Here is a 142,695-nt window from a genome sequence, read left to right as displayed (position 1 = left end):
AGAAAAGCACACGGAGAGTGTCTTGTCTCTGCCTGGAGAGTCATTGAGCATGAATGCTGCTTAATTGTGTCCAGGTGCAGCTTTCTCACACACTTTCTGTCTCTCATTAGGGAACTGATGATGAGCAGCAACATCATACATACACAAGTGGACCCACACATACATACTTGTACTAATAAGCATTTTCGCAGATTCTCTAATGGACACACACACACACACACACACATGCAAAATATTTCAGCCTTGTGGATTGATCTGTTATAGACATGTCACCTAAATTAACCCCGTAGTTACTTAAAGATCCCCTCCAGACATATGTACATATATAAAATCCTCTACTTTGAATAATAATTTGTGTCTCAATTGGGTTTTCCACAAAAAAAAAGTTCAGTTATCTCATTAAAATCCTTAAAATGACATCTTCTCCTTCTCCTTCATTAAAAATACTTTTGTTCATTTCAAAATTTTAACTGTTGGACACAAGATGTCTCCTACTTCACTGAAAAGTTCATTCTCAGTGTTTGTGCACTAGAGGCTTCAAGTTTCCACATCACACTTGTACAAGTTGAATACTGGTCCACAATTAGATCCAAACTAGTTGTGATGCTCATACAGTACCAGTCAAAAGTTTAGACACACTTTCTCAAATGCAAAGTGTGTCCAAACCTTTGGTGGGTACTGTAGGTACACGCCTTAAATTCAGATTTAAGGTCTTTACAGAGAAACTTTCAGCAGATTCTTGTGTTAAATTCATACAGTGAAGTTGAACATCCAACTGTAGTAACAAGAAGAAAAACACATTTTTGAGTGGAGGGAGACTTTAAAGGTCCAGTGTGTAGAATTTAGTGGCATCTAGCAGAACAGACTTGGCAGAAATGGAATATAATATTCATGAGTATGTTTTAATTAGTGTATAATCACCTGAAAGTAAGAGCTGTTGTGTTTTCGGTACCTTAGAATGAGCCCCTCATATCCACATAGAGAGCGGGTCCTCTTCCACAGAGCCTGCCATGTTGCACCACCATGTTTCTACAGTAGCCTAGAACGGACAAACCAAACACTGGCTCTAGAGAGGGCCTTTTGTGTTTTTTGCAAGTTTCACAGCCACCGTAGGTTCTCCTACATGCTTGGAAGGAGAGAGTGAGGGGTATTCAGTTTGTTGCTATTGGTAACCTCATCGTTAGATATCACTAAAATCCTACACACTGAACCTTTTAGGTTAGGTATACAGTTTACAGTGTAATCAGTAACTGCTCAAAATTCTCAGTATTTTTTCAAACAATGGGTCCTTGATTTCTAAAGTGGACAAAAGCAAACTTTTCATTTCTAGCCAGCAAACATCGATTTTATCAACTGAACCATCAACCGTTACTAAACAGATTTTATCAGCTGTAGCTAGCTAGCCAATTAGTTAACTGCTAATATTAGCTCCATTTGTTGATTGAAAATGACATGTCCGACTGACTATTTAATGTATCTAGATGGCTCATTTTAAAATGAGAACCTTGTAAAAAAAAGTCTTAAGAGGGACCTATTATGCTTTTCCTTATTTTCAGTCATATATATATAATGTTACAATGTCAGATGTTCATATTAAATGTGGCCAAAGTGTCAAATAATGAGGTTTGTGACAGATTTCTTTATATTGTTCCCTGCTCCATTCCACTAACATTATGGCATCTTTCCATTGTTTTGGGGGTAGTCACGTCCAGCCATGACTCGAGTTGAGCTGGCACGCTGTGAGTGTTTTTCTTTTTTACACACAGCAAAGTAACATAAGTAATTTACCTGTTAGAGGTGTACTGATCGTCTGCTCTTCATCAAACATTATCATCACTGTGGTTCTTTCTGCTTGTACTATGCCTCCCTGCATTAACTCCCTGCAATTCACAGGGCATGAGGGGTCACTGAATGGTTTGATGAGTATGAAAATGATTTGAATCATATGCTATGGCCTTCGCAGTCACCAGATCTCAACCCAAATGAACACCTACGGGAGATTTTGGACCAATGTGTCAGACAGCGCTGTCTACCACCATCATCAAAACACCAGATGAGGGAATATCTTTTTGAAGAATGGTGTTCATCCCTCCAGTAGAGTTCAGAGACTTGTAGAATCAATGCCAAGATGCAATGAAGCTGTTCTGGCAGCACATGGTGGCCCAACACCTTACTAAGACACTTTATGTTGGTTTTTCCTTTAATTTGTCACTTGTCTATATGTGTGTGTGGGTGTGTGTGCCCATGCCCATATTTTCACTAATTCATTTAATTTGTTTAGTTAAGCTGAAAATATGGTCCGTGTGTCATGGTGGTGCTTACTATTGATTTGTGCTATGGGGGTTTTGTTTTCTAAATCAGGTCTGCTCCTAAACTCTCTTCTCCTCCTTTGTATTTCAATAATGCTGTTATGAAGAGAGGTAGTCTAACTTTGTTGTAGTGTCTCCTCCTGGCATGTGAGCCATGTTTTTCCAAATAGAGGAGGAAAGGAAATCAATAGTGGTGAAGAAACTGCCGCCAGCTCATGTTGGAGGGACGGAGTAAAGTCTTGCAGCCATCAGAGAGGAAATGCTCGCTCCTCTTTGGAACAGCTTGAGCAAACTGCCCTCAGTCTGAAGCAAAAGGACAGAGTAACACATATCCTCATGGATGTTGTGGCTTTCTCATTATTTTTATCTTTCAAGTCATTTGTAATTCACCTGTGTCCCTCTCTGTTCTCTCTTGTGCATGCCCCTCATTTCTCCATGTGTGTTGCGTACACCCACAAGCAGCTGTAGGCAGCGGCTGCGCACAGTTGTGTGTGGGTGTTTTCTTCCGCTCATATACATGAACGGATACATGCACACACACACGGACATGGGTGCACATAAGCCCGAGCACACACAGACACACACAGACACAAACACACACTCCGCCCACAGAGATGCTGCATGACTGAAGCCTCGTTCAATAGCATGTACCACCTCTCGTCTCTCTTCCATCCAGCCCTCAGGCCGTTTCTCTCAGTCTGAGTGACTGGCACTCGCAGCAGGAGGAGATCTGAACACAGCATCTAACGATACATTGACAATACACAAAAATCGCCCCAGGACGGTCTTAGTGCTCCTTTGATTTCCAAACACATATAACAGTATATATACATGTATGTCTTTTTAACCACATACACAAACAGTACAGGCACAAAATAATGTTTTTTAATTGTTGTTGCCCTGGATTGGATTTGAATTTTTTTAAAAAAAACCGACAAAGGTTAAAGCTTTAAGGGTTTTTGATGGTGTTCATATTGAAACTTCTTTATACATAGATCCTCAATTTTAGGAAATAAAACAGTGCTACTTTACTTCATTTTAAAGGGAAATATTATAATTTTTACTGCACTACATTGGACTGCTGTAGAGAAATCAGCTGTAAGTTGGGTTGAGCTATGCTGGGAATTAGTGGTGTCACCAAACTCTATAAGAATCATAACCTGGCTTTAAGATTTTATATACAAGATATGAAATCCACTCATGAAATATGATGCATTATTATTGATTAAAGTACCAAACAGTATAAGTTCTGTACCCTCTGTTTCAACCTGCTACAATGTTAAAATGCTGCTTCTTCTTTAATGCATCAGTAATAATAAATCAATAATATATATAATGATAACACTGACAGGGTTCACTATGCCTGATTAGTGCTTTGACTTTTGATACTTAAGGTAAAATTTTCTGATAATACTTACGTACTTTTGTGCAAGCAATATTTTGAATGCAGGACTTTTACTTGTTGCTACTTTTACTTAAGAAAAGCATCAGAGTTATTCTGGCTGTAAATAAAATATCCTTAAGTCAGTCAGTCCGACTTTGTGTGTTTTACTTGCTGAAGACCAGACCGAAACAATTACCAAAGACCTTCAGCTGCAGTACAGACATGGTAGACCATTATCCGGTATAATACTGGGAAGAGCATCACCCAGGAAGTATGTGATTATTTCTATGGGTCAAAGAAATATATATAAAACAAATATTATATGTGTTGACCTTTAAGCACGGTGTATTACTTTTTTCAAGTTCTGCTCATGTATCCTTGCATTAAATACTGTTATATATGTCAGCTCCCGCTGGTCAGGACCTTGCATGGTAATTCGCTGCCATTGCTGTGTGTACGAATGAATACAGAGTGTGTATGTGTGTTTTTGTGTGTGAATAGGTGAATGAGAGGCAAACTGAAAAGTACTTTGGATAATAGCGCTGTACAGAATGTAATACACATTGTACAGGTGGACAGATACAGACACTCTGGCCTGAGGCAGGACTGTCTATTATCTAATATTTCTTCAGCACTTCAGTGGTCAGTCCACACATCAAGGCTCACAGTTTGAGTCCTCACTTATCCCATTAGCTGTTGATTTATAACTAGTAAAGCAGTTATATTGCTCTGTAAATGAAAACGTATGAGGTTATGATGAGTTATTATCCAGCTGGAGCTTTATTGGTCCTTTCATGTCTCTGTGGTGTTGAGGGTCACCCAGGGACTGGCTGAAAGGGACAGTCAATCACGATACAGAGCCTGTTAGTCCGATGCTTTCAAAATTAACTGCCCCTGTTTGAGATATGGGCCTCCTCATTGTAGGGGGAACAGAAAAGTTGCACTGCTGCCAGCCCTCCTGAAGTGAGGGGAAAGCTGTAGCCCTGAAACTCCGCTTCTCTTCCTCCGTTTCCCATCTGTCCATCTCGGTGGACGGAGGCAGGTGACGGCCCTGAGGGGAAGATGGATGGAGGTAGTAAACAGGGTGCTGGAGACAGAAAGAACAGGAGAGCAGGAGAGGGAGTGAGGGAGAGATGTATGGCAGCACACATTGCCTCAGACAGAATGACAGATGAGGGGATTATGGAGCAGGGCTACTTTCCACAGTGATCAAAGTTAGGGAGCCTCCTTTGCACAACCCAGGTAGACTCCCAGACAATTACTCCAGGTGGATAGGTTCAAAATCCAAGGAGCAGGAAATACCTCCTATTTCAATGTAATATTTCACTCAATAGGCCAGAATTCCCTACCTAAATATCTCCACTGCGAAGCAATGCTTCAATTGCCATTTCCGTTTGTTGAAAAGAGGCTGTTTTTTTGACAATAGGAGACATTTTTCATTCTACCAGTCAGTTTGTGGTTTTGTAGCTGCTGGGAGCTGTGAGTAGGCAATCTCCTCGGTTTTAGTGGACAGTTTTTCTATTCTCATTCTCCGTGTCAGAGGTCACTTGAAAGACATTCGCATCACTACAGAAACATTCTTAACTCTAAATTTCAGCCTTCCCCTTCCCGCAGGCCCAATGCATATTTAGTAGGCGCACAAATCAAATCTTCCAAGACAGTCACATTACCTAAAATGCATTACTGCAGTAATGGGACATTTACTCTAATGCATTTATCTGAGTGTGTGTGTGTGTGTGTGTGTGTGAGTATCTGGAGGTAGAACGCATATATGCATACTTGAGTGTATGTGCAGGTGTATATGCATCAGTGTGTAAAGCGTGCAGGTATGATTGTGATTTTGGTAAACACACGGTGTGAAGTAAAACCTGAGTAATGGATTCAGCCTCAGTAAGAGTAATCAGTGAACCCTGAGCTCAGCCTATTGAAGTTTAATAACATTCTGAATGTCAGAACACATGACAGCAGAGAAACATAATCCCCTCTCCCTGTAGAGAGAGGCCACAAACTAACCCCCCCCCCCTCTCTCTTTCTATCCTTCTCTCCATCCTTTCCTCCCTCACTCCCTCCCTCTCTCTCTCTCTCTCTCTTTCTCTCTCTCACTCTCTGCCACATACACACACGTCAACACTGGTAAAGCTTTTCAGATTAGCTAGTCTGATTTAAACAGCATTTAAAGAGCAGTAAATAAAGGAGTTCCAGTTGAACAGAGTTCACATATCCGCATCCCCTGCAGGGTTTTGTCACCTTATCACAACCATGTTCTTTCTGTTTGATAATTGGAATGAAAGTTACACACTGCATCTCTGTGTTTCTGTCTGTGTGACCGTGGCTGTTTGTGTGGGCTTGTACACACTCAGTAGCACTGTTAAACACCTTTTTTGTGTAAAGTCACAAGGTTTTGACAGCCAACACCTTGAAATCCTGCTCTGGTTTTCAAGACAGATCTCAATGACAGAAGCTGAACTAACAGGGGACAATGTTATTAAAAACAAATCACAATTCTCCGTGTAGGTGCACAGTGAGATCAGATTAGGAACAGGACACATGTACGGTGATGGTGGCGTTACTATATATGAGTAGAAGCTCTCAGACACCTCTTGAACTTTATCTCCCTCACACACACAAGGTAACCACATAATTGTATTCACACACTTCATCCCACACAAACTCTTCAGATTGTGGTTTTTTGTGATAGTGTTTTTTTGTTTTTTTTTCTTTTTTGAGGCATTAATACAGGTTTACTTTCTCTTTGGGATCAAGCCATCTCTATCAATAGTTATACAGTGGCAAAGCTGGGGAGATCCAACTGGAGCTTTTTTCAATGATACAGCTTCACTGTACTTTTAGTCATCAACCCAGCTTAACTGTCCATCAAGCCAATGGAACTGGCATCATAAACTTTTTCCTCTCCTTGCTTCCATCTTTATTTCACCCAAAATTTGAACTTCTGAAAAAAAAAAAAAAAAAAATCCTCGTTTATAAGTTATGAGACACTGAGCAAATAACAGTGGGGGTAGTTTTATGTAACAATAACAATGGAAGTTTTGAAGAGAAACTAATGAGCAACAACATTAAAATGCTATGATCAATAATTTAATATCAACAATAGATCAAATGATTTTGTGTATTTGAAGGAAGTATTTTGTAGTGACAAGCTCAGAAAATTATGACCCAACTCTGAAGTTCCCCTCGGCTCTGTGGATCTTTATAGTGTCTTTCAGCTAATTGTTTTGTTTTTATGGCCAGCAACCTTACTGTTTTAGTTCACTCTCACCACTCTCATTGTTTCCAAACCCAGCTATTTTCAGTTAAGAAAAAAAAGCTCTAAAAATCCTCTGTACACTACATTTCCAGCACCAAACTTGCAGGCAGACAAAGTTAGTGACTAGCTGGTGAACGTAGTCAAGAGTTTTTTGCAAATAAGTATTTGCCATAACAACTTTCTAACAGAAAGTCAGTGTTATGTTCACTGCTCGTTTCTTCTGCCCCCAAGTGGCCAAAAATTTGTTAATGCAACAATATAGTGACCTCCTCAATTGTCACCATGTTTAGATACTACGGATGTGCGTCTCCATCGCTGAGGCCGATGAAATACTTATCTCAATGCATTACCAAAGATCCGATACATTAAATATACATATGAAGCAACTACCAATGCGATACAATATGAATCACCTTTACTGCGATGTCGTGCAGTTCGACACACTTTGATTCAACACAATTTGATTCAACGTGATACGATGGGATTTGACGTGATGCAAAAGAATGAATATGGTACAGAGAGTTTGATTTTATTTCTTAAGCATACAGCAAATCAAAAATTAACTAAAGTGCCATTTTTGCTTAACATATTTGATTCTCTAGTACTGCAAATCAGTAAACATCTCATTTATGCTGTTTCTTTTTGACCTCTAAATAAACACTTGGACCTTTCACAGACAGGCCTTTTCACAAGTCCTTTGTAGTGTAGTGTTCTCTGTCTCCAGTTTACAGTACAGTGCACTTTTATAACATCTCTCACAAACAGACAAACAATTTAAGGATGCTCAGGATTAACAATGAAGCATAGTGCAATGTGCTGTAGGCTAACCACTGCCAGCTGACAGATGTACTTAAGATGTACTTTCAACACGTAGGCTAACTCAGCATTGAGCAGAATGCAGAGGTGTGGTTTCTATATGAGCAATAAAAAATAAAAATAACCCTTCACGATTACTGGCATTTATAGGCTGCTGTAAACACCAGTCTCACTGTTATAATACCTCACACACTAAATTTAAGGTTTAAATAAATTAAAGCAAACTGCACTGTGCTGTAACTATGTCACCAGCTGTGCTAAACACTCTTTCAGTAGGTACACTTGTTGCTGGGATGGACAAGTAGCTCTTTGCCAATGCTGAAAGCAGAGGAAGATCCACTTGTTTTTTTTCCACCACTGCAACACATCACCACTCAGACCTAAAGAATCCCTCTCTGTGTACTTTAAGATTTCCTGCTTAGTTCTCTCCCTTGTGGTCTTCATCGCTGCTCTTTCAGTGAGGAAATCGATGAACATCTGGTCCAAGGCTGTCTTCTTCTTGGGAAGGACATCATCTAGGAAATGGAACAGAAGAGAAGAGGGGATTATCAGTTGTGCTGAAAAAGTATGACAGATAATACTATACAATAATAACACATGCATCTTCAAAGTAATATAGTTTTATAACTTTTGCCACAGTTCCTATCAGAACAAACCTGTCTCTTCCTGTCACCTCCTGTTTCAGCTGCCTGGCCCTCATTCAGTGTGTCACTGTCCCCTGCCTGACCATAACCAGTATGATCCAGAGACTAGCTATTAGATTTCCTTAAACTAAACTAATAAATAGAATTTAAGTAAGACACAGGTAAATAAGAGAGAGAGACCGAGAGAGACGAGAGACTAGCTCCAGTATACTGAATATATTTTTACCTCTCCATCCATCTTCTTACCACCTGCTGTTATCTTCATGAATATCATGTCTTTGGTGTCGTTGTCATCCAGGAAAGCCAGGTCTTTGAAGCTTGGATCAAGCACTGAGGCATAGTGAAGGAGGTCTTGAAGGAATGTGTAGCGACCATCAAAATCCTGTCAGAATCGCCCCTTCAGCTGGGAAATTATCTCATCTGGCTGGAAATGCCTCTGCTGTTTGACCTGGATTGAGGAGATCATTGAGATGGTGGGGTTTTTTTCCTCACTGAGGAGTGTGGTGGCCACTATCAGAGGGGACATCAGTTTGATCTCTTGGATCAGTGTCTTGTGCTCTTCCTCCTCTTCCTAGCGCTACCTCCCCCATGTTGATCTCTAATGTGACCAGCCTCAGCCTCTGCAGTAGCCTAATTGGCCACTGACAGCAGTGGAGATGAGAGAACGCGCTTGTGAAACAGTTTAGAAAGGAGGAATCAATCTAAATATCAAATTATTGGGCACAAATTATTGGTAATATTTCTAAATAATGAAGGCATAGGGCCTCTACTAATAATTATATATAAATAAATTGGATTTTACCAATGGAAAGATGTTAGAAACGATGCATCATGAGTTCATCCGAAATTGTATCTGGTGCACACTTTTTTAATCGGTTGCATTGTGAACTTTTATGGCAGTGCACTGATGTGAATTAGTGAATCTTTCCATCCCTATTAGATACATTTACAGAAGCTGATAAATATACTTTTTAATTCTCCAGGTATATGCAAAATATTCAGGTAAGTAGATGAACAATGCCCTTGTATCGCAGCCTGTTGTCTATGTGAACGCGTTGCTTAAAAAAGCAAGTATATAACAAAGTCTTAATGTCATATTAACATGTGACATTTACATCAAATCTAAATTTAAATTTCTCTAATATTTATCCCGCTGCTGATTTCCATAATGCAACTCAAAGGCAGTGGTTGATTGTTGACATTAAATGGGGAAGATGGAAATAAAGGAAGACAGGAATACTGACATGATGGCTAATGCTGCTGCTTGTGTTTGAATGCCTCATTATCATGAGTTTGCATTAATTCAGTACTTAAATGTCTCCATATCTCTCTCCATCTCCTTATCTCTTCCTCTCTCTATCTTCCTCTGTCTGTGCCCCCTCACTCTCTCACATCTCTCACATCTTCTCTCCACACTTCCCCCATCTTCACGTTTTCTCACTGTCCTCTCTCTAATCTGTAAAACCGCACATTTGGCTCGGTACAGAGAGTGATGAGAGGAAATGTCACATTCCACTGCAAGCGGCGGACCATCACACTGGAATGTCAATTGGCTGACTGGTGTCGGGGTGGAGGGATGGAGGGATGAATGGGCGAAGGAGTGGAGGATGACAGGAGCAGCCCTTTCTCATTGTGTGTTTTTTAAAGACATGGCGTTTTTTTGATGATTATTCTAATCCCACCAAGGACCTCTCAGCCTGAACTGGGTGCCTTATCTCCCCTCCACAGTCATTCTCTCATTAAAACACAATCACAGGCCACCAACTCTAATAAACCTTCAACTTCCACTTTGAAAGAGGGTGGGGGGGGGGTGGCGGGGGGTGGGAGTGGAGGATGAAAATGCAGATTACAGTAGGTCTGTCTGCCTGTCCCTCTGTACGTGACATGGGGAACAGGAATGCTGTCTCTAATCACTACTAGTGCAAAAAGGCCATATAAAAAAACCATTGGATCTGGTGATTTTTTTTTTTTTTTTTTAATCCGTGTTTAAAAAGGTCACTCTTTAATAAAGGCTATGGGGATTATAGACTGCCTAGTGGGATTTAGGCTTTGTGTACCTTGATTGTTTTTGGTTGCCTTGGAGAAGGGACCTGGAACACACTTCTGAAGTCTGTACTCTTCAGGCAAGTTGTCCAAAGTTAACATCAAGCCAAACACTTTGGAGCAAGGCAGCAGCCCCTTGATGCTGCAGCCTGCAATCCTTTGAATACCCTATCCCACCCTCTCTCACTCAGTGACACACACACACACACACACACACACACACACACACACACAAACACACACCAGACAGGGTTTTAAACCCTCTTTAATCATGAGCTCAAGTGAATATATCAACCCCTGCAGCTTGGCTTAAATTCAAACATGGTGTAGTAAAGTGGGCCAGTTTGTCGCCTCCCTAACAACTTCAACATCTGGGTGTATACTTGGGCTGGTCAATAAACAAAATTTATCAAATTACCAACATGTTGAATCTCTAAAGGACACTCATTTACTCTCTTCACAGTTCACAGTATATCAAGTAATATAAATATCGAGTATCAATACCACCGTGTAAATTTACTCAGTCCTGCATTTACATACAATACCAGTCAAAAGTTTTGACACACTTTCTCATTCAAGTGATTGGGAAGGTGTGTACTGTATGTAAAAAAAAAAAAAAAAGTATCAGTAAACTATACTTAAAGGATGAGCTCACAATTTTTCAAGTCTGTCTTAAAACAACAGTAAGGTGCCCATTTGAACATTGAAACAGGATTTGCTCACTGTATGCATGCTGTTCAAGCAAAGATCCCTCCTTAATGTGCTCTTAATGTAAGTGATGGGGAACAAAATTCACAGTCATTGCTCCATGCAAAAATGTATTAAAAAGTTCATCTGAAGCTAATATGAGACTTCAGTCATCCAAATCAGTCAAATCAAGTGGATATCTGCCAGAGTTAAAGCTTTTTAGTACAAATTTACTTTTTGATATCATTCCTCCACTGCTGCTCAACAGGTAATCAGGGAAACACAAAGAAGGAATTTTACACTAAAAAGACTTCAGAAGATATCCACTTGATTTGACTAACTTGGATGGCTTAAGCCTTACGTTAGCTTCAGATCAACTTTTGAATACATATTTGCACAAAAAGGACCCAGACCTTGTGACCAAGAAAAATGAGACACATCACCATGTATAGAACATTTTGCTCAGAGTTTAATCCCCTTGTAAAGCATATACTGGCCTGAAAATGACATGATAAATAATACAATACTTTTCTCCAGTTATTTGAAATGTAAATCATTTATCATGCTGTAAGTTTAGGACTGCAGTAATAGACTAAGATATCACAACAGAATATTGCATGGCTTGCCTTAAAACTTTGAACAGACATTCATGCCCCTCTGAGGATGAATTAATTTTGGTTTTCATCTAGTTAAAAGTTTAAATACACCACTGATGTCTAGCTGATTTTTGACTGATACTGGACCTCTGCAATGCAGCAACCAGTTTTTGAAGCATTTTCTAATAGATTGCATTTCCAGCTTCCGTCTCTCTTCCAACCCTTCTCTCCTTCTCCCTCCCTGAAATCAACAAATCCACTAATCATCACCCACCAAATGATATCTGACTGGAAATTACAAATCAATAAAGACTGTCTACCTACCTAAATGCTGACAATGTAACTGTGAATCTCTTAGAAATCATTTCGTAATGTTCTACTTATCATCTACTGTAACATTGTAAAGATATTTATCTCCAATCAAGCTCTCTTGTGCATCCTCCCAATAAATTCAGCCAATAGAATAAAGTACTATGGGTTTAATTGCTTCAAGAAAACTATGAGTGAAAACTTGCAGTGCCATTGCTTTTGTTGTTTTCTAAAAGTTATCTTCTCTTGTCCCTTGGGCAATAGCTTGCATGTAAGAGAATCAGCACGATGCCCTTTGTGTCTGGACATAGCTTAGAGATGTTAGGAAAGGAATTTATGGAAATAATATGCATTAAAAAAGATGAGAGAGGAGCCAAAGTCAGAGCAGGCAGCTGTCATTGGTAGTGATTCAGAGGTCTATGAGGCCTCACACTTTGTTCCTAAATTATTCATGCAATCTGTCAATGCTGCTGTCTAGGCAGACTCTTCTCCCCATGTGTTCAATGATGACAGAAATCCTGTGCTATGTTCACCACTATCTTCTGTAAATCCCTCACAGGAGACACACACCACACTCATAAAGCTTCAGCACACAGTTTTGTGTGTGTGTGTGTGTGTGTGTGTGTGTGTGTGTTTGTGGGAGCACATGTACGTACAATATGTGTATGCATGTGAGCCCCTCATGTACAGTAATGATATATATGGCTACATATGTGCTTGAATATCTCCTCTAGAGTTTTTCCATCCCTTTAGAATCACTTTGCATCTTTATTTTGCACTTTATGAGTCTTTGTGAGTATTGTCATGTGTCTGTATAAATGTTCACTCATGCAGAAAAGATACAAAACACACAGTGGCATATGAATATTCAGACGCAAATGTGAAAATGCACACATACACTATGCTTACAACCACACAGACATGCACAAAAAGAAAGACAGCGAGCTTCCTCCTTCTCTCTCATCCCAGTGAGAAGTGCAGCAGTTCCATATCTCTTTGTGGGAGACTATAAAAGACAGATATTCCTCAGATGTTGGAAAGCATGTATTATTGAGGCTCTCCCTCAAAATAGCCTCCTAAAGTTTCCCTCCACCACACGATAAAACTCTTAATATAAAAAAACCCCCAAAAAACTAGAAGATAAACTTCCTCTAATGAATATTCAAACTGAGTGCACTGCGGTCACCTGTCGGGACGCATAGATCTAGCAAAGTACATCCAGCCCTCTAACTTTGTGCCTGCTGTGTTTTAAGTGGGACCACACGGCTCAAACTGAGACAGATGTGACTGTATGTCATAGTGATCCAAGCCACTGTCCCTCAGCATTAGGACAGATTGTGCCTCATTTATCAAGTATGATCAAATTTTAAAAAAATTTTTATGTGGACTGTTGAAACTGAAAAACATAAAATCATCAATTTAGTAAGTTTTGACAAACAGTGAATCATTTTCAGCATTCTATACAAGTTGAAATATTGACAAATGAGTTTCATTGCTAGCACTAAGTGCCTATTTAAGAAATGGGATGACTGTTTGTTTCAGTAGATGCTGACTTCATGTATTTGTGCCGCAGCCTCAGGGAGTTTTATAAAATAAGTGAGGAAGATACAGGTTGAATACATGTACTCAGATGTACAGGGACACACACTAATAGGATATATGCAGATGTAGAGATAGAAACACACACACACAGTTTTAAATATTGTCCCTGAACACACAGGATGTCTGCGTCCAACAGTGATCTAATTAAGAAAGGCCCAGTGAACAGATTATCAATGTAATGGTAACCAAGGCCGACTGCTTTGCCTCCTTGACAACCAAACATCAAAATCAGAGAAAGTCCCAATGCACAGTGATTCTGAGATGTTTCATATCAAAGCAGTCATGCTGATGGTGCCTATATTCCATATTTCAGAGGAAAAAACTGCCTATTCAGATGCTTTTCAATTAGTTTCTTTTTTCAATTAGCCATTTCTGTTAGAGGTATGATAATAATATGTCACTATCAGTGACTCCAAATTCTTTCTTTCTTTCTTTCGTCCACGTCACATCTGACTTTTCACTTCTCCCTGTTGCTGTATGTTCCTCCTTTGTTACAGGACTTACTGTAATGATAAGAGCCAAAGGCTCAACATTTAATATGATCTTGTCCACGGCTTTGGCTTCTGCAGTTTCTTTTCAGACATCGCCTTATCTTCCAGGCACACCTTTGCTTTGCAACAAACTTAAATCCCAAACTCACCCGGGGTGAGGCACGCTCTCCTGTGAGAACGCCAAGATGACTTGCCGCTGGGAAAATTATGACTGCTAGGTGATGAGATTAAATAGACTGATATCACTGTATTTACTGAAATGTGCATATTAGTCAAATGGAACTGGCCTGTGAATCACTCTCTCCTCTTATCTCGTTTCCCTCCCGGACTCCCTTCTTCTCACTTCTTCTGCATCATCTAAGTCTAACTACTGAACATGTGCAAGCTACTCAGCATGTGCCAGAGTTTTGTTTGTCCGCCAGAAAGCAGTCATAAATTGACATTTTTATCCAGTTTTTAAGCCGCATTTTACACTATTCTTTTATGTCTTTGTTCTTTTTAATCTATATGCTTTAATAAAGCAATAGATTTTAGTTATCAGGCACTTGGATTTTAAGTTTTTACATTTCCGTCGGGACAGCCTGCCGAGGCTAGCACAACTCAGCTTGTTTTGAGCATTCTTAGCATTGGAGCTAACTAAGAAATGGGGACTACAGATACCAGGTGTCAAGACGAGCTACAAACTGAAGCCTGATATCCACAGTGCGTCCACTTGTTGACCCGTGTCCACAAATTTTGCTGCTTGCTGCTCGATGTCCTTTCTGTGGATCACCTGTCACCTCTGCTAAAACCATGTCAATGCTGTGGGCTGTGGGTCAGAGCCCACAGCCCTGCAATCTTCTCAGCACCTGGCCGAGAAGGTGCAGAGGTGGAAGGCCGAATATCCACACTTTACCAGATCCAGGAAGTCGAGAAGTTCATGGACACCATCACATTCGGTCCAGCACAAACACACAACCTGTACCCGAGTGCCTGATGCCACTGCTCCCCATCCTGTGGCTGTGGCTGTAGCTGCCGAAGCTGCCCTTCCTTCAGAGCCTTATGCTCCTCTTGTGCACCTCCTGACTATAACATCCAGCTGAAGAACTATATATATATAGTCTATTTATATTCTTGACCTGCATGACTTCCCTCCTTTGGCTATGGAGTCCTGGCCTCCTCCTCCATCTCCCCTGCTGTCCCATGGGTCCCACAGCTCTCTGTCACCTCCAATCCCTCCACCAGCCATACCTGAGCACTCCTCTCAAACCAGGGCTTGCCGCTCCATGCCAATCTTTACACCAGTGCCGCGGCAGGCTCCTACCCCCCTCTCTGTCCACCCTTCTCCATCTACTCTGTTGCTGCAGGTGAAGTTTTTCCCACTGACCGCTTCTCCTCCATCCATGCTCATTATCTCAAAAACTGCACAGACTTTTTGCTTTCCAGGCGCTAAGGTGTGTGATATCCTGGAGAAGATTCTGACCATCTTGGCTGAACACCCACTCGCCCAGGATGTTGTCGTTAGCTGTATTGACATTTCCAACCAGTCCTCAGAATTACTAAAACTGAACTTCAGCAAACTCATTGACTCCCTCGCAGTCCACGGTAGACGGATCTTCATCAGCTGACCCATCCTCCCACACAACCATGACGTAGGTCATTTTAGCTGCACTCTTAAGCTTCATTTATACTTCCGAACAGACATGTATGCCACGGACTGCGGACACCACGGACTGGTAGTTGTTCTGTGTATACTACCTTCTGGGGTCCGCTTGGAGGAAGTGTTCCACACATGCACAGTAGATCACTGTCTACAGGAACACAACATTATGACCATACCTGCAACTTGTTATGTCCATGCAAACCTGTCCACACCAGTCCACGCGGACACAACAAATTGCAGGTATGAGGATGTCTGCACAGAGCCTATGTGTACACCCTCTGATGATGAAATCTACATCACATGGACCCTTGCAGACTTGGAAAGAATAATTTCAGCATTAGCCTCCACACCTGGCTGCAGTCCACCTGCCCATTACATTACATACATTTTATCGATAATTTTAATCTCTTCTGGAACCACCAATCATTCTGTGAGAGGGAGCGTGTTCACCAACAGCCTGGGCAAACACATTTTAACAGATATATTTTACTCTGTTTTTAATACCACCAGCAAGTGACTGTGCACCTTACCCACAGGTCTTACCAAAGTCACAAATCACAGCTTCTTATGTCTGCCACAACCCACACTCAACCAACTTTCAGATTCAGCTGCTGCCATACTTTAGACTTAATGTTTACGCTCAATTTAGACTGAAAGAATTTCTATGATGGACCTATCCATCTCTGACCACCAGTGTATTTTATTTGAGACTCTGATACAGGCTGCACCAAAGACATGAAACAAACCTCTCAGTTTCAAGTAGTTACTGAACATACAGCTGATGAATTCTGTTTCCTTTTTAACAAGGTAAAACAAAATCTGTCTTTTAATTCAGATATAAACTAGATGCTAGAAAAATCCAATCAAATTTGTGAGACTACCGACACTGTTGCCCCACTTACAACTAAAACAAAAAATGTTGTCAATTCCTTGCCATTGATCATTGAGGACATTCGAAACCTTAAACAAGCATGCAGGAGAACAGAACAAAAAAACTCCAAGTCCATTACCTACAAATGAAAGACCAATTGCTCATCTACAATCAAAAAGTAAAAGAGGCAAGAGACTAATACTTCTCTGAGTTAATAACTACCAATCAGCAAAATCTGAGATTTTTATTTACAACCATTAATCAGCTTGTCAAACCTCACACCATTAGTCCCTCTGCTTCATCTGCTGCTGACTGTGAGATTTCTCTCTCTTTTTCTCGACAAAATTCACCAAATTCGAGCAAACATTGCACTTCAACTTCTCCCATGATTCTTCCTTGTCCGTGTCCTCATTTGCTAGATAGCTCCCAGCCAGTAGATATAGAAACTCTCACTGACACTGTGTCCCACATGAAACCCTCATCCAGTCATTTGGATATCATTACAACTAAATTGTTCATTAAAGTGATGGGGGAAATAGGCCCTAGTCTGCTCCAAATTCTGAACAGCTCCCTTTGCTCTGGATGTGTCCCAGATTATTTTAAAATAGCCACTGCTTAAAGGACCAGGCCTCGATCCATCAGTTTTAAAAATTTTTAGACCAATCCCAGAATTGCCCTACATTTTCTAAAATTCTTCTTCAACTTCTGGACGTGCTCAATAACAACAGCATCTTTGAGAGATTTCAATCTGGATTTTGCAAGCTACATAGCACCAAAACATCTCTTCTATGGGTTAGGAATGATTTATTAATGGCTGCAGACTCTGGACACTGCTATGTACTGGTGATGCTTGACCTTAGCACAGCATTCGACATCATCGATCACACTATGCTAATTAATAGACTTAAGGATTGGGTGGGCATTTCTGGAATGGCCCTGGAGTGGTTCTCCTCCTACCTGTCAAACAGAAAATTTTATGTCTCAATTGATTCACTCATATCTTAAACTGCACAAACAACATGTGGCATACCTCAAGGATCAAGGTTCAGGTTCAGGTTCTCTCTGTATATGCTACTATTAGGTCTTATCATTCATCTCATTTCACTGTTATGCAGACGATACACTGTTATATCTCTATCTTAAACCCTCTGAATGCAACAAGCTGGCCACACTTCAGAGCTGCTTAGCTGATGTGAGAGACTGGATATCACAAAACCTTTTTGAAGTTAAACTCTGACAAAACAGAGGTACCTATCATCTGCCCTGAGCACCTCTGTAATCAAGTCCAGCCACTGCTTGGTCCCCTTATCCCAAATATTAAAACTTAGAACCTTGGTATCATCTTCGACAGTGAGCTAAGCTTTGAACAAAACACAAAGAAATTGGTACAATCATGTTTCTACCAACTCAGGTATATTTCCAAGATAAGTGCAATGTTATCTTTTAACAATATAGAGAAAATTATTCATGATATTGTCACACCTTGTTAACCTGCCTCAGTGTCTGAGCTGTTGCTCAACTTCGGACTGTGCAGAACTCTGCAGCCAGACTTCTGATGAAGACCAAATGCTCTTCTCACATCACCCCAGTTTTAGCCTCTTTCTACTGATTACCAATTTCTTTTACAATCCATTTTAAAATCCTACTCATGACTTACAAGGCTTTACATGGCCAGGCGCCAGAGTACATCAGTGAACTGTTCCTCTTAGATCTGCTTGGTTAGGCCTGCTAGCTGTTCCAGAGTCCAAGCTAAGGTCAAAGGGTGATCGAGCTTTTGCTGTACTGGCACCTCAGCTTTGGAACAGTCCTCCAGTTAGTATTCGATCTGCTGACACTGTTTCTGCTTTTAAATCCTGTCTGAAGACACATTTTTACAGACTTGCCTTTTCACCCGATGTCTAGTCTTATTCATTTACATAAAACTGATTTTAAGTTTATTGTAATAGTTTCACTTGTTTTACCTTTTGGATGATTTAATTATAAGCTTCTTTTATACAATCTTTTAATTATGTGCTTGTATTTTACAGTTCTTGTGTTTTTCTTTTTATATCTGTGATTGTTTCTTTTGTGCTGTCTATGAAAAAAACACTTTGTGCTCCTGGCTTGAAAAGTGCAATACATATAAAATTATTATCATTATCATCTCACTTTTCTTCACCTACTTATTTCCTTCTTTCATAATTATCCTCTTCACTGTCTTGGAACTTGTTGTAGATGATCTTTCACACTGTTTTTCATTATTCACATGGCTGTAATTCAAAAGTTATCTCCCATATGTCTGCTACTTTCCTGTCATCATTTTCTTTAAGCAGAAAGAAATCTGTTTCTGTCTGTGTCTGACTTGGAGTTAATTTGTCTAACACGCTAGCAAACAGCCTGCTTACACATGATCCAGCAGACACCGATAAACATTACCATCAATTCTGAGTCATGTCATGTCTGCCAACTTAGCAAAATTCACTCAATTTTTGGGGAAACATCTGGCTGCTAAAGACATCTTTAGCTGCTAAATTCTCCACAATGTTCACAACCAAGTAATTCTGTCTGGATTGGTGCTGAACAGTTAGCATACAATACAGTGAGTTTTTAGAGCATTTTTTGGCTAAACTCAGCTGCCTGCTGCAAAAGAAAAAACGGTTGATGTTCTTTCAGTGAGACTGAACCAGTACGATAAAGTTGTGGGATGTAAAACCAAAACAATAAGCTGAAAGGTGCTAAAATGCCCCAGCTAGCTGTAGAGTTTCAGTATCCCATATATATTCTGTGTCGTATCTGTCTATATCTTCAGCTTGTTCCACTCTTCACTGAAGCTATAAATGATGTTTACATGGAAGTATTCAAACTCAGGACTCAATGTTTTTGTAGCTACACACCTGTGCATCATTTTTTACACATTTCCTTAAAAATTCAACACAATGTCAAACGTCTATTGTTTATACTATACAAAATATAGACTGAAAATCAAGAGTTATCAGAGACACACTTACATTGCTCTCACTGGGAATTACCATTATTACATTTGCCATTTGTCTGTCCTTCAGATACATAAATGCACAAACACAAAAGCAACACACCAGGCATACACCACTTTATGCAACTGTGAGGACCATCCAAGAGCAGCCCCACAGCCAGGTGTTTGTCGCAGGCGGTATCTCCGATTCAGTGAGCTAGTTGCATGACATAATGTCTCCTGCAGCGCCCCTCTGCTTCCTGTTTCTTCTGTCCTTCATCTCCCAGCAGGCGATCCTGATATGCTTCATTTGTTTTTTGTATTTTTTTTCCTACAAGGGATCACCAGAATATAAAGGGCACCCATGTTTTTCTTCTTTTTTTTTTTAATCTTTAACCCGCTCAATCTGTGCCAGTGTTGCCTCAGAGATTTATTTATAGTAGGGCAAAGGGATATCTCATCCATCTTTTTTGACATGTTAAACTGTCAATCATGCAACATGGAGGATCACATTCCTTCTTGCGCCTCATAAATCATAAGTTTAAGGCTTGAATCATCAAGTGTCTTCTTTCTTTCAGAAGAAAGGAAAGACTTGTTGTCTAATACTGTGACACAATACTCCTCTCTGGGCCAGGTGTCTTTGTCTTTTTCTTTTTGTTTTTTGGGATGCCAGTGTTTCTTCATATCAGAGTATTTACGATGTGTCTCATGCTTCTAACAGAGGCAGGTGGCCAATATATTTACCTTGGCTTTAAGAGGCACTGTCACCCAAGAGCGTGCTCATGGGTTTATCAACGTGTTGACACTCGAAGAGGATTATACAAAGACAGAAACAAGCAAGGTTTATCAGCGTCAGACCCAGAGCAGAACACACACGCATTCTGAAACTCTCTCTCTCTCTCTCTCTCTCTCCCTCTCTCTCTCTCTCTCTCTCTCTCTCTCACGCACACACACACACCCTGAAAAAACTCTAATCCTCCAAAGAAGAGGGGCACAGTAGAAACACGTACACACACACACACACACACACACACACACACACACACACACACACACACACATATTTGGCAACTTGAGCTCTTTCCCACTATCTCCCTCTCCCCTTCACTCTGCCTCAATTCACCACACGTATATCTGCAGAAATTAGCTCTCTGCATGTTGTCTTTCATGCTGTGTAAGGTAAACAAAAATGCTTTTCACTTCAAAGACAAAGTTTCTCAATTTCCTAATTGATAATCCTGCTCCTGACATTGAGCTTCACCAGGCTGGGTTTTGTTCCTATGACAACAGAGTTGCATTCATCCTGTGATGCTTTCTGTTGCTGTTGTTCTATATTGCACGGAGGAGCAGGCTAGTCTATTTTGGTGGAGACCCTAGTGAGTTGTTCCATAATTATGGAGGATAATTATTAAAGATTCACACACACATTTGCTTTTCAGGACTTCCACTGAAGCCATTATCTTAATTTGAATTCTCTCTGTTGCATTTCTAACCTTGACCCTTACCTAACATACATCTAATTTCAACTTTAATGCTAAAATCCTCTCTTTGGTGGATTTTATTCATCTTCCTATCCCTGTGAGGAAATTTGGTATTCTTAACAGCAGAAATACAAGAGTACACACATCCAAATACACACACACACACACACACACACACACTGCCACAGCCGGTTCCCCCCTTTGCCATAACTCCTACAAAACGCCTGTCATCCTTACTCAGTCATACACAAGCAGGGAGTCAGCGCAAGCCGATGGATCAATTTAGTACAGAAAAGCTGTGGCATTCTTCAAATGTAATGGGCTTTGATGTAGACGCTGAGCTGCATTACAGAACCCTGCTGAAGCCAGTGAAACCTCTTTTCATCTGCCTGCTTCCTATGCAGAGGACGTTGGCAGGAAACGTGCCTCACTTCTGCTATGCTGTTTTTCTCCCTGTTCACAGAGGAGTGTGGGTCATGCACACCTACATTCACACATCCTCTTTTACTTTCGCTAATTTATGTTCCTTTCAGCTGCATGGGAAACCACTATTTCCTTCCTGCTTGTTTCATATGATTGCTTCTCTCTGCCAGACCAAATCTCACTTCTGACCCCTATTTGTGACGTGAACATGCTCAATTTGAGACTGTATAAAATAGATAAGCCAGACTCTTATTATGAGATTTCTTCCTTGTTTATTATAAAGTATGACTCCATCTGTGAGGCACTCTACTATTCTTCCACAGCTACAGACTGCCCCCTGGTGGAAAGTTTGTTCATAGCATGTGTTTGTATTTCATGCTTTTCTTTGATAGTGATGTATTGAGGCTCACACTCTACTGTAGCTACCTCTCAGATTACAAAATTGGATAGAATGTTGGTTAAATCTGAACTATGGATCAGTAATAATAATCTATTTCGGATGTGTCGTCATGGAAGAGGAAGATAAATGAGATGACTATAAAAATAGAGACTTTGCTATCATAAACCTTTCATTTCTCTGTAACTGTACAATCAAGATTTAGGCAGCTAATGTGAAAGTATCAATTGAACATTCACTGGGAAAACCCATTCTAGTTTTTATTTCTAACCACAAGAGCAAACCTGAGGCGTCTTTCACTTTGCTGCAGCTGCAGCACTTCACAGACTTCTCGGTAATTATAACAGCTTCCATGCCAAACTGTCTTGCTTTCAGTATGTGAGGCATGTTTCACTCCCATCACCCCTCCCCTATACCAATTTCTGTCATGCTGTGAATCGCAATAGATCCCGCCACTTCCATTTGGCTTGTAATGTCACTTTAATGACCAAAAAATTGGCTGCGTAACATTCAAATCATTCAGACACAAAACAGGCGCATTAAATGAAGATAATGCAGAATTTGCCTTGAAAAGCTTTATTCATAGTAACATTTAAAAAGTCATCCAGGGGGCAAGCAAATAAACAGTAATCAGATCAAGATAATTTACTGCTCTTGGCTTGGAGGTGTGGGAATGAATACAAATGAATCAGACAGAAATTGCCTTGTAGTTTCAATGTGTTTAAACTTACTTACATTGACGCATCTGACCGCAGTGTGCAGAGAACAACAGTGCGTGTCTCTAGTCTACAAAGCCCACAGACCACTGACCATCGAACCACATCAGCCAACATTTCCTGCAAGCTGTACATAGCAGGGATGCATCACCATGGTGCTTTTCACAGCTTTCTCCTGAGTACACAAGTGTAAGACTCGTTCTCACAGGGAATTGCTGCTTGGAACAGGTCACTTATTATGCTCTCTGTTCTGCGTTTTGAGACAATGACGATTCTGTGCAAATACTATTGACTCTGTTGGAGGACATTTTCTGATAGCCCATTACATTGCAACTATGGCTCATGGAGGTCTGCCAGGGTATAAAGGGGTACGAGCTGTAGTCCAAATGAGAGGAGAGAAAAAATCATGACTGTGCTGTAATACATTGGCAGCACAAAGTCTGAACCTATTAAGGGATTATAAACATTAAGCTGGCAAATAGTTGGATCAAAAATATGGGGGGTGAGATAATGTATTTTTCAAATATGTATATAGTATTTTTATCATGAACTAAATCACAAAATGGTTCTGTTCAGAGTTGTTTAATGTGACATTGGTTGCTGCCAATCAAAATACATATTTTATTCAGTGAGAAGGCGGCATCTTTAAGAAGTAAAAATGACACACAGACACACACGATTTAAAAAGTGTGAGAAACTTCAGCTGAGCATCAGAAAAAAACAATACACAAAACTATTACACTGTGCAAACATTGGTATTCTCTGATGAGAAGTGGGACAGGGGAGTGAAAATCACCTAAATGACCAATGGACTCATGTTGTTGCTGCTGCCAGGTGTCTCCTACAAAGGCTAGTGAGGCTGTACATTGAAAAAAAATCTAGAAGAACCTCAGTCCCTTTTTGATTTGAATAAGCTTTAATCATTTCTGGTAGCAGGAAACTGACCTTTATGATACATTTAATTTGTCAGTAATGTTGTGATAACTGGCACATTTAAATCTTTGACTGCAATCTTATTTCCAGATGGCTTCAAAATCTTAACTGAGGTTGATCAACATGTTTTAAGAAATGGTTAAATAGTGTTTCTTAACCTCATGTAAAGTGTTAGTTCCCAGGTCAAAGTCCAGAGGTCATCTGGTGACCCATGCTTTCCCAGAATCCATCAGTCTATCCATTGGTTCATCCTTTACTGGGATATATTTGTGCATATCAAGTCTCATGATTACCCCTTTCTTTTCTAAGCTATATCTACATTATCACAATAGCAGGGCTACTGTATTATCTATAAGTGTGTTTGCTGGTCTAATTTTCACTGTTTGAAGTGATATGTTGGCCATGAAAAGATTGTAGTTCACTGCCCACCATACAAAAGGCATGAGGCTTGAAGCTTAACTTCAGAGTCCATGATGTAGACAAACATTAACACAGTGAGACTATTTAGCAAACTACTCCTATAAAACACATAACATAGAAATATCTATGGCACATTGTCAAAGTAAAAAATAAACGTAAGCTCTTTTGTTTCACCCAGTTAAGCCCGTTTTTTTGTTAGCAAATTAACTATACACAAGATTACAAGATTGCAGCTTTGACATTCCATGGAATGTAGCACTCGATCAATAAAAGTCCATAGCAAAAATCACACAGTCCATCCTCTATGTAGTGTAGAAACTCTAAGCCTTGCAGGTTTCCTGATGAGTTGGGCCAGGCACTCAAAAGACACACATGACTGGTGTTAGAGGGGCCAGACAGGGAGACACAGTAGGGGCCAGAGGTAGGGGTTGTGGCCTACACTAGGGCTTAGTCGGACCCTTACAAGATTATTTTATAGTTGTCCCTCATCAAAGGATGTTCATCACTGTGTCTTGACGCATCATTTTTAAGCCCTGCACCTAGAGGGATTGGACATAGCTTAGTGCTGACATCATGCCACATCTAATGAAAAAAAAAAAAATCAGCTAACGATGATAGCGACGCAACTACATAAAAAAAGAGTCCTAAAGTCCTTATTTACAGCTGACACACATACATACAGGTCTGCATCCATACTTAAACATCCATGGGTATCACATACAGAATCACACAGGTTTGTAAAACTAGGCTGGTAAACCTCTGTCTCCCTTTCACAGACCGAACCTCATCAATGTCATAATTTTCACAGAAGACTTTTTCCACCAAATGGTGACAAACAACAACCAGGTCAGCAGCTTTCATTCATTAAAAAAGGATCCTCCAGTGGGCGCCATCACATGTGACACTATAAATTATTATTGCAATATTTACTAATACTAAATAGGGATCTTTTCAGATTATTTGATAGTATAAAATGGGCCATAATCAATGGCTGCCAAGGCCAATAGATGCAACTAAAAAGCAATGCAGCTTATATGCAGTGCCCTCTCAGCAAGGGGCAATCACTCAGAGTATCCAAAATGAAAACCTGCAACACATGAACTTGTGCATAGTCCTTAACAATTCACTGCAAACTATGTGCGCTGTTAATTTTCATTCTCACTCCAAACGTAGCTATGTTAATAGTCAGATCAAGTCTGATTTAAAGAGGCCATACATGACAGTACAGTGTGCTGTACTAGCTTGGGTAATGCTGTTATGTGTGGGCTTCATGTTTGTGAAAACTGAAGAAAAAACAGTTACACCTAGTGTCAATTTTCAACTATAATGAAGATGTAGTTTATCCATAAATATTTTTTTGATGGACCTAAATTTGAAGCATCTTTGGTCAACCCTACAAGTCTTACTGGTACAGCGAGTACCAAGCATATTCAGAAACTCTGAAACCTTGGGGTTCTGGGGGAGAAAATTGGGTTAGAAAGATAACATTTGCACTCTCAAACAGCAAAAATCCAACTCAGTACAACTGCACTGTGTTTTGTAATAGGATCACTATTTTCTGCCTTGAGCTAAGACATTAAGACAGTCCCTCCACTATTCAGAGTAGTCCCAACTCCAACCCAAACTTTGTGCATTCATTGGTTTCACTCCATTTTTCTGTGTGTGCGCAATATTTGACTATCGGCTAATCGTGGCCACAAATCCACTGTGCTGTGAAGTCTAGCTCTGAGAGAAGTACTCAAGGACGAGGCGTAGGTGTCCCAGGCGGTCTTTGAGTGAGGTCAGGGACAGGACAGTGGTTTGATAGGCAGGGTCCATCTGCAGGACAGACAGCAGCCACCAACACCAGGCTGGACCATTGGACGAGGCCTGAAGGACAGTTATAAATGATTATGAGATTGCATGCATGCAGAGTGCACTCAACATACAGTATGAAGAGCCATACAAATGTTTTTGCATGTTTTAGCTAAATTAAATGATGTTTTTCTTACATTCAGCTAGCTAATGATTTCCATTCAGCTTACAGAGACCCCTATAAACATAATGTCTGCTTTTATTGTTCTCAGAGTTAATGTTGTCTCTGAGCACTAATGGAGCTCTGAGTGCAGGCTGATTTGTCTCCACTGCATTACCATAAAACAACAAGTGAACTCTGACAAAACAAAAGCAGACATGATTGTCTGTGTGAACCTTTTAAGAGCTTGTTTGAAATCTCTGCAAGTTCATTTTCATCCCATACTGTGAAGAATGGAACAGTGGCAGCCTGGAGCATGGGTAAAACAATTTAAATATTTAAAACACAGTGGAAGGCTTTGGTTTGCAGAGATATGAAGGCCCCTACTTGAATGTTTTCCTCCGTGTCGGGCATGGTGCCATACTGTCTGTCGATCTGTTCGCGAATGCGGCTTCCAAGGCGCTGGTACCAATCTTGAGCCTGCTGGTACACGCTGTCATGAAGACCTTGCAAAAGCTCCAACTCACTGCCGTCGACCTGCGAAAGAGAAGACGCAAAGAAAGAAGAGGTTCTGTAATTAAGTTGTTCAGTACTGTAGTAATATTTTTAGCATTTTAACTCCCCGAGTGTTGGTGCTGTCTACAATTTCAGAGACTCTGACCTTGAGGTCCTCCAGGTACTCTATATCAGCGGTGTGGTAGCCATCTCTCTGGCCTCTCTTTAGAACCCTGAATCTGCTGCCACCCACAGTGTCCACATAGGACCGCCCATCAGGCAGCAGCTCCAGGCTATGGATCTCCAACATACAGCCGTAGTCGGCAAACCTAGGGCACATGAGACAAAACCATGAGACAGAGAATTTATAATGCAGCTTTTAATGTGATATGTGCTTTATCAGCCAAAATGAAAACTGGTGGGAATAACTTTACCCCCAATATTTCTTGTGGTGCAAATATGGCTGAACAAAATCTAATTCATTTTCAGCTAGAAATGTATTTAAATATTGTGTATTTTGTGCCATAATTCCCATCAATATCCAACATTAAGTACATAAATAATGTTATGCATTTATGAAAAATTCTGATACTCTTTCAAAGAGAATTTCAAACTTTTTAAAGAGTTTGAAACCCCTGACCTTGATTAAAAATATGTGAAGCTCTGCTGCAAAATTACTGAGGTCAACCTTAACATTCTGTTGTCTACACAACTGTTGCACAACCAAACACAGTGAGAAAGGCAGAGTTAATATCATATTGATCATATCATGCTGATAAAAGCTCAGGAATGTGTCTTCTTATTATCATTCATGATCATATGCTGCAGTCTAAGGGAGAACTACTGACTTTTATTTGGACAAAAATGAGGCAGACTTAGACAAAAAGATTTATACACTTACACAACCAACATAATGAACTGCATAACTGAAATATTAATTTACACATTTTAATATTATCCTAGATTACGATTTACAATTTATTTCAATGAAATGGGATAATTGAATATAATGACAACATACAGTGGAACTAGGGAGGAAATATTTGGTAGGGAATGAAAATGCACAGCAGATCTCACGGCAGATTGGTCACCATGCTGCTATTTTCAACCCCCTCAGGGTCACATATGACTGATTTAAACTTTGCCCACTGTGCTGGCTGTCTGCTTGTGCTGCATCGCCAACAATCTCATCAGGGTCCAGCAGGACTGCTGTGTGTTTGACAGTTAGGGAAATGTCAAACATGGTCTCTCCATGCCCAGACAGTAAAATAGCACAGGGCCTTCAAATTGGTTTAAAACTGGCTATATTTTTATGTCACTTCAATTCACATAAGTTAGCACATCATTACATACCCAAATACATACTTTTAAAATAAATAAGTTGATTTGAATAATTTTTTTAAAAAAAAGGTATTTTAAAAGATGCAATAATGCAGGGTGTGTTTCTGTGCTTCGTGTACCCTTTGCCATGCTCGTAGCTGCACATGCCAAACTTCTTGGTGCCAGTCTCCATACAGCGACGCATCATCAGCCGGTATCGAGGCTCAAAAATGTGCAGAGGGCAGGGCACTCCAGGGTAGGCCACCGTGCAAACAAATATGGGGATGTCCTTAGTAAGACTGCAAAGGAAGAGATAGAAGCGGGACAGGCGTAGACAACATGACAATGAAAGATAGAGAGAGGGAGAACAAATTAAAAAGGAGAGAATTGGGATAGTAAGAATCAATAAAGAGTGTAGATTGTGTGATGTTTTCCTTGGAGGTGCCTACTTGGACAGTTCAGCCATCTCAGCCTCGTGGACCTGTTTCCTCTCAGCCAACTGTGAGGGGAAAAGCTGGTTCATGATGTCCTGAAGCAGAACTGTGGGGTTGTACTTTCTATTTTTAAAGTACTGGAAAAGAAAAGTGATCATTTCAGCAATCATACATAATAACATTAACACTCAAAAATTATTACAACAGAACAATCAACTGTATCCCCATAATAAGAAAAAATAAGGACATTCAAAGTTTTACGATACATTTGTGGCTGCACATAGATGATACAACAGCATTATGTATAATAGTACTCATCATTTATCTGTGCCTGTGCCACACCCAGCATAATCATAAAAAAACACAGCCAGACCTCATTGGTGCATTTGAACTCCTTGTGCGCTGAGTTGCTGACGGTGGCCCCACCCTGATTGATGTAATTTTTGACATGTGACAGCCTGTCACAGCCTGTCTGACAGCCTGCTGTGATGCTCAAGTGATCACTGTTGTGAAGCATCGCACTTGACTTGAATTTTTTTGGCGGTAGCCAGAATGAACTTCAGAAACTGGTTTTCAAAAAAAAAAAAAAACCTAGCATGGGAGCAGGAGCGAGAGCAGGTAAGTTAATGGATACTACTTTACAATAAGAATACCCTTATAAAGGTTTTATGAATGGTTTATAATTAGTTTATTAATTAGGTTGCAAACACTTTATAAATCACCAATAAGCTGTTATAACACATTAGATAAAAGGGGCAACAGTGACCTCTTGCTTGCCAAATAGTGAGCCCACATTTATCTGTACTGTTAAGCCTCAGATCTCATTGGTTACTTTGTCTTCTCCATCAGTCAGCATTTATACCCCTCAGCTTCATCAGATATTTATTCATAAGTTATTAGCATTTAGCCACTGTCAGCATATCTTAATAGTCAAAAAGTTTCATTTGCCATATCAAATTGTGGCATATCAAATTACCAGATTCATACACTAAGGCTTTAGCAAAATTGTTTACCTTGACATTTTCAGCATGCTATCAGCAGCCGTCCTCATTATTATGACATTTGCTATCAGGCTGTTATGCACTGTGGATATTAAAGTGGTTTATTGTGATGCTTCATGTTGGTTGGTATCTTCTTTAGGACAGCGTTCCAGGTGTTTCACACTTTACAATAAGGCTCCCTTTTGCCAATTATAAATGGTAGTAACTCATTAATAAGATTAATGAGTAGGAAGTGGTAACTTGATCTCGCCAAATACTGAGCCCGCGTCAATGTATGAAAACTGTGTTACAACTAGTTTATAACTGTTTATTAATGATTTATGCGGTGATTACAGCCTAATTAATAAGCTAATTATAAACCATTTATAAATCCTTTATAAGAGCAGTCTTATTGTAAAGTTGTACCAGTTAATGCTATTTCATTTTTGTGAAAAACAGAGCATGTGCTTCAAAAACGTGAGTCAGATACACCCTCTCTTTGTGTCTGGTCTGTATCTTTGTCTCTTTGCTTGTGTCGGTATCGCGTTCCTGCTGGTTAAATGTCCTGCCGTGGCTCTCTGTATGTAACGTTATTTAACTCTTTGCTGTCTTGTTGTTAGTGGTTTGTATCTCTTGTTTTGCACTGTTTGTGGTTTGTCTGGACGCTGAAGGTTTTGTGCTGTTGCTGCTGTCTGTGGAGCCTGCCCCAAGTTGCTTGCTGGTTGTTAAACCACCTGTTGCTGCTGCTTGTCTGTGATTTGTGATTGTTTGGGGCCTGTGTAGAAGGTCTGCTGGTTTGTCCTGAAAATGTCTTCATTCACGACTTGTTTTCAAGCTGTGTTGTATACATTTTAGTTACTAAGTATAGTATTGTATGCCTTGAGGGATATTTTTGCACATTAAGCATATAAATGAGAGTGTGTGCGTCATGTATCTGATACATGCATTGATACTTTTTGATGAGAATATAAGGTTTTATATGTGTTAATGGAGAATTCAAACCTGTATTAGAGAATACTGCTAGAGCCTACGTATGATATGTGGATTGCACACCCAGTTGGAGTGATTTCCTGGATGAGTTAGCTACTGTTTCCCTCCTAACGTCCCACTCCGCCAAATCATGTATGTGTGTCTGTAAGCACATCAGATCTTTCAGAGACATATTTCTAACAAGCAATGAGATGCTGTTCCATCATGTCTTGCTATGGAATGAAACTGCAGAGAGCAGCAACAGAAAAATAACATTCATTTACACTCTAAACTCAGTTAAATATAGTATCCACCCTATCTGGGGACTTTCCCATTACTTTTGTGATGAATATGCATGTCTTTTGATTTAAAGCAATTTCGAATCTACAGTAAGCAGTTGGTCCTGTGTGTACAGTAATATGCAAATATTACTAGAGTTCATTTCACTAAAATCCTGCAGCTACATTTCTGTGACTCTTCTCTGATTTTCATTCAATTCTGCTAAAGTCTGGAAGCACTGGAAATGATACATCCCAGCTCAGTGGATGTTTCTTATTGTTTTAACCCTTGAAGATGTGCTTACACATGTAAGTCATACTAATGTCCTTTTTGTATAAATTGTCCTTTTTGACCTGCTGGTGCAGCCTATTGTGTTCTTGGCTGAAGGATTGTGAATGTAATAATAGCTTATAAAGGAAGCTAAACTTTCTTGATCTCACACTTTTCTATATCGTTGGATACATGATACTCACTTCATTTTTGTAAGTGACACGCTGTTGGTTTGTTTTTGCCATGCAATGGCATTGTGCAAATAGCTTATAGGCTTATCTTTAAAAGAAACAGTTGCGCGGTTACCCTTGCTATTAGAATATCTGATGTGATATAGTTCAACCATTGCGGTCACCACAACTCCAGGATTGACACTGCTTTTATGCAACAACTGTGCTATAATTGTATTGGGTTGCTAAGCAACAGTAAATAAAACTAGTAGCCTGCTATCAATAACATATAATATACAAGAGTAAAAAAACTGCTATGGTTGATCTACAGATCACTTTGGATCTTGCACACTTTATATACCACAGGCACACCTAAATTAATATTTCTGGCTATGCTACTGCTTCCAAATAAAGGAATAAATAACCAGGTCGTTCTCTTGCCTGCAACTTTATGTGAATTGATTAGCTGAGAGGTGTATGAGAAATCAGTTACGATTAGTATAAAATCATTTTTACCACACTGTCACAAAGTAAAAACAGAGGAGTGATGTATCTCACCCTGGCTGAGCTACATTTGGTATTTTAAGACTGTAATGCAATGGCAATAATAAGGCATTAATGGCAATAATAAACCTCTTGTAGTGGCTGTTTGCAGAGCGGACAGCGGAGGTTGTGGTCCAGACTTCTCTCTATGCAGTTTTTACAGAAGGTGTGACCGCAGGGAGTAGTGACTGGCTCATAAAACAACCTTGAGAGGACAGAGACAGACACAGGCCTTGGTTAAACCAGTCTAGCCGAGGAAGGTCATTCATGCTGTTATTTGTACAGTGGCTGTGAGTCTGTAAGTTTTGTACATATGGCACTGTATGTATGCTGAACATTAACCAGAGAACAGAATCAGCCTGATATATGACTCTACAGCAGACAAAGTACAGACAGTGATGCATTATTGATTTGAGGGAGTACTCCAGGACACTGACCTAATGCAGAGAGGGCACTCAAAGTCTGACACAGTGAGAACGCCCAGAGTTTTCTCTCTGCTGTGACTACTTTCACCTGAGAGAGAGAGAGAGAGAGAGAGAGAGAGAGAGAGAGAGAGATAAACAGCTAAAATTAGTTTGATGAGAAAAAAATTGCAATTATTATAACCATCTGGTGGCTGTTATGATAAATCTGTTTGTCCTGACAATAACTCATGATGAGGACAATGATGATGAAAATGACAATCAAATCATTACGTATGTGTGTGTGTGTGTACACTGGTCTGTCATTGTACCCCTGCCACGCCCATCTTCCTTCCTCATCATCATCTCCTCGTCCTCTTCAGCAGTGGGGAGGAAGGAAACAGCTTGGCAGAGGCTGAGGCAGCACTCAGTACCCGTATCATGCTTCACCTTGGAGCCCATAAAGACATACAGATTTATCTGTTAAAGTTTATATTTAGATTCAAACATCTTACAACCGAGCACTGCAGTGCATTCTCCTCACTGTAACTGCAAAGCTTACCTGGCAGGCCTCTCTCCTCTCTTGGGCCTCTCCCTCATCCCCATGTGGATGTTTGAGGACCTCAGGGTGTGTTGGCCCCTGGGAGCTACTGAGGCTGGTAATGGGGCAGGGCTCTTTCAGGTACTCAGATAACATCTGCAAGATGCGGGACCCCTCCTCCGGCACCGGCATGCCCTCTGCCTCCAGGATCTGCAATTTGAACCCATTTTATGTCATAAATAAGTCACATGAGTGTATGAAATTGTCTGATTCTGCCAGTGTTTTTGCTATAAACTAAAACTAAATTGAAAAATTAAACCTGAAATAAAAGGAAATTAAATTGTAAAAAGTGTAAACGTTGGATTAAGTTTGCACAGAAAATGTATGAAAGCCAATATACTGATTTACTTTTAAAAATGATCAATATTTCTACTACGATCATCACTACTGCTACAATGAGTAACCATAGTGATAATAAATAAGAGAGGAAAACAGGTAATAAATCCAAACTACCAAAAGCCCACACAAACTAAAACTAAACTGAAATGAAAATGCATTTTTAATTATGATGATGAAATAAAACACTAATGAAAAACCTTGAACTATAATAACCATCCTCTGCACCCACACATAGTGGAAAAAGAGTCTTTAATCAGAGCAGATGATCATGCAACCATGACGTGACCTATCATGTAAAAACACACATTCATGATATAGTTCAGATTCCATCTCATCTCTTAAAATCACATCAGTTATCTGTAAGTGATATATGCAGCTTTTCACAATGATATACGCTTATCTGTTCTGCTGCATTAACTCTACTTTCATGTCAGTCAGCATCTCACTGCTGCTGATCTTTGATGTTCTAAACAGCTTCTTAATGAAAACAACATATAAATATGTACATGTTACACAAATGATACACACACTGAATCACACATAGTCAATAAGGTGAACAAACCTTCTTGATCTGGCTCTTTGCAGGAACAAAGTCAGTTTGAAGTTTTAGGCAATGGTGGAACTGGGTGAGGGCTTCTGTCTGCTGACCCATTTCCAGCAGTACATTCCCTTTACGAAAGAAGCCCTGCACGAACAGAACAGTGCAATTAGCACACCATGATTTGAGGACATAAACATTCTGCACCCCTTCATTAAGAAGCATCTGAGTTACATTACAGGTGATTAATTCTATAATATGATTTTATACTTTTATTTTTTGTAATATAAATAAATGCAATAGAAGTGAGCCACCCACTGGCATAAAGTGCTAAATGAATTTATGACATGAGTAGCTGTTTGCGTAACTTTCTGAATGACATAACATCAATAAAAGCAAAAGGAAATCGCTCGAAAGAGGTCAGCTTTGCACACCAAGGTAGAATCTAAAAAGACAAATTAACAAGGCGGCGCCCTTCCAGTGGTTATGTATGAGCTATTACATGTTACAAAACCAGGCAATGAAGTGCACGTTAGGTTAAATTCGGCATAAACCTGATGTCAACTGAAGTGAAATGAATGACAGTCTTCACTTTGATAGAGATGCAGACAGATTTGTGGGTGTTGTGCAAGAAAATGTGTGTCCAACACTGTCCCTTGTCTCTCACCCAAGTCCAGTTAGGACGAAGGCAGCAGAGGTAGTCAAGGTCCGTCAGAGCCTCAGGGAAATGCATCAGGCCACAGTTAGCTTCAGCTCTGTACACCCTCAAACTCTGGTCATCTGGGACTAAAGATGGCAAAAAAAAAAAAAAAACAGAAGAGAAAACTAAGACAAGCAGAAAAAGTAGAGATATGATTTTTTTTTGAAGTACAAACATGTAATGACAGGAATCAAACAGCCTGCATAACATGCGGTTCAACCTGTGTTTCCATCCAAAAACTTGTGAAGCATACACCAGATATACTGGATAAATATGGACGCTTATATTGACCTCATTAAAAGGATGGCGCATGTGTGAAGATGTGACTCATGCACATTAAATGCGTTTTGTCAACATCGTTTTTAAAATTGTAACGATGCAACCTTATAAATCTTCTAGAACAAAATAGTTAACATTTGCACAAGCCTTAAAAAAAATGTTACATCATCTCAATCCGTTCCACTAAGAAGAGCACTGGTATTAGATCTGTGCTTGATGTCAGCCAGTACCGTGGTTTATTTGCACTATATAGACCTAAATTACAGACGCTGTCAGCGAAGAAAAACTGCCATACTCAAATCTGCAAGGAGATCATTACACAAGAACCTATAGAGCATAGCACTGGAGTAAGGGAAGCTGCAGTATTTAATTGGATTGGCAGAGATGGCGAGCATGTAGGTAATGCAATGGTACACTAATTCACTGAAGCACAAACACTCCTACAATTCCCAGAAGGCCCACTGACTAGATAAACTCATCTAGGGCAGAAGTTGTCCCTTTTACTTCCTGGCTGCTGCACGAGGAAAATAAGGTCAACTGCACTAACAAAAACAAGGGCGGAGGATAATAATGATATAGATACGACAGTTGAAAAAATGATTAAAAAAGATTCAAAGCATTTGTCTCAGCAACAGAGCTATTACAACAATTTCTCTGTCAGAGGTAACAGCAGAAATGCATAGAAATCCTTCTCTATAATCAGCAATCCCTGCAGCCTGTGTCCAACAGCTATAACTACTGCTTCTTATATCCTATTGAAACATAGACAGAGGGGAAAATGTTAAACCAGACTAATACAGATCAACTTTTCCCCCTACATCTTTACATTAAGTGTCAGCTGTTTTGCCAAGATGGTTCAATATGCACAAAGAGAGGGAAAAAACATACATGTCATAAACCAAATAAGGAAGAAGAAGCAGCTGGTGACTTTACTGACCCAGTTATACATTCAAGTCAGCTCAATAATCAATACCCTTACACATTAGATACAGTGAATCCTATGACATCAAGATCTGCACAAGTTTCCTGTCCTCTCTGTCGGTGCACCTCCTATATTTCACTGCTGTTAGAGAACAGGATGCACCATCATTGGGCACCTGCCAGGACTGTGAGCAGTGCGTAAAAACTGGGACTTCAAACTTGCCTGGCTACTTGTTTTGTTTTTACTGCGGCGTGACCATGTGGTTTCTTGCATAAATGCAGACCTGTGGGCATCCTTTTTAGCACCGAACTTAAACATCAGACAAAATTCTTTAAATTGTCTGCAGCTGTGTGCCTTACCCAAGTTTATCCCCTCGTTTGCGACGCGTAAAGCTTCCAGGAACTCCTTGGCTTTGAGCTTCTCCTGTATATGGCACTTCATTTTTGTCTCGTCGGGGCAGCACTTTTCAGCCACACTGATGAGCAAAACGTTGTTCTTCATGCTTTTCACTTCTCTTTGCTTTAACCTTTCTTTGCACGTCGGGCATTTGGACGGGAGGCAACTCCCAATGCACCTCCGGCAAAACGTGTGACCGCACGACATGGTCACCGGCTCGCACATCAGGAAGAGACAGAGCGGACACTCCAGCAGATCCATGGTGGATGGGTTATGTCACCAGCACAAGTGACCCACGGGAACAAGTGTTGCTTTTCTTGTTAAAGCAATGCACACGGAGAGGTTTTCCTGTGTAGTAGTATTGCACGGACCATTTAAATAACACACTGACAGCTACAGATACAGTAAATAGTACACCGGTTTCTGTCCAGCTAGGATACTGCTAATGTAAGCTCTCATATGTTCTCCTCACACCTTGCCTATTCGTAGCATATTTATCCATTGTCAGTCCTAACTTAGTCTTTGGTTTGGGACACATACTGTAACTGAACGTCTTTCCCTTTCCATCCAGGTTAAATAGAAACTCAGCTCAGTCCAATGCGCCGCTTCCTCCGCCGCTCCAAACTCCATACACGCCGCACGAACCGGACCAGAATATGTGAACATTAATTTTCTTCTTTTTACTTATCCGTGTGTCCGCTTTTAACCCCTTGTTACGACGTAGGCTATCCACGGCCACAAAGCTAGGTTACTGTGTAACACCATTACATTACATAAATAAAGACCACGTGACGCGGCAACGGGCCCTCTGATTGGATAAAAGGTTAGCTTTCCGCCCTGTTGTGAAACCCAAAGATGCCGAGTTTCATAACATGATTTCTGCCGCAAACTTCTTGGGTTTTGATTTCGATTTAATTTAAAGACATGGGGGTGAATGAGTTGGTTGTCGCGTGCGTTTAGTCAGTGTATTTATTAAAATTTAATTAAATGGCGCATAAGAATGGAAATGACCCCTCCAGACAGTGTAGGGAATCCCAGCAGAGGATAGTAACAGCAGCCAGGGGGCGGGGTAGCAGCAGCATGACATAAGCACGGTTATGCTCATCCTCAGCCTTGCTTACATACCCCAAAAACCGACCCAGGTTTAAATTTATATTTTGTAATGCAAGAAAAGAGCTAAGGACTCTCTGTGAAGGTGAAAACTGCACAAGGGAAGATTTAATTAATGTTTATGAAAACAATGCTGCAGAGGAGATCGGTGTTGTAACAAAACCTCTGCACGTGTGACACTCTTAGTGTATGTAATGTGGAAACTGTCTCATGGAGGCCATTCTGGGTCAATCAGATCAGGCTGGAGCCTGCAGCAAGCCAAACATATACACTTCTTCTTACAGCTTCTGCGCCTTAGGGTCACACAGGAGCCTCAGTGTGAACACCATGCTTTTTAAAGCATGGACATAAAGTAAAACATTTGATGTAAGAAGTCTTTTGAAATGCCTGTTACTTAACATACATGGAGATACTGGTTTTACTTGAAAACCTTTGTTTACCATCTAAAACCTTACTTCTATTATCATTTCTTATTAAAATTACATAAAAACTCAGCTATAAAAGGACCAGATTTGGCTCTCTCACTGTCTCTTTTCTTTCTGGATTAATGTTCATATACCTAAGTGAAACTGCATAGCTTCACAGAAGGTAATATAGCACATTTCAATATTCAAATGTACCCCCTAAGAATGTGTCTGAGTTGCAATAACAAAATTAGGATCCTTCTGAGGGGAAGTACCTTAAGTGTGGTGAGTTTACATCATTAAAAATGTGAACTTGCAAAAGCCAATCAAGTAGTCTGGTATAGGGTTGCATTTTTTTCCCCAACAATCCAACATGCTTGAACAACCTGCAGTAAGACACTGTTACATGGTCAAGGCAACAAAACACTGATTGTATTGTTAAGTGCCTCTACAAAAACCTGAGTGGTGGGCTTGGGGGAGGGAGGAATGTAACCACAGTATATTCATACTGAGCTTTCTACGACCACTTTGGATGGATTAGAAGGTGTACAAGTCACGGTGACAGGACTTTGCAAACATAGTGGAATTTTAATACATATGATAGATTAGAAAAACATGAAATTATGATCTGATGCCGTTTCCCTACAAACATTGATAGAGCTAAGGAACATTACTGTAAAAAGTATTACTCCAACTGCAACTTGATTTTTTAAAAAATTTTTTATTGGATTTATTACAAAAGGTGAAAGTTGGCAACCCAATTGATGTGTAATATTTAAATTCTTCAAATGTCTTCCCTGAAGCTATTAGACAATATCTACATGATAGCTTTTTTAATTAACACATTTCAGCACAAGATAGGATTTCAGGCCAAGTGAAAAGACAGCTGACTTGTTCATACTTACACCAAGTGTGGCATACATTTAAAAACACTTACAGTTTAGGGTGTACAAAAAATTAACACATCCACTTAACACAAAACCTAAGCAATTTCATCAATAATACTGCACATGGCAGCATCTTTGTCCCACATTTTGTCCCTCTTTGTAGCAGCAACACTCTTGTCCTGGTGAGCTACTGCCATACAGCTGGCCCCTGCTTCCTCTACATCCATAGGTTCAGTTTTCAGCCTGGGGGCCTGCCCAGAGGAGCAACTAACACTGGTTGCTGCGGACACAGTCCTTGTCCCGTCACTAGCACTGTCTGCGCCCTCCATCTGTGGTAAGTCATCAGGTAGGGAGGCAAGGCACCCCTGGATCATCTCCACCACCCTCTCCAGATGTTTTTGGAACCTCTCTGCTGTCTCTAGCCTCTGTCTTTTCTGCACCTCCATCATCACCCTCAGCGTCTCCCTAGCTTGATGTGGCCTGTACTCATTTATCAGGTGGTGCATGTGAACAAACAGTAGCTTCAAGTCCTCCAGCTTCTCCTCTCGTTTTATACTGCCAGGGCTCTTGATGAGGATGTCCAGCAGGTCCAGGAAGTTCACGAGGATGGACATGTTGAGCTTCTTGAGCTCCCGTTTGTGGTCAAACTGCACAGGATGGAGCCTCTCGATGCCTTGGCTCTCCAGAGGCCGGATGATGAGGTCATCACACTGGAACTGGTTGCCAAACATCATGTAGCTATCTCTGATGGGTGGAGGGGGCTTTGGAGCCAGACCCTTGCGGATGTTTTCATCTGTGTACTCTTTGATGTACTGCATAGGTGGAGGGGGCAGGGCACTCACCTGCTGTGGTTCACCCATGATGCTGACCTGAAACGATAACATAAAAGATGAATCTGTCTGTTTTTTCACCATCTAAACACATAATGGGAGGTGGCAGCAAGCAGTTGCAAAACAGGTTTAAAAAGGGTAACACGTGTTTTTGTTTTTTTCTTATAAGACATATGGTAAGTTACACTTTATATATCACTGATTAATTTAATATTGAGATAAAACCATTAGATGATTATTCAATTAGTTGATGAATACAATCTTTTAAAAGTTTTTGGGGTGATTTCAAGCCTATATTATAAACCAGAAATGAGGGAGAAAGATTCTCTACATTCTCTAGTTCCAGATTCTCAATTATAAGGATTTGCTGCTTCATTTCAACTGAATATCGTTGGGTTTTGGACTGTTGGACGATAAAAACATGTGATGAAGATGTCACATGGGCTTTACCATGTTGTAATTCTGGTAAATTGTGATTTATTTCAATCTTGTGACATTTTTATAGATCAAACAATTAACCCATTGATCAATTAAATATTATGCAGATTAATCAATAATGAAAGCAATTGTGTGTTGCAGCCCTAGCTTAATATGCCTCACAAACTTAAATCAGTGACTGAATTTAAAACAACAGTAAATAAGTGTCCAAATCACATCTTGTAAGTAAAAGTAGTAATACTGCAGTGTAAAAATACTCATTTAGAAGTATTTCAAAAAGTTACTTAACTAGTGACTAAGCACACTAGTGTTACACAAGTCCACACAAGTTGTGCAACACGTGAATGTCTTTAGTTAGCTAAGTACTGCAAAATGTATTTGCATATCAATTACAAAAGAAAAAAACTTTGCGTACTGCATTGATGCATTCATGTATAAGTGACATTAGTATTTAATGATGCAGCCTGATCGATTGTTGCTTAGTTTAACTACTTTATATCCTACTGGGTATTGAAATGTATAGTATTTACATTAGCCCATATTAGCATACGTTTTGTATGTAAAAGTCTATATCTGCAAAGTAACCAATAACACCTACAGTCAGATAAACGCAGTGGAATAAGGAAAACATTATTTCCTAATTTGAATGTTTTGGAGTAAAATTATAAAGTTGTATGGTTGAAATACTCAAGTAAAGCACACTCAGTTACTTCAAAACTTCTTAAGTAACGTATAGTAATGACGTTAATACTTCGTTACTTTCCACCTCGTGGAATAACAATACAAATAACAAATAATATGAATTTTGTCCACGACAACAGCAACATTTACACGCCTACAATTCCCACTAGTGTTACACAAGTTATTCACCAGCAACGTTATATATCTGGGTCAACTGTTTGTCTATACGAGTGAGACAAGCGAGCAGTGCTAGTTCCGTTAGCTGTCTGCCTAGATAATTGGTACGCAGATGTTATAGTCTCGATCTCCAAGAACATTTGTCGTCGTTGTTCATTCTGTTTTCTATTCCCAGTCGACAGACGTAACTAGATGTTACAGGATCATGACGCTAGAAACAAATGCAGCTAACTAACTAGCTAACGTTATGTGTTGTGGGGTTAGCAGTACTGCGGCTAAACCGCTGCTACCTAGCAACACGGGAACCTAAAACTTTAAAGCTAACTCACAAGACAGGCTGAATGAAAAAGGCGGCGGTTATATTTCTACACACCTCTTAAATGGCCCGTCAGTCGCAGCTGAATGTAGACTTTAAATGAGAAATGTAAAAGAGATATGTAGTCGGACAATTAGCTCTTGGCTAGCCACTTCATACATGGGCGATCGTTTATGCTCTGATCCCATTGGCTGAACTGTGAGCGTCATATTTTTATTTCGTCGTGCGGATTGGACCGTACTGGAAGAACAAACTAAACGCTGATTGGTCGTAACCTAACACAACGTTATTGTTGTACTTGGTAAAAGCTTAATACCTAAACATAATGAGGTGGGAGAGATAGGCTATTATAACAATAAACAAAGCTAATAACTACTAAGTTAACTTGTATTCCTGTCATAACGTAAGGCTGTTTTAGTGTAATTTATATTGTAATTTATATTTTATACCAACACACCAAAGATTACAAACAAAAACTTACAAAAACTACCATGTACAAACATCTATTACCTTGGCTAATAATAACAATCGTTCATGTATTATAGAGCACTTCAAACAAGAAGCACAATGACTATCAATGGCAGGACAAAAACATTAAAACAGCTGCCTGAGATTAAAAAAACAAACAAACAAAAAAAGAACTAACTAATAAAAGAAACAGGAACAACTTATACAATATAGTAGAAGTTTAAAACGATTATGTAAGAGGGCATCTTACAATCACAAACAGATAAATCTATTGTTGTTAATTCTGTGTGAAAATGGCAACTGAAAGACAAAAACAAAACTTGTATATAACATAACAGTCCTGTTCCCAAACATTGTAAAGGTATTTTAAATTAAGGGCATTCTTAATTTACCTTAAGATTATTATTATTTCACAACACAGGCTCCCTTAAAATGGTCTGGAGGTTTATCTGGAAATTTTTGCACTTTTACAAAATGTTAAACTTGTTCTAAATTCATAATAGACCTAATGTCAAAACTAATAATAGAGAGATAAATATTGAACAGAAAATGTCAACATTTTCTTAAACCCTGATTTTGTGACAGATTACAATTTTCTATTCAATTTTATGTTTTTGTCTTCATTTTGTTCAATGTATTTGTTCTGACAAAAATGGCCTTACCTTTAGTGAAAATCCTGGAGCAGATGGCAGTCCTGTCTCATCCAAAATTTTAATGCAGACCAAAGGAACAGGAATCATTTCCCAGATGGTGGTGCTGTAGCATTCCTCTCAGTCTTTCATGTTTAGAAAAACCGTTATTGTGAGTTTGACTTGTTTTATGTTTTGAACTCTGTTCTCTACGTTTATTTAACTCCAACCGTTATTTCTTCATCTTTTTAATCACCTTTATTTTCCCTTCATGACTAAATTTCAATGGCACAAATCTTACTGCTTGCAACTATAATTGACATGATTTTTTCTTTTAGATTTCCAGCACACATCTGTCTTTATTTATCTGTAGTTCTGTGTCTGTCGACCGTTAAGGGAGAGAGAGAGATAAGAAATACAAGAAACCACGTGAGAGAAAGTGAGAAATAATCAAAGAAAAAGCAAAGCAAATGATGAGGATATACCAACAAAATATAATTATATAACACAAAAAAAACCATCCAGAAACTAAGGAAAAAAAGTGTTGCTGCAAAAATGTGTGTAAAATGATCTTCTAATACACATACCCAACATTTTCTGGTGGCCTAAAGAAGCCCCTGTCCATAGCTTACGTCATCACCAGCTCACAGTCATTACCATCAAAGTTCGTATATTGGTGGAAAATGTTCCAAAGGGCAGAGATTAAAGAATCACCCTCCTACTACTGCATTGCTGACTTATTGCAACACAGTCAGTGAAAGTATGTGCATAGAAAGAGTGCATGTACAGTATGTGTGTGTGTGTGTGCGCGTGTGTTTGTGTGTGTGTGTGTGTGTGTGTGTGCTTGTTTGCTAGCACAACCCATTTCTTGCCGTAAGGATGTGGTTTATGAAGTGCAACAACTTCATGCCGGAAACGCTACGGCTACGCTTTATCAAGTGATCATCCACTCTTTTTTTTTCTGACAGTGAAGTGCTCTCTCCATCAGCCAAAGTCTGTCAGTGTTTCTGACTGTTTATTTGAATAGCAGTTGCCATGTTTCCCAGGGTGATTTTGAGAGGAACAATGATCAAAAAATCTCAGCAAAAGAAAAGAACATCGCCATGCAACTACAAGGAGAGATATTTTGTACTGGATACCCAAGAGTTGAAGTATTCAGAACGCCGTCGGGGAGTAAGTATGCACATATTTCATTAATACGCTGGCTATTAATTTGAAATTATACAGATGATCAGAAGTTTTGGTCAGAAAATTTGACCTCCAGGGAACCTACTATGATTTGAATCATATCCGCAATGTGTATAGCATACAGAAAGTAAAGATCATGTTGTTTCAGAAAAAGCCCATGCTGAAAGGCTGCATCGAGTTGTCCAGAATTAAGTGTGTGGAGCTTGTTTATAGTGATGTCCCCATACCATGCAACTATAAGTACCCTTTTCAGGTGAGGCTCGCAATTTCTCAAATAATAACTCCTACAAAAACAGAATAATTACAGTAAACTTGCTGTACATAGTGTAGTGTGTATGATTTAACACAATTTTCTCAAATCCAAATATCTCTACAGGTTTTTCATGACAGCCATTACCTCTACATTTTTGCCCCAGACAATGATTGCCGTCAAAGATGGGTCAGAGCCATCAAAGAGGGTAAACAGCTTCAGAACAATATGGTTCAGGCAATGATAGTAGTACAACAAATAACTGTGAACTCTTGGTTGTACATCACACAAATGTATAACTTTATACATTATAAACTTTATACATTATAAGTTATTTCTTTTGTTACTGATATAGAGACAAAGTGTAACAATTTGGTTACAAAATACCACCCAAACTTCTGGATGGATGGAAAATGGAGATGTTGCCAACAAACAGAGAAACTGGCAGCGGGCTGTCATGTATATGACCCAGTTGGTTATGGTATGTATTATCTCTTCTTTTCTTTCTCTTTTTGAAATATTTCATCAAGGGCCTAACACTAATTTGTGTATTTGGTTTCACCTCATTCAAATGTACATGAACAGATTAAAAAGATCATGTGGTTTTCGGAAAACTGAGCTTTATCTTAATTGAGTAGTGTTACGTAACTTAGCATTCTACAACATCCAATGTAGAATTGTTACTTTGTAAATTTAAATGTGCCTATAACATGTCCAATTTCAAAATTCTCGTTTCTCCACAGCTTCTAAAAAGCCACTCCCTCAAATCCCGGATCCAGAGGTATCACTTTTTAAAGCATAGATAACAAGTGCTGTTCAAATTATAGAAATAACATCTTTTTGGATATTTTGTGTGTGTGTGTGTTTCTTGTTTGGCTTTAAGTTATAATTGTTTTATTTTCAAGGCTGCGCCCCTTGACATCTTAAATAATTATGCTTTTTTTTTTTTTTAAACAAATGCACCTGCAGTTTGGGCACAAATGATTTTACATCTTTGCAGCTTGGTTAGTTATCTTGTATTGGTAATATCATGTGATAGCTGAGCCTCTTCTATAGCTGACAACCACTGCTTGACGTAAAACATAATATTCTTATTGTTCAAACTGTTATAACCCACCGAAGCGGCATTGTGATGATTTTGTTAAGGTACTTACACACTGTGTTTATACTATTTTGTCTACTATGTGTGTTTTTTGAAGAAAATGTAAAGTAAAAAAGGTCACTGCTCACCGTTTTGAAGCTACTTCAAAATAGAGTTTATGTTTTTATGAAGACACACTGCTAATGCATTTTCTTTTTTTCACAGTATCACACAATTGTTGGTCTTTTCATCAGAACAGTTTTTTTCTTTGATAATGATATAGCTCAATAATATCTCTGATCACATTTCATAGATTAAGGTTTTTTGTTTTTTTTTAAAAAATATCTATCAGGTGGGACTGAATGATTCAGGACAGAGGGTGGTCATCGCTCTGCAAGACTACACACCATACGGAGACGAGGACTTGCCGCTTCGGAAAGACCAGGAGTATATACTGATTAGCAGTTCCCACCCTGACTGGTGGGCCGTACAGGATGACAAGGGGTAAAGCACATATAAATTCCCATCTCATTCTTAGTTACGGACCATAAGTCTACAACTAATGTTCATTTTTTCCTACCTCTCATCAGGAACACAGGCTTTGTGCCCAATACTTACGTAGCTGAAAAATTTGGCAACAATTTTGAGAGATTTGAGTGAGTTTAATTTCATTTCTCTTTTCTAATGGTTAACGTGTCAGTTCTGTTCTCTAAAGAATGAATTAATTTGTGGTTATTATGTCCTCTCACAGATGGTACAACAGAAACATAACCAGAGGGGAAGCAGAAGAGTTGTTAATGAGAGAGGTAAAAACAATGTCAGCATTTAAGGATCCTGTAATAATCCAATTTTCATTAGTTTATTCTTCCAATCTTGGTTTGACAAAAAAAACAAAAAAACAAAACGCCATTAATAATTCTGATAATAATATTTAATTATCAGGCTGTTGCTGCTGTGTGATGCAGTGCACTTTTCCTGTGACTGTACCAACAGCAACTATCTGCAGCATTTGCAAAATTAATGCACCTGCACAACAGGAGACTGACATCATATAGGACATGAAAATTGCCTCACAACCACAATGTTGAATTTCCTGCTGTGAACTGCTTTTGCTAAGTTTTGCAAGAGGGAGGAAAAACAACTATCCATTTTCATCTATTACTTGCACATTGCTGGTTTAAAATGACTACTGGGCCAATGCTGGTGTTAGTTGCAGAACCTAGAAACAATCAATAAACATGTGTTTTAGTTTTGATGATTCTGTGTGGTTTCAACGCTTGATTTTTAGGGAAAAGAAGGTGCGTTCATGGTGCGTGACTCAAGACAAGCAGGAGTCTACACAGTGTCGGTGTTCACCAAAGCACCGGGGTAATTCTACATCCCTCTTGTGTGTTATTCTGTTCTTATCTATCATATAGTTAAACATAATGATGCAATATACATTTGAACTATTTTGATGATTTTCTCAAGTCTCAATTTATATTGTTATGCTGGCAGGATAACTAGTAATAGCTTTTACATACACACCTGGTGTCTGATCACATTGCATGATTTGAAAGTAATAGCTTCTATATTGTTTATTGTAATGCACTCTGAACATTTCACAATAGTTTCTCTCAGCTAAACCTTTACTTATAATGCTTGCTTTGGTAACTTATGTGATATGATGCATAAAAGCATCTCTTTTCTCATCATATCACCTTTAGGTCTAATGGGGAGAAGAATCCAAGAGTGAAACATTACCAAATCCGACAGACAGAAACAGGAGAGTCCGCATTTTACTTGGCAGAGAAGTACCTGTTCAGCACCATTCCTGAGCTCATCCATTACCACCAACACAATGCTGCCGGTAATCGCCCTGGATTTCCTCATGCACCAGAATCAACATGAAGGATCAAAAGCTAAGAGGAAGTTCAGCTGATAAAGCAGCTGATGTTTCTCAAACATTGTGATATAAGGCGCCATAAAGATGCTTTATGAGTGTGTCTATATCTGGGGCTGAATCTATATGTGTGTATCTGTTTACTTGGCAGGCCTGATAACACGTTTGAGGCACCCGGTCTCTCAAGGCGGAGGCTGCTCCCAGGACACCGCTGATCCCTCCAAAGGTTAGAGAATGTACTGTTGGATTTAGAAAGCTCGGCTGGAGCTTGCTGACCTCTAGTGGTTGTCATCTTGCTCCAGCAAATGTACTCAGAGTGTGTTCAGTACATCCTGATAGTCACCCTACTGCAGAAATAGAAAGTAACTAAGCACATTTTCTCAAGTACTTTATTTAAGTACAATTTTGAGGTACTTGTACTTTACTTGAGTATTTCTATTTTATTTAACTTCATACTTTTACTTTTACTTTTTACATTTCAGATGGAAATACTGTACTTTTTATTCAATTATACATATCTGACAGCTATAATTACTACTTACTTTTTATTTAAGATTTTACGCACAAAATAATGAAAAAACAAATCATCAGTACATAAGATATGATGTATTGTTACAGATTAAACTACTCAACATGTACTGTAAGAAGCAGTGAAAATTAACTCCACATCCACCAACTACAACATTTAAGTACAGTTTACATATTAAAACATAAATAATCATGATCCAATAATAGCACGCTGACAAAGGCCATTCTGCATAATGAATATTTTTACTTTGAATACTTTAAGTGTGTTTTGTTGCTAATACTTCTGTACTTTTACATAAGTACATTTTTAAATGCAAGACTTGTATTGGAGTATTTCTATAGTGTTTTATTGCTAAATAAATTATTTGAATATTTTTCCTGACTATGGTGTTATGCAACAAACTATAAACTTTCATCACTCTTTGACTATAATTAATAAAACCAATTTTGTGATGTCATTGCTGAAGCCCTCTTCATTAGAAATTAAAGTTATAATCTATATCTGCGCATGTGCTGTTATTACTGATATGACCCACTATTGTGGTTATTTCACTTTAACTGAACATATAATAGGTCTTTTTGTTCACCACCTGCTTGCTGCTCAACAGATCAGTGGGAGGTGCACCTTGAGGAGCTGACCTTGGGTGAGGAGCTAGGCAGCGGCCAGTTCGGGCTGGTGCTGGAGGGGAGGTGGAGGGAGAGGAGGGTGGCGGTGAAGATGGTGAGAGAAGAGTGCATGTCAGATGAGGAATTTAAAGAAGAGGCAAGAGTCATGATGTAAGTGCAACTCGTGATGATTCATTCATGTTGTTCAGGGTAAAATCAACTCAGCTAATGTGTGGTTGTGTGTGTGTGTGTGTGTGTGTGTGTTTTAACAGGAGATTGTCCCACTCTAAGCTGGTTCAGCTCTATGGTGTGTGCACCCAGCGTTCTCCCATGTGTCTGGTGTTTGAGTTCATGGAGAATGGCTGTCTGTCAGACTTCCTGCGAGCCAGGAAAGGGCAGTTGTCTCAGGACGTGATGTTAGGGATGTGTCTGGATGTCAGTGAGGGGATGGCTTACTTGGAGAGCTCTAACTTCATCCACAGAGACCTGGTAAACCAATAGATAACTTCTTTTTTTTTTTTTAAATAATACACTTTTATATATCTGCTGTTAGACTAGATTTTCTCTTCTCTGCTCCTCTTTCTACCGCAGGCTGCAAGGAACTGTCTTGTTTCAAAGAACAATGAGGTGAAGGTGTCTGATTTTGGTATGACCAGGTATGCTTTCACCAACAAGTTTGAATATTCTTTGCCAAATCTTTGTGTGTGTTCACCATATTGTTTGGAACTTTTATCCAACATTTTAATCACAATGTTTGTTATGTTTTTACTATAGTTAGCGTACAGGTACATTGTATGATGGTGTGTGGTTTGGGTCCTCTGTCTGTACTGTAGATTTGTTCTTGATGATCAGTACACAAGCTCCCAGTGCTCCAAGTTTCCTGTCAAGTGGTCAGCACCAGAGGTCATCAAATTCTGCAAGTTCAGCAGCAAGTCTGACGTCTGGTCATTCGGTGCGTTTATCTCTCTATTTCTGTGACTTCCTGTCTTGTTTTAGTCAGTCAGTCAGTCTTCCTCTGTCTTTAAACCATCCAAACAATTTTAATTTATAGATCTCACAGATGAACAGCAGCTTGACCAGCTCATTTACTCTGCTGGTCTATGCTATATATAGACAACCAACACAGAAAGCTAAACTATTTCATTCAAAATCATCCCATGGAACCCAAAGCTACATAAGCAATTTCAAGACATACTGTACACATTTTTGTAACTTTCCTTTGAATGCTTGCTGTAACATCCGGATATGGCCTGTATTCAACACTTTCAGGAATGTAAAAAGCGTTGGCCCTTGACTATATTTATTTATTCATTCATGGAGAGTATATATTAACCAAAGACCATACATAGTGGTGGCTATTTTTATGGCTTCTTAACTTGTCATGGAAAGTTCCATGAGACGGGCCACTTCATTCAGAACCTTCCAAACTAGGAAATTGTGACTCGTTTGTGTCCAACAGATACATAGCACTGTTGTAGACATAGATATATAACAGTATATAATATAAAAATGTAATCACAACCACAGTTAACTAGCAGAGCAGATATTAGTTTGAACAGTAACGTATTTGGGTTGGTTTGGATTAAGTAGCAATGCATTGAAAAACTGGAGATCAGGTTAACTTTAGCTGCTTTTGTAGCATATCTGATGTTGAATTAAAACAAGACACTAGTATGGATCACCTGGAATATAACTATTTCAATTTCATATTTTTCTGTTAGAAATTCTGAAAAGCACTTTAGTACAAAAACATTGTCAGTCCTCTTTGGATGATGCATGTGGTATTCATCAAAAATAATGAATGCTGAAGAGCTAGCATTGCACAACCTCAGGGGACACAAGAGTTGATTTCTGTATGTCCTTACATGAGTTAAAAGGTTATCCAATCAACAGGGTGATCTTTCTATAGATTTTTATGTCATGATAACATAATTGGAGTCTCCCTGTTCACCCCCTGCTCAGGTGTGCTCATGTGGGAGGTGTACAACGAGGGCCGTCTGCCCTATGAGAACCGCTCTAATGCTGAGGTGGTGGAGTCCCTGAATGCAGGATTGAGGCTCCTGAAGCCACGTTTGGCACCAGAGCCTGTCTACCTGCTCATGGAGTGGTCCTGGAAGGAGGTGGGAACAGGAAGTTAACATATTTCCTGAAGAAAAACAAAATATGTAGACAACAAAGAGCTCTGTATTCAAGCCTTTTTTTCCTTTTCATTCTCAGAGACCAGACGATCGTCCATCCTTTGCTCTGCTGCTGCATGAGCTGGCCTCCCTCTCAGACCTGTGAACCGAAACAAGAGTCATGTTTGATAACTATATAAGTAGATATATTTATTTTATTTATTGAGTGATTTCCTATTTCTTGTCAAATGTTGTTTAGATGTGTCTGAAGGTGTTCCAAACCCCTAGATTTTGCACTTTATCTGTTTCATAGCTCATACTGTCTTACAAGGTTCATACAGTCCATTTACACAGCAACTGCTGCATACTGCGGGTTTTTAACATAAAACTAAAGCTTTTAAACATTCCATAGGATCTTTGTACATTAAACAGGTGTGATGATTGCTTTGTTTGATTTGTTGTTAATAAAATGAATATTTTGACTAATATTAAATGTTCCATATTTTTTCCTTATAGGTTTGCTTCATACTTTCAGCACTACATTAATATCAGCTTGTTAGACATTAGTAAAAGCAGGTGATATGCTTTTCAGAAATAAAAAAAAAAATCTAAAACTCAAAATCTATCTTTAAACATTCACCTCCTACGCTTTGCAGGTGGCTGTAAAAGGCTTATTGTTCGCTTTTCTTTATGGAGAGCAGCAGCTGTGGCCAGTAGGTATAAACCAGGACAATGGATTCCAATGGTGAAACGTTTTCACAACAGAGAAAATGATCAAATCGTCCACAGAAATGGTCAAACCACTGCTGCAGCATAATCAACTCACTGTTCATTTGTGTCCTCATTATGTATGCTCTTAAAGGTGATAGCTTTGCCAAAATATGGCTAAATACAGTGGAGTTTTCTTCAAAGTTGATATGGTTAAACAAAACTAGCAATGTAAAGTATGATAACAACAAACTTCCACTGATATACTGGATTTAATGTGTTGAGGATGTGGGATCACCATTTAGCTGGTGAATAATCACCTATTGGTAAGAGTAATCATTCCCTGCCATCAGACAGTCATGCTGGGAACTCTGCTCTGCAAGTTTAGAGGCCAAAGTTGGAACTGCATGTCAGGCAATGCAAGCAAGCCCAGAAAAACGTGTTGCCTTATATACAGTCAAAAAATATATAAAGGTATCAAAAGTAAAGCCACAGAAAAAGACTTATGCACATGATGGGCACAGGTAGAGAGAAGACAATCTTATGCATTGGATGAACAGCTTTCATATCAGTTGGCTGCTTAAGAACATCCTTGCAGACAAACATTTACCTAATAAACCAGTCAGTCAACTAGCCAGCCACTTAAACAGTTACAGCTGAATAATGATAATCATTCAATACAGGTATGAGGGTATCCTGTGAGCCTTCTATGCATATGCATTATACATCTTTCATCTATATCAAAGGCGACATAAGCAACATGATGAATACTGTAAAAAAAATATATATCAAATGCAACTTAAACTGTGTGAATAATGAAGAATAAAGTGGAGCAAGACCTTACTAACCGAGCATTTTTTGTTCAAATTAAAACTGAAACACCACACTATCACCATAGGCACCGGTAATCCAGTAATCCATAAAGAATTATTTTTTTCCCTTTTAGAAATCAATACCTCTGGCCTCTTTCATGCCAAGGATCAATGTTCACTTGATCACCCTTTCCCCTACACACATACACACACACACACACACACACACACGCACACACACACACACACACAAATATACTACTTTTAATGGAGGGAAAATGCAAGTCTGATATGCAGCAAACACCACATGTGCAATATGAAGTTTTCCTTTTTACAAAAATGTAATAAGAAAAGCTAAAAATAATTGAATGAACATGTCGGGGGGCCCCTCATCATCACCCACCACTCGGCTGTGACTGTCCCTTTAAGAAAATGCACTTGCAGCCATTTTCTGCTCTTTGTGTGGGGTGGATTAGCACTGGGTAGGTACTGGGCGAAACTAGAGCATCAATCGGCACTGAAGGCGAGGAGAAAAAAAAAACTGAGCAAACGTCGGATCGCCGTCGCAGACCCGCGACACTGTCCGCCCGTCACTGTGTACCGCCGGACGGACATGCAATTTACAGGTATGTGGCAAATGTAGCGGCGGATGGAGCCGCAGCGTTAAAGATGAACGGGGCTGGTGATGTGCGCTGGGTAGTGATGATGGCTGGAGACTGGAGAGAGCTGTTTTTTTTTTCTCCTCCTCCTCCTCCTTCTTTCCTCCGTGCATAGTGCATCCTCCCCGTTACTTATCATTCCTTGCACAAACAAGATAACAGTTTGATCACCGTTGCTGAGAAATCGCCCTCCGTGAACCCGGATTTGAGCGTCCCCGGTTTTCGCGGATTATTCTGACACATGAATGGGATCCCCCGTTAGCTTACATCGGCGTCGTAGCTCACACAGAGATGGGTGGGGTGAGGAGAGGGTGCCTGTGTAGCAAGTGCACTGATGAATGATGGATCACGTAAAAGCTAAACGATTTAACGAATTGATAACAGGTTTCTCGCCGAGCGGAGAGGAGAGATGTCCGGCTACGATAAAGAGAAGAGCGAATTTGATGCTTCAGCCGGCTCGATTTCACTCTCTTTCATCATTTTTTTTCTCCCCCCTCTCTTCTGTATCGCCCCCTTGATCCCTCCGGCCAGCAGGCCACAGCATGTAAGTGCGAGCAGGCGAGATGAGGAGCGTTATATAGCAGTTTCAACAGCATTCATAGCGGCACACGCGCACAGGCCTGTCACTGATGTTACAGATGACAGGTTCACCCACTTCCGTTCAGGCTAAATGTCTAAACACTGCTGTGTGGATATATGCTGAACTCTCCTTTTGAACACCACCACCCCCCCTTCTCAGGTTTTGTGATCATCATCCGTCCGTTCTGTGTGTGTGTGTGAGTAGACATTTATCTGCCACTGTTGCAGACTCACTGACTTGTGAATCTGTATGCCAGCCCCTCACCACATGCAGTGATGTAATGATAGGCTGCTGCAAACTGCCTGACCTGTGCAAAATGAAAAATCACCACATTTCTATAATATTTCTGTAGAGATTATAGATTGCTTATGACACTCAGCTCTGAGGTCGTTTCCCTCAGTGACATCACTATTATTTGGTGTTAAAAGATAAGTCAGTTTATTGAGTTGATTAGTAGGAAAGGTTTTGCTGCTTACTATTTTGAGGATTTTGAACTGTTTGATAGATGAAGAGTCACTTGTTCCAGCTTCTCAAATGTGAGGATTTGCTCCTTTCTCTTTTTTATATCATTGTGAGTCGAATATATTTGGGTTTTAGACTGTTTTTGGACAAAACAAGCAATCTGAAGACGCCATCTTGGACTCTGAGGCATTGTAACCGACAATTTGCTTTAATTATTCAAACAAAATCAACAGATTCATTGATAGAAGGATTAACCAGTTTCATTCCTGGTAATATATCGTAAAGGGGTACTCCAGCAATTAAGTATTGTACCTTCATAAGTTATATCCTACATTTCCCCTAATGCAACTGGATAGCATCTTTCATCAGGCCTCCTAAATGCCAACTTCTTTTAAACCACCATGCCTCCAAACTGTAACACAGGCTTTCTAACCCCCAAGCTCAAACCAGAGTCACCCAGATGACATCATTAGGGTTACAATAAAAGGTAAAGTGGTCTTCAGATGTAAAATCTGCTTTAAATATGGCTATTGGAAACTGTTTGTGTTGGAGCTTTGTACTGTAGTGATACGTTGCACTATATTACAAGCATTGTTATAACTGTTCCCTGCAAATCTGACAATGTGATCATGAGCAGCTGTTAGCGGCTGGTATTATGGTTATGTTATGTTTTTGCTTTTTTTTTAGCTGAGTACATTGAGAGACAAAGACAGACAGACAATGACAAATGCCTGTAGAAAGAAACAACCAATGAAGCAAACAGCCAAAGAAAAAGGAAGTTGAGTTAACAAACACAGAGAAATGACTGTATGGTAAACAAAGAACATTTGTAATGTCAAAATCAACACATTTTCATTAGTTTGACAGTATTTGCTACCATAAATGCCATAAATCTATAAAAGAAATGATTAGAAAAGGTAATATCTAACAAATAAAAAGGCCGGTGATGTTAGTTTAGGCTTTGTTTACCCTCTAACCTCCACTCTTCCTTTCTACCTGTCAGGCTTGGTCATGTGAGCCAGGCTTGTGTTCTTTTTTTCTCCACATTGCATATTCATGTGACGTCCATTGTTGTTGGTCTAAAAAGGAAAGCATGACATCATGGGGATCATGAGACGACAGCAGTTTTGGTCTCTGAAATGACAATCAGCCCGTCAAATACCTCAGCCGGCCAGCGCGCTGTGCCACGATGACACGCTGTAGACCGCGCAGATGCTGCTGGAACAGACATTTAACTACTAGTGTGTTGACTGTCAGTGTTGTAAAAGGATCATGTGTGTGTGTTTGTGCACACGTCTAATGCACAAATATCCTTGTTTTCCACGCTGATCGGATCAGATGTTATTGTGAGTGAGGATGGATATGTATTTCAAAGCTAGCCTTAGGGGGAGATCCCATAGAGTGGTGTGACCCTGGACTTGACACACTTTCTCTCACTCATTGTGTCTTTCTCTCAGGCAAGATGCACTACACAAATGCTTAGAAACACATAAATGCCATTATTATCTTTTACAAATGATGTATCATATGTTTCAAAGCCTCTTTCAGCTATTTTTATCACTCTATTTGTTACTGTTTTGTTTCTGTTACTCTATTTCTGTTCTCTTTTTTTTTTTCGGTGATATTTGAAGCACTTCCTCAGCACCCCTGCATCCTACCTCTATCGTTTAGTGCTGTCATGAGATGTGACCCATGATCTTGATGTATAGTAGCTTCAGTCATAATGTCAGGTCGTGCCACAGGGCATTTTGCCATGCATATCATTAATGATACGGCTTCTTCTTACACAAGCATTGATGTTCTGTGTTTTGGGAGTCCTACTGTGGCATTTCTAAAGAGAGCCGTTGTCTTGCGCAGGCTCACGTTGTCGTTCCGGTGTGATACAGGCCTACAGCTAGGTTACTAAGTGTCCAGAAGGGAATGAAGGGGCCCTTTTCTATGTAAAGATGCGCACACACACAGAGACAGACACACCAACTGTTGAGCAGAGTCTGGTATAGGGTGGGAAAGTTTATTCAGCCAACCCGGGCTTCAGACTGCGCCTGTATTCCCAAGCACAGATGGGAGTTTAGTAGCACTGAGCATGTTTGTCTGCTCGACAAAACCCCTTGAAGTAAGCTGCGTGTTTCATTCTCTATAAGCTGAACAGTTAAAAATAACCGTTGCGTTCAACCAAGTTTTCAAAGAGTCAGGGTATGTGTGAATACAGGTTGTAAAGTCGCAACAGTGCAAAGAGTGTCATCTTCAAGGCAACACAATCTTTTTTTTTTTTTTTTTTTGAACTTCTTTTACTCAAACATGAGGGAAAAAACTTGTTTCTGACGTTTAATTTTAAGTCTTCATCACTGTACACCAACATTATTACAAATCTGCAGGTTATTGTAAATTTTCATTTCATACTTACTGTAGAGCAACATCATTTAATCTTCATTATTCCATAGACCAGTGAAAAATAAGGTCACCCATCATCAACTATAACATTTTAAAATAGATTTAAATTTTTTTAGGTATATCAGTCATACAGATAATTGTGAGAAAAAAGAAGGTTGATTTGACACTTCAGACAAAGATACATTTTCTTGAATACCGTCAGTGTATCTGGTTCGATGGACTATTTCTTCCATATGATAAGGAAGGGCAACTAAGGGACCCTGCACTCAGTATGATTACCCAAGTGTCATTAGTGTAAGTTTGAGGACTGAGTCATTCTGCTGATTTCAGGCTTGAAGCTGGTGTTTTACATCATGCAGCTATGACTCCTGTCACTATATGTGACAGGAAACTCCACCCTCCTCTTTTTCACTTTGTTTGTGATCATATTAATACGCTTTCACATGTGATCTGCAGCAATGTATCTCAGTGTATTTATGATGTTGGCCTAATGTGTTGTAATTAATGTTGTACATTGCTGGCTGCAAGCAGACTTTGTTATAGATCATGTGTTTGGTCGTGTGTGTGTGTCCTGGTGTCCTTGTGTGTCCGTGTGTGTATCTGTCCACAGCTAGTCTTGCATACTACTGGACCCCGTTAGCCTAATATTTTTTGTGCACATTTATGACTGTATGCACAAAGACCTCTTGTGGTTGCCGTGATTCACATTTGTTAAAAAACCTATCTTATAATGTGTGTCAGACCACCATCGACTGCTGACTCCTCACTCCTCTTAAACAGCTGGTAGGTGCCGCAAATGGTCGACAACTGCAGCAAAATGCATTTCCGGCAATCAGCTAAAAACATGTTTGTTGCAGGCCGCATTTCGTCGGGGCTCAAAAAATGACATCCATAGAAGAGTTTGGTCTCATCTTGAACCGGAGCATCTGCAGATTAGGTTAATTCCATATGTTATGATCCACTAAAGTTAGGCACAATATGAGATGAATAAATCCCCGTTTTTGTTAGTTTTGTTGCCATCTTGATTGTAAGGAAGCCGGGAGTGACAGTTGAATGAGATTCAACTCTTTTTTATTTGTAGAGGAGAGAGGGAGGAAGGGAAGAGTTTCATTTTCTCTGGTGTGTTACAACAACATTTTCTAAATAAATGAGCGTCTTTAAATTGAGAAGTTTACGTCCCGTTTATTTTTACCTCATTACATTTATACAGTTACACGAACCCAGGAGGCCATTACACTATTCTATGCATTTTAAAGAAAACTGAGACTAATCTGCACTTTATTGAGTGCACTCCTCTAGTTGTAATAGTGATCAATTTGAAAATGTTATGCTTGGTCAAGATTAGCACTAATGTTTAGATCAGATTTGGAGACAGGTGGAGACAACATGATCTGAAATTGAAGGTTCATAATGAGATTTCTCACACATGCTGCTGTTTTGACATGTAGATGATCTAACCGTGGCTTGAGTGTAGAAGCATTATGTTTGGAAGTATCTCAGTTCACAAATGTACAAATTAACTGTGTGACTATATATATATGATCCTATAACATGACCGTATTCATATTACCCAAAATGATTGCAACCATTTACAATTTCACAGTGTGATTCAAGACTGTGCCTTGTGTTATTGGAAGCTTTCTGTCTACTGTTGGCAAGGAGAAGAGAGACGACCACGTTTAGTTTTATCTGCCTCTTTTCTCCTCTGTGTTTGGCCTCTGGCCTCCTCAGCTCAGTGTGCTCTCTCTGGCTGTGAATATTAAGCTGATTATTGGCCCTGTCAGCCTTGTCTGCCAGGTCAGACGTAAAACACACATTTCTGAGAGGCACATGATATACGGGTGGGCACGTATACGCTGCTTTGGCTGGGCTGGTGTTTTATAATGAGCAAGAGGGATCTTCGGGGGCTGTAGAGTTTCGAGAAGGTCTAGTAATTTTTTCTAACGACAGATCACATGTATTACCATATTGATAGTTTGGGATTTTTTTTTAGCTGCATTCATAAGGCGTGTTCATATTATACCACCCAATATTTTTAATTTATAATAAAATATAACTTTTTCCTCATCAGATTTTGTCTTTGCCAGTGGGTCCACTGCCTTTTCTAGATAGCACATTTTGTATTTGTCAAATGTCATTCATTTTCAGACTGTTCTTCAACTTTCAGGTCAATGAGATTTCTAGGTCTTGGTATTTCAAGAATTACACACTTCAAATATGCCTCTAGTCAAATGAAGAGGGTGAAAAGGAAACCGTGAGGGGCCTCTACCCTTCACTTCCCCTGAACGTTAGTCTGGTATTGAAATAGGAGAGGATACAGGTGCAGGGTGAACACAGACATACAGCACCGCACAGCCAAAACAGGGTTTTGTAAGAGGAAATGAAGTTGTGGAGACAAGTCAAGAAGTCAAGACAATATCTGGTGTTTTTCTTTCTGAGTATATTGCAGTATTGTTGCATAATCTGAGTAGAGCATGTATTTGAATTGCACTGTCACCTTCCTTATTCATTAAATCTAATGATTCTGCATCCTCTCAACTTTTTTGTCAGTGCCCCCCACATCCCTGTCAGATTAACACAAGTACCCCCTTCGACACCACCCAACATGTTCAAAATGTGTTTTTTTTTAACTCATTTCAAACTGCATATTTAACTATCGATGATGGTCAATGAGATGGTCAGTTTGTTTAAGTCTGCATTCGTACTACTACCACTTGGAGTGGCAAAAGCAGGACATTTCAACCATTTATCTATTACTTTGCTATCTTTTTCAACCGTTTATCTATTACTTTTATCTATTTCAGCTATTTACTTCCTATATAAGCTATTTATGTGTTACTTTTAGCTAACTATTTTAACTGTACTTTTAGCTAACCATTACCAACGATTTTCTTGTTACTTTTAGCTATTTTAACCATTTATCTGTTACTTTTAGCTAACTATTTCAGCTATTTACTTCCTATATAAGCTATTTATGTGTTACTTTTAGCTAACTATTTTAACTGTACTTTTAGCTAACCATTACCAACGATTTTCTTGTTACTTTTAGCTATTTTAACCATTTATCTGTTACTTTTAGCTAACTATTTCAGCTATTTACTTCCTATATAAGCTATTTATGTGTTACTTTTAGCTAACTATTTTAACCGTACTTTTAGCTAACCATTACCAACGATTTTCTTGTTACTTTTAGCTATTTTAACCGTTTATCTGTCACTTTTAGCTAACTACTTCAACGATTTAACCATTATTTTTAGCCATATATTTAGCTGTTTATCCATTGCTTTTAGCTGTCTATTTAAACTGTTTTCCATTACTTTTATTTCAACCGTTATCCATTACTTTTAGCTGTCTAGTCTAAACAATAGAACAGAATGAATTAGTTATTATCTATTTGGCTAAAATATGGCAAAAAATGGCTAAAATAGATAGCTATTTATCTATTTTAGCCATTTCTACATTACCATTAGCCAAACGTCTCAGCTTCTCTGCTTGCTTGCTTTTCACACATTCTCTGTTGCCACATCTGGTGTTCCAGTGATATAGCTGACTCAGTTCAGTCAGGATATACACATATATATTTTTTGTATCAAATCATTATTTTTATTAAATCAAATCTACTCTGCAGTCTTTCCACGTATCCCCCCCCTGACAACTGCAGAGGCACCTCCTGGGGTACAAGCCTGGATTTGAGTTGCTCGTCTAAAGAAAATCCAGTTCCATTTAGCATCTTATGAATTGTTGTAATGGAGCTTCTTCTGCCTCCTTATCTCATATCGTTGCTCTCTTTTTCTCTCTTTCTGTCAGACTGGGGTGTAGTGTGAGTGAGGCTTTTTTACCATGACGACCCACGTGACCCTGGAGGATGCCCTGTCCAATGTGGACCTGCTGGAGGAGCTGCCCCTCCCAGACCAGCAGCCATGCATTGAACCCCCTCCCTCCTCTATTATGTACCAGGTACACACTCACACGCACTGTCACCACCATCCACCATCATCCCCACTTATTCAAGCATTTTCAATGTACCCCTTTCACTCCTCTCTCCCTCTTTCTGCAGGCCAATTTTGACACCAACTTTGAAGACAGGAATGCATTTGTGACCGGCATCGCCCGTTATATAGAGCAAGCTACAGTCCACTCCAGCATGGTGAGACCTGTGTTCCAGTTTCAAAACTCGCACGCCATGGCTTGTCATGATATTGATTCTTGCATCTGTTTGGATGCATATATTTTTTTATAGCTGATTTTTATTAGTTGCTCTTAGTTTCTCTTTCAGTGAACACAAAGACGACTGTGGGAAGGAGCCTCAGACACTTAAAGATAGCCTTGTTTTGTGTGAATTGATAATCTTGTGGGTCCTTTGTTAGAATTTGGCTAGGCCTATTGCAGCACACACACACACACGCAAACCCCCACACACACAACCCACACACACAGACACAACCCACACTAACTCACACACCAACTCACACACTGGTGAATCAGACAGGCAATGCACCGCTAAACCTCTTTCCCCTGATGGTGAATGAATGGAGAGTGTGATTTGACTGGCAAATAGGGGAAGTGGTGCTTAATTTAACCTTATTTAATCAGGAAGTTCCATTGAGGTTGAAGCCAGTCTATTTGAGGACACTCTTCTTTAGCTGGAGTGATGGAGGAATCTGTCTCACCTACTTATGAATGGAAGAAATGTTCCCCTGCTAGAATATTTATCAAGCCACATTCATTCAGGAATATGTTACTCATCTGAGATGTCGGGTATATTTTGTGTTGTCTAATGTCTTATTAAGCCCTGAATCTGTGTAGAAAAGTGTACTAAAAGGTTATCAGACACGTCAAACATATAACTGAATACATGAATAAATAATATTGTTAGTTAAATAATTCAAATGGAGTGTAAAAATAAAGCTGTATATTTTTTCCCTTCCCCACCAATTTAATTATTTAAGCAAAAATAATATTTACTGATTTTTTTTTCCTTGTCTGATAAATTTTTCCTTCATTTTGTCTATTTTGGGGCTCCATATTTACTTAATTGCAGTGGAAATGTACACATACATGGAAAAATAATGCTGCATTCACCTAAGGCTTATGTCAGTTGAAGATATTGGCTATAACTGTGTTTTTAACAATGAATTATGTCTTTGTCCCCTTTGGGTAGAATGAGATGCTGGAGGAAGGACATGAGTATGCTGTGATGCTTTATACCTGGAGAAGCTGCTCCAGAGCCATTCCCCAGGTATCACACAAACACACACTTGTATTTAATAAAATATTAATATTTAATACAATTGTCTTTCTTTTTATTGCATCCCCTGGTTGAATTTTGCTTTCTATTTCATCTTTGTTTAGCAAAATCAGATTCTATGATGAATATAGGAGATAATAATAAACCACTTTCACTGGAAATTTCTCTGTAAAATGTAAATGCTCGAAGTTCAGTTAAAGTTCTCACAAAACGTCTATCAGCTGTCACGTTCAGCCCACAAGTTCCTCGTAATCTGGCATCCTGTTGGGGGAGTGAAAACACATAGAAACCTCATGGACCCATATGCTGAAACCATGACAGATAGTATGAAATGTGGGTGTTTGGTTGCCAGCTGTGACGTTTTTCGGCCACAGAACATGTAGCTTAGCTGTTAGCACTCTGCCTCTCTGCGTTTATTTGTTCATGACTAGCTCATGTGAATCAAAAATCACCCCGGTTTAAAAACATTTAGAGTCTGAATCTAGTCACTGCATTGGCACTCATCAACATGTCTCAGATATCAACATACTGTAATTACTGTTGATGGTAATTGGTAATCCTGGTGTGTTTCAGCATCAGTAACCTGGAATGATGCTCCTTGATTGCGCATACAAAAATTTCCCCAAATTGGACAAGTGCAGCCTGTAGATATGAGGGAAATATATAGTGAGAGAGATGAATAGCTTTCATCAAAACATACATACATTTCTGTCCATACCTGCAAAAGAACTGTACTGCTGCATGGAATAAATGAACTAAACATACTGTACTGTTGCTGCAATATCAAGCTGTATGATGGCACCCTCTTGTGTTTGCTAGGTGAAATGCAATGAACAGCCCAACAGAGTGGAGATCTATGAGAAAACTGTTGAGGTGCTAGAACCTGAAGTGACCAAGCTCATGAAGTTCATGTACTTCCAGGTAAGACATCTGCTTTATAAATTAAGATTGGTTGAACCGCAGCAGTCATAAGTGACGGAGTGGGTGTGTAGACTGCCTTTGTACAGGCTCTTGACAGGAGGTATCCATCCCTGTTCCATACTTCTAAGTCAAGAGGCTTAGACAACACTTAAATTTGTGCCCATCCAAGGGATATCTGCATGTAGCTTTTTATAATTTCATACAAATGCATTGGGTGTTAAGGATCTTGATTTCTTTGTCTTTCCAGCGTAAAGCTATTGAACGTTTCTGCAGCGAAGTGAAGCGTCTGTGCCACGCCGAGAGAAGGAAAGACTTTGTATCCGAGGCCTATCTGCTCACTCTGGGCAAATTTATCAACATGTTTGCTGTACTGGACGAACTGAAGAACATGAAGTGTAGCGTCAAGAATGATCACTCTGCCTATAAAAGGTAGTGTACCCTAAATAAATCCAATCTGTGTTTTTGTTGGGGTTTTTTTCTCTGAAGAGCCAAGTTAAAATTTCACTCTTCATCTGCCTCCAGGGCAGCTCAGTTCCTGAGGAAGATGGCCGACCCTCAATCCATCCAGGAGTCCCAGAATCTCTCCATGTTTTTAGCCAACCACAACAGGATCACTCAGGTTTGTGTGCTCACTGTACACTGTCCTTATTGTATGAGGTATAAAGACAGGAGTAAAAGTCTCTTTTTCAAACAGCCATTTCAGTCACTGTGAATCGTTCATACCCAGCAACTCACTTGTATAATTTAAGTCATTAAACAAAAGATCGTGAAACAAAATTATACTCATTTTCAATTTCCCTGTGATCACACACCGGACAAATTCCACTTTATTGTTTCAAAGCAGCTTATCAACCCATTTCAATATGAAGAGGCAGAATACCAGCTCTGATTTGAGCACAAATTGACTTTTTTTCTTTGATAAGTTGTAGTAAATATAATTTTCAGTGAAAGAGTCATATTTAATTTCAGCTTAGGTTTACCCCAGATCTCATTTAGACACGAGATCTCTCGCTATGGTAACGTTAAAACATACCTTCAAAATAAGACACACCACAAAAACAAATATAAAGTGCATGAAAAATACAACTCGACATAACGCTGAATCAATGGGAGCCCTGAGCTTGTTTCTTTGCAACGAGACGATCCCATCTAGGGGTAATGGGAGACAATGACACCCAAAGTGTGTTGCTTATGTCCAGTCTACTCCGTAATTTTGTTTTGGTTGCTGTCACTGCAGAAAAACCCGCTTCACACAGATAGGATATTGGAAATGGCAACAGGGTTTTCAGTGCTGTTGTGGCGATCTCAGGGTATTCTGTCGTGCCTTTAGTCCAGCCAGTCATATTTCAAAATAAAAGATCGTTCAGACTTGGATAATAAATAAAACGGAATGTAAGTTATTTATTCTTTCTGTGCGGCCTGATACCAAATGACCTATGGACCGGTACTGGTCTGTGGCCCGGGGGTTGGGGACCACTGGGGTATTATATTATATAAGAATTACTGTTTAGCTGAATGTGACCTGTTGTCTCATCTCTGTGTCTGTGTAGTGCCTGCACCAACAGTTGGAGGTGATTCCTGGGTACGAGGAACTTTTGGCAGACATCGTCAACATCTGTGTCGACTATTATGAGAACAAGATGTATTTGACACCCAGTGAGAAACACATGCTGCTCAAGGTACACACGTGTGACATTTTTACCTGTTGCCAACCTGTAGCAGTCAACTGTCAAACATCTCATTGTTTCTTTTGCTGATGTAAAACAACTCTCTCTCTCTCTATGTGTGTGTCAGGTGATGGGGTTCGGTCTGTACCTGATGGATGGGAACGTGAGTAATATCTACAAACTTGACGCCAAAAAGAGGATCAACCTGAGCAAGATTGACAAGTTCTTCAAAGTAAGGCTTTTTCCTTTGCAGCGTCTCTTTTATCCAGAGTTGTGTTTGTGTACGTGACCAGAGGAGTGAGTCTTTCATTCCTGTGTTTTTCAGCTTCAAGTGGTGCCACTATTTGGAGACATGCAGATTGAGTTGTCACGCTACATTGAGACGAGTGCTCACTACGAAGAAAATAAATCCAAGTAAGAGAACTTGACAAGCCATTAATATACATACTGCTCTCCATCACTAGCCTATCAAGAGCAGCCTTGTCACAGTTCTAGTTATCAACCACCACGCCATCTGCTCCCACCTCCTAACCCTCCATCTTCTCCATTTTGTGTGCAGGTGGACGTGCACCCAGAGCAGCATCTCACCACAGTACAACCTGTGTGAGCAGATGGTTCAGATCAGGGAGGACCACATCCGTTTCATCTCTGAGCTGGCGCGCTACAGCAACAGTGAGGTGGTGACGGGCTCGGGCCTGGACAGCCAGAAGTCAGACGAGGAGTATAGAGAGCTTTTTGACCTGGCGCTGAGGGGTCTGCAGCTGCTGTCCAAGTGGAGCACGCATGTCATGGAAGTTGTGAGTAAAGCGAGGGATTGATTGTGTTTGTGCAAGGGAAAACGTTTGTGCAGCGAATCGATATGTGTGGGTTCATAGAGGTATCAAAAGTTGTGCTGTTTTGCCATTGATCGTTGTAGCCTTGATCTATTTATAGCTTTCTCTTTGTCCCTTTCAGTACTCATGGAAGCTGGTCCACCCCACGGATAAATTCTGTAACAAGGACTGTCCAGGCACAGCGGAGGAGTATGAACGAGCCACACGTTACAATTACACCAGTGAGGAGAAGTTTGCCCTGGTGGAGGTCATTGCCATGATCAAAGGGCTGCAGGTAAAACACTGGTGACCGTGACAAGTGTTGAAATGTGCATTTTGAAAATATGAGTAGCACTACAAATGTTGATCAATGGAGATATAGAATTATATCAAACATGGAAAATTGTGCACAAAACGGTTCTGATATCACCCATTGACGCTTCGCATACAGTCCTAGAGACTACAGCGTTGATGATGGTGCTGTGCAATCTACTGTGTAGGTTCTGATGGGCCGAATGGAGTCAGTGTTTAACCAGGCCATCAGGAACACCATCTACGCAGCGCTGCAGGACTTTGCCCAGATGACCCTTAGGGAGCCTCTACGCCAGGCTGTACGCAAGAAGAAGAACGTCCTCATTAGGTAGACACACTTGTATAATCCAATCAAAAGTACATTAAACTTGACTGCATGGTGTTCTCTTGTGTAGATCTACTGTATAATCCCTTTTTCTTTTTCTTTAGTGTTCTCCAGGCCATTCGAAAGACCGTCTGTGACTGGGAGGGGGCGAGAGAACCTCCAAATGACCCCTGTCTGAGGGGAGAGAAGGACCCTAAAGGTGGTTTTGATATCAAGGTGCCCCGCAGAGCTGTAGGACCCTCCAGCACACAGGTGAGACATGGAAGAAATCTTAGGAAATGAATCCAAAATACAAACAAAATGCTTCAGTACAAACTTGTATTTTACTATCCCAAAATAATGTTCTGCACACTCGCACTGTTTTATTTTATGTGTGCCTGTGTGGGTCACATCAATGACAAATTTCCATTGTCTCGCGACAGATAATAAACTTGCCCCGATTTGGGTTCCCCCCTGTGATTACACAAATTAGTATGCATTTACAAGAATTGCAATACTGTTTCAAATAATACTTATCATTTGGCATGCATTGTGTGAGCAGAGTGAGTTATAGAGCACGGTGTAACCAGGCAACATTCCCGTAGTTACAGTAGGTCATGAAGGCACCAGGGCAGATTAGAGAAAGAATGGATTAGGATATAAGAGAATGAATCAAACTGTTATGTGTATCAATTTTGGCAGATGATGAATAGTTTCTCTCTGAACTGCCTGCTCTTGAGCTAATTTTTTTTAGCTATATATTTGGAGGCTTTTTGAGGAAGTGTTTTATTCAGAAGATTAGAAATCATGCATTTCTTTTCCTCCCATAACAGTGCTAATTCAATCTCCATGCTACATGCAAAATATAATCAGAAGATTACAGTCATTTTTAATAATGTGCTTGCAAAATTATTAATAATGGTTTATCACATTGGGTGTGTGCTTATGTCTTCCCTCTACAACCTGCTGTAAGGAATAAGAGCTTTTTCCCTCTTCGTCTTCTTACCTTTGTGTTCTCCCTGCAGCTGTACATGGTGCGCACCATGCTGGAATCATTGATAGCGGACAAGAGTGGCTCTAAGAAGACCCTGCGCAGCAGTCTGGATGGACCCATAGTGGTGGCCATAGAAGACTTCCACAAACAATCCTTCTTCTTCACACACCTGCTCAACTTCAGCGGTGAGGAGACCCTTTCCGAATAGATTGATGAACTAAAATGACAAAAAAAAACTGAATGACTCTTAAAGATTGGTTGCCATATGATGATAGATTCATGTTGGAGCTCCTCTTAAAAAATATGTCTTTAGATATGTTTTAGTTTATTAGGATCCTCATTAGCCATTACGATAGGAAACAGCTACTCTTCCTGGGGTCCACATTGAATATGTGTTTCCTTTGTTCTAATCCCTTCCTTTTCTGATTCATTCCACTTTCCAGAGGCCCTGCAGCAGTGCTGTGATCTGTCCCAACTGTGGTTTAGAGAGTTTTTCCTGGAGCTGACCATGGGTCGCAGAATCCAGTTCCCCATCGAGATGTCCATGCCCTGGATCCTCACCGATCACATCCTTGAGACCAAGGAGCCCTCCATGATGGAGTGAGACACATTCCTTTGACAAGCCGGATTGTGTTTGTGCCTTGAGTAAACCGATAGTATTGTAATACCGTTCTCCCTCCCCCAGGTATGTGCTGTATCCTCTAGACTTGTACAATGACAGTGGCTACTACGCTCTCACCAAGTTCAAGAAACAGTTCCTTTATGATGAAATCGAGGCTGAGGTAATGGCCATCACCTGAATCTTGTCATTTAAAAAATCAAATGCATTGATTTTACCTGTGTTTCTCCATAACAGTACATTCATAATATGCTCTTTGTTTGCAGGTAAACCTCTGCTTCGATCAGTTTGTCTACAAGTTAGCAGATCAGATATTTGCCTACTACAAAGCAATGGCTGGAAGGTAGGAGAAGTAACCTCCTCTTTATACGTTTGCAGTTATTGGCACATACATCTTCTAAATCACATGCCTTGTTTTCTATAGTGTCCTCCTAGATAAGCGCTTCAGAGCAGAGTGTAAAAACTATGGTGTAATCATCCCGTACCCTCCATCAAACCGCTACGAGACGCTGCTCAAACAGAGACACGTACAGGTACTGGAAAAATGAAAACACTTCAGGCAAATGTCAGTTTGATTTCATCTAGGTTTCATTCTTTCTGTTCTTTTTCTCATATGTAACAACACAGACTGACATGGCATCATTTTGTCCCACACTTTACAGGTTTTGTCTGTTATATTGTATTTCTTAACCGCTCCTCTTCTGTCTTGCAGCTGCTAGGTCGCTCTATTGACCTGAACCGTCTGATCACCCAGAGGATCTCTGCAGCGATGTACAAGTCTCTGGACCATGCCATCAGCCGCTTTGAGAGCGAGGACCTCACCTCCATAGTGGTAAGATCACAACAAATATGATGATGCACTTATGAAGCTGAGCTTTCTCCCTCACACCCTCTAACCAACTCTGCATTCAAATCAACACGCTACTTGTGTATATCCTCTTGACAGGAGTTGGAGTGGCTGCTGGAGATCAACAGACTCACCCACCGGCTCCTGTCCAAGCACATGACTCTGGACAGCTTTGACGCCATGTTCCGCGAAGCCAATCACAATGTCTCTGCTCCCTATGGAAGAATCACACTCCATGTCTTCTGGGAGCTCAACTTCGATTTCCTCCCCAACTACTGCTACAATGGGTCCACAAACCGGTTAGTTTGTCGGAGTATGTTCGGAGAGATACTTTTTCATAGCCTATTTTTCTTGTTGTTGGTTTTTAACATTTTTTTTTCTCTCTTCAGCTTTGTACGTACAGCCATTCCCTTCACCCAGGAGCCTCAAAGAGACAAGCCAGCCAATGTGCAGCCTTACTACCTGTATGGGTCCAAGGTATGGTGCAATCGAAGACTTGTTTTTGATATGAGGAGATTCTATGAAAAGCTTGTAACAGTATTTGGGAAACCCCTCTTCCTACTGCTTCATATTCACGCTGTTTCTATTCCTTTCTTCTCAGCCTCTGAACATCGCCTACTCCCACATATACAGCTCCTACAGAAACTTTGTTGGCCCGCCTCACTTCAAGACCATCTGCCGTCTCCTTGGTTACCAAGGCATTGCTGTAGTGATGGAGGAGCTGCTCAAGATTGTCAAGAGCCTGGTATTTATCCTCATTTTCCATTGCATTCCTTAAAAAACATGTTCCCTGTCTTCAGTGTGCTGGATTCTTACAGTTCAATTTTTCATTTCATCTTTGTGCCCTCTCTTCCTCTTCCCCGCTGTGTTCTATTTATTTCCCTCGTCACTTTCCAGTTACAGGGCACCATACTGCAGTATGTCAAAACACTGATAGAAGTCATGCCCAAAATCTGCCGCCTACCGCGCCATGAGTACGGCTCCCCAGGTGAGTTCATAGTCCCCAATGTCACAATGAATCAAGTGCCTGTTGGGTTATATTTTTAGCATTTGTACTGCAACTGGTTTCCATGCAATTTAAGTGGAAATCTGTAATGTTAAAATAATCTATCATTAGTACATGCATTTGTATAGAAGAGTGTAGTAAAATACTGAAAATGGTTGAATATGCTGTCTTACTGAAACATGTTGATTGGATGTGATTTTAGCATTAAACAGAAAGTATGAATAACTATATTTGTAAAAAAAAATATTTTAAAATAGCAATTAAAGCTATATACTTACGACCAGGGTCAGAAACTGACGGCTACTGACAGATTATATAATGTGTGTGAAATGAACTGGGAGGGCAAGAGAAGCAGATAATAAGTAGGACAGCACTTTTATGCATTTCAGCTTGCATGTCATTATTTCAAGTTTAATCTACATGATGTAGATAAAGTAGGTTATAATTAGAAGACAATCCAATATACAGCTTAAAAGTGAAACTGAAAAAATGTATATTTTAGAGCAGTGAGCTACATCTCAACTCATCACATAAAACTACCTTTCTCTCCATAAATCATACCCACTTGTCATTTGTCACTTCTGAATTATTCTCTTTTATGTTATTTACAGCCCGACAGCTTGTTTCAATGAGAAATAGGTCAGAGTGAGAGAGCAGTAGATGATTTTTCTTTGTGAGTGTTTTAACCTTCTTTCTTTACTGCACACTAAAGTTCTTTTGGGAATCTTAGTTAAATATATGATTGAAATATGCAGAATATTGGAGAAATTATTTTCTCTTTGCCTTTTTTCTCTTTTCCTCTTTAAAAAAAAAAAAATTAGTTATTATTACACTGAACAAAATCAACATCAAAATGACATTGCTGACAAAAATAGGAATGAAAACAAAAACGACTTAAAAAAGAAAAATATACCTTTGATACATTTCTTTTCTCCTCTTTTACTGTATTTTCGATGATACACTTTGATGAAAATGTATCATTGAAAATTTTAACAGAATGAATATAACATGGTACACTCTGTTCTATATTTATATTAAGTTGGATTCTCCTGGATAGATTCATATCACATGCAGGGAAAAAGGTGTCTAAAGTGCATACATAATATTATCATCCTTGCATACATACACATATGTACTCACACACAAGCACGTAAACGAATGCACAAAAATTTAGATCCTGAGTCAGATAAATGGTAACGCACAGTTAGGTCTTTTTATTTCATCATTTGATAAATTCAACTGCATGACGTTCCAGTCCCATTTTTTATACCACTGCAGTCCTCCTCGTGGCTCACTTATGTAGTGTTTCCTGCTCAGACTACTATCTCTCTGGGTGCAGTCAGGGCTTGGAATTTGCACATTACTGGATGAAGATTTAGCTATAACTTGGAGCAGCAGTAAAAATGTTTGCAGCAGCAGACAAAAACGCTGACAACATATAAACCGCTACATCAACAAGAATCAAACAGCCAGTACTGTAAAACAGTTACAGTGTAAAACAGGGGTATAAATGAGCCAGTGGGAGAAATGGCACCTCTGCTGTAATGAAAAACAAGGTTGGGATAAGTGGGAATATATATAGAAAACAAATAGAGTAGACTTTACTACTTTACTTCAATAAATTAACCCTGAAAAAGGCTTTAAAATTCAGATCAGGCTTATAAAAGTGTCCCTTTAAAACATAAAAGATGCCTTCCTTTTCTACTTAATCTTAATTGTGTCTTTTTGCACTCCCTGACCTGCCTCCATGCATTTTGGCTGGAGCTGTGTGTACAGATTAGAGGCCAGTCAGATGGGATATCCCTATGAGAAGGGTTTAGTAATCTGTAGATTACTGATGTTCTGTACGCTGAGTTCTGTACCTGGCTTACTGCCTGTGATCTTACTATCAGCAGTTAGTGATCCTCCCGTCCTCTGCTGTGAGGGCCTGATGCTCTGACCAAATGTGGGTCAGGGCTGCCTCACAGACCCGCTGACGACATTCTGATTCATCCTGGTGGCGATAGATTATCAAAGACATAATGACATTAATGAAGTATTAGTGGACACTTACTGTACTGCTTGGCTGTACATTTGACTGTTGGAATAAAAAGGTGTTTCAGTAATTTTGTCTGAGAATAAAAGCGGCGGCGTCTAAACAAAATGTGGAATACAGTAAGATTGACAGCCGTATTTTGCCGTTTATCTCACTCCAGGTATCCTGGAGTTCTTCCACCATCAGCTCAAGGATATCATTGAGTATGCTGAGCTGAAGACAGATGTCTTCCAGAGCTTAAGGGAAGTGGGAAACGCTATCCTCTTCTGCCTGCTAATCGAGCAAGCTCTGGTAAGAAAATTCTCCCGCTAGAGTCCATTTACCCCTAAATTGTTATATAATTATACCCTTGCCCCTATCTTCCTCTTCTTTCTTTGTTGTTTTGACAGCTTGTGTTTATTTCTGTACCTTCTTGCCATATTAGCTGTCTCCCCTTATTCTGCTGCTCTCCTCAATCAATTTCTCCTGTGGTCCCGGAGCACTCTCAGTGAACGGGACGGCTAATGCTTAGCTGTCTTGACTGTCATGTTTTTGTGTGGGTGACCAGTAACCTGGGAGCCTGAAGGTTTCTGCCCAGTCTTAAGATGTTGATTCGCTTCTTAGATCAAACATCACAGGCAGAAACTTGTCAGGCCCCCAGGTCCGAGTGCCCCAGTGTGTTTGATCTTTGATGTTTTTTTTTTTTTTTTTCTGAAACACAACTCTATTTTTCATTACACGCTGGCATCTACCACAGGTGGTAAGGATTTAGGTCTTGTTCATTGGTATCAAAATAACACAGAGACTGAATGTTTTTGTTTTATTCCTCCCTTTCTCTCTTGTTGGTTTGGGCTGCTGTGTTTCTGTTTCCTATTCTTCATCATGTTAGTGTGGCACACACAGTTTCACCTCCAATCAGCCATGGAAGCATTACAGTGTCATCATTTATTTTTCAAAGAATGAATCCCCTAGTGAAAAAAATCACATTTGGAGAAATAAATATATTTGACACTTAATCAAGACAATTTAAGTTAAAAAAAATACATTTGGCTTCTGTATTATAGCATTCAAATGTCCTTATCTTGTAAAGAAGAGGTGACAGTACATTTCTGGTTGGTTGTTGGTACAGTCTTGTGCTTAACTCTGCACTTCTGCCTCCATACTCTGTTCTGGTTCTGGGCGTTTGTAATGCCTGTCTACCTAACACTTCTCAACTGTCATTCTTTCTACCATACCTGTCTGACCGCACTGACCTGTGTGTGTGTGTATGTGTATGTATGTGTGACGGATGTTTGTGTGTATATTGGTTTGGACGTTCTGTAGACGTGTACGTGTGTCTTGTTTTCACCATTGCATGGTTCTTCTTTTCTCATTCATCACCCTTTTTAGCCGAGGTTTCAAGATGCTGCTTCTCTGCATTTAGTTTGATCTGTTGCTTGTCTTGACTAACAATCACCATGACAACAGCATATCTACATAAGCCGCACGCTAACAGTTGTCTCAATTTCACATAGCTAAAATACCTTTCACGTGCTGACAGTTTACCCAGACGGATGAAAGTTTATTACGACGGTTGTAAATTTGACCTCTTGCTGCTAAACCAGATTAGATGGGATGTTGTACTTACAGTGTGACAAAATATAATCCACCTAATATTAGCCTGTCATTATGGCTTGATAAACATAGCCTCGTGACACATTCATTCATATAATCATCTTATCTCCTTCTCTGCATAAGCTAGAGATAGTGTTAGCTAATCCATCAGAGTGCTTCTTTACTATCGAGCAACTCTCAGTTTTCTTATTACCTTAGTCATATAAAATATGCTTTAAGAGTTATAGTTCTTAGTTGTAGAACAACTCTGCGAAAACCTAAGCAGGAAGTATTGGACGTGCTCTTCAAATCATCATCACCTCATGGCTAACTGCATGCTCTGTAAGGATGTCTATAAAGCAAAGTGGGTGATATGCGCTTGATTAAAATGATCCAATCTTGTGTTGTGCTTCAATATAGTCACAGGAGGAAGTGTGTGACCTGCTTCATGCCGCCCCCTTCCAGAACATTCTGCCCAGAGTCTACATCAAAGGTATAAAAAAAAAAAGGATTAGAAACAATAAATCAAAAGCAGATGGTTAAAAAATGTACTCATGGTTGAGAATTTGAGAAATTTGGGTGAGTAATTCCCACTGAAATGTGTTCAATCTGGATTGTATGTTCATGTATGTGATTATGTGATGTACAGAGGGAGAGCGTCTGGAGGTGAGGATGAAAAGGCTGGAAGCAAAGTACGCCCCGCTCCACCTTGTGCCTCTAATTGAGAGGTTGGGAACCCCACAGGTGAGTTTAACACCCCTCTGCCTTTAGGAAGCAAATAGACAAAAAAATGTAGTCTGTTAGTTTGTCACAGGTCTGTTCTGTTGTATTTTATGTATATAATCCCTGAAGAAACTAAACTCATTATAATTTCTTTCTCACTATTTTAATACTTGTATATTTTGCACATCTACTTGCCAGCAAATTGCCATTGCCCGTGAGGGGGACCTGCTGACCAAAGAACGTCTGTGCTGCGGCCTTTCCATGTTTGAGGTCATCCTGACGCGCATCCGCAGTTTCCTGCAGGACGGCGTGTGGCGTGGGCCTCCGCCCACCAACGGTGTGATGCATGTTGACGAGTGTATGGAGTTCCACCGCCTGTGGAGTGCCATGCAGTTTGTCTACTGCATCCCCGTTGGCACACACGAGTTCACAGCAGAGTAAGTAACAGCAGAGTGGTGTATGCAGTCATTATATGACTGTAAGTAGTCATATCGTGCTGCTACTTATGATTACATGGCTCTACTGCACTAGGAAAGTTATGGCATATTTCAGTAATCACACCTTGATTCAAGACAAATCATTAGCTGCTGATAAAAACACTACAGGGTGAACCTGGATCAGAAGAGACAAGATACTGCTGTACAATTAATTGTGTGTAATCTTGTCACATTTTCTGGAGTATATTTGCAGGAAAATAGTTGATGAGAACATGCACTGATTTTAAACTTGCACCAATGGAAACATAACTCACTTGTTGTATGTGCTTTGCCTTCTAGGCAGTGCTTTGGCGATGGGCTGAACTGGGCTGGCTGTGCCATCATTGTGCTGCTGGGACAGCAGCGCCGTTTCGACCTCTTTGACTTCTGCTACCACCTGCTCAAAGTCCAAAGACAGGATGGCAAAGATGAGATCATCAAAAATGTGGTGGGTACACAACATCCACTACATTCACTTACATGCACAAACAAACATTCAGATAGTATGTGACCTGTTTTTTCTGCAGTCATATGATTAAAATACACCCTTTCTTCATTTGTCTTCCTTGACAGCCCCTGAAGAAGATGGCCGACCGCATTAGGAAGTACCAGATCCTCAACAACGAGATCTTTGCCATCCTCAACAAGTACATGAAGGCCGTGGAGACGGACAGTTCCACCGTGGAGCACGTTCGCTGCTTCCAGCCTCCTATACACCAATCCCTGGCTACCACCTGTTGAAAAAGACCCTTCACACATAGTGCACACACACACTTACACACATTCCCCATAGCTGTGATACTAATTTCTGCCTCTTGCTGGTCTTTTAGAGGTAAAGGTTACCATGATGGCTCCTCAGTGGCTATAAGAATCTAAAGACAAATCCTCTCAAACTATTCCTTTATCTAAAAATGTGACTGTCTTTGAATTCTTGGAGCAGAGAAGTGGGCCAGACCAGAGGCGGAATTGTATATTCACACCTTTTCTTTCTTTTCACCCAGACTCATGCATGCCTTCTCTTACTCCTTCAACTGCACATCTGTGGATTGGATTACTGACACAATTGGCAAAAGAGTGTCTCTATCCTATAAACTGAAGCCCTATTTAGCTCCACTTGTTCGGAGGCACAGCTGTTCAACGTCATCAACGCCTGCAAACAAGTGCCGTGACGAAATCAAACCTAACAAAGAGTTCAAATGAAATACTGAATCCTTAAATAATGCAACATTAAATAACTAATTTTCTAAGTTACATAAAAATCTTTTAACTTGGTGCTCTAAGTGCTACTACAGCTACTAACCGTACTAGCATTGGACACCTGTGCTACCATCATGCCTGTCCTCTACTATGGCTCAAACCTGTTTATTGTGATACATTTAAATCTCTTCACTCATTTGTGTAATAATCTGGTCCGCCAATGTTGATGATACACCGTGTCTATCACGATGCATTTGAGTACGTCTTCATTACTTCTTCACTTCTTCTACGCCTGCTTGCTTTCAAAGGAATGAAGGTACATCGCTGTTTCGATTTACCTTAACCCACCACATCTGGTTTTCTTTCCTCCTGATGCATTTTTATTGGGTACCAGTTCCACTGTAAATTTCACTGTTGAACTAAGTGAAGTGTTGAGTGTTGTAATTGTTCTTGTTTTTAATTATTAATATTTTAATTTACACATCCTTGGTATACTTGCCTCTTCTACTGACTGGAAACCTCATCAACAGTTTTTTTTTTTCTTTTGTCTGTTGGAAAGATTTTTATATTCTGTACATGAATACAGTGATATTATTTACAATTTGGAAAAGACACATGTTCTTCATCTGGGTAAATGTGTTTGCTTTTTCCAGAGTTGAAAAAAACAAAACAAAATGAAAAATTAAAGAAACAAGATTTAAAAAATACCTCTAGGTTGTATAAAGACAGTGCTGTACTAGATTAACCTGTTTTGAGTGTGAATGGGTGATGTTGGTCTGGCAGACCTATGAAATACTCTGCACATAAAGGAAAAAAAAAAATCATGACTAAAGTGTCAGTTATAATTAAAGGGCAGTTTCCTAAGTATAGTCAGTATTTACTATTGTTGGAATTTTGCTTTAGATTTAGCAGTGTTATCAAAATATGCAAAAATGGTCCCTATTTTTTTCATATGAAGAAAAACAAATGAATTATTAAGCAGTAACTCTCCTCAAACAGCCCTGTGATCTTTTTCTGCTCCGTTTTGAATGAAGAAAGTTTCTTTTGTAATTCCAGTGTCTTTTTATCATATTTATTCAACTCCGACTTATTGTTCATTTAAAGGTTAATCTAGTAAAAATGAAGGTACCAATGTATCATCTCGAAACCTTAGCATGGCAAGTGTAATTTATTGTCATCAATGGCTCCATTTGTGACATGAGGCTTTGTTTATGATATTGTTGTACAAGTGACCATGTTTTGAAGTACAAAAAATGGAGAAAAGAATATAAAATGTACAACAATCGTCCTGCAAAGGATTTGAAATTATGTTGTATTTCCATGAAATAAAAAATGTTTAACTGAAAAAAATTGAAATTATATGTATGATGTTGGATGTACATAGATAACGTCATTAGCTGGGTAAGTTTGTTGTCTCGCCACCATTGAGGACACCAATGTCATGTCCTTGCTAATAGTTTTGGGGTTTGGGTTTTTGACGGGGTTCAATGGCACAAGCATTTATTACATATGTTTGTCAGGGGGTTTTGTATGTAGGCTCAGATATTTTTAGGTTAAATATCTTAAAGGTTATAGGCAAAAAAGAGATATATAGTATTGTCTACTAGAATAGCGTAGAACAATATTTAGACAACAGAGAGGCACATAGATAATATACTGTAATTGGACAGTTATTTTTTTCTTCAGATCCTCAGATCTATAAGGTCCAGCTGGTCCAACTTCATTCTTGTGAAATCACTTATGTAACAAGGTTTTGGTGAATAAATACATTTTAGTACACTTGAGAGTTCACATATCAACAACATAAGAAATGTATGATCTAAAAAACTGGGGATTAGTTCCTATCCCTAATCTATTGTCACTTTTTGTGCATTTCAACTCAGAAAAGTTTAATTTCTGTGATTCTCATTTGATGCAAATCCTACATCTGGTAGGAGCACAGAAAGCATAACAGCCTACTTCCTGTTTAAAGAATAAACACTTTTTTAAACTCAGAGTTCTGTGATCAGTCTAAGTACCGCGCCTATCGCCCAGTTAAAACTAGGATTAGGCTCCACGCCCCCTGCGCAAGGTAAGAGGTTAGATAATTTATGGGCGGTAGTATAAATGTACTTTATAATACAATAATCAATAGATTTACACATTACGAATCATGGATGTATAAAGAGAACCACGAATGCGAATTACGAATGGAGCTTTCAGAGAAATCGTGAGAAAATAATGCGGACAACAGGATGACGTCAGCCAGGACTGGGTGCTGATTGGCCATACGTACGTGACTGTACGTATGACGTTGATTTGAAATTTCAGCGGTGAAGCGTTTGTTGTTTGTCAAAGGGAGCTGCACTGCAGCCTTATCTAGACTGGTGAATTGTAATATTAAAAGTCACATTGGGCTAGAAATGTCTTTTTCAAGAGCTCCTTTGAAGAGGTTCAACGAGAACGTCGGTAAGTACCGTTAAGACGCGAGTAGCATGTTGGAAAATATTTATTCAACGGTAACTAACGTTAGCTTATGTTAGCTGACATGCAATACATAACGATACGCTTACTACTGAACCTAATTGGACCTAGTGAAAACGAACCAGCTAACAGGTCAGACAGATGAACTAACAAAGAAGCACTGTTAGTGCTTAACGGTCTGGATGATAATTGACTTAACGTTGTGCTTTTAACCGAAGGTTGTGCCCCTCCACCCGGCCTCTATGAGATTAAACCTGGGGAGCTGAAGGGGGCTGCGTCCTTCGACAAATCTGATCGGTTTAAACCTGTTAAGGCGGGTCAGTGAATCTAATAAGCAAAAAATGAAGAAATATTCAAAACACAACGTAACATGTAGTTTTTTTTCATGTACGTATTTTCATTACCTGTGTCTCCAGCCGCTGCAGCCCCTATGCCACCTCCATCGCCCTCCAAGACTGCGCCCATGTCACCTTTCCGCAGGACTATGTCAGTCGACGGTCTTGTAAGTCGTCAGTTTTAACTTCACATGTAGTAACGCCACTCGGATCGCTGCGTAGTAACAGATCTGCTTGCCTTACAACTGCTTCTGTCATGACGCTGTCCCTCTTTTTGTCTTGTCAAAACACAGGTTGAGGGCTCAAGTGCAAAGAAAGAGAAGAATGGCATGACCATAGAAGCAAAGCAGCAGAAGCTCTTGGAGAATGAGGTACACATTTGTACTATAGTGTAGCCACAAAAATGTTATTTTTTGTTATTAGTGGCTTGTGTTGTTCAATTATAACTATGAGCAACTGGAAACCAACAGGTGTTCATGTTGTCATTGTTTCTATTACTGTGTGTGTGAAAGTCTCAACCATAACATTGATTCGTTACAGATCCGGTCCCTGGTTCAGCAGCGAGGGGAGCAGGACCGTCGCTTGCTGGCCCTGGGAGAGGAGCTAAAAAAGGTGGAGGCCAAGCTGCTGGCTGCAGTCAGGGAGAAGACGGGCCTCGCTGCCAATGCTACCACCCTTGAGAGAGAGCGAGCTGAGCTCAAGAAAGTCAATGAGTTCTTAAAGAACAAGGTCTACATGGCTTTAATGCTTACATTAATGCTTGATTGTATTTAGAAATCTGTCTTGATTACACCTGGAGGCCTTTTTTGTTTCTTAGCAGTGCTGCATGAACAGTTTAACTGAGTACATGTTTTTTCTTAGGTTTCTGCTGACACAACAAAAAAGAAGATCAATTCCCTCACAATGGACCTGATGGAGGCCAGGAACAATTTGGATAGTAAAAACAAGGTGTGACTTGTGTGCATTACAACTTTATTCAGTAAAATCTGTCATTGGTTTAAGCACAATCAAACATGTAAAAGTTTGAGCACATTTTCATCTGCAGTAGAATGTGCTTATGCATTTTGTGTGTTTATGTCTAGGAGTTAAGTGTTCTCCAGATAAACACCGAAGGCAAACTGAAGGTGCTAGAAACAGACCTCCAAGCTGCCAGGGATACTGTCAAGACTCTAAAGGACAGAAATAAAGACTTGGGTAAGACTGAGTATCAACAGATGAGACTAATGTTTTTGCCCACATGTTAGATGGGATAATCGAGGCTTCACTGTGATTCTTACCTTTTTACAGAGGACCTCCATCAAGTGACGAAAACCCAGAATCAAGAGATGGAGAATGAGAATGCTAGGTTGCATGGTGAGTTAAGTTGACCACTAACTGCCAGAAAACACACATTTTCAACATCTCTGGCCTAAATGCCCAAAAAATCCTCCCAACTGTTGCCCTTTGTTGTACAAGTAATAAATAAAAAATGTGCTGCCACTTACAATTCTGTGTTATTTTACAGCTGTGATACGAGAACTGAGAGAGGAGGTCAGAGTCTTGCAGGGATACCTGGACACTGCCAATGACCAGATCCAGGTAGGACTAGGCCCACAGGGGCAAATTGTACAAACATGACACCTTTCTTCCATCTTTTAATCATACTTGTGAACAATATGCTTGACCAATTTGTGTGTTTGTAGGATCTCCGCTTGAAGCTCCAAGAGAAGACACATGAGAATACTGTTGCAGGTTCTCAGGTGGAGAAAATAAAGTAAGCACATGCCTAATAGTTTCTCCAAGTAAGCTAGATCTCAACTATAGAACATAACTCATTTGTCAATTCTACACAGGCAACTGGAGCTTGAATTAGAACAACGCATTACTGGGCTTGAAACCACCCAAGATGTGCTGAGACAAAAAGAGGAGGAGGCACTGACATACCAGCAAGAGCTGCAGGCATCAAAGGAAGCTTTATTGGAAGCGGAGAAGAAGTTGGAGAACCAAGAGCTTGAGCTTACATCTTCACAGAAGTCGGCGAGTGACTTGGAGGCACAAATGAAGATGGCCAACCAAGAAGTTGAAGACTCTCAAGCAACAGTTCGTCAGCAGGAGGCAGAGCTCTCTCGACTACGGGAGGTGCTCAGGAGGACGGAGAAGGAGCTGGATGAGAGAGTGGCGCATCTTGAACAGAGGTTTCTGTTCTCTGAGGAGGAGAGAAGTATGTTCACCTAGATCTTTTTTAACTATGTTTATTTAAATTGCAAAATTAGTTAGAAGTTTGTGATGCATGTATGTGTATATTTTGTTTGGTTTTAGGCAAGACTCAGGAGGAGGGGCTGAGGAGAGTGGAGGAGTTAAAGACAGAGCTCAACCTGTTAAAGGAGGCAAAAAGAGATGAGAAAAAGAAACAGATTCAGCTCCAGCAAGACAATGCTACTCTTACTGAGGAACTGACAAAAGAAAAGGTCACACAAACATTTTTTGTTTCACATGGCACATACTCTTTTTATGTCTACCGACATTCAGTGCAGTGACAGATGTCTAACCGTACTTGTTTCTACATTTCTGCAGGCACTTGTAGACTCCCTGTCTGTGCTGCTGAAGCAGGAGAGGGAGGAGTCTGATGAGCGGTTGAGACAGCTGAAAGAGGAGATGGAGGAAGTGCTGGGGGAACTGGCTGTTTTAGAGGAACAAGAGCAGAGTAGGCAAGGGGTGGCGGACAGGAGTCAGGAGGCCCTCCAGAGGCTGCAGGAAGAAAACAACCTGCTGGAGAGACAGCTGAGTGATGCCAGGGCACGTTTGGACAGGTGAGCAACCAAAAGCTAAAACACACCGGAAGGAAATGCTGACAGAAAGCACAATGTAAAGATAGGAAAAACTGAAAGGCAAAGCTTGCAGGTCCAAACATTTTCAGCAAGTATATGTTGGTATGACTTTCAACCTGCATCTTGATAAAGACATCATGCTCACTGCAGTTGCAAAACAACACTTTAATCTGTTGTTTCTGCCTGTGTATTTCTATTTAGAGTCACAGACAGCTCAGAGCCTCTCCCAACATACACTGAGCATAAAGTAGAGAAAAATAAGTGACAGGTTGCCAGTCCATCACAGGTTCAACGCTATTTCTTGACTGGGTGCACTAACTTCCTGAAGTTATAAGAAATAGTCTGGCACATAACCCCCTGTAAAAACCACAATAATTATTTTTACACTTTAGAATTTTTGTGTGGATTGAACTAATGAGATATAACATGTTAATTAGTGAGCTGCAGAGGTGGTATGTGGACTTAATTACCTTTGGACAGAGCCAGGTTAGTTTGTTCCAGTCTTTTTGCTTAGCGGGTGACTGAAGTTACATATTTAGCGTACAAACATGTGAGTGGTATCTATCTTCTCATCTTTTTGAATAAGCATATTTTCCAAAATGTCCAACTATTCAGTTTAAGGTACATTTCCAAACATAGGAAGCCCAGTAATCTTTGGTTGATGCTTAGTCAGTTTTATGACACAGTGAATCATGTGTTTTAGGGTGATAAAAATCAAAATTCCTACTTTTTACAGTCATCAATCCTGTGTTGTCATTTTTAGTAAGAGCAATGATGTGTCAGCTTTGGAAGAAGAACATTCAGCTGCCATGAGAAAACTCCAAGAGACACACACAAACTCGCTGAGCAAAATGGCAGACACTGTCACAGAACTGGAAAGGTGAGCGCTCAAGTGTCAGTATTTCTGGCATGTCAGTTTGATTCATGTTCACGTTAAGTTTAAAGGTTTGTGAATCTGTAAGCTTCACAGACTGCTTGTCTTCCTTTCAGCACCAAAGAGGCTCTGAGGGGAGCAGAGGAGAGACAGAAAAACCTGGAAGCGGAGGTGGAGAGAGTGACCCAGCAGATGAAGGAGGAGATGGACAAAGTGATTCAACAGAAGGAGGAGGAGATCAAGGGAGTGAGGGAGGGGTTAGAGGAGCACCGGGAGAGACAGTTTGCCGAACAGAAAGCCAGGGAGGAGAATGCAAGGTATGCTTTAAACTCACTTTCAGTATGTATTGAAATAGCTGCCACTTTTCCACCTTTTTTTTTTTTAATGTTCTCTTTTTCCTTGACTTGATAGAATGTTGCTAGAGGTGCAGACTCGACTTGCACAAAAAGATGAGGCGATGAAGGCCATGGAGGTGAGCCACGCTGCTCTGATCAGTCAGCTACAGCAGGAGCTACAGCTGCAGACAAAAGAAAAAGAAGAGGCAATGGAGCAAATAGAGGAACAGAGAGGCCAGAATGTTACTCAGCTCCAAAATGAGAGGGAAAAAGCCCAGAAATTGCTTGAGGAGATCAGCCACGAAAAAGAGGAAATAATGGAACAACTCCTACAAGAAAGAGAAGAGAAAGTTCAATTTCAGAGAGCCCTTCAAGAGGATAGAGGAGCATTGGAGGTTGAAAGGAAAGACCACCAGCAGGTCGGGTTAGAGGTGCTCAGACTGCAGACTGAGCTTGAGAGAATAGATGAGGAAAAGAAGAGTCTTCTGTCTCAAGTAGAACTCATAGACCAGTCCAGGCTTGCGCTTGAAAATCAACTGGACACGGCAGAGCAGGACAGAAATCAGCTTCAGTCTCGCCTAGATGAAGTTGAGCAAGAGGGTGTGAGCTTTCAGGCCCAATTAGACCTTATGGAGGAGAAGACACAGGCTCTGCATTGCGAGCTGGAAGAACATAGACAAGACAGGCGAGCTCTGCAGGAGCAGGTGGAGATACTGACTCAGGAGAAGGTAACACTGCAGTGGGAGATGGAGGAGCAACGGCGAGATCTCCAAAGACAAATAAGTGAAGCACAGGAGAAGAGGTGAGCAAGGTTGTATTAATAAAAAAGTATTTATTTGCATTTTGCAAATTTTGACTAATCTTTACTTTGTTCAAAGCTCCCCAAGCTCAGAGACGGAACACTGGAAGAGACAGTATGATGAGCTGTTTGCTAAAGTTGGACCCTTCCAGGTTAGTAATTTTCACATCAGTTAACATAAAATAGTCTTTACAGTCTTTCCGAAGGCTTTCATTAAAGCTGCATTAATCAATATATTTATATTGTATTAACAATGGGAAAAAAACTCTCCAACTCTGCAGTTCCCTTTAGGTCTGTGGAGCATTTTAGCGTCTTTCAGCTCATTGTTTTGATTTTATGGTGGCAACTTTACTGTTTTGATTCAATCTCACTTGTTTCCAGTCACAGCAGGCAGTTTTCCCTTCAATGAAAAAGCTCTTAAAACCCACTGTATTCTTCCTACCTAGCACCCAACAGCAGACAGACAAAGTTATTGACTAGCTGGTGAACACAGTGGAACATTTAGCTGCTAATGAGCCACATATTTCTCATCAGGAGTATGTTGGGACCGAAACAGCTAAAAGGATAGTGAATATTTGATTCACATTCATCAGATGGATAGAATCATAACTCAAAATGAATGCTTGGCTTCTGCTCAATATGTAAATAGACAATTGTTTGCTAACATGTTCGCCCAATTTAAAGTGCTATGATATGTTAGTGTTGTCTTTACAGTCTGTTTACTGCCCCCAAGTGGCTAAAATATATTAATGCAGGTGAAAGTTAGATGAAATGAATCTGATATAACCCTCTCAATGTTCATGTTGGTGTGCCTACAGGAACAGCTCAATGCGTTTGCTGCAGAACGAGGTGCTCTACTCAATGAAAATGGAGCAAACCAGGAGGAGTTAAACAAGTTGGCCGACGCTTACGCTCGTCTACTGGGTCACCAGAACCAGAAGCAGAAGATCAAACATGTTTCAAAGCTGAAAGATGAGAACATCTCCCTGAAACAGGTAAAACAGGAGAAGCAGCATTGTATGCCAGGCAGCCATTTCAATACCTTGGACTGTTTTGTCTCAAACACAAGAGCTTGTACTTGATCCCCCTTTTCTTGGCTGTGTGTGTGCGCGTGCGCGTTCATGTGTGTAGGAGGTGACTAAGCTTCGCTCCCAGGTGAGCCGGCAGAAGAGTGATCTGGAGCAGCTGAAGTCAAAGCTCCCCGGTGCTCCTCGCCGCAGGTTTGATCCCAGCAAAGCTTTCCAACATGATAAGGAGAACAGGCAAACTGAGACAACTGCATCTCGTAAAGAAGGTGAGCACTAAACTGACACTTCACTTGATCATTTTAAACTTGTAAACGGACAGACAGTTGACAAGAACGGAGGTTTTTTTCACCTTCATGTAATTGTCGCGATATTTGTGTCAAAGCCTAATTCTTTGTTTCTTTTGTCAGGAAATCATTATCTGTAATGGAGCTATGCAATTAGACAAGAACTGAACTACTGGGCTGACAAATTTCATTTCTAAGGTTTGGTCTTCTTTCGAGTACTCATCCATCCATGTAAGCAATGACTCAGCCTCTTTCACTTGGATGTTTTTTATCTGTATTTGAACTACTTATTACTGTTTTTATTTTTAAATTTTTTTTTTATCAGTAATTTATAATTCTTAAATGTAAGAACTGCATTCCAGCATCTTTTGTTTTAATGCCTCTCGTGTCAAATTGTCACATGCAGATAATTTGCAGGGTTGATTTCAAAAAGAGTGTTTGTACAGAAAGAGTATGAAAAATAATTAGGAAATAGAATGGATGCCAGTCTAAAATGTTGACATTGCAGAGAACCAAAACATAGTCGGCATAAAAATGTAACATATAATTAACTGTTAATGTGTTTTGGATCTTTATATTTTGTAACTTCTGTAGCAATACTTGGGGTAGCATAACCAGTAACCATTTCATGTGGGATAGCTCTTTATAAACCTTTCTTCTTTGTAAATAAAGTTTAATACTCTTGTTTAACAAAAGTATTGCTGACATTTTTTTGTTCCATTTTAAGTGTTAAAATGTGTACAAAGCTTTTGTTGCTTGGATCTCACTGGCCATGTCTGTCTTCAGCCAGTAGAGAGCACTCAAGGATTGCAGCCACATGTTGGAGCACAGGCAAAAAGGCTATTACACCCCATGTTTCTTCTACTCTATATACCAGCTACAAAGAACACAAATTCACATCTTTGCAAAGAGGAGCCTTGGGTTATGGGCCATGAAGCTTTATTTCCTTCAGTTGATAAGACATAGCCAGCAAGTATTTGGCCGGAAATGGACTTCCAGACCTTTTTACAAGCTATGAGTGGTGCTAGTTTTGGAGTGACGAGTCAGTCGCAGTAGCCCTCCAGGTGGTAAATGCTGCATGGTTTATGGCAGCACTGCTCCACGATGCCTCTCTTCACCTTGGGCTCATCACGGCCAGAAAGAGCCCTCCACAGCCTCTGCTCCTGTCTCGCCCTTTTAGACAGGAACCCTTTGAAGTGAAGAAAGTTTCCTTAGCCCTGTGTTAAGTCCTGCCACTGTGCAAACCTCCAGTTCCTCAAACTACCATTTAGATTGTTCACACTTTAATGGAGACTTAATGGCTAGGTAATCTGATCTCCCCAATCCATTTAGTCTTGTTAGTCCCTACTTCAAGAGGAGATATGACGGAGCTCCAACAGAGGCATATCATAGCTTACACCTCTAAAGTTAACTTCAAAACATCAATAGTATGTTTGAGGCCGGAGATCCAAATAATGTTTCGGGAATAGCGTAATGAGGAATTTGGGGATTTCATAAGATTCGTGATTATTGGATTTGTCACATCGTAGATGTTGAAAGCAACGATAAGACACCAAAAGCCCGGCCACATCACGGAATTCAAAAGAGGCGGGAGGGAGGCTTTGCACACTAATGATGGTTTGGTCAAATACATAGCTTTAGTTCAGTAAAGTTTCCAGCATGTTGTCCCTAAACATCTTTCCTTTAGCTAGCATCCAAATTGGCATTCTCATTAGGCTGATTTTGAACTTTGTACATGGTGGGTAAAAACTGTTTGAGACACAAAGCCAGTCTGGGGTTTTGGGGCAATGTCATGCTGTTCCTTTCTGAACTCCCACCATCAAGGGAACAATTAGAACTTATTTTACAAAAGAAGTCAAAACTGTTCCAGAGTTAATGTGGTCTTACCGAGCAGGTGCTCCAGATCCCGCTTGTGGGGTCGGTTCGGGCTGTAGAAAAAGCCACGCTCTCCGCACACGAAGTACAAGGCGTCCACTAGGTGGGAGCCACACAGGTGCTGGGCGGGGGCAGAGGCAACCCCTGGAGAGCAGAGCACCAGCAGTAACAGCATGGACACCGACCATGGTACCCGGGCCATAGAATGGAGACCTTTTAGACAGAACACAAAGAAAATTTCAGATATAGCTCACATATCTGATATAATCTTGATGTTAGGTTTCAAAATATCTTAGACAAAGGGTTGAACTGAAACCACCTATCAATATTTTATACCTGAGGGTCAGATGGTTGAAAGCTAGAGGATGAAGTGATGCTCAAATTTGATCAGACCTTTCTTGATGACATTCAGGCATTAGAGGACCACTTTCTTTTCATAATTTCAGATATATTTTGCGATGTTCCTGTGAAATTCTACCAGAAAGCTCCAGGCTTTGAGAATATAATAGTGTCGAGACAACACTGAGGCACGCAGCAAAACCCCAACTCAAAATAAGGGCTTTGAAGTGAGTAGAAAACTGAATAATTCATTTTTTCATTGGAAATCAAAGGCCAGGATAAAAAAGCTGCAGTGAAACAAGGTCTGTGAAAAAGTCATTGGATGAAATCTGACTCAAATCTCTAAATCTTACAAATTAGTGCGAGCCTCAGCAGACAAAGTCAAAGATTAAGCAAAGTGAGGAGTTAAAAAAAAATCACATCTTGATGACCTAGGTGGTCTTCAAGCTGTTTTTTGCCCGGCTGATGTGGTAACAAAACCTCAAAATCCTGAAAGAATCAGATAGTTTTGAAGAGAAAATAGACCCCAAAACTGTATGTTATCTTATTGATTTGGACATTTCATGAAATAATAGTTGTGAACAACATTCTGGAGATCAGCTATTCAAGGTTCTGTTTAATGTTCTGCTGCACAAACCCTATCAAACTAAACTCAAAATTGATTTTATTTTGACTCCTATTGCTTTACCTTTATCCCCAGGTGAGCTTAACTTTACTGTAGCACCGTCCATTACAAACTAGAAAGAATGCATGTGTCCCAAAATCACCATCGTGGATACTGTCAGTGTCCTCAAGGTCAGTCCCCACCTTGCTGTCCAGTATAGCAGCTATAGCGCTCAAGAGTTGGAACGATCCGTCCAAGATTACAGAATTGTTATTAGTGTTATTAGTTAAATCCCATTTGTGATGGATAGTCTCCAGGGTTTGAAGTTCAGCTCCTGTTTCAAGGTGAAAAACATATTTAGCAGTCATTTAGAGACTATATAGACCTTTTGTGGACATCTTATAGTGTACTGAAGATTATTGGATTGAAAATGAATCATTTTAACAGTGTCTTTAACAATACACCTGTGCCAGGCATTACAACATTGGCAGAGCACTCTATCTGGCGCGCCATTCCTTTATCCCTCTTGGCTGTATGCCAGGCTCCTTGGCACAGCAGATTGGCTGAATTATACATCCTGCCCATGCTACCCTTTACTTTCATCCTGGTTATTATATATAGAGCACAAATAATGACATAAACATAAATAAACACATACCTACATATATACATACACACATACATACATTAATACATAAATAAAATAATGCTAAAATAATAATAATTAAATAAATAAATGCAGAAATAAATAATTAAATTAATTAAAAATAAATACATTTTGATAATGAAAAAGGAAATAAATGAATTAATGTCTTGAATTTATTTCTACATTTCCATATATCAACTTTTATTTAGGTTATTTCTTTATTTCTACATTTATTTATTGATTTCTGCATTTATTCATTTATTTATTTATGCTAATGTCATTTTTTTGTGCTCCATAATTATACACATAAATTTTAAAAGTTGAAAACAACAACAAGGAATACAGAGAAACTTGCTTACCTGTGTTTGGGGCCTCAGTGCAGCAGAGCAGCTGGTAGTTAGGAATGAAAAGGGCCCAGGCCTATAGGACTACACAGGTACAGAGAACATCTCCACCTGTCTACCTTTCCCCTTTATAACTCCTCACCTCCACCTGGCCTTTGTCAGCCTCAGCGGAAAACGCTAAGGTCCTCTCATTAACTCTGTGACCTGTAAGCATGTTGATCTGCTCTTACTAAGTCATTTACTGAGTGAGGACTAACAGCAGAGTTTAGACGAAGTTCAGAAGGCAGTCACCCAGCGCGATACCCACTTCAACCCCTGCTGTGTGATGGCCTGAATGGCACAGTTCACAGGCTGACAGATAAACACCATATGCCATGTTCTGATCACATAGTGTAGATTAGAGGACTTCAAGGCTTGTTAGTGACCACTAGTGGCGTGTTTAAGATGGAGCTTTGTGCAAGATTAATAACTCATGAAGGTAATGTTTGTGTCTGTCTTATAAGTCTATCTAACAAATCAGAAAAAACAACAGTGATTGCAAGTTAGAAATGTCTTAACATAGAACAAAATAATAGAGAATAATAAAATATGCAGTATAATTGTATATTTATATATATATACTGTATACTGAGTCAAACATCTTTCCACATTTCATTATCCTACTATTATTCCTTTAGTACCATGTCTAAAACAAACCAAAAAAGTAATGCTCAGAATGAAATGCAGAGTTAACACTTTATTGGATGCACTGAATGTATGGGTTAGTGTACTTGTTGGCTACATTTTGAGGGTTTTGTTTAATGATGTACTGTATCATAACCTGCTGTGTTGTAAAAAGTACAGTGTATATAATATTATAAATATAATTATTTCTGAGAAAAAGTTTGCTTCTGTAAAAGGCTTTTATTGCATAGCTTTTGATATGTCTCATGTCATCTGCGGCAGCCGTTCTTTATCATTTCAGTGTGCCTATCTGGGGGTGAGCTAAATATAGATGAGAGGTGACACAATATGTAATTTTATATCAAATGATGTCTCAATTATCAGGCCCTGAGGCAGCAGCACAGTTCTGTACCATCACCTCTTTGTTGCTGTGGTTTACTGTAATTCAACTTTTAATATTTATAATTGATATTAGGTCCATGGACAGTGTTTTGTCTTCCTGTCATGTCATGTAAAAGAACACCTACATTTTAAAACAGTCAATACGCAGGAAACTTGAAAGGTGGACAACATCAATACGTAGGAAACTTGAAAGGTAGACAACATCAATCCTGAATCAGCATATTAATATATAGTTAATGAACTGGAATCAGTGATTCTGAGGAACCTTCTTCCCACTGATTTTCAGTTTTGTGGTCCATAAAAACCAATGCTGAGGATTGTTGTCAACAGGATAAAAAGTCTTAGAATTTTGTTTGTCGAAATCAACATCATCATGAAATGTGATCCTTAAATGGATGAAAGAACATTTCCTGGTAAGAGACATACTCCATGTGTACAGATCATGGCTGTCATTCACAAAAATGGAGAATGACAGTAATTTGCAGAATTCACATCATTGCTGTTTCTCAGGGCATATTATTAAATATCTGTCAACTGGCATCACTCTTGACTAAAGCTAAAAAGCTATGAATTTGTGATATCACTGGCACATAGAATCTGCAGCTGCGCCAAAGATTGAGGTCAATGACGGAGCCCATTCATTGTGTATTGAGCAATAGCAGATATTACATCTTTCATTGACAGGGGTCAGTTCTCCAGTTTTTAGCTTAAGGTAATACAGGCACATGTTCTTGAGTATCGGCTGAAATGTCCCAGCTGAACAGGAATAATGTCATTTCTATAAATGTGTCATATTCTCCTTTAGCTGTCTTTGCTACTTTGAATTCAAATGTATTCACCAGCTGCATGCTCAGCTTGAAAAAAATACAGTGGTAAAGTACATTTTAGTATGAGAGAGATCTTATTTATTCATTTGTTACATTTATTTTTGGTGTACTACGTATGAATATGGAGATTGCTATTTGCATGCTGCTGTGTTTTCTGCTCTGTACTGCAACGGTCATGGGCACTTTTAGGTATATCTCTCGATGTAAAGCAAGAAATCTCTGTCTGTCTGTATGTTTGTCCTTCGCATATCTTGAGAACCGTTCTTCCGATCTACTTCACATTTAGCAGGTATATTGCTGGGGACACAAGGGAGTGCAATTTCGAATTTGGTGCAATTTGGACACGTGACACGTTTAATATTAATAAACTTGTAATAAACAAGCGATCAGCAAACCACTTTGCTCTGCATCAGTGGGGCGGGGCTTCTGGGCTCTGTGACTACATGTCATGGTCAGAGCTGTACAACCCTGCCATGAGAGAGATGAGGGAACAACATCTCTCTTCGTCTGATTATGTTAAAAGTTATGCTTTGTTGTGGGTTTCGCGACTCATTTTAAAAAAGACAAGAGAAAAAGAAAGAAAGATCGAGCGAGCTGAGAGGACGAGTGAGCGACAGAGAGATAGCGTTGGAAAGTTTTCTCTGAGAGAAAGTTGGAAAGTTTTCTCTGAGAGAAAGAGAGAGAGAGAGAGAAAGCCCGTGAATGACAGACATACAACGTTATTTTCTGATTGTTTCACAGCTGTTACATTCTAAAGCACAAATAAATAATAAACAGCTAGCAGCTCAGCTCGGTGTCTGAGTCTGAGTATCAAACCACACGGACTGTTTGATACAAACACCGTCACATCACAGCGGGGTGGAGCTTCTGGGCTCTGACTTGCTAAGCGGGACAAAGGTATGTGCCCCACCCAGTTAAACTGCTCTAGAGAGCGTACACAGGAGAAAAAACAGAGGTGGAGGCAGTAAAACTAGCCAATAGGAGTACAGACATGTTTGATCAGCAGCAGATCAACCAATGGAAGGCTGTAAACTGCTTCTACGGTTCAACGTCAGTTTAGTCTCACTGGTGAAGTTTCTGCCTGGATTAAAACCATTTAATTTATTAAATCCTTATCATTTTAATTGATACGTTTGTCAGTTGATATATATATATATATATACAGGCACATTTCGAACGGGCATTACACTAGCTACCTCTAAATAAAAGCATATAATGTCTGGACCATACACTGTAGGTCACTGAATCGGACTGGAACTTTTGTTGCAGGTTGTATCTTTTTGTTTTCATTGAAAGCTGACCAACAGACTTCAGGGATAGGTGAAATAGATTTGAAATTCTGTGATGTTTCATACAGTGGCATGTACATACTCTGTGAAAGGGGAGAATGCAACAAACCTACATTCTGACTACTAACTGACAGTAGTATGTAATCAATTTAAACATTACAGGTATGAAATTAAATGCAATATGAACATTGCTGAAGTATCAAGCAGGACCTTACATTGTATTTCAAGCAAAGGAATTCACTTGTCTGCACAAATGTGATGTTGGTATTCAGTTTTCATCCAGAGGCAGCACTGTTCGATCAAATATTTATTTTTTATTTTTTGTGTGTGTGTGTTTTCAGTTCAAAAGAGCTCCAGATGTCTTTTCTCCTCTCTGAAAACACGAACAGTGTCATAAATGGAAACCTTTTTACTGATGTGTCTATGCTGAAGACAGAGAGACATTCAGGGTTAAAGAGCCAACATATAGTAGAAATATTATGGTATAAATACCTTTTTAGAATATAAATTCATTTACAGCCTGATAGACAGGCTGAAATTTTTTGGTTATTTTTGACCAATGATTCAATTCTCATTATATACTGTGTGTAGTAGTAGTAAGGCAGAAACAAGCAAGAAATCCAGAGCCAGAAATATTTCATGTGCAAATTTTACCCAGAACTGTCCAAGAGACCAATTAACCCAAAGCTCAACTTGTGGTTCATTTATTTTCCACAAGGAGAATGAAAACTGTCTCTAATGAGTAGACAGCAAAACCTTGTAACTTCTTAGTATTTTTGATATATATCATTTTATCAAACTGATACGATCAAATATCCTTTTAATATGTAAGACAAAGAATATTACATTAGGGTCCATGTGGGTTAAAGTGGCTTTTGGGCACTGTAGAATTGCTCTGAGGCAGATGTTCATTTCCTTCAAATGAAACATTTTAGCTAAATGACAGTAGAAGGAAAGCAGGTCTGTCAAAACCTAACTAATGAAAGGAGGGTCTTTAGAGGAATGATAAAAGAGGAAGGTGGGAGAAAAGCTATCTAGCACTTTGGCTCTGCGATTTGAGAAGGTGCTAAATGTAGAACCAGGAAAGGTCCAACTTTGCCATGCTTTGAAACTTGTTCCTCGAGGGAACAGAGCAAAGCAGCAAGAGCTGTGAACAACAGGCACATCCTTCTCGCCCCGGTCGCATGGCTGCTTCAAACACACACATCAAATAGCAGAGGACTTGCAGACGCCCTAAACATGCAGAGACAGACAGAAGTTGGGTAGAAAGTCGGCTCGGTCCCTAAGGTGGGAGTTGCATAACTTGTCTTCTCTTCTACTGCATTTGAGGAGATAAAAGGGAGTGAGGAGTTCAGCCTAGTGAGATGTTGTTAATCTGCTCTGATAGTGAGCCTTTTTACTCCCATAATTATCCCCGACTTTTCTGAGGATGGAAACTGAAGAGACTTAGAACATCAAAAAAAAAAAAAAATCATTGACTGACGCAGCAGACAACAGAAACAGCTTGGATCACTATGTTTTTATGTGAGTGTTTGAACCGTAAGAAGGCAGAAGTAATGAGACAGATTTCCATAAGTCAACTTTGAGAGTTGGATACTGATACAAAGAGCTCCACCAAGATTCATCTGTGCTTAGAAGGAGCAAATCTTTGAATATTGAACGACTGCTATTAAAAATCACTCTGGGCCGAAAAAGTGTCAAAAGAAGTTGAGAACTTCTTTTTTTTATGTGAATCTTTGGCAAGGGCAAACAGTTTGGATTCTGGCAGGTCAAGCGCCCCTGTCATATGCAAACACACTCATACACACAAAAGACAGACTGGACACGTCGGCCTGTTCCAGACACTGCCCTCCATGTGTGTCACGGCCTGCTGGCTCAGATCCATGACAGAACGCCGCAGAGTTTCAGAAAACGCTGGTATGTGTGTGTGTGTGTTTGTGTGTGTGTGTGTGTGTGTGTGTGTGTGTGTGTGAGACTGTGAGTGAGAGGGAGAGGGCTGCCCTGGTGTCTGCTCTCTCCTGTCCTGCCTGTGACAGTCGCTAATGCAGTACTAACCTCTGTCATGACCTACTTTGCTATGCCACCTCTCTCCGGACCTTTACAGAACACACACACCACACACACACCCACCCACACATATTAATAATGAATAACGTAAAAGAAATGAAATCTCCTTGTAATTCCAAAGACATCCTTTAAAAAACTGTACTAAATGCTTGATTCGCACACACACACACACACACACTCGCGCGCATACACAGACATTTGAGCAGATTAGAATTAGAAGTTGACAGGTTGGGTTGGGGGAACAGAGCTTGGTAAGAGCATGGTTTGACAGCTGAGAAAATGACTACATGTTATAAATGTGACAAGTCCCCAAGAGAGAGGTGAGGCAAGACAGAATGATGGCCAGTTTGATTTTCAGGCCAGAAAATAGATTTCTATTTAAACCCTCATGTGACCGGCCTTTTCAAGCTGAGCTCAGCCCGAGACAAGAGAATTTCATTTAAATTGGCATTTTTCTAATTTGCGTGAAGCGACTTCAGTCTGATGGATTGATATGAGAGTGGCTCGCTTCCTCTCTGAAGGGACTTCTTTTTTTTTTCTCTCACCACATCTGAAGGGAGAAGAATGTTGTGTCTCTTTGTATTGTGACCTTCCCGACTGGGTATTATAACCCTTCAATGCGCCGATGAGAGGCAGTCTCAGCCTGAAATGTGCTTGATCTCTTACATCTTACTGAGAGAAGGTGCTGATTCACTCTAGCTTGAGGCGATGTGATGCAGTCCTTGTCTTGTTGATGTTGACAGCATTTGAAATCACTTTTATGTTCCCGTCCATCTTAAAAATAGCAGTATCTTCCCAAATAAGAGTATTATATCGTAGAATATTGCATGTCAACGTGTGTGTGTGCTGATAATGAGAAAGAGTGTTTGTTTTTATCACGATTTACCTTGTAATTGTGGTGCAGGATACATGGAGTTGAATCTTGAGGATTATGGCCGAGCTGTGCCTTTACCGAATGTGTATGTGTGTGTGCGTGCGCGCTCATGTTTGCACAAATCGATAGCGCCAGTATCACCCCCCTGAGTCTGTCTCCCCTGCTCTTAGAGATAACGTAGAGAAAGCAGACCTACAGCCAGACATATGAGTGGGATTAACAACAGGCGTTTATTTGCGAGAAGAAAAGAGGCAGAAGCTAAAGATAGGTGGATTTCAACACTTTTCATTATTTTGTGGAGAATGTGTACAGCAGGTACTGTCAAGCAAAAGGTCAGAATCAATCAATCCAATGTTCTCTGCCAACCTGCCTGAAATTGCATATTGACTTAGTGTAACGGTCTCCAAACTAGTGGATTGGATGCATGTTGACAACTTAAATGCTACAGTGGAGCTTCTCTGGAGAAGTATCTGTATGCAGTTATTGGGCATCCACTAAGCCAGAGTTGTTCATCTCATTCCCTCCTGTGCTATCTCATCCTCTCAAACTTTCTCTCTTACGTTGCAGGGGTGTAAATGTGAGCAAGAGAGGTGCTGGCTGGCTTGTTATAGAGCAGAATGCCAAGCATGCCCGTGTTTGTGTGCGTGCGCATGTATACCTGACACCTGAGAGTTATCTCGATCTGTAACTGTCTGCTATCTGCAGGAGCTGTCAGTGCGATATATATAAGAGGCGTGTAGTTGCAGAGGAGAGTTGAGCGTTGCCTTGTTGGCTTCCACTGGGTTCGCATATAGCATGTTGAACAGGAGGTACTACAGCTTTGATATGTTGATGAGCACCTTTTATGTTGTGTGTGCGTGTCTGTGAGAGAATGTGTATGTGTGCTGGTGTGTGTCTGTGCAAGTCATTTACTCTTTTGCTTGAGAGGAGGAGGGAGATGCTTTAGATGTGTTGTCCTTTCATTCCAGAGTCCTCCTTTGAGGTAAGAGGATCCCATGGAAACTTAACATTTCATTGTGGCTTGCCACAGATAAAGATTGAATTATCTGTGTTCTCCTTAAATCCCCATTCAATTTTTTTTTAGCAGGGATGAAAGATTTTGTCTGTGGCGCCTGGGGAGCTGTGTACCCTGCTGTTTGGTAATATCTGAAATTAATTCCTCCACCCGTCCCAGTTGTGCCTAAACAATTCAAGGGCAGTGTTAGATCCTCAAATTGAGAATTTACTGAAAGGCCTTTGTACCGCAGCCAGTGATAGCATTTTTGTTAACCATAATTCCATTTATCATTACTGTGTCCTAGCCCGAACTGGTTTGTATTGCCCAAACAGCAAACTATATGTGACGCTCAATCACAGAGGTTGTTACCCATTAATGGAAGTAGATTTTTGGCCAGTGTTAAAGAAAAAGAAAGGAGAAGATAACTCTTTGAAGTTAAAGCAGAGGACTCCCCTCTGAGTCACCACAAAGAAGAATTTCAAGGAACAGAAGGCAGAGTGGGAATGGAGAAAGGTGAAAACAGAGGACTGAGGTTTTTTGAAACCACGTAAGAATACTTAATTCTATCTAGGAAGAGCTTGCTCCATAATTCAACAGTATCTGGACCTAGAGCTTCTTATCCACACAGTATTTCCACTATAGACACACACACTTACGCACATATTCACCCTGTACACTGTGTGATTGGCCTTTGCCCTGCCTCAGTAGATGGTTGTCTTGGGAGGTGAATCGTTCTGAATGCAGATTCTGCATCTTGGTCTTTTTTGAACCGGCAAATATACCAAAATGTAGACATGGCTAATAGAGTTTGGCAGTTATTCCTTCAGATGAGGTTAAAAGGGCTTCCTTTTCAACTCTATATTATATTTGATGGGTCTCTTGTGATTGAGTCAGTAGTTCATTGCTAGGTTTGTAGAAGTAAAAGTTTTCAAAAAAATGAATGAAAAGCAAAGCAGTTTTTCCTTTTGTTTCCTTTTAGAATATTTTTTTAAGTTGTCTTGTTCAAACATCGTAAAGCACTTCAGTTAGTTAGTAGTTATTATTAATATTATTCTTGGCCACTTGGGGGCAGTGAAACATTGACATATTTATAAAACTGGTATGGCAAACATAGAAAACAGTGACTTGTTTACACATCCAGCATACACAAGCAACATTAACATTCATTTATGGTTGTAGGCTATGTGTCGCTGGTCATCTGATGAAGTCCAATATTCACTCTTCTTTTAGCTCTGTTTTGGTCTCCATCAACTCCTAAGGGAAATATCTGGCCCTTTAGCTGCTCCACTATGTTCACCAGCTAGTTGCTAACTCTGTCTGTCTGTTGTTTGGTGCTGGGCAGATAGCGTGCAGTGCGTTTATTGGCCATTTTTTTATTGAAAAAAGCTGCCTGCTGCAGGTAATCAAAACAGTAAAGTTGCGGGCCGCTATACCGAAACAATGTGTTAAAGGATGCTAAAACGCTTTGGGAAATGCAAGTTGGGGGATAATTCTGTGTGGGTTTGTCACAACAAGCAGCAACCTTTACATTACATGTAGAAATTTGATCCATTCTTAATATAAAATGTTGATTAGAGCAGCTTTAAGTTTTTAGTGAAAATATGGTAGTTTCATCAGCATGGCGGTGTTAGCAAGACTGGAACATTTACCATGTTTGGATTTGGTGTCTGAGTTTTATTCCTGCGAGTCATGACCTTCTTGGCTGACAGCAAGTGTCTTCAAACCAGAGGAAATCAGATAGGAATTGATTTTTGTAGTTTCACATGTTCAAATTAACAGCATAAGGTGAGTAGAAAATAATACTTTGGATGCAGTGGCGTGTTTCAGCATTTGCAATTGCTGCCAGAATCAACACACCCCAGCAGATGTAAACAAGAAGAAACATCTATCTAAGGCCAGCACAGAATCCCAAAAGTGAGAGAGACGGGACTTACTCAAAGACGAGGATAAATATTGTTTTGGAAGCCTTCACACTAACAACTGGCTGAAGTACAAAAAGGGATTGAAATACGACTCTGAACGTGATGAAAGTTAAAGATTCCAGCTTTAAGCATTAAAACAGGCAAGAAAAGAGCTACAGTATAATAAAGCAAACAGCGCAGATGATTTAGCGTGGCCAACCTGACTTGTCACAGAGGCAATCCTTCTAATAGAACCACTCTGATTTATCACAGAGACTCTCCACAATAGAGACTGTAATGGGCTTTATTCATATTTTTATTTTATGAAACACGATGAAAGGGGTCATGGTGGCCATTAAGTGGATTAATGGTATGTGTTGGGTAAAGAAGATGCTATAAAGCCTTAAAAGTTAATGCTGTCATCTGCGGACTGCTGTCCTGATGGAGTGGGAGGGGCCACGAGTAGCTAATAGACATAATTCAGCCAGGTAATGTCGGATCACTGGGGACAAGATGGATATCACTTGGCAATGTTATGGGGTGTGTCGTGGTGTGTCGGCACATTTACGTGGGTTATTTATGCTCCATAATGAAGAGCATAATGAAAATTGGACACAACTATAAATATGAGCAGGAAAGGCGTAATGTGGAGGGATAATCATCAATGCAATTAAGGTGTCGTACACATGCAGCGTGAGCCTGGCCTCCCCTGACTTTCTCCTCTTCCTTTCACCGAGGCTGTATTTTATCCTGAAACATCACGTTTAATCAGCTGGGGAGATGTCAGCGTAAATCCTCTGGTCTTGCACAAGGAAGCTGGCATTTTAAATATGTTAATGCCAAAGCAATAAAGTCTTTGCTTAATCTATCTCTGACGTTATTGACAACTATTGTTACAGCAGATTGTCAGTGGTATTTCTCTGTCTTAATTGCCGTCTGTGTGTACACGTTTCCCACGACATATATATGTAAGAGTATGAGAGGGAATGAGGGAAACACTGCCTGCACAATTATGGTGCTCTGTCAGAACTGTCACTCCATTGAGTGAGAGAGAGAGAGGAGGGAGGGAGAGAGGGAGAGAAAGTCAGGTCAGGAGATATGGGAGGGAGAGAGATGGAGACAGATGAGAGAGGGAGTGCAGGAGCTGAAGTGACCCTGCGGACCCAGATGCTGATAAACTGCCATCACGGAACGCTCTGTCAGCTCTGGCTCTCATCTGTCACTGTCAGGAAGAGAGAACGACATAAATATTCCATACAAAGCCTGCATTGACAGGTAGGCTGCATCGATGATGAGCCACTGTATGAGTTATCATGTTTAGAGTCTTAGCGTAGTTGTCATATGCTGATACATGCAGAGTTGTGAGGATTAAGTGGGGTTAGCACATCCAGGAGGTGATGTCCTGCACATAAAGTTCTCTTACTATTATCCCTTGAACCTTAACCTATGGCATTAGTAGATTAATGGCGACTAGCTGAGTGATCCTGCGTGCTGTACTGTACGCCTAGTGGTGAGTATGTGTCAGATTTTGTTAATGCAGGTGTGAGGTGAACGCTTGAGGATGTCTCTAAACACTTATACTTTCTTTGAAACAATGATAGAATGTTATATCACAAAGATGATAAAGAACAGAAGATTACAGGTATTTCTTCTCCAACTTGAATGTATGATGCAGTGTGTGGGCGTAGAGCAATTTGAGGATGTTAAGCATCAAAGATTTGACATACCATCTGACAATTTTTTTTTAACTTTTCTTCAGAGTTGCATTTTTTCTTTTTTAATATCATCATAGAGACACAAAGTATAAAGATTATAAACTTTTTAAATGAGTCATTTCGGATTAAAGAAGGTCAGACCAGGCTCACTTATTGGAGCCATGTATACTTTACTCTAAAACTAAAATATGTAAGGGCACAGAGAGTGCTGTGTCCTTGCTTGGCAATAGGGGTTGGGCAGAAATCCCTCAGGTTAATCTGTCTAATAGCAACTATCCTGGCTGTCACAACCAGGCTGAGACACTTGCAGGCTCAGATGACTTTGTTTTGTCCCTGTCTGAGAAAGCCCAACTGATTGGGACTGCGTGTGTGTTCGTGTGTCTCAAAAATAGAGCCACACAGACATTGATTTGTGTTTGGTGGAACAGATCAAATTGTCCCCTCATGCTTGTAGCCACTTTTCCATGGCGGTGTGTGTATGTATGTGTTCTAAGTGTGCCTATGTCTGCGTGTGAGGATTGTGTGTGTGTGTGCGAGTGGCATCCGGATTCCCGGGCCAAACCCTGTCATTTTGCGCCTGTCACATTTTGTTAAGTGTAGCTCGCACTGCTTCCTTCATTCCCCACATTCCCTTGTCGCCTCCAACGTCAGTCCAGACGCTTATAAACAGCATCTCTCAAAATGGCATCCGATTCATTATACCTCACCACACACAAAGACGGGAGAACACACACACACACAGACGGGAGAACACACACACACACACACACACACCGGTTTCTGGTATAGTGCCAAAGCTTAAGCTGCATTTCTCTCACAACTGACATTTCCTGCTAATATTTTATTTTGCTGCTGTCTAACAGGCCTTCAGCATATGCAATGTTGTAAACACTAACACTTTTAATATTATAAATGTGTAGATTTCTGCCATTGGTGGCTCCAGTTCAGGTTGAACAACTTACACACGCAAGTTCAATCCAGAAGAGTAAAAATGTCATCAGAAACAATGGTTATATAATAAAACTTGCTCTATATTCACAGTTGGAGGTGTATTGAGGCTCTACATTTTCAGCTATATTTTGATCCCATCAAAATGTATAATAAAAAGATTTAAGAGGTTGAAATATGGCCTCCAATCTCCCAGTGAGGGTTGTCTGTCCTCATCCACAAAGTCTTAGCCTTGCCCTCATTGATATAAATCAGGTGCACATAGCTATTAAATAGACGTTTTTACTTTACTTCATGCTCAACCCTGTAAACATAGTCCAACAATATACAAATAAAAATTGGAGCGTGACACCAGTGCCTCAGGAGAAGTTACAATTGAAGAATTAAAGCTTGTATGCAGGTCTGTGTGTGTGTGTGGGAGAGGAATGAAGGGTGGAACACATCCCTACTCTTCTCTGAAACTGCAAAGCCTTCTTTCCCTTGCAAAAGGAAGTCTTTCCATGGATGTTGAACATTTGGCTGTCTTGACCTTTCATAGATTCAAACTGGAACAACAGTAATTCTCTGCCTAGCAGTGGTTCATTTCTTGCTTCCCTACTCACAATTTCACTCTCTGTTGGTCTTTTCAAATAATATGGGAATGAGAAAAACTCACATGTGTTAATCACTCTTATGCAAAGCTAGCAAAACACTGTATGTTTTAACCAGTTAGCCCTTGGTCACACATACATGTAGACGCAAATATAGTACACTGCATAGCAAAGTAGTGTTGGACAGGATGCCACTGTGCTAAACCACTTCTCAGACTTGAGTGTTCACAGCCAGTGGACAAGCAGAAGGAGAGCATCAAGACACAATGAGTATTTTGGTCAGAGGAGCTTTAGCTCACTGGTGGGCAAGGGTATGAGACGGGACATTTATACACCATGTGTGCCTGGAGCCAGAGGAAATGGAGGGTGTAGACTTGCCATGGGAGATCTAGCCATTCTCGGGGAGGGGGGTTCTGTCTCACCCACAGGGAAATTGGACAGTGATGAATATAAAACACTAACATGACTATACTACAAGAAGAATGTGCCCAAAGAAGTTCAATAGTATTTCTCACAGCAGGCAGTGCTCAGCAGTCACTGAAGTCTGGCCTGTCCTGGACTGGGTCACACCAGCTATTTGTACATCCATCAGGAAGTTTGTGAGTAAAGTTCTTCCGAAGTCATCTGTATGTAAATCAGCTATGAAGAACAGATAGTCCCTGTACCATCACAAGCTTATAAATAAAGTCAACTCTTCATCATCTTGATGAGTGTAGGTATGGCTTTGGTATATATATATGTATGTATACAAGGAGAAATGTTTGTGTTTAAAGCCCCAGAAAACTTTGTTCAAGTTTTCTCTATAATATTAAAAACAACAACAATCGATGTTAAAGTTTGGAAAAAACATCCTTAGCAATCATTTATTAGGTGTTTTGCTCTCACAAAGTAGTTTGATCAGATTTGATTGACAGCAGCTTGAAAACCTAAGCAAACAAAGCACCAACTGTCATCACATCCTGATTCAAATGTTGCTAATCTGTGATTGGTGCACTGAAGTATGTGACATTGCCTTTTCCCAAATTAACCCAACATACTTCAAACCAGTAAGAAGAGAACAGACAAAAACATAATTACAGGATGTCTCTCATGTCAAAATAATCAAAATTCTTCTAACATTGGCAGAAAATTGTGTGTTTTATTTGGACCACGTCGCTCATGGTAAGAGAAAATAGGTTTTATTCCCTCCAGGACAGCTTCAGGACAGTGGCAACACCATACTTGGCTCCATATCATGTGATGCTACATCATCAAGGTGGCCATCAAGCCATGATAATAATAATGCAATGTAGACTTTGAAATAATAACCATCTTAGGTTAGGCTGTAGTCGTTACTTTGTAGATTAAGGAGAGGGGTAGCTGCTGAGCTTTTATATGGGCACACCTTACGGGCAATTTTCAGCACACAACAATGAATTCTTTCAAAATCTGGCTCTTTAGCTGCTAAATGCTTTACTGTGTTCACCTGCTAATTGTTAGCTGTGTCAGGCTTTTGGTGCTGGGCAAGAAGCATACAGTGACTTAGTCAGAGCTTTTCACTGAAAACAGCTACATGCTGAGGATGGAAAACAAGGTTGATGAGAGTGGGGGCCATGAAAATAAAACAGTGAGGTGAGAGTGATAACACTCCCTTTCAAGTACATGTAGTCATCTGATACATTGTTAATATTAAAATATTGATTATAGCATCAAATATATAAAAAACAAATACAGATCAGTATACATTATAAGCCATATAGAAGTATATAAGCTGGTAAGGCAAGTGTCCCTGATTAATTAACTGAGAGTCACTTGCCATTTAATCACTGCTACAGATGCTGCAGGACATAAACTACTTCCAATGGCCTGTGTGTTACGATAGTGATACATGAACTCGTGCCAAGACTGAGGATAAGCTAAATATATTTTTGTGGCTTGTTAGTATTATGATGACACACCGCTTTAAACATCAACAAATGCTTTGAGGATTTGGAAGTAATCATATCATTATTGTTGATAAAGATGCATGACATTTGCTGAAGTTCCCATCAGCCTCGAGAGGCACATGAAGTACAAATAAGTTTCCACTGATCCTTAATCAATTTAACCTGCAATAACCTGCAGAAATAGGTGGAGGATGGCACTGCATTAAAATTCAGTTTCATTTCACTTCAAAAGAACCTTTTAATGTCTGACATATTTACCTTTGAAAATGGACCTCTTTGAATTATTCCTTCAGTGGGATTTCCTGATGTATAATTCCTGGAAATATGTAGGAGAATACTGAGTAGTTACCATACTGGCAAAGGTGAGCTTTTGTTTCATTAACCCCAATGTTCTGTTTTAAAAGCTTAAAAGCTCCAAAAATATTCGTAGCAATGTTTCTCAGCTTGATACTTCATGACTTTCCCTATTTTTGTGAACATTGCTTATAAACACGATTTTGAAAGGATGACATATTTCAGATGTCCACTACAGAAAATTACACAATATAATGGATTTTTATATGCTCTATGTGTGTGACTGTTGTTGACAGTGCTTTATACACAGCACAACCCCTCCCAAATTCTGCCTCCAAAAATTTGAATTTCTCTTATTGGAATTTTATAACAGTTTCATGAAATGTCTAACAGGGAGTTACAGTAGACTTCTCTGGGGTATAACTGACCCCAAACATAAGTAATGTCACTATGTAGGATAATATAGTGTAGATTTATCCATCTGTTAATGATTTTTACGCAAACAAAACACCCATGTGACTTACAAAACATGAAATATCTCCTTATTTGGTAAAATAATTATACTTTATGCTAATTTCTGTATTTTGTCACCTTCATCACATGTGCAAGCCCAGTTTGTGGCAAGGGAGGGGATACCACTCTAATACTTTTCAACATATTGAGTTTTAATAATGTCAGTGGAAAAGAAAAAAATATTTAAACAGTAAAAAAAATTGGTTGATTTTGCAATCATTATTATTTTTTACACATAGAGTAGTGGGGTCTGTGGGAGATTTAACTGTGTTAAATTTATACTTAATTTGAGTATAAAGCCTAAGCTACAAAGGTAGAAAATGAGCTTTAACACTTCAAGATAATAACACTTTATTCAAATGTAGCATTTTAGTATCAGCATTAGTCAGTGTGCATGGTACCAGAATTCTTTAGACCGTGTAGAACATGAGCAGTCCAGGAGAGCATTAGTATTAACACTCATAATATAGAATAGAGTAGAATAGATATAACATGCAATAAAAATATGTTCCCTAGTGCACCTAGAAACCAGGGCAGCTCAATATACAATATGTTGAGTATGTTCAGATGATTTTATATATTTTTTTCATGGGAAAAAGAGTAATTCCAACAGATTGCTTTAAAGGTTGCTGGCAATTGATTTCAGCATTACCAACAACAGGATTTAATCCATGTATGCTGCTTAAATCATACACTAACCTTGAACGCTTCTCAAGCCAAACTTTCTATCTCTATTAAATCTGTGAATTATAATTATCATTGCTTGGCGAATTCTGTATTAGTTACTGTGGCCATATGCTCATCTCCCTCAGCTTCACAACAGCTGAATCAGTAGTCGTCTCTTTTAACCAGAAAACACAATATGACAGCGTTTGGCAAGGCCTGTTTTCTCATCTTAATGCCAGTGTTGGTGCCAAAGCCCCTTCTTACTTTTTAATGAACTGGAGCAGAGCGGCAGTAGGTGGCAGTGTTGCTCTTCTGCAGTTCTCAGGCAGGCCTGTTTTTGGCCTCTGCTAAGGCCTAACATTGATTAATTAGTTTATAAAATGTTGTGTAGACTTTGGTGTATTGTCTCTCGTCCGCTTTGGCTCTCCACCTTTGGTCGCAGACAAATTAACAGATAAATGGATCACCATAGAGTATTCCAATGTGTGGTGCAACAGGAATCAATATCTATTGTCCTGTAATGGCTTCAGAGAAGGAGTCTTTCTTTCTCCTTATTTCAACCCCCACCAACCCCAAACTATTACACTCTGAATCACCACAGAGTGGATCATCTTAGGAAAAAAAATCATTTTGCTGAATATCTAAAAAATAATGAAATAAATCATTATTATTCACTAAACAGTTCTACAATCAAATCAGGGCTTCTTCACTGTCTATGATAATCAATGGATGTACACTGTGTGAAATAGTCTTGTGGTTTCAGAATACTCATACATGAGGCAATGGAAAACCTTTCAAGCTTTACTAAATTGCCATTGGTTGTTAAGCATATTGTTAATTTCAATGAAAATTAATTTCCTTTCATTTCAATTTCGTAAGGTCAACTAACTTTGAATAGCTTAGTGAGAGTCCACCATTATCATTAAATGTGTCCTGATTGGGACTGTCCTCAAATGAACAGTTTATATGCTTGAAATAGAACAGGAAATTGTGGGTGCAAACCTTCTGGGAAAATGATAAGGAGAATCCTCTCCTTTTAATGAATCAATTGTGTTTCCAGCAAAAGAAATTAATTACATACCTAAATATCGCTTATTGAAATAGACAAAGAAGTTAAACACTTGGAAATCTGTTGGAGATAGAAAGGCACTTAATTGTCATATATAAATTAAATACTGAAAGAAACATCATTAATTAGCAAGAACAATAAGAGTAGTTGTTTGAAGGGTACAGTGAAGGGTAAAGGCATGTGCAAGTGATCAAAGCTCTTGAGTTGAATGAAACTTTGCTCTCTCAGATAAAACGAAAACACTCAAATGAACAACTCCATCAAAAATGGATAAACAGTACAATTATTCTCATTCACATTATTCCCATTATTGCAGTCATGCAGTTGTCAGGACGACATGGCCACAGAGATACAATAACAGTTGAATGTTTGGACACACTTAATTTAACTGAATGGGAATGTGTGTCCAAACTTTTGACTAGTACTGTATGTAGACAGTGGTTGTTCATCTGCCTGTCAATTAAGTTGTTAAAATCATGTTGACTTGAAAAGGCTGCACAAATAATATATCCGTCATTTCACTGGATGTGTACCAAAGTCTCTTTCTGGTTTATAAATGTGTTTTTTCCCTTCCCTGTCAGAATGGGATGATATGAAGATGTTAAGATTCTGGAGGTAACATGGCATGCTGAGTTTAACCTTCCCTCTCTACGGAGAAAAAAATATTATAACAGATAGTATGACTGTGTTTTTCCTCTTCTCTGACAACATGTTATGCATATACATACACAAACACACACACACACACACACACACACACACACACACACACATATATATATATATATATATATAAATCCCTCTTCAAGTGTAACAGCAGGACTGGAGATTCTACAAATCTCTTTTAAATCTAGTTCTTCAGCCGGACTGTTGAATAATTGCTGAAGCACCATTTGTATTAGCAGTGCAGCGCCCTCTTAAACTAGACTCTGACTTTTAGACAGTCTCTTTAAGTGAGTCACGCCATGAAGGTCATCACTAATTCAACACTCCGCACCCTGACCAAGCAACAAAAATGTCCCCAAGAAAGAAAAGAAAGCTTCTGTTTAACATACGTAATACGTAATGTGTGGATCTAATCATACTCGTTCTCTTTGAAACCCTAGAAAATGGTAATTAATTTTTCATAGTGTGAATTAGAATCCTAATTTGGAAATGTGAGATCAAAGAAAACAATTTCAATAGCTGGCTAGTGGAAGTAATCCTTAGTGGCCAAGGACAAGAGGCTGTGGTGTTCAAGATATCCCCCTGTGGCAGCTGCACAGCAGAATGCAAAGAGGGATTTGCTGTTTTTGCTGAATCACATTAATAAACCATGTATCTATTAAACCATAACCACATTCATGTGAGGGATGAGTCATTCTTATTTCGTCATTTTTATTTAATTATTTTTCTTAGAACATCCTACTTTTCTAAATAGTAATTGTGCAGTCTCCATGACTGGTCCTGTAGGTGTAAAGTACATGTTTGACAAGCAGCTAAATGAGCAGTGCACACATTGCAATAGGAGCAATGGCATTAGGTTGGGATCAGTTCTGCAGGCTGGATGGAAAGGTCGCTGAGGTTGTGAATCACAGAGGAATCCTAATCAGGCCTTGTTGCAACTCTAATTAATTACAGCCCGGAGGGCAAGAGATCATACAGAGACCTACATGCTAGCGCACTTGCAAACACTGACTCACACACACCCAGAAACACACACACACACACACACACACACAAAGGAAAATTGTATCCTTGGTTTGTCTGACACTGTACACATATCAATCTGTGATGATAAATGCGTTCCAAGAGTTAGTTGATGAAGTATAACTTAACCTGGTTGACTCTGGTTAGAAATTTCCAATATTTCCAAATAATGAGTTTTGACAATCTTGCCTGGACGTGTTGCATCCAGCTGTTTCATGTACAACCGCAAGACAGCAAGAGAATCTATAGAGAAAAAAACTATAGAGAACCCATGAGTCACAGTTGCATTATAGACAGGAATCAATGCAGAAATCAATGTGGGCTTCAGCCTGCATTTCTTGTTGTATGATTTTCATTGGGCAAAATAGTGAGTCTAGAGAGAAAGGTTTCTTACCATTTCTGTGGAGCTGCTACTAAAACTTGATATTTTTATTCTTTTTTCATGTTAAATTCTGTCGTAGCTGCTGTAGCTTAAAGAAATAAATCACCACAAAACAAAATTGATCCAGAAATGAAGGCTACAATAACAGCAACCCTGTAAAGGATAGTTTGACATTTTTGGAAACATGTTTATCAACTTTGTAGGGATATATAAATGAGGATATTGATTGTCTCTGTAACAGACTGTTCTATGTTTACTATGTGCTTCTGTATGCAAGGTACTGTGCTGCTGTAGGACAGGATATATAGTTGGTGGACTTCCGCTGTTGAGCATGTGTTGTGAGTGTCACAATAAAGAGGAAGCAGTTGCTGCTGGACATGCTGTAACATCTCACGCCCTGTTTATTGTTTTTTATTAAGTTCACACAGCTAGGCGAACCCAGGACGCCCGGTTACATGGTGGCAGTGGTGGTCTTCTACAATGTGTCAAGCTATTATTAGCACTGTTTTATTAGCTTAGCTGCCCCAGTATAGCTAGCTGGCTAACCCCAAACAGAGCTTCAAAGACAGTGCACAACTACATTACAAACATGGTGTGGAGAGGACCCTTTTAAACCCGGCACGGGGATGTTCGACAGACACTCAACTGGCAGGGATGTCAAGGTTGACCTTTCCACTCCCTTCGCTGGTGACAGGAACCAGAGTTTTCTCAGCTGGGTGAAGCAGTTGGAGGTGACCGTCAACGCAACCATGGGAAGTGGCAGCAACTGCAGTGGTGAGCTGGTGAAGATTCTCCCTAATCAACTCAGCAAGTCGGCTTTTCTGCTATCGGACAGCCTTCCTGCTGCAGTCAAATCAGATTATTGTGCTGTTAAGGAGAGACTCAGAGTGGTGTTTGGACAGATGGGTTAATGGACCACTTCAGGACTAGCCTTTCAGCTTGTGTCCACGCTCCTGTTGAGAGCTTGGAGGTGAATGCTGTTTATGTGAGCCGGCTGGTTGTGGAGGCATTCCCAGACTACAGGGACATCACACAGAGGGAGAAGTTTTGAGACTTTCTCGCCAGCCTGGAGCCATGCCGCTGACCTGGAGGATGCTTTGACTGTGTCAATTTGAGAATGCTAGGGTGGCCTTGCAGAGACTGTAAGTGCCTATGCAGGCGCCTACCTGGGCGAGAGTCCATCTGTATCCTTGTGTCAGTCTCTGATGGCCTCCAAAGGGCTGTTATATTAACGGAGGAAGTGTACATCATGGGAGTGGAGATGAAAGAGATGTATGATGAAAACCAACGACTGAGGGCATGGAACACTGACAGGAGGGAGCAAAAATTCCACTAACCCTCTGGAGGACGCTGTAATTGTAACTGTAGTGAGAGAGAATGTCAGTCGAGGGGCTCCCGCGATGGACACCAGAGTCACTATCCCGACCATGAGCAGTTTCCATCTCAGGGGGGGCTACCTGTTACGTGGGGTGTCCAGGGATGTCCCCCACATCTAAGCTGCCAAGGGGCAGGAGCTGTAGTCTGGGGTGTCGCAGCAGCAGGACGCTGACAGCAGCCATCGGGGAAACAGTTGGTAGCTGGTGTTGAGGCCCAAACCAACCTCTTCGACTGAGGGCCCCTTATAGCATAACATTTCCAAGGACACTGCTCGTATGAACCACGGTGACCGCCCAATATCTTACATTAGTGGTGGAATACCCTGAAGTGTCCATATTAGCAGACTCAGGTCTGTGTCATTAATTAGTGTAGACTTCAATATGTAAGTCCCCGCCCTGCAGAACCGGTCCCTTAGAATGAAGTATAATGAAGTATATTGACTCACGTGCAGTAAATGGACAAATGTTGGATACGCTGGTCACCATCGAGGTTACCTTCCACCTGTGCCCCACCTGCTGGCAGCACACTTTCCATATGCTGAGGGAATCCACCCAGAGTGTTCTGCTTGGCCTGGACTTTCTAACCAAGAATCATGTGCTGCTCGACTTGGGGTGGGGCGTGTTAGAGTTATAGGATGTTACTGTGCCCCTTCTTTATGGTGGTGAGTTGGTTTCTGAATGCTGTAACATGTCTGCCACTGATGTCATGACCATTCCCGCCAAGTGAGGCCCTGGTGCCAGTGAAGTTTTTTCCCGTGGTGATGCTGGTTTGCCTGCCACAGACTTTGAGGGGTATCTGAAACCTAACATTAGGGAGTCAACAGGACTGGTGGTTGCTCACACAGTGAATAGTGTGACATTAGCCTGCCTCCGCAATCCCACAGGGGAGGTGGTTGGGCTCAAACAGAGGTTGCACCTGGGTGAATTTTACCCAGTTGGAGAAGCTGATGTATTATCACCCCCCTGTGCCACTAGGACACATGTAGCCACACCGCCAGCTTTTGCAGGCCCTGTCTCCCTGGACGAGTCACCTATCACAGCACAACAGAGGGCAGAGCTGTCAGAACTGTTGCAGAGGTTTACTGGTGTTTTCAACCTGTCGGACAGAAATACAGGCAATGAGAAATGAGCTGAGACTGAACGTGAAGTGGCTGGTCTGCTGGGGCTGTGAAGGAGAGTGGCAGCCCCTGGGCATCCCCTGTGGTGCTAGTTAGGAAGGGGAACAGTGAAGATTCTGCATTGACTATCATTTCAACTCTGTGATTATCAAAGATTCACACCCCCTCCCGAATGGATGATAGCCTTGATGCCATGGCTGGTTCATCCTGGACATTTCGAATGGCTACTGGCAAGTAGAAGTGGCCAAAGAGGACCGAGTGAAAGCAGCCTTTATAACAGGCAGGGGCTTGTACCGGTGGTGGGCCATGCCTATGGGTCTGACCAATTCTCCTGCCACATTTCAGCGCACAATGGAGCTCATCCTAAGGGGCCTGCCTTGGCACATCTGCATCGTATACTTTGATGATATACTGATCTACAGTTGTTTGAGGATCACCTCCTACACCTGTCCAAGAAGTCCTGTCCAAGATGCAGCTTGCGGGCCTGAAGCTCAATCTCAGGAAATGCCAGTTTGCCCGGGACCATGTCATCTTTTGAGGCCATGTGGTCTCCGTACATGGCCTCCAGCCAGACCAATGGAATACTGATAAGGTGAGAACATGGCCAACCCCCTGCACCCCCTCAGTTGTCAGGGCCCTTGTGGGCCTGTGCTCATACTACAGGAGCTTTATGCAAGATTTGAACTGCTGCACTGCTGAATCCTCTGGTGGAGAAAAATTTACCCTTTATGTGGATGGCTGAGTGTGAGGTGGCTTTCACCTACGTCAAGCAAGTGCCTGACTTTGCACTTCCTTTCAAGGTATACACTGACACTTCTAAGGACTCGGTTGGAGCGGTGCTGGCACAGGATGATGAGGGATTTGAGAAAGTTGTAGCCTACCCTAGCCAGGCCCTCATGCATACACAGAAGTGATGGTCCACTTCTGACAGGGAGCTATGGGCCATAGTGTGGGCTGTGAGCGAATTCAAACACTATGTTGGACTACCTGCATTCTCTATCATAACAGACCATTGCCCTCTGCTGGGCCTCAGGCACATGGCTATTGATAATTACCCCACTGCACAGAGAAGTAGGTGGGTATTGGAGCTGGACCTGTTTGATTGGGTCATGGTTCACAAGGATGACTCCCGCTATAAAAATGCCAACCCACTGTCCCGCCGGCCTGTTTCTCCTGACCCAATTGATCTGGATGTCTCTTTGGCTCGTATGCACACTGTTGCCTCTGTGGGGACACCAGACTGCTCTCTGTCCCCAGACAGGGCAAGAATGGACCAGGTTCCTGCCTGTTCTCTCTATTTTCTCTGTAACAGTGACAGTGACAGGGGGTCTTCAGCCAGCCTGAGGAAGCTATGAACTGAGCTTAACTGTCTATCGGTCATTAAGGGATTGCTGTGTCGGACAGTGCTGTCTTCACCCAAGGGGGAAGGGCAAATTTAAGTTGTGGTCCCCTTATCCATGGTGCCGGAGCTTCTTTAGCAGCTGCACATTTTTCAGCTGAATGTGTGTGGGAAACAGCTGGGCAATCCTACTACTGGCCTTTCATGTTGGGAGACATTAGACAGTGGTGTGAACAATGCAGGGCCTGTCAGACCCACAAGTGTCCGGTCCCCAGGCAGAGGGCACCCATGGGTTAGCCACTTGATGCAAAGGGTGGCCACAGACATCCTGGAGCTGCCGTTGACTTCACGAGGGAATAGATACATCTTGGTTGTGGAAACAGTGGAGGACTGCTTCACAAAGTTTGTTATCCTGTATGTCCTGCAAACCAGATAGCTCCCACGGTGGCTCATTGCCTGTTTGAGGATTATGTGTTAGCGCATGGGATCATGGAAATTCTGCAATGATCAGGGCCACCAGTTTGAAGCAGAGGTAATTCAGAGCCTCTGCCAATGGTTGGGGATAAAAAAGACATGCAACACTGCCTACAACCCCAAGTCTGATGGTGTGGTGAAGCGTCACAACAGGACTCAGATTAATCAGCTGGCCAAGATGTTACTTTCTCATGGGGGCAAATGGTAACATATGTGAAACAGGTTGCTTTTGCATATATAACGCCTCTAAACATTAGGGGTGGAGCTGAATCCAAATACAGTATTCAGCAAAGCGCAAATAGTGGGTTTTTACGAATATTTATTCTGAACAAATATTTAAAAAAATTTGTTTTCTGAAAAAAAAAACCCCAAAAATATGTCAAATAACTGGTTTCCTCATGTGAGCGTGGTTGGTATTTTTGCTCCCCTGCTTGTGCTGACGTGATACTGAACGGAGCATGTGTGTGTGTAGCTGCTAATCTGTATATAATAAACAAAAAAAATGTAAACAATATGGGATATTTTCAGAAAGGCAAGGCAATCTCAAACTTGGAAGTATACCAAGAGTCAACCCTCAGGTAAATCATCCAGCAAAATTGCAAAGTTGTCTGTGTTGTCAGCTTGGTTAAATAAAAACTATGTGTGCATTTCCCCTGACTGAGCAGCTGTCTGGAGCCAATGGTTGCTAACATTAAGTTTAGTTTGCTGCTGACTGAGTTTGTCTTGACGTGTTGGCGCCAGCAATATGTTGGTGATTTTGTGGCTGAACCCAGCTTTGAACAGCAGGGCTACCCCTTAAAACACCTGGTAAAATTTAAGGATGATACAAGTAAAGAGCAGACAACACCACCTAGGGATTAATTTAGAGTCCTAGGACTCTATAAGGCTCACAGGTTACTTAAAAATCAGAGGAGCAGAGTAAAAAAAAAAATCAGGCAGGAGTCTAAAACTCGATGTGAATCAGATTTTAATTCAATTCTAAAGTTAATACATAGAATGGTACCTTCCAAGATAAAAACAGTAGGCCACTAAGTGAACAAATAACAGTACGAGTAAACCACTAAAAAAGAATAAACACAAACATGCAATAAAATGAATCTAAAAAATACTGCATAGCAGCAAGGTCCATGAAGTCCATGTTCAGTCCAGCGACTACTCTCCCGTGTCCATGTTTCTGCCTTTGATGCTCCGATTCCGTTTCCAGCTCCTTCCATGCCGGCTGCCAGGCCACTCCAACCCCGTCGGATCTGCGGAAGAGCAGAGACACCAGGGCAAGGAGAGTATTCCCCACTGCAAGATTAACAATCCTGTCTCCAGCTACGACACTACCTTGTCTGCTTCTGTGCTCGCCACTCAAATGCCAGAGGATACTCACTGGGCAACAGCTAATCAACTGCCGACCCAGGCCCAAGTGAAGCTGCATTGGGGGACACTGGCTTCTGCACGTAGTACCATGGCAACTCCTGGGTCACTTGCTGGTCTGTCGGACTGCTCCGTACTCTGTTTCTGGGCTCTTCCCCAAACTGGGCAGTGTTCATGTGATTTGCATCGTGTTCTTCAGCTTTCTCTGTATAAGAAGCGTCCTGACCAATTGTATGCAGCGCTGCTACACCTGTCGCTCATTCTGTAATTAGTAGCATGACTGGAGATGTGTCTCTCCCAGAATCATTACTGTCCAGTTCAGTTTTCATGCAAAGTTCAATACTTAAAACACACAAATAAATACATTAAAAACACACCAAATGATTAAGAATAAAAAGGCAATCGTTAACACAGAAATCCAAGTAAGGTGACAACCGAAACGTGAAGTGAAATAAAAAGACAGCATACAAATAAAAACATGAAAAAGGCATTTTCACAATTTCAACTTGTTTTTCCATCACAAGCTCAGTGTGACACGTTTCCCGGGATGAGCTAACACTATTTTCAGAAAAAATTTGACAAAGCACAAATAGTGGGTTTTTTACGAATATTTGTTTCATACAAATATTTTAAAAATTATTTGTTTTCAGGAAGAAAAAAAAACTATGTCAAATACCAGCGTGCAGGTTGGTTACATTACTATTTCAGTCTCTCCTCTCTGCTCCACTCTCCTCTGCTCCATTCCACTGTTACGTCTATCAGCAGGTCTCAACGAGGAGAGTCACATCCACCTGCTACATGACGCACATTTTCTAATTTGGACATCACTCCCGGAGTTGGGGGTGTTCCCCAGAGATAAAGCTGAGCTACTGACACACATGAGGCGTTCCCAAGGGACTCCCCATAACCTATTGTTCCCTTTCTCCTCTCCACAGTTAGGTTGTAAAAAATAGGCAATAAATGAATAGTGCAAAGCAATAATTGCCTTTGAAGTTTTTCCCTACACGTTACATGGTGTGCTGTTATGGGTGTATAAATAGGTAGAGGTCGGTTTGCAGTGAGGCAATGAATAAAATTTTAGCTCAGTAGTCAGTGCAGTCATCTGTGATCTGGGAGAGTCCAGTTCTAGAGTGGGTGTGGGGACCTTAATTAAAAGCGTAATAAACACAAAACAGGATTTTTGAGTCTCTTTCCACTTTTATTTGAATACAAATACAAATACAAATAATTTTGCTTCCTCAACAAATACAGATACAAATACAAATACTGGGCCCTATGCACATCCCTAGTCCCATCCTGCCTTGGAGGCTTCGCTGGAGTGTTGTTGTGGTATGCTGGAATACACTGTTGCAGTGAATTTATAACTCAATTATTAGCTGTTTAAGGGATTTACAGTTCATGACATTCAGTGTAATCAGTGGTTGCTCAGTTTTTATGTTTTTAGTTTCCCCTTACGCTCGTTTTATAAGTTTTAATGTTTCAGAAATTTTTTATAGCATATAATATATGGGTCTAAATACTGCACATGGGGGTACACCAGTCTCTGCTGGGATGTTGAAGTCAGATAATTATCCTTTTGGGGTCTAAAAAGAGAAAAACAGGAAAAATGGTGTCACAGGAGTGTCCTCCCTGTGTGTTATATTGTTTTTTTTTTTGGTTCTGTATATGGTGAAACAGGGACGTTTCTAATTGAGAGAAGGATGTGTGTAACTGTTCTATGTTTACTATGTGCCTCTGTATGTGAGGTACTGTGTCTCTCTGAGTTGCTATAGGGCAAGATATGTAGTTAGTGGACCTCTGCTGTTGAGCATGTGTTGTGAGTGTCACAATAAAGAGGAAATGGTTGCTGCTGGACATGCTACAACATCTCTCGTCCCGTTTATTGTTTTTTCATTAAGTTCACACAGTTAGGCGAACCCAGGATGCTCAATTATACCTGTTAGGTAATTGGCGTGTTCACACCAAACTACGTTACTCGCAAGTCTGACTACGGGGTCATTTGTGTCTATTCACTCCAAACATCCAGAATATATTACTGTACATTAGCTGTAAGCTAGCGAGCAATGGCAGGCACAGACTATGTCTGGGGGTGGGTGTGTGTGTTTGTGTTTGTGTTCTGTTCAGCCTCTGACTGAAACTCACCAGGAACTCAAGTTCTTTCTGTTATTTCCCTCCAATCTCTCTTCTTTTTCCCCTCTCTCTCCTCCAGAGCTCTCCAGCGCTAAGCACCTGTCTGTTGGAGAGCAGTCCTCTATCCCTCTGGTCCTCCACACACAACACTCTGCAAAGCGATATGCGCAAATTTTTCGCTCAAGTTAATTATTTTCAACTTGCATGAATATGCGAATGACGTTAATTTTGTGTATTCATGTTGCATAATTCGTGTCTATTCACCCCAGGCGATGTGAGTGACGCAAATTTTCGTCTATTTGTGTCTTTGCATTTGCGATGCCAACTAATGTGTGGTCACATTTGTTTAATATTTTGTTATTTTTCTTGTATAGTAATACTTCATATAATGTGCATCTGCTTGTAATTTAATCAGTTATGGTGAACACTGTTTCTGTAAGAAAAGGAGGTAAACTTGCCATGTATACTCCCTAACAGTAGGTGGCAGCATGGGACTGTGGCTTAACCAGAGACTGTAGCTGTATGCATGTGAGCTCTGTTTTCCTCTCATTATCGCGGAGGACTTGGATGAAACCAGCCACGTCTCCCTGTCTCATTTCTTCTTTCCTGAATTTCAGGTCAGTTAGACAACAGGAATGTCAGTGTTCAGTATGCTAACTGTAATTTATGTGATTTCATGCATATGCAATGTGCATATGCATGATCCGCTAGGTTGACAGCTTTGGCCTGGCGGGGGTTAGAGAGGGTGCGCTGAGCAAAAGTCGGGAGACTCAGCAGCCACACATTTCTCTGTTGTGTATTTCTCTGTTTAGCGTCTTCAGGTTAGGCTAACCCATTGTTGCTAACTTTGGAGCTAACTCGCTTCACTTTTCCAGCAGTTGGGGAGACAACAGACGTGACGTTTCTTGGTCTTGACAAGCTGAAGCATTTTTTAATGCCTCTACTGTACTTTTACTGCTAGACTGACAACTTACTGCTAACCTTTTCCTCTGCTCCGCTTGCATTCACCGTCACTTTTCTGCCGCTCACTGTCTCACTCAACCACTCACTCACCCACTATGCACACACTTATTACGCACTGCCCTAATCCTTAAAATGAGCTACGCTACCAAGAGTTTCCAAGGCAACGACACAGAGGTTAGCTCTCAAATGCTATTGATTTCTGAATGAATGGATATTTGGCATTATTTTGGCATTAAAAAAATATTTTTTTGGCCTGGCAGGTGTTCTCATTGGCCTGACAGCCCGCCAGGCCTGTACTATTATAGGGGAAACACTGATATGATTTGATGTTGGTTGAAGCTGTTGTGTAAAATGAGAAGAGTAGCACATTTTTTGTTCGTTGCATTAATGGCAGCATTGCTAATTTGCAAGCAGCTATTATTAGCTCTGGTGACTCCCTGTGTATTTTACTCTGTTTGGGTTTTTTGGTTTAATTGGCTCCAGCATTGGTTCAGTTTATGTTGCAACTTATATTGTTTAAGTGCATATCCAAGGAAAATGCAAATAATTTTGGTTCAGTGTTTTTGAAAAAGTGTATAATTGTGTGTATTGTGTATATTTGATGCTGTTTAGTCTACTGTACTAGCTACATCTCCAGTTCTTGTAAAGGTTAACCAACAGGGTTAATTAAGAAAAGTCTCCTAAAAGATTAGTTTATCTTTTACAGCTTAATGTGTAGGCTAATATTTGCAGATATGAGAAGAAACTACTAAGATGGAATACATTAAGTTGAAGTTTATTTGATATGTGCATGTCCATTTGGACAAGATAAAGAAATGTATATTCCTGTTAAAAAGACATTGAATATACAATGATGCACATTGAAAACAGACACACTTGGTTGAAAAATAGGTTTAATAAATTATTGCAGAGGATGTCTCCCTGTCTCATTTCTTCTTTCCTGAATTTCAGGTTTATCACTGTTATATTGGTGCTGCCAGGCAGTACCTGTCACACATTGACTTTGTATTTAATCTCACCACATGAAAAATTCGCTTCGCATTTGGTGTGAACACACCATAAGACTTCAGCTAGCAGCCAGTTAGCTTAGCTTAGCATAGCAGCTGAGCTAGCTTGGCTCTGTCCAAATGCTGGACTATTTCTTGGCCCAGAGCAGTGACTTCCTGAAGCCTCTGTTGGTTTCCTGGCAACCACACAGCAACAACTTCAGGAGGGTTTTGGTATGGATTAAACCAACAAGATATAACATGTTAAGAGCTACTGGTAGGTGAATTTTGTATCTTTTGCCCACAGTCAAGCTAGCTGCTTCCCCAGCTGTTTTTTATTCTTTATGCTACAGCAAACTAAGCTAACAGTCTCCTGACTACAGCTTATCAAACAGATATGAGAGTGGTATTGAACGTAGGCTATCTCTTCTAACTCTTGGTTAGAGAGCAAAATATGCGAATCTCCCAAAATGTCACATGATACCTTTAACATTAGGGGATTTTATCCTTAAAAAATATCACTGTACCTAGCCACATAGTGAAGCACACATTTGAGCCCTGTATAGAAGACTTATCTATGCAATATAAAATGATAGCACATAACATATAACCCACATATTTAAAAAACCTTCTCAGAAAGGTTATTGTCTGTTTTAATATTGGGTTGGATGCTTGTGCTTGTGCATTACAAAGGCCAGTGTGTGGGGGCTCTGATTAGCAGCAGAGAGGGCAGCCAGAGGCTTCCAGGGCAGCTCTGTTTGCAAACAGTGAGAAGAGCAAGGGCAAGCCAAAGCAGGAGATCACAAGGGGTTGTGTGTGTGTGTGTGTGTGTGCGTGTGTGTGTGTGTGTGTGAACGAGTGCATGTGCATGCATAATGGCATCTCTGTAAAATTAGACAGTGATGAGTAAAACTTTGCTGACTCAAATTCTGGAAGTCACTTCCAGATCATCATTCGCTGTAAAATATCATGATCTTTGACAGCGCAGAGATCAAAATAGATGGATCTAAGAAAAAAATTAAGTTGATAAATTATTGACTAACAAAAAGGCTGGCCAATATGAATATGTTAACCTTGACTTGGACATTTTTGCTAATGTGCTGAGTAGGTGTAAAACACCGACTTAACTTCAATAATGCCAAGTTCTCAAACTCATACTGATGCAGAGTACATATTTTCCTAATCGATTTGGGTGCAAATCCTCCACTGAAGGCAAACAGGACTTTAGTATTCATGGGGGCATGTGTGCCTCTCACTATGTTAATAATGCTGTCTTCAGACAGGCTCAGGCTATAATGAGGATTCGTGAATTCAAATCACAGTCTGCTACATATGTCAATGCCATCAATATACCACAGCTCGAACTCTACAGTTTCCTCTACATTTCTGACACGGGCCGACTTCTTGACCCTACCCACTTCAACAAGGAAGCAGTAAGGAAGTTATCAGTGCTCCCATCAGATAATGACAAGATGATGACTGGCCTCTGGCCCCGGCTTCACAACGCCATAGTTTACAGGAGAGCTGTTGGCAAGCATGAAAGGAAAAAAAATGGAGAGGTCTAAGCATTGCGGCTATTTACTACTTGTCAACATATCAGCAAGTGTGATTCAAGCAGAGGTCGGTGGAATTCAATTCCCTCCACTTTTCGAAAATAGACTTGCAATCTTGATTTTTTTTTAATGTCTGTTCCAGTTTCTCTGTATGGCTTTTTAACTGTGTTTTCCTACAACGAGACCCCATCTTTTCTTTAACCATCTTTAATAAGATGGGTACACAAGAGTCAATCTACTATAGCCTGCCTGCTCTCTGTGTATTGAACAGTAAGTGTTTATGTAAATGAGAGCTGGCTAGCAACTCTCCCTCTGGCCTGGTCTCAGTGGATGCTATTTATTCCCATGAAAAAGAGGGAGTTTAAGAGGAGATTGTTTTTACATAATGTCAGATGCTAACAGGAATTGTGATTTTCTGAAGCTCAAATGTTACCATGTTTAAATAGGTGAGCATCTGGGTAGCTTGGGCACATTTCCTCATACTCCATATCATCATTATACAAATTACTACCAAGCTGCAGTGTTTATTTGCTACAATATCTCTAGGCCTCTCTTTATGCTTCCCAAGCTGCTACTTTCTTTTACACTTTCACTTCTAAACAGTTACTTTGAAGAATGAACTTCCGGTCATTATAGCCAAAGTACTTGATTAATTAAGTAGTGGAAAGAGAAAGCACAGAGCAATGGTTTACTGCCTTTTGGTCAACACTTGTTTGTTGGTGTTTATTAAAAATAATCCTTTGGGTGTGGAGACCTCTTAAATGGGGTTAGAGCTTGTTGAACGCAGCATTTCTTGGCGAATAATTGGATTGTGGCTTTGAGCATGCGTACGTTTAAATGTTGGAACCGAACAGTGCCTGGGGTGTGTTTACCTGAGACGGCTCTATCCCCCTTCCTATCCTTCTTTTCTCCCTCCTACCGTCCATCGCTTCTCCCCTCCTCTTTAATCAGCCTGATAAAGGATATTCTCTGCAGTCCCCCAGCCATAGCTCTGCAGCAACAGATTAAGCAGTCTGCACGTACACACACACATCGTCTGCTGCGGGGAGATGGTGGGCTGCTGGAAATGGCCAGACAGGGACAGGCAGAATTACAGAGGGTACAAGCAGCAGGCTGCAGATGTAAAGTGTGCACCCACACAGACACACAGAGTCACATATAATAAAATATAGATATTCAGGCAGGCACGGTATGTTTGCACATATAGTACATTCACATGCTTACACATGTAGAGCACACTGGCATGCACACTACAGTTAACAAACTCTCAGACGTGAAGTACTCTGCTAACAAGCGAAAGTGAGCGGCTCTGACATATTGGTGTGGGCTGATGAATTGGTGCGTGTGTACTTTGGCTAACAACACTTGGAGTAATGAGCGAGTTGCCCCTAAAGCAACCTCTGCATGCTGTGTTACAGAGATGGATGCTGCCTCGGACAGCTGTAGGAGAGCACATGCTTACCCATGTGGGTGTGTACGTACATGCGCGTGCAACTGCACTGTGTCTTTTTTGTTAGTTTGCAAGAGAGAACTAGGAGGACGAATGGACGTTATGTTTGAATGCATGAGCAGAATCCTCTCGGGGTCATCGCAAATGTCCCAGTCTTTTATGTGATCACTCCGGCACTAGACTATTTGTGTGCCTATAAACACAGAGTAGAGCAGAAGAGCCTGTTCGATTGCTTTTACTATTCTGGGGATGTTGTGTGGAGACTGTTTGCTCATCTGCAAATGGCAAGCGAGATGCCAAGTCAGAAGCATTAGTGGATGGTGTTGCTGATTTCAGACACGCTTTTATTTACTCTGAACGTGAAATTACACCACTCAAGCTGTTTGTGGCACTAGAAAGCTTCTGATTTTGTAACCTCCTGGTGGCACTTGGAGGTCTCCAAAACCATTGTTCCCAAAATACATATGCCAACATTGCCGCCTTTGTGACAAAACCTATCATGCTTTACTTGCGATGGCTTTTATAACTTCACGGAACAGGGCAGCGGAGAATACTTTACAGCAGCATCTGTCTGTGGTTGTATGTTCAGTCAATGCGCCAGCTCGCAGATGTATGCAATTCTTTATCAAAACAATGAATGCAGGCACATTCTTTGTGAGGTATTTATATTGGACAATGCGCATTCTCTCAAAATCTCTCTCTCTTTCCATGTTGGCTCCCGAGTGAGACAAGACTTGCTCTGTGAATCAGCTTGTGCATCATTGTGCCCTCATTTAGCCTCCGTGATGCTGAAGCTGTTACAAGCCCAGATTCTCACAACCTTGATAGCTGCTGCTTAAATCACACACTTTTATGACCTAGCTTCCCACCCTGACACACTAGACTGAATAAGACAACGTGCTTTATAGTTGGAGAGACGCTGCACCTGAACTGATTCTCAGCACAGTGTAGCGTGTTGTTCCTGTGGTTGGCTTTGGATTTACAGTCGATGGAGTAGTTAAAACACAAGTCAGTGGTGCCTTTTACGCATATGGCTGTTTGCGTCGCACAAGGCTGCTATTATAACATGACACGGAGGACTAAACACACAGTGTTGGTGCCGTGATGGTCACATCTCTCCTTGACCACTGGCTGTAGTTTATTTAAGCAATAAAAATGCACCACAGTCGTTAAAAGTCAGTTTGTCATGTTCAGAAAGTTACCTTGAAAACAAAGATCGGGCAGATCTTGAGCTGAGCCAGTTATCCAGGGACACAGAGTGAAACCAAGCAGAGAAGAGAGAAAAGTTTTTGTTGTCTATACTGGCAAAATTGGAAATGTACGCTTACAGAATCATGTGGAGAGAGGTTAGAAACCTCTATACTATCATCCTGGGATCATAAGGCAGTTTTTCTTTTGTGCCTGCATTTACACATGCGTGCAAATTCTCTTTAATAAGGTCCTGAACTTCATCAAGACACACACCATGATGCCATTATCTGCACCCCCAGAGCCACGCCGGGCCCCACTGGCTGATGGGATTAAGGAACAAAGAGAATCATGGGATTAGTCGGGTATGGTAGAGGTGCTGGAGTCTGGAAGGCAACCATTTTGTTTACCTTTGTCTTTATTCTTTTATTCCATTTCCTCGATGTTGTGTTGTGACTTCCCTGTCGGGGGCGGGCGGAGAGTGATATCTTGTTTGGCTCCTGACAGCACCACTTGGAGAGGAAAATGAAAAGAGATGGTGATAACACAGAGACTCACGCATTCACACACACCTCCTGCCGGCCTGTCCACCCCACGCTGTTCATAGGGCAATTCAGGCCTGGCAATTTAGGGCCGAGTTAAAGTGGAAGGAAAAGCCTAAAATAGCAAGGAAAAGCGAAAAAGAGAGGGGAAGAGGGGGAAAAAAAGGAGACCTGGGGAGTGATTGGTGAAATGGTGGGGGACAGATGTAATTTTCATACAACGGCAGGGAAGTGATGTAATTTTCTGGATGCAGTTTGTATGTGTGAGTGTTTGTGTGCATGCATGGGTGTGCGTATGTGTCTGTGTGGGGTGTAATGTGAAACAATGAAGATGCTAAAGTAGCACTTCTATGGAGGACTCATCAACTGAGAGAAACAAAACATCCCATTTTGGCACTGTTGTTTTTTTCTTTGGAGACAAAATTGATGCAAGTTTTCATGACATAATGTCCACTTTTAAAATAAAAGCAGTTTTCATATTGTGTGCAGGTTTAATGACTGGTTTGTATCACAGTCAGACACATTTGTCTTTAGACCTTATTAAATGAACCTTCCCTCTAAAAGCGATGATCGTCAAGTCACTTTTTGCTTTTCATTTTACAATCCAGTGACAAAACAACATGTGCAGCAAGTGTAATCTCTGGCAAATGAGCTTTAAAATTTGGGAAGGACACAAGTGATGTCCCTATCAATGCAATTTGTGACTTTTATTCTTGCCTTCTCTGTTGGACTTGCCAAACTAATTTTGTGCCGGGACAACATTGTTTGATGCATTGTGCTCCTGGCTGTCTTGGTAGACAATTAGTCTGACACATGAATTAAAGAATACGAGGCCATTTTCTGCAGGGGATGGATCCCTCCTACTTGAGCATATATCCATTTATTGGGTAGTGGTGTGTATGTGTGTGTGTGTATGTGTGGGGGGGTAATTTTCATATCATAGAAACATTAAAACTTTAGCGTTTGGTAATTGGATGGTTTAATGACAGTGCTCTCAAAGTGAACCAAGGGCATCTTTGTTTTTGAATTTGAACTCTGAATGACACTACACTGGACAAAATAACACTGGACAAAAGTCACTTTAAAGGATAAGGCTGGAAATATTTTTCTTATCGTCAATAAATCCCAAGAAAAGATTGAAACCAAGGATACATTTATTCTGCTAATGATTGTTGCTTTGTGTAAACAAAACCTGTGCTAGTTTATTTCTCTGTGTTATAGTCCTCTATTGTTGTCCAAAAACCATTCAAACATCTGTGAGCCACACTGTTTACACTGGATGATGTTTCTTTATAACTACAAACACGGACATTGTAGTTTAATTTTGAGTCAACCTTACTGTACACTGTCTACTGTAAATACTCCCTAGAGCACAGAATGTGTATTAATCTACAGCTGAAAATCATTCCAAAGGAATGCACTATTTAAACCAGAATTCAAAAACTTATGGCCACTTGGAGGCAGCAAAACAAGCTGTAAAGACAATATTGACATATCATCTCCTTATAAAGTTGATAAAGCCAAAAGGTGCCTATTTATACATCCAGCTGACACGGAAAACATTAGCATTTATTTTGAGTCTTGTTCTGTCTGGCACCCAGTGAATGTAAGTCCAATATTCACTTTCCTTTTAGCTTTGTTTTGGTCATCTGGCTAAAGGCTCCACGATGCTAGTTGTCTGGCTGCCATTTGGTGCTGGACAGGTGGCATACAATAGATTTGTCAAAGTTTGTTTTTGCTAAAAACAAGCAGAGTTGATGAGAGCAGTGAGTCAAAAAGCCGCAAAACCAAAACCAACAGCTGAAAGATGCTATTAATTCTCTGTGGTTTTGTCACTATGACACTATGACACCTTCCACAATAGATGTATTGATTTTTCGTTGTTAAATAGGGTTAGGGTTACATTAACACTACATTACTACAAATGCCTTTTTAATCCTAATCCTATCAACTGGGTTACTTTGTCAATCAGTTTGTTCTTAATGACTTCATATCATTGTTTTCTGTTTCTGTTTTAATTTTTTGTATTGTTTGTAATGTATTGATGTCCTGGGAGACCCCAGTCAAAAGCACCCAACTCTGCCTGTGCAGTTTTAATAGATGGGACTATTTATTCAGTTCATGTTTGCCATGAGTCCTAATTTAAAGTATCACACACTGTCAGGGGGCTTGAAGGCTTTGTAGAAAGATTGTACTTGGGATAAAAGCTGCAGTTTGTATTAAAGAAAAGTATATATTTTCCTTTTACACAATATGCAAATGAACTGTGACTCTCCTAAAATAATAATAATCTGTTTTTTTTTCAGATGAAATTAATTACATAACTAATAGTGTTTTGAGAAGAAATAAGTTAACATTTTGCTATGATGGTTGTTTCTTACAGTAGTTTATTCTCAGTCGGTAGTCCTTGTATGTTAAATATGTGGGTACGATGAGGGTTAAAGAATCAAACTATATATTTAAGCTTCAGAGGGAACAGTTGCCACAGACAGGCTAGGAAAGTTGGGCAATATTGAAAGTATATGTTTTATGTATTGTTGGTTTTGGTCATTTCATTGTTTTTGTTGATATGTCACTACATTTGTTGCCTATATATTATAAACCTACAACTTCAGATACATATTTTTTAAAAATATTTTCCAGAAATGAAGCCACTGCCATCATTAAATTTTCTGTTTAAATGTTCATCTCGACTGTAGCCTCTCCGCTCTCTTGAACATCCAATCCACTCACCAACCTTCAATCATAATCAGGCTCTAAGGTGAGTGTCACATTTAATTCCTGCCTCTCTAACTGTGAGTGATGGTGTTGAATTAATCTAAATAAAACTGGTGATGTCATGTGGGCACCATAAACATGGCAGGGCAGGTTCCAGTTGTTTAATTGTCTTCTTACCTCATCCTTGTCTCATTATGTAGACCATAGGTCAGCCACAAGGTTAGAAGGTGTTAGAGGAAAAAGATAGATTCTGCTAGTTAGACTTCCTGGCAGTCTGTGCAATAAATGGACTTGATAAGCTTTATTGGGCTGTGTCATCATGTGACTGAATAGTTGATTTAATAAATCCTATACCCAGAGGTTACAGTGAAAGGCGGATATGTTTCAAAGCCCATCATAATCTGCCCAGATAATTGGGTAGTTTAAAATAAGACCTGATAGCCAATCAGGGATGTCAACCTATTTTTAAAGGTGTAAACACACGGGTCATGACCTCATGAAATCACAAAATCTATGCAGCCAAGCAGATTTTATTTGAGCATTCACCTGAAGATAAGACAGCATTTACTGGCTCCTCTCGTGACCTCCTCGTCCTTGTGAATTGCAGTGGGACTGTTAGTGTCTTGATGGAAGGTTACCTCCCGATATAAAACTCGCAGCCTCTGCAACAACAACTTTATAGAACACCTGTGGGAGCAGGATTTTATGAGCTCATCGGCTGCATGATTTTACATTTTTCAGTTGGCAAAGTGACATATGCTGCAAGAAACAAACACTCAAGTCCTTGAGACACCCGCATCCAAAAAGCTGATGAGCTGCATATAGATGGCGATAGGCTGGAGTCAGTCACGTTGGTCCGTGACAGTGATACACATACCAAAAAGCTGCGAGGTTATTGTCCCCTTGAGACATTAAAACTCAGATTTCGAAAAGAAATATAAATCGCAATGGTTCTCTTGAACCATCGGGCCAGTTTTAATGACGCATACTTGATGATTCTGCACTAACTACCAATGTGTCATTACATCAAGTCAAAACGATGAGTCAACAACAGTTGTCCAGTGTTAATACTCAATTAGCACTCAATTTTAAGAGCTTACAATAACTGCTCCCATTTGCATGCATTTTGCATAACCAAGCTGGCAGAGGCTGACTCAGAGGAGAAGTAGTTATATATCTCCTTGTGTTAGAGCACCTCAATTCTTTTGGGGGCAGTTGAAATTCCGCAGAAGCCCAGTTTTCATTTTCATGGCTGCATTTACATGCTGTCCTACTGTCTGCCCCTTCCCTTTGAGTTATATCAGGGGGCTTTATCACCTGAAATAAAACAGAGATAAATGTTGCTGAGAAAGTGTAAAACACAGACCTATGTGTGTGTATTGTGTGCGTGTGTGTGTAGGTAGGCATATGTGTGCATGTGTGTGTGCGAGTGTGTCTATGTGTTATTTAATGCTCTAAATCTTGAGCCCATATGTGTGTGTAAACTATGAGCATTCTGCAGACTCGGCTTCTCACGCCGTTCTTGTGGTTCTGCTGAGGATGCACTTTCAGCTCAGGGCTGCAGGAGGTCACTGTCTGACAAAGCACATACACATATACACGCACACGCATGCACACACACACACACACACACACACTTACAGATCCACGTGTGCATGTGTGTACCTTTCCTGACATTTGACACAGATATGGATTCAGCTGCCACTAAAAGAAGTTCATTCCCTTGGTGACATTTACCTGGGGTTACCAGAAATCATTAGTTAAGGTCAGTTTCATAACTTCTGAATGGGGAGGGGGATAACAGACTCGACTCTATCTATACCAATCCACTGGGCTGTATAGCTGCAGGATATATAGCCATGTGGGTGGGAGCAAAAATGTCCTCTGAAATAGATCTGGCACATTTTGAGGAACACTGTGTGAGGGAAATATCTCTAGAAATGCAGCTTTTATATCCTTTAACAGACAGAACCATGCTCATAATGAAATTTGAAAAGTTTTTCTTGCTGTATTACCTCTATTAAGGCCCTAGATTCTCATTACTTGCACCCATGGTGCCTCCGTTATCCTGTTTGTTCTTAAACAGTTTTCTCAGTCTTGAGCTCCTTTATTTGGAGATGTTTTTGTGAACTTTTGAGCTCTCCTGAGAGGCTGACTCCACTCCCTCTGAAAGCATAACTCTAAAGAATAACAGGGGGAAATCAAAGCACTGTGCTCAAAAATATATGGTAAATACAAACACAACAGCTCTGTGTACGTGCTGTGTGTATCTATATGTATACAGCTGAGCTGTAAGAGTGAGAGGTACCAGTGGAGGGATTTAGAGGAGGCTGATGTGCAGAGGCCTTGCTGAATAATTATCTTCCACCAACTCTTCTATTTCTCATATTAACTTGCTATACAAATAGGAATATCACTTAATATTCCCCTTTCCCCTTTTCATCCTATATACACAAGCTTCACTTCTCACAATACATCTACTTACAGCATCCACTGACTTGGGATTCAGTCAAGTTTGCTATGGTGCATAGTAATAAGGAAGCGCGTGGACAAAAGGAACCTTTACAGCTCACAGATGCAAATGGATTCATTAAAAGTCAGCCTCATTCGATCACTCAGGATCAGTCGGAAGGATAGAAATATTCCGATCATGTACCATTGGCGTAAGCTATTTCTTTCTCTCTCCCCTTTCCCAGTGAACCACGTCTCAACTGACCGGACTAGAGTGTCCGAGCAGACTCGCGAGTGGTTAACTGAGGACTGCAGAGGATCACCAGTCGTTTAATGACACAACATGAAACACCACTGGGACATAGTGTAATATCACAGCACAATTCAATTTAATCATACCTGGGGGGTAATTGATGGCGTGGGCAAGGAAACAGTGACACAAGTAAAATCCAATAAAGAAAATACAAGTGACAGATTTCGCAGGCTGTGATATAATATAAGATAAACAACCATTCTTGATAGCCTTGTCTAAAACATTTTCTTTACTGTTCTTTCTGCCCACGCACATAGACACAAATGTCAGCGGCTACATGTAGCTACAACTGCATACAGTTCAGACAAATAGAGAGCTACTATAGAAAACACAGACATTCTTGCTCATAAACACATTTCTAACTCTTTTCATGTGATGCAAACATATTGTATTCTGACCCAGCACTAGTGAGACAGAGTGAGAGAGCAGGACATGCTGTTCACTTGCCAAGCTGTGCAGAGCTGATCTAACTGCGGACCCTCGCCCTGCCATGTGAGACAGGACTGGACTAGACTGGACTGGATTCCCCTTGTCGTGTCGCTGTGACTCCACATGTGTTGGAAATGGATACAGGCAGGTAGGACGCTGGCTATGCATGCTTTAGGCTGTGTAGAGAGGCTTCCTCTTAGTCTTCTGTACTCAGCAGTTCCTAAGGCTCGTAGAAAAAACTTTGCTCCAGTCCAACACAAAAGAGATTTCTTTTCTGTCAGCAAAATTCTCCTGTTTTTGTTGAGTCTGAAATGGATCCTTCAGTGGATACGCACACAGAGTGGGAAATTGAATTCTAGTATCTATCAAGGTTACCATATATTGTACATTTGTGTTCATGTCAATGTAAGTGCAATGTGTTTCCAGAAAATGAAGCCGCGTCCTCAAGCAGTACAATTTAGGGAATGCTGCTTTTTGGGCACAGAAGGGCTCAGTGAGGTGATGGAGAGGATGATTGAGGAATTTAAGGGATTTCTCAGTGGGTACCTGTCTGAGCCTTCCCTGTGGTGAGCAGAATAAACCGCTATTTAAAATGATATATTTAGATGATTTGGTAATTATATGGTGAGCTGCCTCATTAAGGTAATAAATCCTGAATGTTAATGTCAAAATTTAACTTCATACTGAGAAATGCTATGAAATGCTATACTGTTCAATATGTTAATATGTTTTGAGTTATAGTAAAGCACTGGTGCCTGATGTGTTCAGAGGGGTGACTAATTATTATTATCAAATTTTTACCAGTAAGTGGCGCTATCACACCGATAAAACTTTACTCAAGGGAAAAAGTACAGTAATGGTGGATGTAAATCACAGGTTAATAGGCAGTGGTGGAAGAAATGTTCAGATCCTTTACTTTAGTAAAAATACCAATACAGTAATATGAAAATATTCCATTATAAATAAATGTCCTGCGTAAAAAATCCTAGTAAAAGTACATAAGTATTAGCAGCAAAATGTAAAGTATTGCAGTAAAAGTAGTGATTTGGTCCCTCTGACTGATATATTATTATATATAATATCATTAGATTGTTTATAATGAAGCATCAGTGTGTAAGCAGCATATTGTACTGCAGCAGCATAACATACTGTTGTAGCCACTGGAGATGAATCTAGTTTGAACTACTTTATATACAGTTAGCTTGTTTAGTCCAGTGGTTCGCAACCTAGGGGTCAGGCCCCTCCAAAGGGTCACCAGATAAATCTGAGGGGTCATGAGATGATTAATGGGAGAGGAAAGAAGAAAAAACAAAGTTCTAATACACAAATCTGTTTTCAGTTTTTGGAATTTTTCTCTTATCTTTGATTTTGGGTGACCTCGACTACACGCTGCTTTTTGTAAGATGTCAAAAGCCAAAAAGGTTGGAAACCACTGGTTTCATCTTCAAAAATGTGTTGTATTTTAAAAGCTTGTTATATTATCCATTGTGTCAAATCTTCATCTGCAAAGTAACTAAAGCTGTCAAATAAATGTAGTGGAGGAGAAAGTACAATATTTCCCTCAGAAATGTAGTGGAGTGGAAGTATAAAGTAGCATCACTCTCAAGTAAATACTCAAGTAAAGTATAAGTACCTCAAAATTGTATTTACACACAGTACTTGAGTAAATGTACTCGTTAATTTCCACCACTGTTAATGGAAGTGTGAAGTGGGAGGAGGTATTTCCAGAAAAAATATATCCCATTAATTTTCCATCGACAATGTTTCTTGACTGACAGTTGGAGCACAGAAACACTCCTGGTTAAATCATCGGTACAAAGGATTAACAACTGTGTCGATGTCTGGTTGTTTGATAAATAGTTGAAGGTAGTAGCCTAAAAACTTTGATGTAGAAATGATCTATAACTCCAAATGTACATTTTGTCAAGAAAAATCCAATAACAAAACTTAAAATTATGTTGTGTGTGCCATTAACGGCAGTCAGAAGCTAAACATTATGGAAAATACAGTCTGCAGCTTCAATTCACTTTTAAATTTGGTGTCAATTTTGGATGAATTCAGCAACTATGGCGACATGTTTTGTTGTCAAATACAACAACAAAGCAGCCGAGGTGCATAAGTATTTTGACACATCTGCCATGACAAGGCATGATTTCTCAGGAACCAACTTGAAATAAATAAAACAGGAGGCCATTACATGAACTTATAGAGTAGTTACATTATCTGGAAGAGTCTATTGTTTTTATGTTAAGCAAGATAATGTTTTGGGTTTTTTTTGGAATAGGAATACAGAATGGGGGAAAAACATATAAACACACAGATTCACCATGAACTGGACACCATGGAGATTAACTTTTGAAAAATAAATGGATTCTTTCTAAAATTGAACCAAATACAATGAAACAATAGAGAGGTTATTTTGAGGACATTGGTGAATTCAGCACATTTGTTTTTTTTTTAGTGGTTTATGTAAACTGCTTTGTACAGATATTCCTGCAAGTAGTTTGTCCAAGGGAGTTCTCACATATTATTCACAACGAGACAACATTGGCTGTTTTTGTTTTTGTGTTTTCACAGGAAATAAGAAATGACTATGTGGCAAACTATGTTTCAGGACATCTAGAGTTGAAGTGTCTGCATGCATTTATCAAGTCAATGTCACACTTGCCACGTGGGTAGTTTCCTTGGTGCTACAATGTCACTCTGATGAATTAATTGTCTGCATTTCTTATGCAGAGACAGAGAGAAGGAGAAGGGGATGAGTATAGTGAGCAGTAGGGGACAGTAATTGAATCCCAGAGTTATTGATTTAGCCAAAGTATCACTACGGGAGACCTCCGGCCAAGATAAGTTGTCCGTAAAACTCTGATTAGCATTTACTGTGCTAATAGCAGGCTTACTGTAATCATGTTTTTGTTTCTCTCACTATCTCTTTATGCCTTTTTCTCCCTCTCTCATCTTCCCTTTTCCTTCAGTTTGTCTCACATGACTCCTTCCCACCAACATGATACTTACAGTACTTACAGTAAGTACAATCCAACTCCCTCTTCCTGTCTACCCTCCTGCCTCCCTCCTCACGTTTTACTCTTTGCCCTTTGTCTCGGTACCTTCAATCTTCAGCCAACACCCCTCAGAACCTCCCTGCTCTCTCGTCTTGAGTGTCTGATTCCCTTGGTACTACTGAGAGCATATATATGCTTGTGAGGGTGCAGACTTCTTCAGCAGCTATAAAGTCATGTTTCTCTCCCTGGGCCCTGAGCCAAAGGCCAGAGATGGTGTTTTACAATGAGCCACTGTGCAGGCAGGGGCGGAACTGCAGCGATGGCACTTTCCTTGCAGTCCCTGGCCCGCTCACCACTCCCCTCCAGCCTCTCAGCCCCTGGGGATCCTTGGAGATAAGGATTGAACATCTCCGGGTGCCACTTTGCATAAATGTTTAATAGCAGGGAAAACATTAGCATCAGTAATTAAAGCAGTAATTTAAGCCTAGACGGCATCAACAGGCAAGCTACTTCCACGCTGGAATAACACCACTGAAACACAGTAATTAGCTTTGCTTTGATTGGACGGGAGAGTGGGTTCAGAGACTGCGTGTGTGTATGTGTGTGTGTGCACTTTTGCACATCTCCATGCACATTACAAAGGAGACATACTTTTTGTTGTTTGCCTACCTTCTATGCAGGGGAGAGTTTTGCAAATAGCTTGTGCTTGCTCTTGATTCATGATTGATCTGCTGCTCCCTGCATGGCTGTACTCAAGATTGATTGTGTGTGAAAGTACCCAGTACGTGCATGTGTGTTAAATGGCATTTGACATTGGTTTGGACAGTGTTAAACATTGGCCTTAGGAGGTCAAATATTGTCTAGGACTTCCCTAAGGAAGCTGATGTTGTCCTATGTCATCATCCATGTCCTGTGAGCCTCTCCCTCCCTCTAATTCCCCCTAAACTCTAGACTCTAACCTTTCTATCTGTCTGGGACCTCTGGGACAGTACCCTGCATTCTTTTTCATTAAAGCGCTATGATAGCAATATGGCTGTGAGGGAGGATGATATGTTTTGCTTTTTTCCACTGGCATCAAAAATCGTTAGGGGTGCAAGGAGGTCAGCCTGGCTCGTATCTGGCTTTTAATGGCTCCTTAAAGCTAGGCCCTAGGGATGGGTGCACACACACACACACACATTCACACACACAAACTGTAGGGTGTCTGAAACCAAGCCAAAACCTTGCTCTTATCTCCACTCTCTTTATTTCACTCTTTTTTTTTTTTTTTTTTGCTCATTCTCTCCCTTTCTCTAGCCAAATAGCTGCAGCCTTTGATATATTGCAAACGACTATTGCTGGAGCATCAGCGCTCTTCTATGATTCTAACTCATCCTTGGCTCTATTTAAATCTGCACTCATGATTATTTATTTCTCTATTTCATTCATACTTCTTGTCATTCCAAAACATTCATTTCCTGATTCAAGATGCGTTTCTATTAGTCAAGTGTCTTCTTATTCAGACAGTGACATGCCTGCATTCATGACCTTTGACCTCTTCAGGAAAGAACACTTTTCACTTGTGGCGGAAACCTGCCGCTTCTTCTCAGTATGCTGATAGAGTTTCTGTGCAGTTTAATTAAGCGTATTGAGTTTGCATCAGCAGTGGGGTGTTATATGGCCAGCTGGATGCGCACACAGTCATTGACATGCACGCACACTTGCAAACACACACTCCCGCACTGCCATGCACGCTCCTATCCATCCCAGCTGACAGCTTGTTAATTGCCAGGGGGTTAACTGGAAGTGGTGGTGTAATTGCATCAGAGTTTTAATTTACCCTGGCCTCTTATTTATTTACCTACCCGTAGATTTTAAAGCAGCATTAACCGTCTGGCTGCGTCAGGACAAAGTGGGGATCGACAGGCTCGATTGTCAGTCCAGACTCGGTCCAGACAGGCTAAGACAAACCTGTAGATCGTTCATTTAGACTTTGCCAAAAAGAAATTACCTGCGCTGTGATAAAATCTAATAGTGTGCTGCATACATTTGAGGCAGAATATTTAAAGCTTATTGAATAAGAAGATAATAATTGAGTCACTGTGATGTTCTTTAAGGCTTCAGGGTCTTTTCTTACTGAACTGTTACAGTCTTTTATAATCTATGGCAGTGATGAATGACTAGCCTCTGCATAGCTGTCTTATTATCAATGCTTTGTGCAGCTAGACTATTCTGAAAAATACGGAATATTGCGGTTTATGAGGCCTTGATGCTTGAATGCGTGGCATTTTATGACTGCATTGCCTTTTTTTTTTTCCTCCATCGCTTTTTTTTCGCACTTCTGACCTCGGGGAAACAGCAAAGCAGGAAGACCTTGGTAATCAAATTTATTTGACAGGGAAGCAACTTAAAAGCTGTGCTGCAGACTAGCCTTTAGTTGAAGGCTTTAAGATAGGAAGAGGGGGAGACACTCCTATGGAACACGCTTTTGAAAAATGTCATCTCCTTGATCTATCTGACTTTAGTGGCTTTGAAAAATGACAAGATTAATTGGAAAATTATAATATCTGTTTCAGTTAGGACTTTTTGTAATTTTATTTTTTATTTATCCTTTATATATAGCCAGGAGATACAGGATCTCTTCATCCAGGGAGTCCTGGTCAAGCTGGCAGCAAAAGCAGTTTCACATAGAACAATTTCACATGATTGAACATATAAAATACATAAAAGCTTCACAAGGAAAGAGAGTAAAAGAGTAAAAGAAGAGAGGCATACAGGCCATACCATTGATATCCATAGCACAGTCCACCTCAAGTCAAGGTTATATAAAACTGCAACATGTTTCCTTCAGGGCAGTTTGTAAAGGACCTTTAAAGGTATTCAAAGAAGGGAGAGCTTCTAAGGTAATGGTATTTTGCAGCTCATTCCCTGCCTAAGGTGCATAAAAGGAGAAAGCAGTTTCACCAAGCTCTCTAGAAGAATCCGATAAGTAGATCTAGTGCTATAGTTGCTGGTATGATAGGATAAAAGGCTGGAAATATAAGTAGGTAGTTTACCTAACAATGTCTTGGAAATAAATAGCAACATGTGTATTTTTCTGGTATAGAGAGGACCATCTTATGGATTCATATAAATTTGCAACCTGCACTTCTTACAAAATGTAATGCATCATGATATGCAGAAACCAGTTTTTTTAAGTAAGGATGAAGTTGCATGCATGTAAATCACATCACCATAATCTATTACAGATAGAAATGAGCTTTGCACAATTTTCTTTCTGGCTTCAAATGGAAAGCATTTTTTTTAAATGTAAAAAAAAAAAAGTTTAGGCCGAAGCATTTTCAATAGATTATCAATATGCACATCCTTCTTTTTGATCTGATGGGTTTCTTTGTGTTATCTCTCTCCCTCTCTCTCTCTCTCTCTCTCTCTCTCTCTCTCTCTCTCTCTCTCTCTCTCTCTCTCTCTCTCTCTCTCTCTCTCTGTATCTGTGTGTGTGTCAGCATGGGTTTGTTCAAGCTATACATCAGAATGACACTGGGTGAGCAAGGTTGGGAAATGGGATAAATTCCCAGAAGCAATCCAAATCTGCAGCTTGAAGCCTCTTGCCTTTATCTATCCAACCCCCCCACCACCATAACACCTGACACACATACACACACACACACACACACACACACACACACACACACACACTCACTCACTCCTATCCATCCATCTCCTTGACATGATTGTCCCTCTCTTGTTACTATATGTTCTAATCCATCAGCTATGAGTAAAACGGCAATTACACCCAGCCGTCGATGCAGCCAGCAGACAGAGTCAGAATTATGGCATGGTACATTACTGCAAATTGCTATTAAAGTTCCTTTTTCTCCTCTAGAGCATGGGGAGCAAGTGGAGAGTAATGGACACTCATAATAAGGCACATCATTAGGATAGATTTAGCCATCTCAAGGTTTTAATTGCAGCCTGCAAATTTTCCATGCATGCAAGAGTATCCCACAGTGTGAGTTGTGGTTTTCCTCTTACTGCCCGCTCTGCTCCTGAAGTCAGAGTACTCACTTTGTCTTAACTGACTGTGCCGTTTCTGCCTACTTTTATCACTACTTTCTCTTTTTTTCCCCCTCATAATTTCAACCACACATTTCCAAGTTATTTACAGTCACCCACCAACACCAGCTGGGATGCTTCACTGCGGATTTACAAGCCGACTGTTCATGATCTCATCTGGATTAACGCACGCTAAAAGGTGGAACTTGCTAAATGAAATATGGCGTTGCCTCTTGATATATCAGAGTGATACATGAAACTCTGCAAGAACAGTCGTGAATTCAATTACTTAATGAGCAACTGAATAACCCGCTTGCCGTATGCGTAGAAGGGCATCGGTAAAAAAAAAAAGAGAGAGTGATAGAGGATAGATGGAGGGAAAGGTGAAGTGATGAGCGGTGTCCTATAAGCCAGTGCTCGAAGAGATGGATGGAGTGTGTGTGGGTGGAGTTGTCCTTGGTGTGGTGCTGATTGTGTATGAGGTGGTGCTCAGCAGGACAGATGGTGCTAGTGGGCAGATGAGTGAATGATGATGTTTCACCACAGTGCAGTAATTACCTGCTCCTAGGCCCTCTCTGCTGTCCGCACGGCTGCATGCATGCGTGCATATGGAGGCTTGAGCGCACACATTGATACATGAATCTCCACATACTGTACACATAAATACAACACTGACGATGTTCTTCCACTCCCAGGACTGATCGAGAGATACATCTGATGCAACATGTTCTTACTGACGTGAAATGTGAGAGAGATTTAGGGCACACATTTTAAATCAGGCTAAATCCATGTGCTGTATTGCTTCACACCTGCATGTGAAAACAACTCAATGAAATACGAGCGTATGGTGGTTTTATACCTACAGCACTACAGAATGTTTGGGTATTTAATGAATCCCACAGTTGAAATTCAGTGTCTTAAAAAAAAAACCCAACAACTTGTATGCAGTCATGTAAATCGCAGTCATAATTTAAACCGCACTCATTACATCTTGGGGGCCACATAACATTACCAACACAGAGTGGAAACATTATAATACCCTCACATGAATCAGGGTTTGGCTCTTGTAGGTTTTATTTGTTTTTACAATGCAGTGACTTCAGTTTCAGTGGGATTGATCCAGTTTATAATTTTAATTCTGATTGAATTGACAGTGTTTGCTGGTAGGAAGCTGGTGAGGGATGATTTTCTTCTTGCTGCGCTTAGTGACAAAGGGGAGTATGTATACATGTATATATACAGTATAAACAGTAAAATACATTTAGATTTTTAAATCTTGTTCAATACATGTCAAGATACGGTTGCATCAAATACAACTGGTATAAGGGTGTAAATACATGGGTCTGTGCCCTTTGCACTTCAGTCACATACAGTATAATCAGTGTATGTATTGCAAACCATACAGGCACCATGTACTGTACATGTACTGTATCGTAAAAGGCTAGAATACAAAATGTACATTAAAAAGGCTTATGCTAAGAGGAGGATTTTTATTCGTCAGTGTTATTAATGATTACAAACTTACTTTATGTTTAACTGGATACTTAATTTTTTTTCTTTTCCTTATTTAAAGCTGCTATAGTAAATATTTTTATGAGTTAAAAGGAGAGTGACTATTGAACTAACATCATCAGGTGGCCTGAAACAGGACTTCATTGCTAATATTGCTCTGTATCTGCTAAATGTGTAATTAACTAACCATTTGCTAATAAGCTTGCCATATAACTTAAATGGTGATACTGCTGTATGTCAGTGTTTTGTTAACTGGCTTTCTCCTGCATACTTTGTTTTATATATCACCAGATTAGCTGTCAGCAGTAAAATAGCATTACAACCTTAAACTGTATTAAAAGCTTAATTGAGTGCTGTGTGACAACCTTTAGCTTGTTTTAAGCAGTGCAGGTGGTGACTGACTGACACGTTTGTCCATTGGGTATCACCGTAGCTGTGTGCACCTGCCTCGCTGCTGTGCTGAGACATATACTAGACTCGACTTGATTGCTGCTGTGCTGAGACCATTCAGTACTAAAAACCTGTATACTAGACTCGACTGCTGGTACTGATAGCAGCTCTCGTACAGACTTGCTGCCATTGACACATCCTGTGTATGCTGATCTGCTGCCTGTATACCGAAGAATACCGAACACCGTCTAAGGCTTGGACGCTTGCCAGATTCATTCATGTATCATTAGGAGATACTCTCTGTTGCAGTTTGATTGATATGATAGTTAGTCTACTTTAGTGCCTGTTAATAATTGTTTTGCATTTTGATTGAAAAGTCTTTATTTTCTCCAGGTCATTTCTTATTTTGATACAAATATGAGTAAGTGTTTTTCTTTATTTACTGTAAAAGTCACACACATGTAGCATCAACACAATTATCACTGTAAGTAAATAATAAAAAAAAAGATTTAATGAAATATCAGCTTCATCTAGCATACAGCCTAATACGTGTCTTGCATTATAGTGGCATGAGAGCTGCACAGCACCCAGTACTGGAGAACTTGAAACACTAGGTACATTTAGAAGTCCGGACTCGAGTGTACTGAGATAATTCGAACACTTGAACTTCCCAGCATTAGTGCAAAGTAAAAGTGATGGTGGAAGAAAGATAGACTGTAACCTATCTGATGAATTTATGACCCTGCCACACACACAAAGTAGAGCTGGCTGGCCAGTCTATGGGAAGACTACCAAACAGACTGGACTCATTGGGAAAACTCCTGGTGTTTCAGGTGGCCAGTCGTGCCCTGCTCCTCAATGCTGCCAGGCCTCCCCACTCTGTGCCGTGTACTGGGTACAAAACAGCAGGGATTTTGTTTAATCAAGGATAAGCTTGAAATCAGCTGGTTTATTTTCCAATTTATTTATTTGTTTGCTTACCGGGGCACATCAAAATATTGTTATTGCCCCAATAAATGGGGTCTAACAGGACCCTCAGCAAAGACGCAGGCACAGGGAGGGAGGGATATTCCCCTACATGATTGATGCTCAACCATCTAAACTTCACATTATTTTTCAAGAGGCACCAATGTGTGTCAGACCACCACGGTTCATGTAGAGTAGCAACATCATTGTAACAAGTTGGTTATTTCTCAAACTGCAACATGTCAGGCAGGGACCTTTTCAGCTGCAGTTGCAGGACTGTCACTGAAATTCTGTCCTTGAGATGTAGAACTATTGTGTAATGTTAAAAAAATAAGCATATATGTCAAATTACTCACCCTGTTGTTTTGCCTGCACAACAGCTGCTTGTGGCTACTGTATATTTTATTTTGCTTGCATTTCCCTTTCTAAAATTTCAGTTTGGTATCAGCTAATTTGCAGAAGTGTTGGTGTAGCTTGACACACTCGGGATTTGTTGGCGGTATATTCTTTTGACATGGAAACTACTATTTATGAAATGTTATGTAATGTTGTATCTTAGCTATAGAATGAATTGAAAAAAAACAAACAAAACAAAACAAACATGATTTTTATGACCAATCCTTTGGTTTTAGTGAACAAAGAAATATACCCTAACAGACACATAAACAGACACAAGCTGATTTTAATTCATAAATGTTAAAGGTAGTTGCTGTAGCAGTGACTATCCCTAAATGCCATTAAGTGTAATTTTTAATAAAGTCCTTGGTTGAGCTGGATTTATGAGTCACCCCTTAATCCATCCCTGTACTGGTTCTGCCTTATATATGTGATTGTGTTAAGGTGGAAAGCTGCTGATTTCATTTCTGTACTGTGATTGTGGGTTAAAAAAAAAACTTGAATCAGTTGATGCGGCATGACTTCTTCCAATGATGTGAAACATCACAATCAAAATGACATAAGACATAAACTTGGTGATTTGAAAGTAAATTATTGTCATTACGTTGACATTCAGGTGGAATTGTGTTGCATTTTTGTATTTATATATTAACATGCCAAAATAAAAAAAAAGTAAAGTTGCACCAATCAATATTTTAATATTTCTTATCTGTAATAATGGATCAAATTACTAGTTGTAATATGTGACTCGTACTGATGAACCAACGGAAAATTATCAATGAACCCTCGCTCGACATCTTTGACCTCATTGTTTTGGTTTTACAGTCCACAACTTTTCTGTTTTGATTCGCTCTTACTGCCCTTATTGATTTAATTTCCAGCTGGCAGATGTTTTCGCCAAAAAAGCTCTGATTAACTTGTTGGGGGAAAGAAATGCTCAGGATGGAATGAAAGACATATACAATAAGTGACTACCTGACATAGTGTATTTAGCAGCTAAAAAGTCAGAGGTTGGTGGAGAGTGAAGACTAAAACAGAACTAAAAAATATTGAATAAGAAGAATATTGGACTTACATTTGTCAGATGGCCAAAAAAACATGACTCCAAATTAACATGAATGTTGCTCCATGCTTGCTGGATGTATTAGTCAACAACTGTTTGCTAAATGTTCCCCATATCAACTTTATAGGGTGATAACATGTAACATGTTGTGTTAGCTTTCACTGTTGAAAGTGGCCAGAAAATCAAATAACACGGGTTAAAAATAAAAAAAATTTATTAGATTTTTGCAGGAAAGCAGGAATGACAATGGCACATCCACTCAGTATTTGAATATGGTAATGTCATTGCAATCCAGCCTTTACACGCAGTAAGTACAGAACCAGATCACAGGAATGGTTAGTCTAAAATACTCTATGCATCAACTGGTTTCCAGTATGCACATTATACACTACCTCATTAAAAAAAAGGCTCATATGTATATACAGTATGTGAGGCGGTGTATCACTTGCAGGTCACCAGTTAGCTCTTCTACATTCTGCAGCTGTCGTCCCCTGGTCCAGACAGCAGCCACTTCATCAAAATCAGCTGCTGGAAAGTCACACAAATTACCCACAGGAACCTACTACAGAGCTTGAAATAGCAATCAATTTCACTGCTATCACAGCTGATGTCATATGCAGTAAACACTGCTATGCATAGCTTATGCTAATGACTGAGAGACGGAGGGGGAAGAGGGAGAGAGATGGTCCTTGGATGATAACGTCCTTTATTGTGGTTGGTTACGTGATGAGTACTAGTGGAAGATGCCATATAAAATTGCCCTTGGGACACAATAGTAGACTGAATAGTAGATCACTTGTAATAGTAATCTGTGCAACCGACTAGAGCATAAGATTATGGCTTTACATTACACTCAATTACAATGCACAGAAAAGGCATCAGGGACCTTTTCTTCAAAACATCTTAAAGACAACAGACGGGATCATGCTAACACTTTGATATGCCTTTATAGATTTCTCATGTTAACTGTAATTGCCGTTATGTTTTTATATGTGCAATGTGCTTCCCAAGAAAACTATTGTTTCATGTTTTTTCTTCTTAATCTCTCATCATTATGATTAAATAGGACTGCAATCTCACATCATTAACGAGGTCTCTCGCTTTCATGGCTCTTTACAAGTTTGTTGGCTGTAACCATTCTAATAGGATTTTCAATCTATGCGAGTTCAGGCTCCGGATATGAAAAGGGGAGAGATAAAAATGAAGGCTTTGCTTCTCTCACAAGATTTTTTAGAATTGAGAAAATGGAATCGGCTGTCAGGGTATTTGTGATTAGACTTAAATGGGGATGAAACAATGTGCAACTCTGAGCCCTTCGAGGCAATGACCTGTCAACAAGCTAGCCTGCAGAGTACAACTACCGCCTCCTCTGATCCTCCCCCACCTCCTTGCCTGTCTCCTCTCACTCTCAGGGGGGGATGTATTCTCATCTCAAAGGCCGCTGCGTCACTCATTCTACACATGCTATTTTCAGGCGGAAGAAAGTTGTTCCTCCTTCTGATTTCTGCCTCTTTTCATCTTTTCTCTCTCTCTCATCCCCCGTAGGCTATGTTGTGTTGGTTGACTTGTTGCAGATATACTATATTCTCTACTTAACACAACGGATCCAACGTATATATATCTCCTAGGAGAATCTGAGAAAGCTCCCCTGGAAGGTACCTCAAAGCAATGCCTGTGTAGTCACAGAGCTGTTGTGAGCTGCTTGAGAAGAGTGTTGGATAAAAGTGAGTGTACCACCTGCGTTTAAGGCAAAAGGCAGGCAAAAGCAGTATGCAATTTATCTACTCTTGAAAGCATTCTTATTCCTTACTCTTCTTAACTACAATAGGATAAATTCAGATAGTCTTCTTCAGATAGTTTTCTTCAGTCAACCACACAATCATTTGCTACAGATTTGAGGGGAAGCTGAGCAAGAGCTGTAAGTGTTCTAACATTGATTTTGTTTGTAGTTATCCTGAAGTAGATCTTTTTAGTGCCTCTATTTGTCTTTTTTATTTGTCAAATGGCTACAAAGAATTGTTTGAGTTTGGAGAAACTAACAAACATGCCTGCACAAACAGATGGGACATGTATGGGGAAAATAGAGAGTGGAAGGATACTGGTAAAGGGGTAGAGGTGTGTGTGAGTGTGTGTGTGTGTGTGTGTGTGTGTGAGTGTGTGTGTGGGTGTGTGTGTGTGCGGGTGTGTGAGTGTGTGTCTGTGCTTCTTCCTGGACTGATCTGTAACTAAAGTGGCAGGTCTGATCTTCTAAAGGTCATCCATGACATCAGGACTCGGCTGCTTTAGGCTTGATGCGTATTGGTGCTGATAGCTGCACCACTGGTGAAAACTCTGTCCTCTGTCTCTCCCTCTCTCTCCCTTTCTTTCTCACTCTCTTTCTCTTTTCTTTCATTCTCCTACTCACACACACAAATAAGGACAGAGGCATGTACATAAGCAAGCCTCAGGTATTTAGTTTGTCTGAAAAGGTCACTCCAGACTCATTCACTCTCTTTACTGCTGACCAGTGGGAGTGTGTGATAAAAGCTTTCATGATGTCCTGCCATGCAGGAGGAAGTGTGTGTGTGTGTGTGTCATTCAGGCTCCTTTCACCGGAACAAGAGTTAGGACGGGGAGGCCAAAGTCAACACAACAAGCACTCTTTCGCTAATAGAGACTTGGACCTTTCATCAGCCACATTGTTCTTGTCAGTGACACTTTCACTATCATTTAGTCTTAAAGATCCAGTATGTAGAATTTAGTGGCATCTAGCGGTGAGGTTGCAGGTTGCAACCAACTGAATAGCCCTCACTCTGCCTTTCCAAGCATGTAGGAGAAACTACAGCGGCTGCAAAACTCTTGAAGAATGTGAGAGGCATTCTCTAGAGCCAGTGTTTGGTTTGTCCGTTCTGGGCTACTGTAGAAACATGGCTCAGTGGATTCGCTTCCTATGTAGATATAAAGGGCTCATTCTAAGGTAACAAAAACACAACAATTCTTATTTTCAGGTGATTATACACTAATTAAAACATACTTATGAATACCATTCAGTATGAAGCAGGAGCCAGCAAACAGTTAGTGTAGCTTAGCATAAAGGCCGGAAACAGGAGGTAACAGCTAGGCTGACACTGTCCCAAGGGAACAAAATCAAAAATAACACCTGTAAAGCTCACTAATTAACACATTACATCGCGTTTGTTTAACCTGTTCAAAAACCAAAGTGTAAAATCAACACAACAGTTTCTTGTCTAGGAGCAGTAACTAATGGAAGTCTCCGCTGGTTGCCTGGCAACTTTACGGCGACGACAAGACTTTGTCAGGTTGGATTTTATTTGGACTACATTGGACACACATTAAAACACAGGCTTGTCTTTCCCTGTGTTTCCAGTCTTATGCAAACCTAGGCTAACAGGCTGCCATCTCCAGCTACATATTTTACAGACAGACATGATCATCTCATGTAATTCTTGGCAAGAAAGCAAGTATGTACATTTCCAAAAATGTCCAGCTATTTCTTTCTGTACATCTTATCCAACAGGGATGTATCTCTGGTTTAGTGTACAGCATTAGTCATGCTTACGTGTGATCATAAAAGGGAAATGGAAAGAGAAAGTGCTGCTTCTGGTGTGCTCAGTCATTTTAGTCTAATAGCTGAAGGGCAGGAGGCCTTTATGCAAACACATGAAAATGTTTCCCATTGTTGGCCTGAAGTAGGCTACCCTTGTGCTCAGTCCCCCTGCCTGCCTGGTCTGATTTGTTCTGTGCATTTCAACAAACAGCAGAACGCTACTACAGTCAAATTAGGGTGAAAAGCAGAGTGGTGAAGTCGAGGGCCTTCCGTTAATGTTAAGTAGCTTTTTTCCCACCAGGGGCCCCCGAAGCTCCAAGTACTCCAATGTCAGACGCAGAGACAGAATGGACTGGCTGGACTTCACCATGGCAACCGTACTCATCAAGAATTACCCAGGGTGCTCGTTGTTCTGGTGTGACTTTTTCCCCTAAACCTGCAGAAGTTTCCAGCCGCTGAGAGGTTTATTTCTTTTTGTTTTGTCCTCTTGCGCTTTTGCAAAGAATGATGAAATTTAGAGACATTTTTGCTTAACCTTCATAAAACATGATATAGGGACTGCCGCTGCCTCCCATTTTTAAGACATCTGTGTACAACCCCTCCTCAAACACACACACACACACAAACACACACACAGTCTATCTCCCTTCCAGAAGGCTCTGTCACTCCATCCTTATTACCAGAAGAGAGGTCAGTGCAAGTTCACCCTTACATCACTCAGACTCTGACAGTGGCAGCACTCTCTACTAAGAGAGAACAAAGGAACAGACGTATAGAGAGAGAGAGAGAGAGAGAAAGAAAGGAATGGTTCTAGTTTATGGGGGGCTATATCCATCGAAGTAGCCCTGTCTCCCACTGCCTGCAATTGTTGGTGTGAACTGAAGGAGTCAGTCAACCAGCTGGGTCTTGTCTGTGTTTGCCTGCCATTTTGTGAGATGTGAAGGCATTGAGGAAAAGACGTACGAGAGCAGTACAGAACATATCACAGGAGGAAGCTTGGGCCTGAGTGCTTCTGCATCCAGAATACCAAAAGGAAAAACACCCACAGAAGAGAAAGTCAGCAGAGAATGGAGAGGGATCTACCATATGCTTTTATAGGAGACTGTATACTATTTGTTGTTACCCATCAGAGGGCATTGATTTCTAAGAAACTGGATATGGGGAGTCATATTTTTCCACTTTACTTTTTCAAGTGTTTGTTTGAGGAACAGGTATTGAAATCCTTCCTCTGCTGCACTATTTTCAGCACACCTGGAGGGCTTCCAGCACTGCTGCTGAACGTAAGCTGCTAACCATGTTTCTCATACTTCCATTTTCTACTTTCCCCTTTTGATCAATCACTTCTTTATTCAGGACCTTTAACACGACCTCTGTTGAGCTTGTATTTCACTCCTCTCTCCAGGACCTGCCCTCCATCCTACTTTACTTTTGACTTCTTTCCCCTTAAGTGACTGCCGCTCTTTTACACCCTGTAGGAGAAAAGCTAGCTCCGCTGAGATACCTGCACGGGGGGTTCCTCTCCAAATTATTTCATCTCCCCCGGTAACCACACCTTCTCCTCCTCCCTCTCTCCTCTGTCCCCCTCCTCCTTTTCTCTTCTTTTGAAAGGTATAAGCCACAAAGAGAGTCATAGTGCAACCCAGAGGTGCTCCGCACGCCTGAAGAGAAATGCAGAAAGGCCAAACTTTGTTTTATTATTGACATAATCCTAAAAGCTTGTGCCTGTGAAGCCAGATCAATTTTCTGCACCTCATCCTATTATTAAAAGCCAGCCTGAGGGCTAAGGAGACCCGATCTTACAAGGAGAAACAGAAGGAGAGAAAAACACGCAGCGAGAAGGATGGAGACACACAAACACCAGCCCTCTCTCCAGCCAGCTCTAGCTGATAAAACATGTATCTAGTATGAATTTGATTTTCCTATACTGTCATTAATAGATGAGCTAGCTGGGGCTGGGGTTGAGGCCTGTGGAGTGGGCAGGCCTGCTGTAATACTCATAGACAGGAGTGAAGATAGAGACAATCATGGCTGCTATGAACAACACTTCATCACTGTCACGTTTGGGCAGAATTCAATTTGCAGATGTCGAACTCGCCCCCCCATCCCCCCATCTCTGCACCACGTCTGGACTGTGAGAAAGGCACACACACATGTGCACGCACACACCCACACACATACACTAATGGCGCATGCTTGCTTATTATATGCTTCCTACATTACAAAATCATATCAAGTGGAGATAACTGTGTTGTTCAGAATAGAAAGGGTGGTGGGGGGTGGGGGGGGGGGGGGGGGGGGGGGGTGGGGGGGGGGGAGTGAAGAGGAGAAGAGATGCCCTCCAAACG

The 142,695-nt window shown here is 40.3% G+C and overlaps 6 protein-coding genes and 1 long non-coding RNA gene across 8 annotated transcripts; 3 read left to right on the top strand and 4 right to left on the bottom strand.

The window, feature by feature from the left end:
- Nucleotides 1–22,470: 22,470 nt before the first annotated feature.
- On the bottom strand, nt 22,471–36,355 carry lonrf4 (LON peptidase N-terminal domain and ring finger 4). The gene is made up of 12 exons (XM_067598787.1): nt 35,533–36,355; nt 33,940–34,058; nt 33,297–33,419; nt 32,357–32,545; nt 32,127–32,244; nt 31,831–31,906; nt 31,484–31,598; nt 28,198–28,319; nt 27,889–28,047; nt 26,595–26,757; nt 26,321–26,470; nt 22,471–25,848 (listed from the first exon to the last, which is right to left on the bottom strand). The coding sequence occupies exons 1-12, from the start codon at nt 35,828–35,830 to the stop codon at nt 25,699–25,701; spliced, it is 1,782 nt and encodes a 593-aa protein (XP_067454888.1). The 5' UTR covers nt 35,831–36,355; the 3' UTR covers nt 22,471–25,698.
- A 1,435-nt stretch (nt 36,356–37,790) lies between these two features.
- Nucleotides 37,791–41,974, bottom strand: med7 (mediator complex subunit 7). 2 transcript variants are annotated; one of them, XM_067598788.1, is made up of 2 exons: nt 41,543–41,974; nt 37,791–38,839 (listed from the first exon to the last, which is right to left on the bottom strand). In XM_067598788.1, the coding sequence occupies exons 1-2, from the start codon at nt 41,618–41,620 to the stop codon at nt 38,066–38,068; spliced, it is 852 nt and encodes a 283-aa protein (XP_067454889.1). In that variant the 5' UTR covers nt 41,621–41,974; the 3' UTR covers nt 37,791–38,065. The 2 variants fall into 2 exon arrangements, with proteins under 2 accessions (XP_067454889.1, XP_067454890.1); XM_067598789.1 differs by lacking the exon at nt 41,543–41,974 and adding an exon at nt 40,470–40,618.
- A 425-nt stretch (nt 41,975–42,399) lies between these two features.
- On the top strand, nt 42,400–49,641 carry itk (IL2 inducible T cell kinase). The gene is made up of 17 exons (XM_067598786.1): nt 42,400–42,682; nt 42,846–42,950; nt 43,074–43,155; nt 43,303–43,428; nt 43,691–43,728; nt 44,381–44,532; nt 44,619–44,684; nt 44,780–44,834; nt 45,317–45,396; nt 45,735–45,877; nt 46,062–46,136; nt 47,047–47,215; nt 47,317–47,533; nt 47,636–47,700; nt 47,878–47,996; nt 49,007–49,164; nt 49,262–49,641. The coding sequence occupies exons 1-17, from the start codon at nt 42,545–42,547 to the stop codon at nt 49,325–49,327; spliced, it is 1,854 nt and encodes a 617-aa protein (XP_067454887.1). The 5' UTR covers nt 42,400–42,544; the 3' UTR covers nt 49,328–49,641.
- A 1,494-nt stretch (nt 49,642–51,135) lies between these two features.
- Nucleotides 51,136–75,500, top strand: cyfip2 (cytoplasmic FMR1 interacting protein 2). The gene is made up of 30 exons (XM_067598785.1): nt 51,136–51,307; nt 58,581–58,730; nt 58,831–58,920; nt 59,935–60,012; nt 60,841–60,942; nt 61,190–61,371; nt 61,465–61,561; nt 62,493–62,621; nt 62,737–62,841; nt 62,935–63,023; nt 63,169–63,406; nt 63,564–63,716; nt 63,922–64,061; nt 64,163–64,310; nt 65,063–65,216; nt 65,475–65,631; nt 65,717–65,813; nt 65,917–65,993; nt 66,075–66,183; nt 66,363–66,482; nt 66,597–66,796; nt 66,887–66,974; nt 67,099–67,242; nt 67,395–67,485; nt 69,699–69,829; nt 71,531–71,603; nt 71,760–71,854; nt 72,032–72,270; nt 72,610–72,757; nt 72,883–75,500. Exons 2-30 carry the CDS (start codon nt 58,614–58,616, stop codon nt 73,048–73,050), a joined length of 3,759 nt encoding a protein of 1,252 aa, XP_067454886.1. The 5' UTR covers nt 51,136–51,307; nt 58,581–58,613; the 3' UTR covers nt 73,051–75,500.
- Nucleotides 75,501–75,799: 299 nt separating this feature from the next.
- On the top strand, nt 75,800–83,108 carry hmmr (hyaluronan-mediated motility receptor (RHAMM)). Its single transcript, XM_067598784.1, has 20 exons — nt 75,800–75,954; nt 76,188–76,286; nt 76,386–76,471; nt 76,598–76,675; nt 76,845–77,033; nt 77,166–77,252; nt 77,387–77,498; nt 77,592–77,657; nt 77,809–77,882; nt 77,987–78,057; nt 78,137–78,504; nt 78,603–78,751; nt 78,858–79,093; nt 79,875–79,991; nt 80,102–80,302; nt 80,397–81,122; nt 81,199–81,271; nt 81,938–82,114; nt 82,251–82,413; nt 82,555–83,108. The coding sequence occupies exons 1-20, from the start codon at nt 75,909–75,911 to the stop codon at nt 82,569–82,571; spliced, it is 3,135 nt and encodes a 1,044-aa protein (XP_067454885.1). The 5' UTR covers nt 75,800–75,908; the 3' UTR covers nt 82,572–83,108.
- A 261-nt stretch (nt 83,109–83,369) lies between these two features.
- insb (preproinsulin b) lies at nt 83,370–84,516 on the bottom strand. The gene is made up of 2 exons (XM_067598348.1): nt 84,319–84,516; nt 83,370–83,620 (listed from the first exon to the last, which is right to left on the bottom strand). The coding sequence occupies exons 1-2, from the start codon at nt 84,506–84,508 to the stop codon at nt 83,475–83,477; spliced, it is 336 nt and encodes a 111-aa protein (XP_067454449.1). The 5' UTR covers nt 84,509–84,516; the 3' UTR covers nt 83,370–83,474.
- A 25,793-nt stretch (nt 84,517–110,309) lies between these two features.
- On the bottom strand, nt 110,310–111,530 carry LOC137188743 (uncharacterized). Its single transcript, XR_010929505.1, has 2 exons — nt 110,687–111,530; nt 110,310–110,604 (listed from the first exon to the last, which is right to left on the bottom strand). It is a non-coding gene; the product is annotated as an uncharacterized lncRNA (long non-coding RNA).
- Nucleotides 111,531–142,695: the final 31,165 nt, after the last annotated feature.

Source organism: Thunnus thynnus, chromosome 9 (genome assembly GCF_963924715.1).
Source record: "Thunnus thynnus chromosome 9, fThuThy2.1, whole genome shotgun sequence".
NCBI lineage: Eukaryota > Metazoa > Chordata > Actinopteri > Scombriformes > Scombridae > Thunnus > Thunnus thynnus.
Note: the sequence above shows the minus strand (reverse complement) of the source record. Positions and strands in the feature narration are given on the sequence as shown.

Coding starts and splice junctions, on each gene's coding strand:
- lonrf4 (XM_067598787.1), bottom strand. CDS start 35,830: ATGGATCTGCTGGAGTGTCCGCTCTGTCTCTTCCTGATGTGCGAGCCG. Junction 28,320..31,483: donor GCAAACAGCCACTACAAGAG/GTTTATTATTGC, acceptor TTTCTTTTCCAG/TACTTTAAAAATAGAAAGTA. Junction 28,048..28,197: donor GAGATGGCTGAACTGTCCAA/GTAGGCACCTCC, acceptor CTTCCTTTGCAG/TCTTACTAAGGACATCCCCA.
- med7 (XM_067598788.1), bottom strand. CDS start 41,620: ATGATTCCTGTTCCTTTGGTCTGCATTAAAATTTTGGATGAGACAGGA. Junction 38,840..41,542: donor CTCCAGGATTTTCACTAAAG/GTAAGGCCATTT, acceptor TTATCGTTTCAG/GTCAGCATCATGGGTGAACC.
- itk (XM_067598786.1), top strand. CDS start 42,545: ATGTTTCCCAGGGTGATTTTGAGAGGAACAATGATCAAAAAATCTCAG. Junction 44,835..45,316: donor AAGAGTTGTTAATGAGAGAG/GTAAAAACAATG, acceptor CTTGATTTTTAG/GGAAAAGAAGGTGCGTTCAT. Junction 47,997..49,006: donor GTCTGACGTCTGGTCATTCG/GTGCGTTTATCT, acceptor CCCCCTGCTCAG/GTGTGCTCATGTGGGAGGTG.
- cyfip2 (XM_067598785.1), top strand. CDS start 58,614: ATGACGACCCACGTGACCCTGGAGGATGCCCTGTCCAATGTGGACCTG. Junction 61,372..61,464: donor GATCACTCTGCCTATAAAAG/GTAGTGTACCCT, acceptor ATCTGCCTCCAG/GGCAGCTCAGTTCCTGAGGA. Junction 65,994..66,074: donor TACAAAGCAATGGCTGGAAG/GTAGGAGAAGTA, acceptor TGTTTTCTATAG/TGTCCTCCTAGATAAGCGCT.
- hmmr (XM_067598784.1), top strand. CDS start 75,909: ATGTCTTTTTCAAGAGCTCCTTTGAAGAGGTTCAACGAGAACGTCG. Junction 76,472..76,597: donor CTATGTCAGTCGACGGTCTT/GTAAGTCGTCAG, acceptor GTCAAAACACAG/GTTGAGGGCTCAAGTGCAAA. Junction 77,883..77,986: donor CTGCCAATGACCAGATCCAG/GTAGGACTAGGC, acceptor GTGTGTTTGTAG/GATCTCCGCTTGAAGCTCCA.
- insb (XM_067598348.1), bottom strand. CDS start 84,508: ATGGCCCGGGTACCATGGTCGGTGTCCATGCTGTTACTGCTGGTGCTC. Junction 83,621..84,318: donor GGATCTGGAGCACCTGCTCG/GTAAGACCACAT, acceptor TTCACTTCAAAG/GGTTCCTGTCTAAAAGGGCG.